At 43.6% G+C, this 144179-nt stretch overlaps 1 long non-coding RNA gene across 1 annotated transcript; it reads left to right on the forward strand.

Moving 5' to 3' along the window:
- The first annotated feature begins 881 nt into the window (after positions 1 to 881).
- Positions 882 to 107808, forward strand: LOC144821772 (uncharacterized). Its single transcript, XR_013608425.1, has 4 exons — positions 882 to 1092; positions 19813 to 19922; positions 104322 to 104590; positions 105482 to 107808. It is a non-coding gene; the product is annotated as an uncharacterized LOC144821772 (long non-coding RNA).
- The last annotated feature ends 36371 nt before the right edge of the window (positions 107809 to 144179 follow it).

Genomic DNA, 144179 nt, shown 5'->3' on the forward strand with positions numbered 1-144179 from the left:
TAACTTCACTGAATTTGAGTTTGAGTTCCATTATATATGCATCTCGCTTACCATACTCTTCCAAGTCATTGTCAAAAACACTTTTAAATTCCCAGTTGTATTGCTTGTCTTTGACCTGTTCTGTGCCACTTTCTATATTTCCAGTAGCGCTACTTGTCTTTTATTTTGTCTGTGCCAACACCGGATTTTGTGCTCCTTGCTCTAAGATTTTACTTATAAGTGCTGATGAACATCACCATTAAACTATTTGCTGTAACATGACCCTTCTCACTTTTGTTCCCAAACCTTTATTTTAATCGGGAATTGCAAATAAAAACTAAATCTTGGTGTCAAATTTTTTCTTTAAAAAAAATGAGCCACAGAAATTATTTCAAAAATCCACAAGGTGGCGGTGTTGTTTAGGATGTTGCTAAGTAACTGTTGCCATTAGTGTACAAAAATCTCACGAAGGCTCAAATAAATTACTGTTCTACCTCTTTAAACACAAAACTAACGCACAGATGCATGCCAGTAGAGAGAAGTTGTGAACACTTTCACATAAACATGAAAACACAATCTTGTATGCCTCGTTTTTCCAGCACAGGTCGCAAGTACTTTACAATTGTGACGCATTCCAAACAGTGATATAACGGCTGGTAGAGGGTCCCATAAATTCTGTTTATGCTTCTCTTACCTCGAACTCCTGTCTAACACATTTGTCCAGTCCATCCTCTGCAGTGTATGAGGAGTAAAGCACCGCCCCCGGTAATGTGCCAGTTTTCACTTCCACATTTAATCTATGTTTGACAGTTAATGGAAGGGGCTAAAAGAAGCACAGTAAATTTGCAAGCTTCCGGACACCGGGATCACGAGATGACATGGCAGCACGTCCATGACGCAGTGCCGGGTGTCTCGGGGCAGGCTAGGGCGCTAAACCATGTCTCTCTGCCAGACACCCATTCCATGATGTCACAGAGGGCTGTCGTGCGCAATGAAAGACAGTTGAAGAAGAGTTAATTCGCGCGCTTCCAAGCATCCATTCTGAGGTGAGATGAGCGCACCTGTAAACTGCCACAGTTCGACGGTTAAACAGTAAAAGACTCCGTGACTGAGGTGATTTTCCATTATCGAAACAGTTGCTCGTCACCAGCACCAATTACTGTCTTCCACTTAATCTCTTTAGCACACGCACAGCCGAACTCTTTGAAATACATATGAAGTTTGACAAAGATGTTAATTACTGCCTCGCGCTAGTTTGAATATAGCAGGACAGAGTTGTTCAACATGAAACCAATTTAACACGAGTCCGGCAAAGTTGTAAGTGTAACAGTATGCCCAATAACAAACAGCGTAGCGTCTCTGTGCCAAAATGTCAACTTTCTCTGTAATAAAATGTTCCACATTCTTTTCCGGTAAAGGAAGAATGCAACACAGACAATACTAGTCTAAGCAATATTCAGTATTCCCTTCAAAATGCACAGTTTGTTTGCTTTCACTAGCGCAATGACTATTTATGTTAAATAAATGTTGGTTGCATAGATAGCTATTTATTCATAGTATTCAAAGGAAAATATACAAGCCTGTTTCTACCTCCAATGGGAATGTCATCTTGACAAGGAAGTCTTTCAATCTGTTTTTTTTCTTTTTTTTTTATGAAAGCAGTGCTTCTTACTGCGTGGATTCTAGGTTGTAGCTAGATCGTGTAAATTAGATCCTCACGAACCACTCTTTGAACACCATAAAAACAGTAGAGGGAATTCCTTTATAGTAAAATACACATGAAAAGGGTTTAATATGTCAGTTACCTCCAACGTTGTCCCTCGCTGATTTAAAGCAGAAAAGCCTATTGGCGATATCAGGAACACTGTAGATGAAGGCACGAGGAATGTGGCAAAGGTTGTAGCCTTTACGCAGTAGTTGATGCCACCACAGAAATACGTCGTGAAACATCACAGCAGCCACACTTGTGCAACCCCATTCAAAGGTCATCAAAAGGTGCACAAGATCACACATTGCAGGGAGCAAGTGCTGAGGAGCACACAGCTTTATGTAGTAAAAAGGCATATCGTTCAGCAGCCACATCTTACCAGTTCTTTTAAAATCAAGATGAAACAACCAGGTGTCTGTAAGTTGTAGAAAGCACGTGGCAGTGTAGCAGACTGAGATGGTAAAGCCAAAGTCAAAAGTATGTAATGTAGATATGCACAGCACGCCTTGGCTAGGGCTGGCCACTGGTGGGGCTTAAAGGCGAAGTGCTTTGTGCTTACTTGTTTCTTGTTGTCTTCTTTTTCTTTTCTTTGTACTTCTTGTTTCTTCCATGTAGTTGTCTTCATTGTACTGTGTAAAAAACGCTTTTTTCTTCTTTCCAATTATAACCTTGTTGTGGATACCTCCCCTTCTGTAAATTGTGGTTGTTTCCACTGTAGTTTCTTTATTTGCGCCATCTCCAGGTCCACCTGTGTTCGCCAGGTACCTTAGATCCACTTGTAGCTGTAGGTTCGTCACCTCGTCGCCATAATATGTAGTGAAGAAGGTCCACTCAGGAAGGTAGTATTTGTAGATGATTTATTTCATGAACATAACAGGTTGCAAGGTACAGGACATCATGGAGGTATGTGGTAGATTAGAGCCCCACCAGTAGCTGCCTGTCAGCTGCTCAGCCCATGACCAACTGTCACTCTGCCTCCCTCAGTCCCAACATTCCGAGGCATCATCAGACTCCAACATTCTAATAAGTCAGAGCACAGGCGCTGGCAGAGCAGGGCTGGTAAAACACCTTACAGTATAATATGCAGGATACTACACACTGCTATCGAGTTTCTGTTCTTTTGTGCCCCTTTTATGATGTTTTGCAGAAGGGTCAGATTTTCGAGACCTTCATGAAGCCTTTTTGTCTCATATTCAATTCAATGGAAGAAGTGAGTCTTTTAGTTAGTATTTTCGTGAACAACTTCATGAACGCCGTACCGAATCAGTACATTCTTAGGTATTTATATTGACCGGTTATTTTAAATACTTTCTGGCACTCTTCTCATCGATAACTAAGACAATAAGATTCTGGGCAGCAGTCTTGGTTGCCTGTTATGCACGATATACAGGTAATTCAGGCCAATCTTGTCAGGCCCCACTGCTTTCTTGATATCCGATTCATCAAAAGCTTTAGGTATTTTAAGCAGTGTAATTTCTTTACACAGTCTTCCAATTTCCCATTCATCCAGTATCCAATCAGTTGAGATGAATTTGGGATTTTTCTTGTTTTCTTTTTCAATTATGTCATTATAATATTGGAAGATCTTATACTCACTGATTTGGCAGGTGGCATCTTCTGCCCCATCAGTGATTATCCTGGCAATTTTCGTTTCGTCTTTTTTAAACATTGCCTGGTATTATTTGCAGCTTCCCTTTGCTTTTGCATAATTTTTCTTGTGTGTCCGATTGAGCCTTCCATTTTTCTTATCTTTCTTTGCTATCATGTTCGGTTCTGAGGCAATCTGTTGCTCCTCTTGAGCAGAGTTCATAGGCTCATTATTGGGTTTGCTCGTTGTTTCGTTACGATTTGCTGGTACAGGACTTGAATCATTGGTGTTTTCTGAGATATAAGTCACTATCTCGTCCATCAGATCCATAGCAGCATCTTAATGCTGAATGTTTTTGGTGTATTTCTCGACTTCTGTTCCTCAAAGTTTTTTATTTTTGGCGCTCGTTTCCGATTGATAAAGTCTCTGCGCCTTTTCGATGTTCCTTCCACTGAAATCTCTGGTTCATCGCAGGAGTCATTCTCAGAGATATTGGATGCTTGCAGTACATCCTTTGCTGATTTTTTGCTCTTATCTTTTCTATCTCTTCTTTTTACTGCAATTTTTTTTCTGTTTTTACTGTCAAAATGCGGAACCATCAGTGCATTAATGTTTCTCTTGTTCTCATACACTTTTTCCAATTCTGCTAATAGCAGTATTTCTTCTTGTGACCATAGTTTTTATGGTTTGCTGCTTGCTAGAGCTGCTAGTCTAGCCTCATTTTGCACTCTTGGATGCGCATGCCAAGCATGTTGTGAAACTCCAATCTTTGTTACGAATCTGAAGTCACAGAAGCTGCACAGGAATTGCAGCTTTCCTTTTCTTCGATTGCATTTGGCATAATGGCATGCAATGTTATGGTATTCAGCTTCTTTGTCACATTTTGAGCAATATGTTTTGAGATAGAAGCCTTTATGCTTGTTAGAGACATGTTTTCTTAGTTCTTTAAATGTTCCCAAAATGTCTCCACACAAGTCACAATTATTCTTTTCGTTTGGGTATTTCCAATATGTGACTTTCTTTGTGTAATTATTCAATTCTTTGCTGACCTTATACACTTCAGGTAGATTTTCACAGTTGGTTGTAACAATTTCATTCTTGGCTGAGGAGGCCACAAATTCAATGGTTTTGCTGAGGTCTACTGTTGTGTCTTCGTCTGCTACTGAGGGAGAACTAGGTACTATATCATGACCTGAATCGTTGTTGCTTGTAGCATTGTTTGAAGTAGGTGCTGGGTTGTCAAAGTCGGTAAAGAGGTTAATGATTTCTAGAAAAGACAGCACCTGCTTTAGCCATCATGACTGGGTTTTAATCAACAGGAAATACTTAATCTGGAATTGTGTTTGTTTGCTTCGCCATTCCTCACTATCAGGCTCGCCGCCATGATAGAAACTGGTTTGGCCTGTCTCTATAGACTTTCCTATGAATAGTCAAGCACTATAGTGGCAGTTACCCGTGGGACCATTGGGAGGTAAAGGCCACTACAACTGAGAGTAGGTTAAGAGAGTCATAGATACTCCGATTCGCTGCTACAAGTATCTTCAACCTTGCTCCAACTAAGGGCCAGATGTAGGTAAATTCAATTTAGCGAGTCCTTGATAGCGATTTATACTGAACCGCTTTTAAGGACTCGCTAAATTGAATGTAGGTAGGAATCGCAAAAATATTTGCAATTCCTTAATATTACTTAATTTCGAATCGCAAATTGAGTTTCGCAATCAATGAATACCATCCCATTCATTCCTATGGCCAAGAGGCCCATAGGAATGAATAGGATTTGCTCCCGCAATTTGCGAGTAGCCAAGAGGCACTTGCAAATTCCGGGCTCAATTACAAGGGTTCCAAAAGGAAACCCTGTTGTACCCCTGAAATGTGCATGTGTGCACATGTGACGCACATACATGCCCTAAGGGCATGAATGTGACCCACATGGCACTTTTAAAAAAGCCCAAAAGTGTTTTTTAAAGGAAATAGCTAAGTACCACCAACTTAAAGTTGGTGGTAATTAGCGATTCCTTAAGGCTAAAGAGCACTTTCTTTTGTGCTACTTACATTGCATTTAAGGAATCGCAATTTGCGATTCCCTAATGCAATTGCAAAATAAGGAATCGCAATTTTTTGCGATTCCTTATTTTGCGAGTAGGTTTAACCTTACCTACATTGCTCAGAGCCAAATTTGCGATCACAAATGCTGAAATTCTGCAAATTTCTGCGTTTGTGGTCGCTATTTGGCTTCCTACATCTGGCCCCTAGTACGGATTTTAGGGTAATATTCAATAAGGAAAAAAAGCAAAATTAGTATATTCGCTCAGCTTGACTACTAGGATTACCTAGTGCTGTGACGGAGTTGGACCTGGTCAAAAATCTTTCTAATGGCAAGACAAATTACAGTTTTTAATTTACTCAAACATAATTTCCATATCTTTGAATATTTAATACTATGTACACAATCTATGCTGTGGACTTTTCAGATGAAAGCATCAGTGAATAATAATAGCCAACAATAGAATACAACGTTCTGTTGACACAAAGGTATAACACATATCCAAAATTGAGAAATTATATGTTTAACTCCCACCTGATGACTCCCTTAGATCCAGAGCAATCTTGAATCTAAAATCCTCAATAAAATTTGAATTTTTGGAAATGTCTGTAACTGGTTATTGACTTAGGTAGGAATCTGCAAACTGAAGACACAGTTGAGATGTTTACTTTCCTCAATTAATAGTAGAGTATAATATGTATGTTATCAGAATGACCAAATTTAAGTATAATGGGCCTAAAAACAATTGGTCTCATTATGATGTCAGTCGGAAAGCCATCTGACAGCCTGTTAACGACTTTCCGCTGCACATCAGAGCGCTCCGTCCAACTGCATTATTACAATACCAGCGGTCAGAAGGAAACCTGCAGGGCGATACCGCTCTGTGTCGGAAAGTCTAGTGCCTCATCGGGGCGACGTTTGGAAATGTAATGCCTAAAATGCAGCAGAGCCAGCCTAGCCTCACCTCTGATTACAATTTTGCTTTTCGCCTGCCCTTTCACAACAGTCAGCCTGCCTTGAAATGGCAGGTGGTAAGTGACTTTGGGGGCCCTAGCAGTGACCACTTCACTATGGGGCCTGGGGGGCACATGTGGAGCCCCCCTAAAATCCCTGCACAGTTTGGCAGGCACCGTGCCTGCCACACGGTGTAGTGATGTTAAAACTCTGCATTTTGTACAATGCAGCTTGTGCTGCAAGCATCACCACAAGCTGCAATGGAAAAAACAGCAGGATCTGACCGCCAGCACAGCGATCAGTTCATAATCAGTGAAGTGGGAACTCAGACTCCTTGTCGGCTGTTTCGCTCACGCTATGGTTGCCAGTTATACACGCATCTAACCGGCATTGTAATTAGCCCCAATGTGTCTTTAAATGTTTTGACATTACACAAGAGGCTATGTCATTAGTGAATTCCCCTTCCCCCGTAATTGTTTATAGTCAAAGGCCTCTGTACTGTTTACTACTATTCCTGAGAACAAGATCAAATATATAACTTCAACAATTTCTCCTTCTATATTATTGTCCACTATTCACTTTGATAAAAACAAATTAAGGTGCTGAATATCTTGAAGTATCATTACCAGCATGCAAAAAACACAATTGTAGCTGTATAGTTGCTTTGGGTTAGACTGTACCACCAATTCCCATAGCAGGTAGTCTTGACGTTTCACTGCCTGTAGGAAAGCCCCTTTGAGACATATGAATGGATATGTAAAATATTAAAGGTTGTCCATCAGAAGTAATGAATAAGAAAGAATAATACACCATTGTCACAAATAATGATCAAATTTAAAAACTAAATTAAAATTAATTTTGTGATTTCTTTTTCAATATTAGAACTTCAGCATAGATAATGTAAACTTGTTTGGGGAAAGGATACCTCCAATTTCTCAAGAAGACTTTGTAGATATGAAGATTTGTTGTCAGTGCATCATAAACTATAATTTTCTTTTTAATGGGTTTAAATATCTGTTGAAATTATATCACAACAGTTGGAAAAACACCATCAGCAAGACAAAGGCAATAAATGAATGTTAGTTGTACTTTAAGAACCACTTTTCTATCATTATAGTTCTTGAAAAATATAGTGTGTTCAATTAACCTAACTAATAAGATAGACACAAAAATGAATTCTCCATAACACGCAAGTACCCTGGCACAGCTTTAGAAGAGTCTTTTTGCCTCATCCTGCAACTATAACCTAATGTTACCCTACACAGAATTTTAATATAGAGTTTTACAATCTCTTTCTAGAGGTGTAGGCCAGTGCTGTATCCCAAAACACAATAGAGAATAAAATTACCGAAATTTTAAATGGTTTCCCGCAAGGCCTGTGGAAAGTATTCCAAGATGAACTGCGTCCTTCCAAAAGACACTTCATCCAGTTGCCGTAGTTCACTGAAGGAAGTCTCAACTTCTGGCGTAAATCAGCAGAAATACTAATTGCTGGCAAAAAGAGATCGCAATGTTCCATGTCAATTGCAATAAGTTGTTGAATCTTCATTGAGCGAGCAGCGCGGTTGGCAATAAACAAACGGGAACCACTATAGAGAAAGAAAGGAGCAGCCGCCAACCACAAAATGGCGACACTCCCAACACAGGTTGTGTGCGCAAATTTAACAGGAAAACTCAGGAGGATCTGCCAAACTTCTTGTGCTTCTGGAAAACTCTTGTTACTGGAAAGACTGTTCGAAGGCACAAGTCATGCAAGGCAGTAGGATGACAACATGCTGCAGAGTGGTAGAATATCAAACACCCGGGCTGCAGGCTGTCCTGCTGATGAAGGACACTGGTGGGGCTGGCCAGGTCTTTTCCGTTGCGGTCCCTTTCCCTTCAGGATTCAGTACTCCAGTTCCAATCTCTTTAGTAGGCTACTTAGTTCCAGTATCTCAAGTAGGGTTTACACACTCTTCCTTGCTCAACGCGCAGGTTCTTTTCAAATCGTCGCCAAAAATGTTGTAAACAGAAGGTCCTTGAGCCAGGTATACAAAACAGGATACGTTTATTTGAGCTTAGTTCTAGGTTAAGTTTCAGGTAATCAAGTAGAATATAGCAGAGCCCCACCAGGAGCAGCCTCCCTGCTGCACAGCCTGCCTGCCATCAACTGCCGCTCCACACACAAGCCAGGCACTCAAAAATTCCATGATGTCACCAGGCATTCTACCACTCACACTAGCTGAGCAACAGGGAAGTCACAGCCAGGGAAATGAAAGACACAAGTCGATTATAGCAGTTACCCTACTCAGAATTTTAATTTCAAGTTTTACAATCTCTTGCTCGAGGTGTAAGCCAGTGATGCATCCCAAAACTCAATAGAGAATAAAATTAACACCATTTTAAATGCAATATTGAATTTAGACCTCTCTTACTATTTCCCGCTCTCACATATCAATAATGTTCTATCCCCCGTCTGCTCATGAAAAGAAAAAAAAAGGTTGCACGTACTAAAAGAATCCAATGAACACCAGTATTTGTGGGACAAACAACAGTTTCCATATTTTCATGAGGTACCTGCACAGAATAGAATGTGGTCATGAATAATTATGCCTGCCATCCAAACTCCATACATAAACACTTACACGAATACAAAGGTATGAATGGCTTTTCAATCATAATTCAAAATTTACAGTATTTTCTTTAAACACAAGCACACACCTTTTGGCATTGGGGCTTATGCTGCGACCCATAAAATTGCCAAAATGCATGTTTCCGACCACCTCTATGGCTGTCGAATCCTAATTAGGCGGTCGAGACTGCTGACTACCTGTCGGTCAGTCCCTTTACCACAACGATGCTGGTCAGACGCTTGTCCGTCCGGCATCATAATTATGGCCATAATATCAATACACATCCAACTTATTCCCATTTCCATACATCAACATAATGTTCGATGGTTTGCTGCTTCCACTCGACTTATAAGGCCTCAACATGTCAATATTGTGCGTTGTACATAAAGCTTGCATTAAGCATTTAACACACTTTCCTTGAAATTCGGCGATAGTGTACGGTTTTGTAAATTTATGTTAAAAAATCCCTCCTTTTCTTGTACTTCTGCAATTTTTCAGGATCACCTGCTGCTGTCCTTCTGTAAAGGTGAAAGGCTTGGATTTCTTTGTAACTCTTTTTTGATTTTTCTTTTTTGCTTTTCCGATGTGAGCTCAATCTTCTGTTTTGTCTGCTTCTGCAACTCAGCTCTTTTTTGTTCTTTTCGTCAATAATGGCCGCATAATCTGTTTCAGTTGTAAAATAAACTCAAGCTATTAAAGGAAAAATAAAAGTCAATCACTTTTTCATTATAATCACTATATTTAAATGATTGTGAAGAATTTAAAAATAAAATTTTGTGAAACGGGACTATACATTTAAAAAAAAAAAAATCGGGATTTATCATAAATAAATCATATACAAAAGCAAAGTAACAGAGTGAAATAGGATTTAATAGTTGTCAAAACTTCAACAGTACCTGCAAATTAATCTATATTTAATTACACAAGATGTATGCAGATTTAAACATCGATAGGGGTAATTACTCCGAAACGAATAGAACATTATAACAAATCTTCAAATTTAAAATACAATCATAAGATCATACCAAATCCTCCTCTACAACGTCACTTGGAAATCTTGGTTCACGGCAGAACACTTTTGTTGTGGTATGTGGCTTCGAACTTAAAGCAAACAATGCATGATCCAAAAACAAATCCCAGTCGTTTTGATGCTCATTTACATACTTAGACAGTGTGTTGTAAAAATAACAAAAAAATAAATGAGTACGTAACATGATTGTTACTGACAATGTATAAACCAAGTTCCTTTCGCTTTTAAACAAATATTTTCAATTACATTTATTTCATGTAATCTTCAAAGTTTCAAGTTACTTTTAACATATTATTAAAAACCAAGGGCATCAGTGAAAAGTGAAAGCGGGAACGTCTGACAAGGAGTCGGTTGCCCCGCTGCGCTCATTCGAATGCAACTGCCTGCACAGCATTCGCTAAGTTTATACTTTCCATTGCGGCTTGTGCTGTGCACTGCACTATGCGCCGCAATAGAAAGTGTACACTTTAAAAACATCCCTGCACCGTGTGAGCCACACGGTGCAGGGATGGTTTTTTTTTTCCGTTTTTTTTTAATGTAAATTCAATCGTTAAATGATATTTTAATATCGGTAACAACAAAGTATATGCATTTTAACGAGTCCTCCAACTGTTCATGTCCTTTTCAATGACTATTCGAGTTTTTGGAATGCTCACTGACATTCTGAAGGACGGAGACACTTTCAGGCTCACCGCTCCGACCAATGCTCTCATTGGAGCATCAGAAGGATGTGCCATCACCTCTCTCCATTCTGGTGTCTCTCGGAGGTGGGAAATTACTCTGTCAAAGGGCAAGTCTAGACCTTTCAACCCCCAAATCTTTATGTAGTTGCGATGTCCTGGGTAGCGATACCTTTTTGAGAAGTTGCAACTTATGGCCTCAATAAGCCAATGATCAACACTCTGTCTCGGAGGGGAAAGTTGACGTTGCGGGGAGCTAGGTGGAGCAGAGGAACCGGCATCAGATTGTTGAGGCTCTTGTAGATATCTTGTATGTTTGAGAATAAAGCCTTCAAGAGACTGCCAAAGTTCGAGTGCTTCTGGAGAATCTCCTATGGTTAAATTGTAAATTCCCTTGGCTTTATTAAGGGTATCCTTGAGAGATCCATCACTCCCTCGGGATATGATCATGTCGATTAGTTCTTCACTTGATGGGATGCCCCATTCTTCCGCTGTGAGGGGGCGATATCGGACGCTTGGCCGTTCTCCTGTAGCAGGACATGCAGATCCATAAATGACGGGTGAATCGTCGGAGTCCCAGAGATCTCTAATAGCAGCTTCAGGAGATTTGTCTTGGGTTCCTTGGTTTTGACCCATGGGCACCTCTTTTTCCTCCTCAACAAAAGGAATTGTAGCAACTTCTACGGGTTCTTCTATGAAGGTTCTTGCAGTAGCCGCTCTAACTTCGTCTACTAGGTTCATGACCCGATTCCTTCATCTAGGTTGAATAGGCAGCCTCGGACTTGACTGGGGTTTATGACGTCTTTCTGTATTCTAAACAGTGTTCACGGTGCAGGGATGTTTAACCCAGGCCACCTAGCAGACAGCCAGGTGGGAAGTAGGCCATCCTAAGGGCACCAAAAAACACTTTACTCCTGCCTTTTCATGGCGCGTGAACCCCCATGAAAGGGCAGGCAGAAAGGATCATTGCAATCGATACGGCGGTGCCTGAGCCGGCACCGCCCCTAATGTAGGGATTACCGATCCTCCGATCACCCGTCTAGCTCCGGGACAGTCGCTCTGCCTGCTGCTGCCGACTGCACGCATTATAATGCGTCGGTCGGACCACCATCAAAATAAACCCCAAGTAACTTGCAAACTTAAAAACATTTATTATTTCGTAAATAGATTACTGTTAACATGTGTAAGAAAAAACAGATTCAGAATTAGCTTTACCTTTTAGTGTTAGCATTAGTATGCTCATCTAAACTGTTTGTCTGTAATCGGGCGGTCAGAGCACCAGTTTGACAGGGGCTAGATCCAGTCAAAGCCACCCCACCATGAGCCTGGCTGTCCTCAGACCGCCAGACTCTTAATAGGCCCCTAAGACAGTTACCAAATTTAAGAATAGTTAATGGAAGGAAACACTGTACATCTAGTGAGGAGTTTTACTCTTTTGTTTGGAAAAAGTTGTGTGTAAAATGTCATCTTGCCAAATACTCTTCTACTGCGCTTCCAGGTATCTTTATCCTGACATTTACAATCTTTTTTAATAAAAGAAATGTCTGTATTTACCATTAAGTTTCCATCATTTTGCCTGAACTTGTCAACAGAATCAAAATGTAAAATTGAGGTAAAATAGCATATCTTAACACAAAACTCAAACAAAGTTAAACTTATGTGGGGCATCAGGTACATGTTTCTAACTCCTCCCTCCCCCCAAAAGCAATTTCAGTCACATATATGCTTAAAAATAAGGGGATCACTAATAGGACGATATCAAAAATTTGCATCCATAACATATTCGCAATTAACTGTTGGTGTTGATATGCATACAAATTAAAACATGTGAAGAGATAAGCATGCTTGCTGTTACAATAAAGTATTCACTGCTGCAAGTATCTTCAACTTTCCTCCAACTAAGTACGGATCTTATTGGTGATATTCACTAAGGAAAAAAAAGTTAATTAGTATATTCGCTTAGCCTGACTGCTAACATTACATAGTGCTGTGACGGAGAAAGAACTGGTCAAAAATCTTTCCAATAGCAAGTCAAATTACAGTTTTTACCTTACTCAAAAATCATTCCCATATCTTTGAATATTAAATACTATACAATGTTTTTGTTGTTGTTTCAATATTAGAACAACAAAGTAGATAATGGAAACTTTTTTAAAGTCAATCCACTCCGGGTCCCCCACATCTTCAACTGAGCCGCCGACACCATCGTACCCATGCCCTGCAACACCATCAACCACTCCCTGACGAACCCCTAATTCCCCAATGACTGGAAACACGCCGACCCTGTCCTGAAGAAGCCCTCAGCGGACCCCACCGACCTTAAGAACTGCAGACCCATCTCCCTGCTGCCATTCCCAGGGAAAGTCATTGAGAAAACCATCAACAGCCAACTCTCCACCTTTATCGAAGAGGACAACACCCTCAATGCCTCCCAATCCGGCTTCATAAAAACCACAGCACAGAAACCGCCCGCCTCGCCGCAACAGACGACATCCGCTTCCTTCTGGACAGAGGAGAAACAGTAGCCCTCATGCTCCTCGACCTCTCAGCAGGGTTCAATACAGAATTTCACTGCACCCTAATACGCAGACTCCATGATGCAGGGATCTGTGACAAGGCCCTCGACTGGATCCATTCCTTCCTGTCCGGCAGAGCGCAGAGGGTCAGACTCTCCCCGTTCCTCTCAGACCCTTCACCAACCACCTGCGGAGTCCACTCGGGGTCCTCCCTCAGCCCCACGCTCTTCAATGTTTACATGGCTCCGCTCACCACCATCGTCAGAACCTAAGGACTCAACATTGTGTCATACGCAGACGACACCCAACTCACCCTCTCCTTATCCAACGAACCCAACACCGCCAGACACAACTTTCAAGAAGGCATGGAAGCAGTCGCCAAATGGATGAAAACCAGATGCCTACAACTCAACACCGACAAAACAGAAGTACTCATCATGGGCCCAAACCCCAACGCCTGGATCTACACCCGGTGGACTCCGCCCTCAGAAGCCCACCAACCCCCAAGGACCATGCACACAACCTTGGAATCATCCTGGTCTCTGAGCTCAAAATGGACCACCAGATCAACTCAGCCTCCTCCTGCTTTCACACCATCCACCCCCTATGTAGGACCTTCAAAAGGATCCCCCACTACCACAGAAAGACAATCGCTCACGCCCTCGTCTCCAACAGACTTGACTACGGCAACGCACTCTACGCCGGAACAAACAAAAACCTCAAATGCAAGCTACAAAACATCCAGAACGCTGCCGCAAGACTGGTCCTCAACCTGCCAAGACACTGCCACATCTCCCAGCACCTGCGCACACTCTACTGGCTCCTCATCGAGGCTAGAATCACCTTCAAGATATTCTCCCACGCAGACAAGGCCCTCCGCGACACCAGACCAGCATACCTGAACAGCTGACTCAAATTCCACACACCCCACAGGACCCTACGATCAGCCCAGCTCTCCTACGCCGTGGTCCCCCACACCAGAAAGACCAAATCGGGAGGATGCTACTTTTCCTTCCTGGCGGCCAGAGCCTGGAACGCCCTTCCGCTCCACCTCAGACAGACAACATCGCTCCCCATCTTCGCGAGAAACCTCAAAACTTGGCTTTTCGACATCCCCCCTCCTTGATGGACTGGAACGTGCACCCCCCCTCCCTCCCGCAGCGCCCTGAGACCCTTACGGATTAGTTGTCGCGCTTAACAAACACGGGATTTGATTGATTTGGGGCACGGATACCTTCAATTTCTCAAGAAGTCTTTGTAGATCAGTGAATCATAAAATAATTTTCTTTTGAATGGGTTTTAATATCTGTTGAAATTATATATAAAACTGTTGGAAAAACACCATCAGCAAGACAAAGGCAATACATGAATGTTGATTGTACTTTAAAACCACTTTTTCTATCATAGTTCTTGAAAAGTAAGATGCCTTGAATGATAGCTAACTATTGAAATACACACAAAAATGGATTGTTCATAACACACAAGTACCCTGGCACAGCTTTAGAATAGTTCTTCTGCCTCATCCTGCAACTATTACCTATTGTTACCTTACTCAGAATTTTATTATTGAGTTGTACAATCTCTTTCTATGGGTGTAAGCCACATCCCAAAACAAGAATAAAATTACCCAATTGTTATATGCAGTATTCAATTTAGGCCTCTCTTACTATTACGAGCCTTTGCATATCAATAACGTTCAATCCTCCGTCTGTTCATTAAAAGATTTTTTTTAAAAAGGTTGCACTTACTAAAAGAATCCAATGAACACCAGTATTTGTGGGACAAACAACCGTTTCCATATTTTCATAAGGTACCTGCGCAGAATAGAATGTGGTCATGAATAACTTTGCCTGACATTTAAACTCCATACATAAACACCTACACGAATACAAAGGTATGAATGGCTCATAATTCAACATTTACAGTATTTTCCTTAAACTCAAGCACACACATTTTTGGCCTTTTGGCATTGGGGCTTGTGCTGCGGCCCAGAAAATGGACTAAAGGCATGTTTCTGACCACCTCTATTGCGGTTGAATCCTAATTCGGCGGTCGGGACTGCTGACTACGTGTCGGTGTGTCCCTTTACCACAACAATCCGGTCAGACGCTTGTCCGTCCGGCATCATAATTATGGCCATAATGCCATTACACATCCAACTTTTTCCCATTGCATAGAACAACATACTCTTCGATGGTTTGCTGCTGTCGCTTGATTTGTAAGTCCTCAACATGTCAAGATTGTGTGTTGTACATAAAGGGAAGTTGCTTGCATTAAGCAATTTAACACGCTTTCCTTGAATTTCGGCAATAGTGTACGGTTCTGTAAATGTATGTTCCACAATTCCTCCTTTTCTTGTACTTCTGCAATTTTTCAGGAGCACCAACTGTCCTTCTGTAAAGGTACAAGACTTATATTTCTTTGTAACTCTTTTTTCAATTTTCTTTTTGCTTTTCCTCTGCAAGCTCAAAATTCTGTTTTGTCTACTTCTGCAACTCTGCAGTTTTTTTTTCTTTTCATCAATTATGCCCGCATAAACTGTTTCAGATGGTAGAATAAACTCAAGCTATTGTTGTGTAGTTCCTAAATACTTTATACAGGATCTGCTCATTTGGATAACATAAACTCTGGGGTTTGTGGCAAACTGATTCTCTGAACCCCCACCGGATACGTTAGCCTGTCTGGATCAGCGAGCTCACAGTGCCACTAGAATCTCCTCTTATCGGGGAGAGAATAGTTCTTGGCAATCTCAGAACATGACAACCCTGATGCCCTAGGATCAGTGAAACAATATACTACCTTTCCCTCAGCCACTCATGCTTACTTATTTTGTCTCAGAGATGCACAGAATAAACATATCGGGCGTTTGTCAATAAAGATTTACTGAACAGTTTTTATTCTTGTGTAGAATCGATGAGCTGTACAACCATTAGACAGTAGCAGAGATATATGATTAGAAGCACTAAGAAAGTAAATGGATGGTATAGGTCTACAATTTTGTAACAATGATGAATACATACAAGTATATAAAATACATGATAAAAAGTGTGTACTCCTACGATGCCTCCCTAACTAGATGTACCTAAATGTACCTGACATCTGTGTAGGTGTTATGCCAAGAATCCCTCTTGGATCTAGTCAACCCCCTTACCTGAGAATAAACGAATATGGGACCCCATCCTAGTCTCGATGTGGACACCACCGAGGGATGATAGACTACTGGGAGCGTCTGCATGCAGGAACCTCAGCGTCTCTGACAGTGCGTCAGCCAGGAAGTCTTGGCCTCCTCTGTCTTTCTAAGCAAGACATGATGTATATATACCCATAGGTCTCCCCAAGGGTCCTACCTTGCTGTTACTGTGTCGGCCTGAAGAATGACATTAGGCCTGAACTTTATACAGAGATATTAGTCCTGCTGTGCCTCCAAGAAGCCTCATGCATAATGTATGAGATTCGAACTAGGGAAAAACCTGCATTCTGAAGGTCAGTCCCTATGAACCGTTATGTATGTAATGTAGGGAAGGATATAGGTGAAAGGTTGCAACGTTACATGTGCGAATGGAATATAACACTATTAAAGGAAAAATAAAAGCCAATCACTTTTTTTCATTACTATCACGTCAATTAAAAGCATTTGAAGAATTTAAAAATAAAATATTGTGAAACAGGACTGCATAATGAAAAATATGCATTTATAAATAGAACCTAACCCTCTATATATATATATATACATTTAAAATATATATATTTATCAAGATTTATAGTAAATAAATCTTATGCAAAAGAAAAGTAACAGGGGGCGTGGCTTGGTGCCCGAGCTGGATGGACGCGCTCGGGTGAAGCTCCGCGGCTTACCCGGGAGACTCTGCACTCAGCAGCGGAGTGCAGCTCTGTTGGAGGCGGGCATGGACACCGGAGGATTCAGAGTACACCCGGAGGCCCTCGAAGTTTCCTTTTGTGGCAGCAAATATCCTTTTTTTTCTCCACAGTAAGTTATTTTGCGGTTCATTTCTATTGCGGCCGCCATTTTTTAAATTTATCGCGCGTATGCGCTATCCTCCACAGTGATGCTGACAGGATACCCATATATAATGCTACCCAAATGTGACACAAATGCGCTAAACAAAGTCAATTTAAGTGACAACTTGATTATTTTCAATGAGGGGACTGTGGAATTCAATGAGGAATATTCTGCACTGAACTCTATTTAAATCTCCTCAGAGCAATCTTCACAGCGGCCATTTTACGCTCTCATTTTGCCCTCATAACATTCCCTTGAGCTATCAAACCCCCCTTTTCTGGCACAATACCCTTTTGCTTTCAGCATACTCCATTTTAATGCAAGCTGACTTTCCATCATCTGGTAATATCTGCTGCAGCACAAATATATTTTTTGCTCCATAAATGAATTGTTTCTGGAACATGCACTTTTATTCCGCCCACATTAATGTACTGGATAGGACTCGCAGTCTGGTCGACAACTGTTATCTTCTTTAAAAACTTCTTCACCTGTTATCGGCAGTTTACTCACATGTCAAAGTATTGAGTTTTCTCTACATGAATCCACCTATTTTGGCGCGGTTTCTATCTCGTCGCACTTGATCCTCATTACGTCTGCTCCAGCACGGAGTATGCCAAATGTGATTTATGTTTTTAAACTATAGGGTTTACGTCCGTTTCGGGGGCCCGGTAGGACGTGCAATATTTTTTCAAAAAGGATTACCTGGCCACCAGTTTTGGAACTGCTAGTTACTCATGCAGATTTGTAAATACAACGCATCACGTCATTGCATTATACTTTCACAATTGTATTGATTCAACTTAATTTCAAACATTCTTTCATTTTTTTAAAACATGAAAAGAATACACATTTCATTGATTTTTACATTCCTCATGAATAAATGTTAATGAACACATAAAAAACTGGACAATTCAAAAACTTAAACATGACGACAATCAATTCAAATCTAACGATTAATTCAAACACTTACACCAGTCGGTGATTCAAACAATGCCTGTAAGCGCTATGACATTAAGTGTTTGTTCAGTTCGTTGAGCGCTTCAAACAGGTATACTGCGGGGACAACTTTCTCTGGAGGTGATTTGCTCTCGGGGTATATTTCATGTAGTGGCACCCTCTCTAGAGCTTCAATTAATGTGGATCCCTCAAAGGCAAAATATTAGCGTGCCGACACGTTTCCAATCCCCCTCTGCTTCAGGGGATTATCATCAGGGCTTAGACCACGGTGTAATCTTATCTTCTTTGCTGAAATTCATTCTCCTAATGGTATTTTCTTAGACACTGGAGTCTTCGTGTTTACTTGCGATGACTCCCACCTTGTATCCTTCTTTGCGGTTTAAATTGAGCCAAAATACTTCATTGAGGGCTTTACATTCCACCTTGTGAATGTTGTAATCCTTTTTCAGGGTATTTCTGGCTCTTCTTAACGGGTTATGACTTCCTGATGGAAATTTAGGCGATATTCTTCAAGCTTCACTTGGCACTTGGCATCTCTCCACAAACATTCACAAAAAAAAAAAAGGGATTTATGGGCAGACTAAAATCATCAAACACTCCACTGTCTAAACCAAAGAACATTTTTGTAAAGAACTCTAAGATCTTTTCTGAATTCTCCAGATTAGAAAATTCTCTGGCATCCTCTTCTCAGAGTCTAGAACCAACAATGGAATCCTCTCCGACAGTTCTAGGGAAATCCAATAATAATCGACTTAAAAAAGGATCCACCATCACCGCCAAAATCAACATCGCCAGTGTCAATGGAATTATTATTGGAGGAAATTAGAGCTCTTAGACCCTTCTTGGAAGAGACTAATACCAAATTGCAAGTCTTGATGGACAATTGGTCTCAACTGGAAACAAGGGTCTTGTCAGTTGAAAAAAATGTTTCCTCCCTAACAGAGACATGTGCTAACGTTTCTCAACTCCATTTCCAAGTCTCTACGCTTCAGAAACAGTTTGAGGACTTGGAAAATTGCAACAGGCGCAACAATCTGTGTATTTATGGCCTGGAAGAGGGCCTTGAAGGAAATGACTCTCTTGCTTTTTTCAAATCATTTCTCCCTAAATTGCTCCACATGCCAGAGGGAACGGCACTTAACATTCAACGAGCGCATCGGCTAGGTCACGCTTCATCAAATGCTTCGTCTTCACAAAGGGCCAGAGGAGTCATTCTGTACTTCCTAGAATACACAGATTTATTGAAAGTTCTCTCAGCGGCTAAAGCCTCTCCAAAACTCACATGGTCTGGCTCATCTTTATTCTTTGTACAAGACTATGCCAAAGCTACTGCCAACCGACGCAAGGCTTTTCTAAATATGCGAGCTGATCTTCGCTCAATAGGAGCCAGATATGGTCTTTTTCATCCTTGCCTTTTCAAAGTTACCTACAACAATAGAACAACCACCTACGGAGATCCTCTGCATTTACAAAGCTTCATCAATTCCTGCAACTTGTCCTTCTTCTTCTTCCAATGTTTAAAAAAATGCTGTTTACTGATTGCACTGTTTGACTTTTGTTTTCCTCATTATAACTTTGGATAGTTCAAGAACTGTTTTTCCATTTCTTGTTATTCTCATCAGAGTTCACTTTTTGCAAGTTTGTTCATTGTCACTTTTGGTTATTACTGTTTGTACCCATTTCACCACATTAACTTAACATTTGTTATGTTTTGTCCTCACAGATCTGTTACCCTTATCTCATGACGTCTTCCTGGTTTTCCGTTTAGCAGACCCTGGATGTGTCGCCCAATCCATGTGGCTCCACCCCCGTATCTACCTGGTCTTTCCTTATGTAGGTATGTTGTCCTACATCTATGTCCTAATGATATTCCTTATCCCCTTCTTTATTTCCTTTCTGAATACATTCCTTAACCTTTTTTTGAGTGCTGTTAATTTCCTGACTTTTAGTGTACTTTACTTCAGTACCTTTTTTGTTTTATTCATTTTTATTTCAGAGATCGTTTTCTGCCAGATTTCAGTGTTATCCACCTTTCTCATTTTATTATAGCTTTTTTATCGTTTCCATTTGAATTACAGCTCTAGATATGTATCTTCATGTACTTCTGCTTTCTTTTATCAACGTTACTTTCTTCTTTTACCATTCTTTCCCTATCTTCTTGCACTTCGAATGTTGCCTATTCGCTATACTTCTCTCCTTTTTCTCTTCTCTTCTTCGTCGCAGTTGATTCATTTTACATACAGTTGGTTTAGTATTCGACATTGTTTGACTTGTTTAAGGTTTTGTTTTAGTCGTAATGTACTATATACTTACAGTTTTAGTCTGCCTTTAACTCTTGTTTCATGGAATGTCAGAGGTTTACATTCACCTATAAAACGACAGAGGGTTTTAACTCATTTAACTAAGTTGGGAACAGATATTGCATGCTTACGAGAATCTAATTTGACGGCAGAGGAATCTGCAAAACTAAAATGTTTGGGCGGAGGAGGTCCTCTTCTCCCCGGGTGATGGTAAACGTAATGGGGTTCTTATTCTTTTTCTTAAATTCCTTCCTGTTAAAGTATTATCGCAATGTGCAGATAAAGATGGCAGATGGATAATTACTAAATTTATGGTGGATAATGCTTCTGTCTGTTTATTGAACGTTTATGCACCCACGGTTGGTGATCCTTCCTTCTGGACTTCTCTGGCCCAACAAATTACACAATGTTTCAATAATAATTTTATCCTCATTGGTGATTGCAATGAAGTTCTCGATCCTTTTTTAGATCGGAACTCGTCCACTCCCTTTGTTCCTCATAAATCTCATAAATTATTTACACAAACAATTAAACAACACATGCTTATAGATGCTTGGAGGCTTTGCAATCCCAGGTTAAGGGAATACTCGTATTACTCCCCAACACATCACACTCAATCATGGTTAGATTACTTTTTTATATCCTATACCATTTCTCAATCATTAGTATCAGCAGATATTGGATCTATTTTAATATTTGACCATGCTCCTGTCACTATTAACCTTGATGTTTTGCAGAAGCCTAGTTTGTCTCGAAAATGGCGTTTTAATAATGCCCTGCTTCGAATACTGTTTTCACGTCATCTTTTGTTTCCTTTTTTAATGAATACTTCCTTCTCAACTAATCTGAAACTATGCCTTTTCATGTGGTTTGGGATGCCTTTAAGGCATCAGATAGAGATTTTGTTATTAAATTTATCTCTAAAAAACGTAGAAGGGCACAGCAAATCACCTTTTAGCCAAAATAGAGATTGGAGCACTCTTACTATTCTTCCAAATCAAAAGCATGTTTGTCTGAATTTATAAAGGATACATTTCAGTTTAATCAAGATACAACTATTAATGCTTCTAACTATCTATTGAAATCTAGTGCAAAATTGTATGGCGGTCAGACTAAAGCTGGAAAGCTATTGGCTAATTATTTAAAGATCAAACATAACAAACTTAATATAGAATCTTTTTTTGATCGAAAGCATACATTGAAGTTCAAAGATGCAGATATCCTAAATGAATTTTTCCAGTTCTATAAGACACTGTACACATCTGAAACTCTTTCTTATGATCACTCCATCTCCCACTTTCTGTCCACTATCCAATTCACCCCTAACACATGCCCAGAGCTCTCACTTTTAGAATCTGACCTGACACAGGAAGAACTTCTTGATGCCTGGAAAACCCTCAAAAAAGATACGGTTCAAGGTCCGGATGGCTTCACTGTGGAGTTCTTCACTCACTTTGTACATTTACTTATTCCTAAATTACATACCCTCATTAATGCTTTCTTACTTTCTGGTGAGTCCTCTGGCTCTTTTTCAGACGCCCTTATATGCCTCATACCTAGGGATGGGAAGGACCCCCCACAACATTGCAAAAACTATAGACCCATTTCTCTAGTCAATATTGATTATACAATCTTTTCAAAGGCTCTAGCATCACGTTTGGAATCTCAGCTACCTAACCTCCAAGGGGAAGAACAATCTGAATTCGTGAAGGGGCGGCTCATTACAGATAACACTCGCCTATTTTTTGATATCCTTTCCAAAGCCGCACATATTCCTCACTCTTTAGCAGCAATAGCTCTAGATGAAGAAAAAACATTTGATAGAGTTGAATGGCCCTACCTCTTTCGTACGCTTAAGTGGTTTGGCTTTGGTCCAAAATGTATTGCTCTAATATCTATTTTGTATTCTAATCCGAGAGCGGCTGTATGTATGTATGTATTTTCAACTTGGCAGGGGTGTCCAACAGGGCTGCCCCCTTTCGCAGTTTCTTTTCAATCTTTTTTTAGAACCGTTTTTGTTAAGAGTTGGTCAAAATATTAATATTCATGGCTTTACTTTCAAGGAGCCTAATATCAAAATGGCAGCGTATGCCGATGATGTCCTTCTATTTCTCCCACAACCTCAATCCTCTCTCTCCCAGCCTTTTTAGAGGAAGTTGATTCCTTTGCAAAAGTCTCTGGTTATAAACTGAATAAAGATAAATGTAAAATTCTACCTCTAACAAAATATACTTTAAAAAATTACTTTGTCACTTCAGGTTTCGCATGGAGCCCTCAATACATTAAGGTTTGCATTTTACTCCATATCAGGAACAGTATCACGTTGTATGGACAACTGTATACAAAGATTATCCTCTTTAACAACGAAAGGGCATCCCCTGTGCATGTCCTGGTGGGGTTGCTTGGACACTCCTATAGTTTTATATACAATTTCTAACATTCTACTCCCCTAAAATATTTAAAAAAATGTAATTCTATCTTATCCTCCTTTTTATGGAAAAATAAGAAATCACGTATGTCTTTATCAAAATTGATTCGTTCAAAATCGGAGGGTGGGACTAATTTCCCAGATTTTCCCATTTACCATAAGTCCTTCCTATTATGTCAGGCTTCGAGGTGGCTTTCTGAATCTTCTGTAAACCGCCCTCTTTTGGTCACGCTTGAACAGTACTTCATCTGCCCTTTTTTATTCCAAGAATATATGTCTTTTACACGTAAACCGCAGTCAATTTCCACTCCAATAATTAAACATAAGATTATACCAACTGCCTCCTGTTTGAATTCCAATGATCTGGTCTCAGTCTTAAACTCCACTATATGGCATAATGTTCATATTTTAATAAATAATAAACCTATATTTTGGAAATCTTGGAGACAATGAGGCCTGATTTGGGTGCATTAATTATATGACCAGGATGAGATTATGTCTTTTGCGCATGCTAGAGCTCTTTTGATCTACCTCCAACTTTCTACCCTAAATACTCCCTCTTAGCACAAGCTATTCAAACCGCCCGCACACAATGCACAACTCCTCAATACCCTACTCCTCCTGAACTTGTCCATGCAGATAAATTACGGGTTCTTATACTTAAAAATCCTAGGGCTATCGCCATATATAAAATTTTACATAGCTCATTTACACCAAGAGAAAAAAACTAAGATGGAGATATCTTGGGAAGGAGATTTAGGAACCTCTTGGTCTGTGGAACTATGGGATAAAATCTGGCTTAAACTTAGGAAATCTTCTAGAGATGCAAACACCACTCAGACACTCTTTTTTGTATACAATAGGCTTCTACTTTCTCCACTCATCCTCAATGCAAGACATATTGCACTTCCAGATACATGCTGGACATGTTCTTCACCGCAGGCTGATTTATTTCACCTACTCTTTTCATGCAATTCTGTTCATAGGTTTTGGGAAAAGGTTTGGCATCAAATTAATTTGATTTTTGATTCCGCTCACCCTTTCTTGGTTACACATATTTTGTTAGGTAGTTTATCCCCTATTTGGGAACATTGTGATTCTAATGTAAAGATAATAGACTTGTTGCTAGCAGTTGCCTTTCAACAAATAACCAAGAATTGGAAAGACTTTACTAAGTTGTCATATCAGGCATGGTGGTATGCTGTCTGCTACAATCATAGACTCAACACAACATTTGTATACCCAATGCATTTGACACCAAAACGTTTAGATTTATGGGCGCCTGTTACGCTGTTTATAGATACAAGAGCTTAACGCTCTCTGTCTCTTCCTCCTTCCCAACAAGAAGTGACTAAACCTCCATGACTTCCTCCTTGTTTATATTAAATAGTTTAATTATAATCCACCTTGTAATATGTATCTTCGAGCAGAATGTAAGTTCCTTTTCTTTACTGATTTTTTCATACAACTCAGTTATTCCTTTATACATGATATATTTGATTGATTTTTATCTATATTTTTTGTACTTATCAAAACTGACTGACTTTTCTGTATGTAATTCTTTCAATTTTCTTGTTATTGTATCTTCTACATCAATGTTTTCCTTTACCTTAATAACATTTCTTTGAACTGAAAAAAGAAAAATAACAGAGTGAAATAAGATTTAATAGTTGTCAAAACTTCAACAGTACCTGCAAGTGAATCTATGTATAATTACACAAGATATATGCAGGTTTAAACATCGATAGTGGTAATGACTCAAAAACAAATAGAACATTATAGCAATTCTTCTAATTCAAAACACAATCATAATTTCATACCAGATCCTCCTCTACAAACTCACTTGGAAAACTTGCTTCATGTCCATACATAAGTTTAAAAGGGGACACTTTTGTTGTGGTATGTGGCTTTGATCTTAAAGCGAACAACGCATGATCCAAAATCAAATCCCAGTCGTTTTGATGCTCATTTACATACTTAGACAGTGTGCTGTAAAATAACAAAAAAATTAGTAAGGAACATGATTGTTACTGACAATAAATAAACCAAGTTTGTTTCACTTTTCAACAAATATTTTTCAATTACATTTGTTTCATGTGATCTTCAAAGTTTCAAGTTACTATTAACATATTATTGAAAACCAAGGGTATCATTATGATGCAATGCGGAACGGGATCGTCTGACAAGAAGTCAGCGGTCCCGCTGCCCTCATTCGAATCTGACCGTCTTCATGGTGGTCACTAATGGTATGCTTTTCATTGTGGCTTGTGCTGCGGGCTTCACCATGCGCTGCAATAGAAAATGTACACTTTAAAAACATCCCTGCCACATAGTGCAGTGATGTTTAGGCCAGGCACCTTAGCGGACAGCCAGGTGGGAAGGGGGCCCTCCTAGGGGCACCCTAAGTCACTTTACACCTACCTTTTCATGGCATGTGAACCTCCATGAAAGTACAGGCAGAAAGGATCATTGTAATCCCTACTGTAGGGATTACTGATCCTCCGATCGCCCGACTGGCTGAGGGACTCTCCATCCACCTCCTGCCTCCGATCGCACGTAACAAAGGGAGTGAAATCTAATTATATAGTACACCGATGTCTAACACACCTTTAAAAGCACAATCCGACTAACAGGAGAAGAAGAATAATACCTTTCATGTAAGGAAAAATTTTCAAAAGCAAAAAGACACCTACACTATAACATGCCCGTGCCTTTTTGCTTTTAATGAATTTGGTGTGTAATCTGTTTGTTCAATTTATAAGCAACCAAATTAGGGGTTAAATGTAAAAGTTTTAAAAAGATGGGTAAGGAAAAAGCTACATGACTTGAATGAAATGTAATTAATTATGCATAACAGTGATAAGTGGGTAGCAATTAGTGGGGACCTGCTCTCTAACAGAGTAACAAAGGATTTTTACCCAGAGGGTGAAGTCATCCACTGAAACGAAGGGTGCAAAACAATTTTAGAATAGCACTTTAATTAAATATGACAGATTGGTAACTCCTCTAGTTTATTAATTAATCATGCCATTTCTAAATGCATATCTATTACTTTTCCAAATTCCATTTTCCTTGGTCTCAGATTATGAACCTCAAGATTTACATATAATTGTTTTGATAAAAAGATCACAGTTACTTTAATATAGTAAGTGAATAAATAGTAGAAAAACATTACATTTGTAACAATTTTATAATTTAGTTTTAACTTTACCGTGCTTTTTTGCCTTCATAAACCATACAAAAGAACAATTTTTCTCCAAAATGTTAACAATAAATTATAATCTAAAAAAGTAAATATACATTTCCAATTTTGAGAATTAACAATAAGTATGTACTATATTTAATTAACACACAAAATAGTTATTATTATAATTGCATAGTCAATATTGAAGGTCTATATTATACATTCACTTCATTCACAAACTCACGCCGTTGAACCTTTTTCGGACTTCCATGACTTAAGTACATTTGCATAAATCTGGTAGCAACCTCGGCTGCACTCTTTGATTTTAGTGGAAGTGCCTCAACCCATTTTGAAAAATAGTCAGTTGCAGTAACGAATATATTTGTGTCCTGTAGGAGTGGTTGGTAAAGGTCCCATCAAATTCACTCCTAAAAGTCCCCAAACTTCTTCTACCGGTTAATATAAACGTAATAAATAAGGCTCCCGGTTTTTCGTTTAAACAGATTTTTACATATAAATACAGACAGAAAGCTCTTTGTTTTTTGTCTGTATTTATATATAAAAACTGAAAAATACTAACAAAACCAATGCTCCTCCTACCTCTGTGCGCTGTAAAATAAGAGTCAGAGGTGCACAGGGGCAGCCAAAAGAAATGGGAAACTGCTCCAGAGACGGGGGAACTGCAGAGACACTCCAGCACCCCTCAAAGCGGTAGTTCACACAATCCAATTATTGTAGTAGTGCAAGCAGCCGATGTCCATTAGGAGGTGGGAAAACACCACAGGACATCGGCTGCAGCTGCAGCAACCTTTGCCGGGGAACCACAACGCCTTCACGGAAGAAGTGCTGATTACAATGGAAGCTCGAGGGAGAGGGAAGCTACGAGTATCTGCAGCCATTGCGCTGCGGCAAGGGGTATCAGACCCCAAAGCGGATGTCAAAAAAAGTGATCCACTGGTTCCCATAAGTGACAAACAGTCCAAACTGCACTTGAAAAAAATGAGCCCTCGGCGAGCCCAACTAATCTAAGAACTAAAACGCTTTTTGAGTCAGAAAAAACGCAACCTGCTATTACAAGTTTATTTTCACCCTACAAAGAAAGATGGTCCAATGGAAAATAAATGACAATGGGAGCTTTGAGGGTGAAATAGATAACACAATAAATAACAATTCATCGCTAGGAGCAGCACAGACGATGGCAGTAATTACCAATACGTTAGAGGGCTCAAAAGAAGGGAATCTGATTACTGACCCAAATGCACTTGTGAAGGTTACAACAGATGAAGAGGTGCCTACCATATGTTGTAATCAGGATGACAAGGATGGCTGGGAACTTATTACCCCCTCAGAGTACAGTGGTTAAGGGGATTTTTGAACAATGCGAGCAACTCCTTGATGTCACAGGGGAAAGGTTCTTCTCCCTCACTGAAGAATCAGAGGTGTCGGATATTAATTTATCTAGTAGTGGTGAGGATGAGGTGAGCTCATCCTCAGATGACAACACTCCTACGGAAAAGCTCACTACAGCTAAAAAAATCCAAACGGATATCAGGGGGAAAGTCCTGGCGAAAGACCCCACAAGAACAAGAACTAGTAGAAAAGATGGGCTGGGATTACTCCGCATCATTAATGCTGTCCCAGAGATGAAGAAAAGAAGCATTCAACCGCTCACGAGGAAGAAACAGATCAAAAAAAGAGGGGGAGCCAACCCGAACCATCCTTAGCTCTGATTTTACAATCCCTGAGAGCTTTCCAAGATGATATTAAAGCAGATAATCCACAAGAAATGCTTTCTACTAAAAATGTGCAACGACCTGTGCGTAAAGTGGGGAAGATCTGCTCAGACATTGCATAACAGATGAGTATTGGAGAGTCACACACAAAGGTATTAGAAAACACAGTGGAAACCCTCCAGGCAGAATCTAATTTTCAGAATAAAACTCTCAAAGACGTCATGTGGAAACTGGAGGACTATGAGAACCAGCAATGTAGGAATAATCTACGGCTGCTGGGGGTGCCCAAAAACATTGAGGGCAATGATATGAGGACATTTGTTGTCAATATGCTGAAAGAGTCCCTACCAGATCTAGCCTCTTGGGATTGAGATAAAGAAGTTCAAAGGGCTCATCGATATCCAATAACTCCAGCCAAACGCGTTCCTGAAGCAAAAGTACTACCCTGTGCCATATTGATATACTTAGGCAACTTTTTACTTTGACAGGCTGTTTACGATCTAGCCAGAACCAATGCCAAGTGGCAGTTTTCAGTATTTCCTTTTTTTGCCAAGCCGGATTTTGCCCATGCGTTGAAGGAACATAGATGGAGGCTTAGGCAATCAAAGACCCCATTTCAAGAGGGTGGAGCGTTGTTTTTTTTTTTGTAGCAAAATCCGGGCAGGCTCAAGGTGGTCAATAAGACAGTACCTAATTTTTTATTTCAGAAGTACAAGCCCAGAAGATGTAGGATGACATTGTACTAGAGGCTAGGGCTCCAAAACATGAAATTTGAGAGTAAATGCAACAGTAGAATAGTTTACATAAATTTACAGGTCATATTTAGTACAACACGAGACTGAGGTATATTGTGATGAAGACATATTAGTAGGAGGGAGGGAAGAGAGGTGGAAGGATTCAGACGTCCTCACACAGGCTCATGGTTGAGCCTGGTTGCCTAGATATTGGTTGGGGGAGGATGGGTGGGAGGGGGAGGGTCGAAGACAGGTGACAAATAGGGTTATGATAACTTTAGGTAAATTGTTAGGACTAGAAACAGTAGAATAGTCATGCATGCAAAAAGAATAGTGATGTCTTACTGTCAACAAAATATTTGTACTGATTGCTGGAGGGGTATGTGTGTCAGGAATATGGCACTTAATCATATGGGGATTGTGAAATATCAACAAATGTGGCCTGGATTATGCCAAAACAGCCAAAATGTGATGGTAGGGTTTCAATCGATGGACGCTAATATTATATGCCTCCAAGAGACACATATAGATGGTGCACAAATACATGTTTTGAAAACACTGGGGTTTAGGGTGATAAGTGCGACCACATAGTGGTTCAATCAATCAATCAATCAGTGGATTATAAAGCGCAATACTCACATGTTAGGGTCTCAAGGTGCTAGGGGGGTGCAGCTTTGGATCCGTCGAAAATCAAGGTCTTGGGGTCCTTCCTGAAAATGTGCAGGGTCGGGGTGCGTCTGATGTTCACTGGGAGCTTGTTCAAGGCCTTGGCTGAGATGTAGGAGAAGGCTCTCTTGCCTGCTCTGTTTATTCGGATGCTGGGGATCTCTGCCAGGGCGAGGTCGGCATAGCGGAGGTTCCTCCTGGGTACGTGCAAGGAGACTCGCTCATTGAAGTATTTGGGTCCAATGTTGTGGAGGGATTTGTAGGCTTGGGTGAGGAGTTTGAAAGTAACCTTCTTCTCGACAAGGAGCCAGTGGAGGTCTTGTAGGTGGTGGGTCGAGAGTTCGTGACGCAGAGTCCTGTGGACAAGTCTGGCTGCTGAGTTCTGGATGGTTTGAAGTTTGTGTAGGAGAGTTCTGTTGATTTCGGCTTAGAGGGCGTTGCCATAGTCCTGTCTGCTGGTTATGAGTGCGTGGGTGACGGTCATTCTGCCTTCGGGGGATCCATTCGAAGGTCTTGCGCAGGATGCGCAGGCAGTTAAAACTGGTGGAAGCGACAACGTTGATGTGGCGGGTCATGGAGAGGGAGGAGTCGAGGATGATACCGAGGTTTCATGTGAGGTCTGTAGGGGTTGCTTGACTCCCAAGGGCAGGGGGCCGCCAGGTATTGTACCAGGTGGAGGGTCCGAGGACGAGGACCTCGGTTTTCTCGGAGTTGAGCTCCAGGTAGCTGTCCTTCATCCAGGCTGCGACATCCTTAATTCCTCCTAGAAGCAGAGCCTGGTGTTTTCGGGATTCTTTCTGAGCGAGAGGATGAGCTGGGTGTCGTCGGCGTAGGATACTATGCTGAGCCCATGCTGTCTGACGATGGCGGCAAGGGGGGCCATGTAGATGTTGAAGAGCGTGGGACTGAGCGATGATCCTTGGGGTACTCCGCAGTTGATCTCTCTGGGTTTGGAGAGGAAAGGTGGGGAGGAGTCTGACCCTTTGGGTTCTGCCAGAGAGAAATGATAGGATCCAGTAGAGGGCGGCTCCTTGAATTCCTGCGTCGTGAAGTCTGGCTGCGAGCGTCTGGTGTGAGACGGTGTGGAAGGCTGCGGAGAGGTCTAGAAAGATGAGGGCCGCGGTGTGTCTATGGTCAAGTAGCCTGCAGATCTCCTCAGTGGCCGCGAGCAGGGCGGTCTTGGTGCTGTGGTTGCTGTGAAATCCAGAATGGAAGGCATCTAGGATGGAGTTCTCTTCGATGAAGGCAGTCAGCTGGGAGTTTACAAGTCTCTCAGTGACTTTGACTGCGAAGGGGAGGAGAGAGATGGGCGGTAGTTTTTCAGAACCGTTGGGTCGGCCGAGGGTTTCTTGAGGAAGGGTTTAACCTCCACCCGCTTCCAGTCATCTGGGAAGGTGCCGGATCTGAAGGAGGTGTTGATGGTCAATCCTAGTTCAAGTGCGATGGCAGCGGCTGCCCTGTGGAAGACATCTTCCACAAAGCATTGTTAGAGGTTTTGCGATTTTGGCTAAAGGCAGTGGGCTGTTGTTTAACCGAGCAAAATCAGACAAATATGGCTGTTGGGCAGTTACTGAATGCCAAAATGGGGCTGGGCAGAAATTAACACTCTGCACAATAAATGGAAGTAACTGTGATTTTGTTTTAAAACTAATTTTTTTTAAGTTTTCAATAGAAGAATACTTCAGCACAGTTTGCAGCACTAGTCTGAACAACATACAAGTATGTGTTTCCCAGATTGGGATGGATTTACATTCACTAACTTTACATGTTTGCCTTGTCTCCTCTGCAAGCTAGCAAATAAACCCCCCATTTTTGTAAAGGTCCGTTCTCTAATCGGATCTGTGAAACCGTATCTAGAACTAGTGCCCCTCAGTCTGTTATCATAACAACATCCCTCCCGTCTCCCACCCCCCTCCTTCTAGTCCTGTAATAACACATACTTAAAGCATCATATTCACAGTTCACATCAGCATCACAGTACATTAAAGCAGCGGCTAAGGATTACATCTTTACATGTGCAATCTGTCTCTTCACACATGCATAATTCGTTCGGGGTAATATTGGACCTTATTGCGACTGTGGTGTAACTGGGATATCATTAGAATCCACATCAATATTTTTAAGGGCTTCCAACATCATGTCCCATTCCATAGCAATGGGCATTTTACGCATTACATTTGCTTCCTCTCTGCATATTGCAGAGCTGTCAGCGCTGCCCCATCGGATCAGCTCCCCATGCAAGTGTATGTCATGGGGGGTTTCTTTGATTTCTAACGCATAGTGATGGCTCTCTTTGCTAAGATGAGGGCCAGACATGTAAATCTGTATTGCACCTTGTATTTAGACGGTTGTGTGTATAAACCCATAATACACTCGTCTACATCATTTCCAATCTCCCTCTGTGTAATAACCAGTATATGCCATTTTTATTTTTTTATTTTTTTTAAGACCTTTATTGTTCCATTCTGCAGAAACACAGCTTTTGGCCTACAACCCTAATAGGGCCGGCCGCAAAGATCATATATGCATAGAATTCAGTCCGAATGACACAGCCCTTCAGCCGACAACCAAGGGTCCGCGGCATAGTAGTGCAAAACTGGCACAATCAGATCCTGCAGTTCTGATTCAAAATGTACCATCAGCCTTTCATTTACATATGGAATAAACAAAACGTAGAAACAACCCCCCCCCCCCCCCCCCACCGCCCCCAAAACCCCCCCGGATCCTAGCAGGGCAGCAACCAATATTCAAATAGATCACAGTACAGAGGAAGTGTGAAACACATTGTCCTCATTCCCATGCGGTACCTGGACGTTGCGCATATCCTGTATTCATATGAAATGCTTACTGAAAGGAGTGTAATAGACCACAAGTGCAGGAAGGTGGCAGTGCCAGACATCAGAATTCGAAGAACCGCATGTCATGAAGTGCAGGTTATCGGTACCAAACCACACACCAATAGGTACCTGTGCAGGACCACATCAACAACAAGGCAGATGACAGCGCATAAGACCACATTTGCCAGAAAGCAACAGCTGACGGTAGTGATAAACAGTGTAGCGTATCAGTCGTCAGGAAGCTTGGACAACATATAGGCCGTGTAAGGGCCCCAAATATCTCTTGGGCGGGAGGCAGTTGGTAGTTCCTCATAATAGCATGTCAGCTGGTCACGGCAATACGCCTACTCTTGCAACCAAGTCTTCACATCAGGCGCTCGCCTCCCTCCCCAGCAAACTGCCACTCTGCGCTTGGCTATCTGTAATGCCAAGACCACCAAACGTCTCACACTGGCTGGCACGCTAGAGACAATGCCGAGCAAACAGACGCGCGGGTCATTAGCAATCGTCACCGCCGTCATTTCAGACAACGCCGTCGTCACATCCATCCAAAACGCAAATACCCAGGAGCACACCCAAGCTAAGTGCATAAAGTCAGCCCCATCCATCCCACAACGCACGCAAACAGCCGAATCACGCAGCCCGTATTTAGCTAGCTGCGCTGGCGTGTAGTACCACTGCTGTAAACATTTGTAGTGTGTGAGTCTAAAATTACCGTTAGCCGCGAAATAGCCAGTCATGGTACAGCATTCAGACCAATCATCATCCGTCAGTGGCTCCATCAAACAGGCATCCCATCTAGCTCTGGCGGCCACATTCACACCTCCCTCGTCCTCCTGCGACGCTCGGTACAACCGCGAAACCAACTTCACACGAGTATTCGCAGTATACAGCAACTGTAATGCGCCCAGCACCGGCCGCTCCGCGGGTAAAGATGGATATAGATCACGCACCGCAGCACGCAGCCTGACATAAGTAAAGGTAGCCATGGTACCGTTAGTCTCATGTTCCAGGAAGCTTTGTAGTGGGAGAAATTGACCCGCCGGAAAAGCATCACCCATGGTTTGGACCCCAGCACCTCGTAACAACTGAAGGGCCCCCACCTCACACGACACTGAGATGTCAGCATGATGCAATAAAGGCATGGCCGGTGCATATAGCGGCAGTCTATTTGAACGCTTCCCTAGTTCCCTCCAAGCTCTAGCAGTACCTTGCACCGTGTCCACCTCGCCCTTAAGGGCAATGGATATACTGAACCCGCCTCAATTGCCACATAAGGAGTATATGGCGGTGCTGAAATCCAGTAAGAGGCGAAATGTGCCCGAGCACAGAGATAGTACAAGCGCATATCCGGCACAGCAAACCCCCCAACTCATAAGGCTTGGTCAGAGTGTCCCATTTCACCCGGGGCTTCCTACCACCCCAGGCCAAAGTGACTAACAAAGACTGAAGCGTAGCAAAAAAAAGAGACGTCAGAGCCAGGGTAATATTAACAAAGAAATATAGAAACCTAGGTAATACCACCATTTTAATCAGGGCAACCCAATCAGCAAACGATAGGGGTAGTCGCGTCCAGCGAGCCACCTGATCCTCCAGCTTCGAAATCGCTACACCATAATTAGCTCTGATTATTTCTTGGGAATCTCTATGTACCCAGACCCCCAAGTACCGAACAGGTTCCGTGGCCCATGCCAATGGGAATTCCAGCTGAAAGGGTCGTGTAATGTGAGTCAAAGGCAATAATATGGATTTATCCCAATTTATCGATAGCCCAGAAAAGCGTTCGAACCGGATATACTCCCGAATCACCCCCTCCAAGTACCTATCTGGCTCCCGGACATACAGGACCATGTCATCATCGTACATGGATACCGCTAGCGACCTGAGATGAAAACGCAACGCAGAGGCCGCGTGTCGCTGCCGCAAAATACAGGCCAGGGGTTCTAAAACTATGGCAAATAACAGGGGCGAGAGTGGGCATCCCTGCCTCGTACCTCGCTGTATAGAAAAGGGCGCTGACACTCGTCCATTAACCCGCACCCGGGCAATCGGATTGGTGTAAAGTAAGGTGACCCAGGACGTAAATACAAAAGGCACCGCCATGCGATGTAATACCGCTATCATATATCGCCATGCGACAGAATCAAACGCTTTGGCAGCTGTGGTAAATAAATAAATAATACCTCTCTTTTTGAATGCATAAATGAATAACAGATAGCTCAATAAATAAGAGTCAAGATTCGAGGTAGTAGGAGTTTTGCAGGTTTAATACAGCATAAAGACAGGAACAGGACAACCTGCACAGGAATAGGATGGCAAGCCCTGGCAGCGCTGCCGGGGTCAGGATCTGGACAAGAAGGCTAGCGTGGTCTTTAATAACAGTACATGAGCATATATACATAACGCAAACACATAGCATTACATTGCAATAGGCGTAGCAGTAGGTGGAGCAATAGGCATGACGCGTAGCAGTCGCGAAAGATAAGGGTGAAAAGAGGTGTAACAGGGCGTATACATAGACATGTGATGCAAACGTAACAGAATATGTCATGAATGGGGTGGAATGGGGTGGAAACCATGGAGGGGGCTACCTAAGGAGCCGGGACCTCTAACCTGATGGTGCGCGCAAACTGGCAATGACGTGTTACTAGGAGAAGCTGGGGGCTACGAACTCTGTGCTAGGAGCAGAGACTGAAGTCTGGAGAGTCAGGACGACATGTACCTAAGCAGTATCTAGTATCTGATGTTTAGAGAACATGTTGATAGAATCCAAAAGTTATCGGGGTAAAGGCTAACAGACTCTAGGACTGGAGCATGCATTATTCTACATGTAGTGCGTGATGAAGAATATTAGATGACCATTAAATGCAGTATTTCTCTTACATGGAGACGTAGAGGCTAGACAATGACGGAAACTATTGATGCGATTCAGTAGCTTTAGGAATGCAGAGAAGGAGGGCTGTACTGATAACTCGAATCATAACATACTCTTGGCAGACTCAGAGGCAGAGCCAGGCCGAACCGGGCACTGTGAGGCTGGAAGTAAGTGAAGGGTCGAGGATACAGGTGGGGGCTGTATCGCTCCTCAGCGAGGCTTCAGGAGTCAGAAGCTGAATCTGGTGTCCAGGCCCTTTTGAGGCCTAGAAACGGGGACTTTACAATGGAATAACGTGCACACTGGGAAACGTGGCAACGTAACTTTACATAGGCCTGATATTCGTAGTATTCACGAGAACTGGAAACTGGCATACTAGAGGTGGACACAACTATAATTGCGTCTTTAATCGAACATGGGGAATGACATATGCATATTAATCATGCCCACATAACATATGATGGAGGACGCGTAGGGACACAGAACATGGCATAATTTACTTTTCCACATTCCCTCCTTGTCACTACGTTTCCATGAGGAAACATCAATATTCATGATACCATCTATCATTTCATACAGTATCATTTGCTCGTCTCGAATTTTCTTGGAACGGGATTTAGAACGGGACTTGGGACTAGGAATTACACTAGGAATACAGGATGTAGCGCAAATGCCGCAAATCGCAGGGCCACATTGTATACAGAGGCAGCAGCTGAATATGATCGCTACTGCAATACCTAGAAAGGACAAGACTTTCCATCCCCATGCGGAAATTATACTCCAGAACCAACCGGACCATGTCCAGGTGCCTGGATTTTGGTGTAACAGATGGGCAATTTTATGAAGTCTGGTTATAGCTGAATAAACAGACGGCGCGTTATTTGGAATGAAAATGCAGCAACTAGATCCGATGACTCTACAGGCCCCGCCCCTATCGGCCAGTATGACGTCAAGGACGAGACGATTTTGCAAAACTACAAATCTCATGGCAGATTGCTCTTCGGTTAAGTTACCTAGGGCAGAGGCAGTCTCATTTACTACAGCTTCAAGGGTTCTGGTTAACCTACGGATTAGCTTACTATTCTGGATAGGTCCTATAAAGAAGAAGAAACCTCTATTGAAATCTGTATACTGTTCTAGAGCAGTTTCAGTATAATCGACAATTGGGGACTCGATCTCCCTTCTATGTCTAATGTGTACTAGATGTGTGTTTTGCAGGTAAGTCTGGAGTAGTATCAGACTGAACATTCAGGACCATGAAATTCGAAGAATAATTACCTAAATTATACACTTCATTTTCTAGATCTAACCCTGTTCTGTGGGGAAGACCTTGCTTGTCTGGGAAACATGTACTGTTAAGAAAAGACATATCTGTTGAGGATGACGTTAACGTGGACCATGCTCCACACGAACCATTATGTGAAAAAGGATAAGGAAAGAGTGGCAGAACTCCCTTCGGTGTCTGAAAAGGGGGGAGTCGACCACACACCCAACAATTAGTGGCATTGCTGGTCTGGTGCGAATAATGTAACATGCGGATAAAAGAATTATTTCGCATAGCGAGGCGGTAAGAGAGTTCATGAGGAGGCAGATCACTAAACGTGTGCTCTACCGTAACATTAGTAGACTTATTTACATGAGAAACTGGAAAATACAGGTAAAATGCATAACTGGTGCAGGAAATCATAATGCTGAGAAATAATATGAAACTTAGAAAAACGATACATCGGATTGAGTTTTGACTAACTCTCTCACTATGGGGGTCTATTTTATACATGTCAGAAACAGTCTAACCGTTTCACCTAGGGGAGGACTTAGACAATCAAACTGGCTGACTTATTTTACTAGACCGGAGTTTCAACTTATACTCCTGCTGCGGAGTTTTCTCTAACAGGGAGGGTGCAGTATCATTGTTCTTTGCGGGACAGTCCTTGAGAATAGTACTTTGGCAGTCTTTCAAATCCTGAGAAATGTTCTTTGAAACGGGCTTCAATCCATAAAATTTCTTTATGTGCGAAAGGTGCACCCAGCCTTTGCGTCCCTCCAACTTCACGGCTGTGCGGGTGGCGAGGAGGACCTGTCGGGGCTCCTTCCAGCGAGGCTCTAGCGGACTTGAGCGGTCAAAATTTCTCACTAAAACCATGGATCCGGGAACGATTTCATGCGGTGCCACCTCGGTATTGTCTGGAAATGCGGCGGCAACCTGTGAACGACAAGAGTTGAGGGCAGACATCAAGGAAGCTAGGTAATCTGTCAGCATATTACTTGAAACATCGGTAATACTTCGGGGTCTGGGTGTACCCCACATGTTAGGGGGGCGGCCGAAAACGACCTCATACGGGGACAGACCTGATCTGGAATGTGCGACCATGCGCATATAGAACAAAGCGACTGGCAGAGCTACTAGCCAGTCCACACCTTTCTCTTTACATACTTTGGCGATGCGGATTTTCAGGGTCTGGTTATGTCTTTCTACGAGACCTGCTGCTTCAGGGTGGCGTACACAATGGAACTTCCACTGGTACCCTAACAAAAGGGAAACATGCTTCATTAACTCTGAGGAGAATGGCTGGCCGTTATCAGAATATACGACCCTAGGGAGTCCATAACGGGGGAAGAACTCACGAACCAACTGCTTGGCAGTGGTCGCGGCTGTGTAATCTGGAACTGGATATGCTTCTGTCCACCTGGACAAAGCGCATACAACTACGAGGACATACTTGAAACCTCGACATCGCTCCATCTGAATATAATCCATCTGGAGGACTTCAAAAGGGTGGTCAGGAGGTTGGAATCCACCTTGTTCCACCGGGACACTTTTACCTGGATTGAACTGACAACATATCATACAGGTACGGACTTTCTGCTTGGCTGCAGCTCGTAAATGCTTGTTGAACCAAATGTTCTGGATACTGTCTAACATAGCTTTTTCTCCTAAATGTGCTGGACTATGTGCGGTATTGATAATGACTTGAACCATAGAGTCGGGGAGAAACCATGTAGCTTTACCCTTCGTTACCCATCCCTGATCTGTCTGGACCCCTCCTTGTTCGGACCATTTCTTGATTTCTTCGGGAGTAGCATGTAACTGGATATCTATGACATCTTGAGTAGGGTCCTTAACTGTCATACATGTAGTCGGATCTAGAGTGTGTGTCATGTTAGCTGGAATGTCTGGAGTCTGAGCTGTAAGCTTGGCTGTGCGATCTGCTAGATCATTACCCTGGGAAATAATGTCAGTAACTTTCGTATGTGCTTTGCATTTCATGATAGCAATGGATGTCGGTAAATGTATTGCATCTAACAGAGCTTGAATAAGGAGACCATGCTGAATCTTGGTTCCGTGAGAAGTCATGAAACCTCTCTCTTGCCAGAGCACTCCAAAGTCGTGTACGACTCCAAATGCGTAGCGTGAATCTGTGTAAACATTAACTTTCAGGTTCTTGGCGTGTATGCAGGCTTGTGTCAGAGCAACTAGCTCTGCTGCTTGAGCGGACAGGGTGTCAATACGGTGTGTCTCAATAACTTCAGTGTCAGTGGTCACTGCATACGCGGCGACTAGTTCTCCTGTACTTGTTCTCATGCATGAACCATCCACATAAAGTGTCAGGTCAGGGTCTGGTAACGGAATATCGGTCAAGTCTTGTCTTGGCTTTGTCGTAATGTTGACTACTTCCACACAGTCATGTGTGGCAGGATTTGGATTAGCTGATGGTAACAGTGTAGCAGGATTGAGAACGTTGCAGCGTCTGATTTCTATGTGTGGCTGAAACAGTGTCAATTCATAACCTGTTAAACGTGCAATTGTCAAGTGCTGGGTCTGTGTTCGATTTAAAAGAACTTCCACGGAGTGTGGAACTTGTACTGTCAGGGAGTGTCCTAAGACTATGGAATCACTTTGTCTGATAGCTAGTGCTGTGGCTGCAACTGACTTGAGGCACGCAGGCAGAGCCTGGGCTACAGGATCTAATGTGCTCGAAAAATAGGCACATAGCTTGTATTGTCCTGCTTGATCTTGTGTGAGGACAGATAATGCTGTACCTTCACGTTCTGTGACGAAAAGTGTAAAAGGCTTACTGTAGTTTGGTGTAGCTAGAACTGGAGCTTGGCATAAAGCTTTCTTTAACTCATTGAAGCTAAGTGTATGTTCAGATGTCCAAGGGAGGACAGTCGGTACGGCTGCCTCCTGTGTCGTTAACTGTATCAGTGGCTTGGCTAGAAATGCATACTGAGGAATCCATTGTCGGCAATAAGAAGTAAGGCCGATAAAAGCACGTACCTCCTTCTGGGTCTTGGGCTGAGGAAGACTCGCTATTAACTGAATACGGTCTGGTGTCAACTGCCTACCCCTCTTGGACAGTAAGTGTCCTAAGTAGACCACTTGCTGGACACAGAATTGAAGCTTAGAAGGGGACACCTTGTGCCCCATCTCGGCAAGGAAATACAATACTGTAAGTGAGGCTCGCTCGCAAGCACGTTCAGAACGGGCTGTGATCAATAGATCATCGACATACTGGAGCAGGGCAGTGTCAGTTGGCATGTGAATATTGTCTAGTTGTCTCTTAAGTGCTTGACTATAAATACTAGGGCTTTCTGTGAAACCTTGAGGAGCTCGTGTGAACATATAGCTCCTTTCATTTAAACAGAATCCGAAAAGAAACTGGCTGTCTGGATGAATGGGAACACTAAAAAATGCGTTCTTGAGGTCGATTACAGTAAAGAACATGGCTTCGGAATCAATGGCTGTTAATAGGGAAGAGATATCTGGGACAACTGGGTACTGAGGAATAATACATTTATTAAGTTCTCGGAGATCAATCACTAAACGATATACTGGGGGTGCATTTGGATCAGTACGTTTCATGACTGGAATGATCGGAGAATTGCATATATTGGAGTCAGTTTCTACAACTACTCCCTGAGCCATGAGCTCGTCAATAATTTTGGATAAGGCTGCTACAGCCTCAGGTGGCAATCTGTACTGTCTGATTCGTGGCAGGACTACACCTGGCTTGAGAGTCACACGATGGGGTGTGATTTGCATATAACCAACATCAGTTGGACCTTGTGCCCATAAATGCTGCGGAACATTAGACAATCTGGGATCAAAATCTCGTAATACATAGTGACCCTTAAAGTCACGCAGGAACAGACGTATTCCCTCTGGGGAACAGCATATAACTGCACCTAATTCTTTCAGTGTTTTAATGCCTAATAGATTTTCTGGACATGACTTAGTAAGTAACAGATCAGTAGTACGGGACAATGGACCTACTTCTAGAGTAACTGGCTTTGATATTTCATTTACAATGGGTTTTCCTGAAAATCCAAGGGAAACATTTCTTGAGCCTGAGAGCGGAGCCCCTGGAACTTCGGCGTGGCTAATTGTGGTCCTACTTGCCCCTGTATCAATCAAAAACTTTCTGTCTTTCCCTAATACTTGACTGTGAACATAGGGACCTTCTTGATCTACAGGTATCTCGATGAGAGGCAAGCCTACCTCCCTCTCTAGGCTGTTTCATGAATACGGCTGATACTCTGGATACTCGGACTGTGCATACTGGTACATCTGCTGGGTAACATGCTGTGTTGCAGCGATGGGCTGCGGTGCTGTAACTGTCTGTGGTGCATTCTGTGGCTGAGGAGTCTGTGAAACTTGTTCTTGTCTAGGTGGACGTGGTCTTTTTTTAGTCTTACCAGTAGCTATGTTGTGTTTCAGAACTGCACACTCGTTTATAAAATGACCTGGCTGTTTACAATAATTGCAGTTTCCTTTAACGGGAGCTGCAGGATGACTGGCTTGATTCGGACCCCTCTTCTGACTGTCTTGAGGAACAGATTGTGCAACTAGTACTTTCATTTTCGTGTCTTTCATACGTTTTGTCTCATGTTCTTGTTCTTCCCTGATTCTATTCTGGTGGTATTGGAGCATCTGTAACATCTGGGACGGGGTATTAGCTTGCCAGGTACTTTCGACTTTCAAAACTCGATTCTTAATTGGTGGACTTGAATTTTCGACTAATTTAGTAACAAAAAGGTGAGGGTATGACTCACTACTTGTCTTGAGGCCACTGTTGATGCTAAAACATTTCTCAAATCTAGAATAAAAATCACTAATGTCTTCGTCTTGTTTCTGTTTACAGGCTGAGATTGCATCCCAGTCTTCCTTTTTCGTTGTTAACAATCTGGGTAAAACTTGAATCAATAATTCAGGTAATTCTTTACATTTCGCTCCAAGACCGGTACCTGGTACTCGTGCCTTGTCTTCAGCTTCTAGAACTGCCCAATCTATCTTTTTCTCTCCCACCTCCCATTCTTTTTCCTTGAGCTTTTCATACACCCCTGCGGGCAGCAGAACCTTTAACATTTTAATTATATCTGGATACGTGTATTCTCCCATACGGAGCATGTCTTTTAATTCTCGATGGAACCCTGCTGGATCTTTATCATGACAGGGAATTAATTTTTTCATCTCTAAGAGTTCCATCTTTGTGATCGGGGTGTAAACAAACACTCGTTCTAGTTCGCCACCCGTTCCTCTAACTGGGTGGACTTCTCGTAACGGATTCTGTCTCTCCATGTAAAATGGTTTACTTTCTGGGGGTGAGACATGAACAAAATGCGGGTTCAAAAACGTTCTATATTTGTGACGCTGTTCTAGAATGACACTAATTAAATCGGTACCTAGACCTTTCCATCTATACTGGAGTAACTCGTTCAGGATATCATGTAACGGGCCTGGATCAGAGTGCTGACCCTCATACAATGTAATGAGGTGCTGGATCATATACATACCCACCAGTCGCTGCTCGGCTGGGGGCAGTTTCAGAAACATTTGTGCCACTATTTCGTCTGGAAAAGTGGTAGAATCAGTAATCCATCGGACTGCTGATCGGGCTAGTTCTTGTTCATGCATAGTACTTAACTCACTGTAACCGATTCTTGATTTCAGAATGTGATCGGTAGCTTGAAACACTTGTTCTAGAGAACCTGGTTCTGGTGCTGGATGATGGAAAGTTGACTTGTGTTCTAGGCGTAAATGGCGATCTGGAAATCTAGATTTTCCTACATACGCTATTCTGGCGGGATTCTCGTCGTCTACCTCTTCAGGATCAGAGTTACTTTCTTTCTCGCTTACTTGTGCTGCTTTACGCTGTTCGTGTAACTTTATTATTTCTTTACGGATTTTCTTGTACATACTTTCCATAGCACCGATAGTCTTGTGCTTACCCTCGGCTATATTATCACTCCACTTTGTCAGGGTTCTCATTTCGACTTGATCTTTGGACGGGTAATCTTGTTCTCTTATTAAACAATTAATCAAAAACTTTAGTATCATGAGCTGGATCTCAGCTTTCCTTTGAGACATGACTTCGCCAATGCTTTCTGGATCATCCCCTGTACGGATGAAACGATATATTCTGTCTAGATCTTCTTTCATATTTGGTAGGGTGACTAGATACTCGGCCACCTTTCTTACGCGTAATGAATATAAAACCATATTATCCTCGCCTGGGACTGGATCATAGCCGCATTCATTAAGGGCTTTCCTTATTTCTGCAACAGACTGATATCTGGGCGTGCGCTGTGACGCTTGAGCATGTAATTCGACTAACGTTAAACGCTTGTGTGGCGGCGGGGTCTGAGGAGGACCTCCTCCTGCGGCCCCTAAACTAGAATCGTCAACTGATACTCTTCGTACTAGGGTGGCGGGAAATTGAAATGCGGGCTGAACTTGTGTGGCGGGCTGGACCTGGGGGACCGTAGCAGGTACTGCAAGGGGTACCCCGGTGTCTGGAGGAACGGGAAGTGCCTGATTTACAGGGACTGGCGGAGCGCGAACAGGATTTGCATATTCTGGGACTGTGTCGTCCAAATAGGACGAAATGAAAATATCAGCTGCGGTCGGTTTGTGACGTAGCTTGGTCGGAACTAATGGTGGCGGGAAATTACTGGATGCCTCCGGGGTCGCTTTTGACAAACCCTCGGCAAGAAGAGGATACATACCCTTAATGAGGGCATTCCTCTGTCTGTCTGACTGTTCGGCTTTAACTTGTTCACCTATCTCGATTAGTTCTTTTTCTTGGGCTCGTTCTAAGGATTCTCTACTTAATTCTGACTTTCTGATTTCTTTTTCGGTTCTTTTATGAGCTTCTTTGCGCCATAATTCGATGGCATCTTTCTGTGACTGTCTGGCTTTCTTTTTCCATAATGCTTCTTCTACTCTCATGATGCACTCGGCATCCCATGTGCCTGAGACAGGCCATCTATACTTTTCCTCTAACTGTTTGGTATACTCGACCCATAAATCTAGATATAATATGGCACTTATGCCATGCTTCTGATACATAAAATGACCTGGACTGTCCCTATTCGGGCGCCATTATGTGGTAAATAAATAAATAATACCTCTCTTTTTTAATGCATAAATGAATAACAGATAGCTCAATAAATAAGAGTCAAGATTCGAGGTAGTAGGAGTTTTGCAGGTTTAATACAGCATAAAGACAGGAACAGGACAACCTGCACAGGAATAGGATGGCAAGCCCTGGCAGCGCTGCCGGGGTCAGGATCTGGACAAGAAGGCTAGCGTGGTCTTTAATAACAGTACATGAGCATATATACATAACGCAAACACATAGCATTACATTGCAATAGGCGTAGCAGTAGGTGGAGCAATAGGCATGACGCGTAGCAGTCGCGAAAGATAAGGGTGAAAAGAGGTGTAACAGGGCGTATACATAGACATGTGATGCAAACGTAACAGAATATGTCATGAATGGGGTGGAATGGGGTGGAGACCATGGAGGGGGCTACCTAAGGAGCCGGGACCTCTAACCTGATGGTGCGCGCAAACTGGCAATGACGTGTTACTAGGAGAAGCTGGGGGCTACGAACTCTGTGCTAGGAGCAGAGACTGAAGTCTGGAGAGTCAGGACGACATGTACCTAAGCAGTATCTAGTATCTGATGTTTAGAGAACATGTTGATAGAATCCAAAAGTTATCGGGGTAAAAGCTAACAGACTCTAGGACTGGAGCATGCATTATTCTACATGTAGTGCGTGATGAAGAATATTAGATGACCATTAAATGCAGTATTTCTCTTACATGGAGACGTAGAGGCTAGACAATGACGGAAACTATTGATGCGATTCAGTAGCTTTAGGAATGCAGAGAAGGAGGGCTGTACTGATAACTCGAATCATAACATACTCTTGGCAGACTCAGAGGCAGAGCCAGGCCGAACCGGGCACTGTGAGGCTGGAAGTAAGTGAAGGGTCGAGGATACAGGTGGGGGCTGTATCGCTCCTCAGCGAGGCTTCAGGAGTCAGAAGCTGAATCTGGTGTCCAGGCCCTTTTGAGGCCTAGAAACGGGGACTTTACAATGGAATAACGTGCACACTGGGAAACGTGGCAACGTAACTTTACATAGGCCTGATATTCGTAGTATTCACGAGAACTGGAAACTGGCATACTAGAGGTGGACACAACTATAATTGCGTCTTTAATCGAACATGGGGAATGACATATGCATATTAATCATGCCCACATAACATATGATGGAGGACGCGTAGGGACACAGAACATGGCATAATTTACTTTTCCACACAGCGTCCAGCAGGACCGCCACCGCCGCAAGGTCCGGCTTAAGTAGATGGAGGACCGCAAATAAAGCTCTCAAGTTATGAGACGTAGAGCGCAGGGGGACAAAGCCAGATTGGTCCGGCAGTATCATAACAGGCAATAACAAGCGTAGGCAAGTCGCCAACACTTTGGCAAGTATCTTCACATCGGTATTCATCAGGGAAAGCGGACGATAGGACTCACATTGGTCCTGTGGCTTACCCGGCTTTGGAAGGGCCACAAGCAGGGCCTCTCGCATCGTCGCTGGAAGCTGCCCCTGATCTAAAGCCTCCTCCAAGACTTCCGCCAGGTGAGGCAAAAGTAAGTCCACATATTCCTTATAAAATTCAGACGGTAGACCGTCAGTGCCAGCAGCCTTGCCATTAGGCAAGTCCGCAATCGCATCCCTGAGTTCCCCCTCCGTGATGTGATGCATTAAAAATTCCTGTTGTCCCTTCGACAGCCAGACCAACGCCATATCTTCCAAATATTGCGTCGTCCTCACCAGCCGTTTCCCTATGCTCGTACATTTGTGTGTAATATTGCACAAAACAATTCAGTATACCATCCGCATCTGTCACAGTTCTGTCCCCATCTTTAATTTCTTGTACTCCGCAGTGCTTAGCCCACGGTTCTTTGATTCTATCGGCCAGCCCACGCCCGGACGACCACCTTCCCCATAATACCGTGCCCTGGTGCGTTTAGATAAATATTTGACCTCTTGTTCCGCCAGTTCATTATACTCGGTAACTTTCAAACGTATGTCAGCCAAAAGAGATGCCGTCGGTAGTAGCTCATATTGCCGTTCTAGTCCCATCAGCTCACGCTCACGCTCTAGTTTGTCCATGGAGCCCCTCAGTGACCTGAGCACACCAGCCTGCAAACCAATACACGCTCCCCGCACCGTCACCTTAAAGGCCTCCCAAACAATACACATGTCATCCACAGAGCCAACATTCCTGACAAAAAAATCCTCAATTACTTCTCTCAAGCTCTCACGCAACACCAGATCCGACAAAGCACCAGGCGGCAATCGCCACGAAAATGGCGCCGGCGCATGTGACGGCAACCACACCTCCATAAGGACGGGCGCGTGATCCGACAGCGTGCGAGGCAAATGTTTCGCCTTCATCACCCAACCACTAACATCCTTCGTCACGAGCCAATAATCCAAACGTGACCATGTATCATGCGCAGACGTGTAGCAGGTACCTTCTTTCGCTCCCGGATGGCCAAGGCGCCACACATCCACCAAGCCAAGCTCTTTCATTCCGTCCCACACCGCTCCAGCCGCTCTTTTAGTCGAGCATTGCCGGTCATCCTTTCTATCTAAGTTACAATCCAACGTCACATTCAAATCTCCACCACAGACAATTGCAGAGGGAGGTAGGGCATACACCTTATTCCATAAAGTGACATAAAACTCAGGATCGTCAATATTCGGTCCATAAACATTGACCATTGTTATTAGTGTCCCACACAGTTTGCCATGCAAAATAATGTACCGACCTTCTTTATCAACATCCTCATGAAAACTCTCAAATGGTATGTTCTTCTTAATCAATATCATGACTCCCCGAGCATACGAGGAATATGCTGTTGCCAGTCTAGTTCCCGCCCACTGCTTAGCCACCGTCTCCGCCGCCCGCCCCCTGAGGTGCGTCTCCTGCAAAAAGACTACCTGCACACCATGTCTATTTTAATATGCTAGTACCTGTCTGGTCTTTTGTGGCTTGTTTAGTCCCCGCACATTCCAGGAGATCCAAGAAACCTTGCCTCCCTTATCCATACGACCCACCAGTATGTAGAACCTGAAATCTAGCCAACAGACCTCCTCTCGTCCGATGACAAATAAGCAAATCATTCGCCCTCCAACACCAACAGTTATGCTCACAAGTGTATATCCAGTAGTTACGTCCAAGGAACCCCTCGTAAACCAAAAAACATGTCAACCAGTAGGCCCCGATCCCGCAGCCCACCCACCCCGACCCCCCCACCCACTTCAGCTCCCCCAACCTGCCAAAGCCACATCTCACCCCCCCAAAGTCCCCCCCCCCATTCTCAACTGCAAGTAAATTGTAGGGTACTCGCATATGTGGGGGCATAGAGGCGCAGAATTCCCGTGTGTGGAAAACGGGAAGTGACCAAGCCACAATAATGAACATCCTACGTTTACCACCAGGAGTCTGCATCCCGCTACTTCTGTAATTCCCAAACATCATACTTGAAGGGGCCAGATGCCACGTACATACTGATACAGCACCTTCAGAATATCACAGTCTTGAACTTTGTGTCCCACAGGGCATATATCCCAACAGTGCATTTGTTGTGCAATGGCCTAGAGAGAGCAAGTTCAACAGCACTATTTAGTAGAGCGACCCCAGCTTGACAATGTTCCTGTGAACATCTTTCCAAGCAACAATCAACACATTGTACTTAGGGTTACGTTCAGCTGTCAGCTTTCATGTAGTGGTCTTCATCCTGTGCCACTGCGGAGTCACGCTTACGCTTCTTCTGTTTCTTGGCATACTCCATGGCAGCTTTCGGAGAGGTAAAGATTTTATTATCCGAAGGCGCACTAATCCGCAGCCGAGCAGGGTACAACATGGCATACAGTATTTCCTCTGTCCGGAGAAGCTGTTTCACGCCATTGAATTCTTTCCGCGCCGCCTGTACAGCCACAGTAAAATCAGGAAAAAACTCCAACTTGCTACCTTGATACTCAATAGTGCCTTTTTCCCGTGCCAACCGTAGCAGTACATCCCTGTCCCTATACTTTAAAATGCGAGCAATGATGGGGCGCAGTGGTGCACCTGGCACTGGTCTTTTCGCTAGCAAGCGGTGCGCACGTTCCACAATAAACATTCGGGAAAGCTGGTGATGGAGCGAGGTTCAGAATAATATTTTGTTCTGACTCGCAAAGTTAAACTTCCATAATAAATAATCGTATTAATGAGTTTGTGAGTGAAAAATACTAATCAACCTAGTTTAAAATGCATTACACGACACATGGGACTAATAAATGTGCTCTTTGTTGCATTTGCAAGTATGTTAAAAAATAATAAAACTAACCTTGTCTATTGTCTTTGTCAGTATTAAATGCGGCTGTTTAACTAATGGCATGTGCTTATTTTGTGTGCTTATGTCTTTTCGTCTTTATGTGGCATAAGTTCGTGGAGAAACTTGCGACCTAAATGAAGAAGGTTAATATGAAAAGCAGCTTTGTGTGCTTTCAGCTAGATAATATAAATTAATGGGATAGTAATTAGCAAAGGGGTTGGGTAACAGAAGGGTTTTCAATACTCTAATTAATTAATATTTTGTGTTTGTTTGAATACTAGTTCTCCATGAGAGAGGCCTGAGGCCTGTGACAGTGGTATTTGGAATCCTGTCGTGAAGAGCCGAGCACAGAGAAATACATCAGACAAATAAATGAAATTGGTTGTGCAAGATGAGCTCTGAAAGTGACAAAATCAAGGACAGGATGCGGCAGACCTGCCAAGCCAAGGAAGCAACGGACTGTTACAAATAATGTTGCATTTCCGAGGAAGCTAATGGTCGCGTGAGGAAGAGGCCAATGGCGTTTTAGAAAAGCTCAACTTTGGATTGAAAAAGGTGGTGATCTCATATGGACTGACATTTGTCAGCCAATCCGAACTTTGGATGGTCGAGAAAAGAATACTTTTTAGTGAGATTAGCTAGTTAGAAAGGTATAAAAACCTATCCTTAAAATGGGAGGGCGCTGCTCGCTTTCCGAATCCTGAAGGGCGTGACGTGCTGACGGACATTTGGTGCACATAAGGATAGTAGGTCTTTGTTAGATTCCACCGGCCCAAACACTGCAGGAACGAAGAATAACCCAATCCACTACCCTGGCTCAAATGTCGCTCATATGATAGAGAACCATGAGACAACACCTGGACCCAGGACAGGGGGAGGGAAAACAAAACAAGGGAAAGAGACTTTGGAGACACTTCAACTCAGACCTGGACAGCAGACCAAATACGTGTGCCACCACCTCCACGCTTCTGTACCTGGAAAGCAATACACACAATTACTTTCAACCCTCAATACTGACTACTCGACCTCCCTCCTTATTCCATGACCACACTCTACCATGGATTACCACAACCTCCTTACTTGTTGTTAATACAGGGTTGGCCTCGGGAGATTCAGGCAGCAGGACAATCCAGACGTAATGAGGCTGCTTCTTGGTCCAAGCGTCAGTCAAATGAAGCACTCCGTTTAAAGAAATGGGAAGAACAAGGGGAACGACCTTAAAGGGGGAAAAAGCCAAACTGAAGGCGTAAAAAAAACCCCTTCTGGGAAGCCAAGGTCGCAATTAGTGGGGGGGCAGGGACAAAGAAAGAACTAGCGGCACCAAACACCGCTTCTGACACCAACCGCGCTGTTCTGCGCTTCCAGCGCGGCGATTCCGACCAAGCAGCCCACAACGATGTGAACCGGCTACACAACACGCGGAAGCCGAGCGTGCTACTCGGCGTTTCTGCAGAGTCTTTCCAAATGGGTCCCGCAGAAACACTGAAGGATCCGTTGGACGCCTCGTCTGACGTCAGGTTAGTGTCCAAGGGGGCTGGAGCCCCAGCAACCCTCCGAACGCCAAAACACAAGACGAAGTGTTCCAGGAGGTAACACAATCAGGAGCCAAGAAACAAAAAACGGGGAAGGGGGAGGGGGCAAGGGTCTCAAATAGAAAGGCAAACGTAATACAACTGGAAATGAAGAAAGGGGAGCAGGAATCAAATGAAGGGAACACGAGCCCGTGAACCCTTAGAAGCAGGAATTGACAACACCAGAACCTGGAACCCAACGCAAATAAAGATACCAAGCACTGGGTTGGAGACATGACCAACCTTAAATAACCAACAGAGCAGGTCATGTGATGGCAGAGCATGGACATGGAAAACAGACCGGGCCAGCATCCTAACAGTCTTAATGACTTTAACTTTTAGATGAAGTGAGTTTTAGACAGGGAAAATAGAACTTAGGGGTTGAAAACTGTTTATTTTACTTTAATTCATCCTGAATGATGACTCTTTAAAATGTCAGTCTAATATGCCTTTCCTCAATAAAATGCTGCTAATTTACTAATACAATAAAGATTCTTATTTTAATATGCTCTTTCTTTGAATAATAAAGTTAATAAATTAGATTTTGAAACGACAAGCTGGTCTTGTTTATTCAGGGTCTAGTTACCATCAGTTGATCCATTTACCTTAGTGACTTAATTAAAATGTTTTATGCTTAAAATCCATGGTAAGAAATGATAAACTGCAGTTGTATATAAATGTGTAAATAGTTTATGAATAGTTCTGATTAATTAGGTCACATGATTCAGCTGCCCAAAATTTGTCTCAGTAGTTTATGGGCCTTGTGAGAGTTATATGATTAATGGTGAGTATCATGGTGTTGGGTAGTGTTGTTGAGACAGATTTTCTATAGGGGCGCTGCATCACTGGTCAGACCCGAATAGATCCACAAACAAACGTTCCATAAAATCCTCCATCTTGCCCACATTCGTGGATTCCGGCAGCCCCGTGACCGCCCTTCCAACTCCTCGTTCTTAGCTTGGATCACTGCCAGCACCCGCTCCATGCTGAAGACTTTATCTGTGACTGTTGTAAGGCCATCCTCCGCCGCTGATACTCTCTGCTCCACTTCACCCATTCTCTCATTCTGCCGTTCAAATTGCGTGGACATGTGGTCAAGCCTGTGGTTCACCGCCTCCATAGTTCCCCCTATTGACTGTAATGTCTTTTGCATTGCGATGAGCGTGGCCTCCAAATTTGGCGCTCCTCCCGACGCTCCCGCATTCTCAGCGTCAGATGTGGCCTGAGACGAGGACATCGCGGATTTGCGCGTGTCAAAGTTAAGCTTTGGTTGATTTCGCTCAGGCCTGCCCATGTTGCTACTAGGCAAAGCAAACATAAACCAGTCGCAATAAGGCTCCTGCAATGGAGACCGAGCAGGCCGCCGAGTGTCCACGCCAAGCAGTCAGTTCCACAGCAGCACGTGCAGGAGCGTAACACTGCAGGAATACACAATAGCGTTCCACCAGAGCTAGTCGCCGCAATCCAGATTTAGCAGCGTTCCAGAACATTCACTGGTGACCAAGCCCACTCACCAATCGATTACTCCCACAGACTATCCAATACTGGTAGAGATCAGGCCTCCAATTCGTTATTGTTCCCAGTAGCCAGGCAGATTACAGCAGCCAATATCTCATCCCGGGGGCAATGAAGCCCCCCAGCGCAGCGGCCCGCGAGGACCCGAAGCTTTCCGGGAGCCCCCAGTCTCTTAGCTGCCACAATCCGACCACTCTGGTCCCCGCTCCGCCCTCGCCAAACGCAGTTTGCTCGGGCAGGCCCAGGTCGGCCGCGCGCCGCCTCTGCAGCCCCGGCCTCCCTTAGATCCCAGCCCCACTCACCTCTATCAGCTCAGGCAGCAGCGTAGGCCCAGCGCGGCCAGCCGGGACAGTCCCGGAGCCAAGATCAGCCGCCCGTGTTCAAAACTTCCTCCGTCTTCGCTTCGGCGGGTACAGCAGACCCCCGCACCTCCGGGGCACAGCACCACTGGTCGACAAGCCGCAATCACCGCGCCAGGCGTTGAGAAGGCCCCGGCAAACGTAGGTCATCTCCGGCCGCCATGCGGCAAAGGTCATAGCGGTAGAAATGGCGCACCAATACACGCTGCAAGAGGGCTCCGCCGCCCGGGAACAGCTAAAATCAACTCCGCAGGTCGTCGGGCATAAATTACCATCGAAATATCAGGCAGTAGACGCTGGATGTGGCGGATATTGGACGGATTTAGGCTCAATCTAGCAGAGCCTCACATGAGTGCGCCCATCTTGCTGTGCGCCCTCTAGCGCCCCCCCACCAGTATATGCCATCTGATGGAGTCCCAGAACCCTCGCAAGTGGGGCATGTCCATATCATGTGTAGTAAATCAGCTCTGTCCAATTTACATCTGAAGCAATAATGTGTCTGTGGAAACATGTGGTCTAGTCGTTTGGGGTGTGATAGGCTCTGTGGAGCGGAGCAACATGGTCTGTATACATTTAAATTTCCCATTTCTGGATACCTTCTTAGGGTGTTCCAAAATGTTCTCCCATTCCTTCTCCTCCAGATCCCGCCCTATGTCCCCCACCCATGTATTACGTAGCGTAGTAAGTTAAATCGCTGAATGAGCCTGTATTCCAACATACAGCCTTTTGATAAGGTGGCTGCCTCTGCCCATATAGTACAAGGTGTTAACTAATTCATGTGTGGGGGGTTCCTGTCCTTGTGGGGCCTACCGCTTCTTGACGTATTGCAGCAATGCAGCATGTAATAGGTATAAGTGATCCGGCACCCCTGTTTCCCTCACGAAATTGTCGTGATCCATGAGCATTCATTATTAAATAAGTCGGACATTGTGCTAATCCTCACTTCAAGCCAAGGTGCAATACTGCGCTTTGTGATGATTCCACTTGGCAGTGGTATCCCCAATAATGCAATGTTCCCAGCATATGGAGAATGCCTGGCCATGTAGTGCAATGTCGATTTTCAACACTGCAGTGCCGTGCGCAATAAGGGTGGGAGTCATTGGGGGATTTTGCAGCCCGGGAGTAGTAGAGTGTGCAGTGCGCCCCTATCTATGTCCTGCATGGTATATCCTATTTCATGCAAGTTTCGTCCAGCAGTCCAATACGAAAGCCATTGTAGTTGGCATGCATTGTAATATGCCTTAAGGTAAGGGACTCCCAGCCTCCCCTGTCTGTTCCGAGTTGTAAGGAAGCCAGTGACCTCTGTTGTTGCCGTACTGCGTACAGCGTGATCCCAACGTGTTGCGCGCTGGAAAGCGCGAGCGAGAGAGCCGGAGCTGAGCCGAGACGTGACGTGAGGAATCGGGATTCGGGATTCGAGGAATCGGGACGTGAATCCGCACATGAGGCAAGCCCGTTCTAATTACAGGGTAGCCCATTAAAAATCCGATATACTGCCAGTCCAGCCAGTCGCAGCCAATAAAGTACAAACCCCCCGCCCCCTGTCTGAACCCTACCTGAGCTCTGCCTGAGGGTGTAAGCAGGGTGGAGTGTGGCGAGAGGAAACAGGAAGAGGCAAAGAGGAGAGGAGAGAGAGCCGGCATTGCTGTTTTAAAAGGAGTGGTTATTCTTTTCCTCCGCTAAGCCTCATAGAAGTCTATAGCAAGGTTGTGAAAGAAGAAAAACCCTTTCTTCATGTTACTGTAATCTAGGATAACCTTACAAGGAGAAGCGGAGAAGGGCACGGGGCACGAGCGCAATTACAAGAAGAAGGCACAACAGAGGTAAGTGCGAAAAAATCTCTGGCACCATCTGTATATCCTCCGTACCCCTTTCCCTAGCATTGTGTGTCGGGGTAATATTGGGTGGATACTTAATTACAATAGACTATAACCTGAATCACTTGGGTGAAGTGCTCAAGTACTTAAATGGCCCCTCGGAAAAACAAAAGTACATTAGGAATAACAAAGAAAGCAAAGGACAATGGTGAAAATCAACAATCTGCTCAAGAGAGCCTGACGTCCCTAGGGGCCATGTAAAAATCTAAACGTACCCAAAAGAAAAAAGAGAAAACTTCCAAAGAATTACAACAAGGAGGAAGTAAGGGAAGTATTTCATCAAACACACTTAAGGATTTCGTGGGAAAGCACTTTTACGAGGGTCTTTTCCCCCACTAAAGCCTTGGCTACTGAAGAAGAGGAGGAATCATGGAAAGGGGGCTCCTCTTTAATTTTTGACGAATGTTTGGCAGACTCTGTAAACCTGGCCAATCGATTAGTACAGTCTTTGACAGGCCATAAGGGGATAATAATGTCACCGCGACTTTCTTCTTCTCCGCGATTGTTTCGAGAGACGTCGGAAGAAGTAGATAGCCTGGGCTCAAGGCAAATTGAAGAGGTAGCCCATAATCCAGAGGGAAGTTTAAATGGCTCACTCTACTTGGAGCACAGGGGGAAAATAAGGAGGAGGCTGCCCCCCACTCAAAGACCTATATAAACAACAAGAGACTCCTCCTTCAGGACACACCTTTCATTATAAACGTGACATCTTGGGATAATCAATTTTCTTTCATTCCCTATTTATATGAATTTCATTTATTCATATATGTCAAAGTGTCAAATTCACGAATAAAAGACCACACGTCAACTGCCACCTACAAACCCCACTTTCCATACAATGAAAAAACGTGAGGAGAGAGAGAGAGAGCACCTCACGGAAGAACCGCCACAAGGGGTTACTGGCTAGTGATTACCAGTTTACCCACTTATCATCATTGGTGACTCTCACTCGTGAAAGGAAGAGAAAAGAAAAGAAAGTGAAATCAACAGATAATTTCACTATTCAGGAGACACAAATATTAACTCCCATTCGTACACAAATCAACACAAACACCTCTGGTGAAAAATCAAAAGTGTAGTTTACACCACTAAAATTGAGAAGTTTGCTGGCCACTTTGACTTTTATTCTGGGCTGCAAACCTTTCAAACTAAAATTGGTTACTGTTGTACCAAACCTAATATTGAATTGCCAACATGTTTCGTTGCTGTCTTGTGTCGCAACTTCATCAGGGCTTACAGGGGTTCATCCTTTCACTCATTCCATGGTGTTTTTCAGTTCAACACCTTGAGGTGGCGAAGTTACAACATACCCGCACACCTCCTGTCAGGGTCTTCGTGTCGGCTGATCACGTTTCCCTGCGAAACCCACCGTACTGCTGGCATTCGCTGCCGCGTCACACTGGCGTAACAGAAAGGCTGGTTTTACTGGGAGTCAATGGACCTGTGTATATGGATAAAAACGATGGCATTAACGGCGAACATCAGTCGCAAGAGATACATTTTGAATCTTCAGAAGCCCCAGCATCTTCAATTTTGGAACTGATGCTAATGGTGCAAAAAATCTCTTCAAGGACTGTTAGAAGTAACAATGTTAAACCATGATATCTTGAAAAGTCAGAAAATGCACCTTTCTAAAATTGAGGGAGAACTACATGGTATTAGGGGGCAAATGCCATCAATGTTAAGACCTGTTTCAGATCCTGTGCTTACGGCCCCGGTGAGGGAGGGGGAAGAGGAAGCCAGAATCGTTGATCCCCCATTAGTCAGCCATGTTGTTGAAGCTCATTCTGATGTTCAAGAAGTTTATGTGTCAAGATGGCCAATGCTTGTAAAAAGAAGAGGCGAATACATGAGCTACAGTTTATCAAAACAAATGAGATTGGGGCGACGCGGCACAACATTAGACGGGCGCAGACGGCAGTGGACGCGATGGGGGCCACAGGGGTGCGGGCAGCCCTACTGTTGGCAGACATTGATAGGGCGTTTCACTCCGTGAGCTGGACCTACCTGTTTGCGCTCCTGCCCCATCTTAACCTGGGCCCTGTTTTTATTTCATATCTCAAGCTGCTGTACACTGACATCACGGCGTCCGTGCGAGTCTCCGGGGCAGTTGCCGAGAGGTTTCCAATTGGTCGGGGAACCCACCAGGGTTGCCCGCTGTCTCCATACTTATTTGCGCTGGCCATGGAGCCCCTGGCCTCTTGGGTGCGAATTGATGCGCAGCTACGGGGCTTCAGGTGGGACGGGGGACTCACTGACAGGATCGCACTTTATGCGGATGACGTCCTCTTCTTCCTCACGGACTTGGATAGATCGGGCCCACGGGTGTTGGAAATAATGCGCATCTTTGGCGAGGTATCGGGTCTTTATCTTAACCCGCGTAAATCCACCCTGTGGGTGCTGGGTGATGGGGCGTATGCGGGCTCCTGGGCGTCAGCCTTGCAGGTGGCGGTTGGAGGCCTGCTGTATCTTGGCGTGTTCCTGTCCGAGTCCGTGGCGATCTCTTGGGAACGCAACGTGATGCCGGTTTGGGAAAAGGTCCAGGTGGACATTAAAACGTGGTCCCGGATGCCTCTTACTATATATGGTAGGTCTGCGATCTTTAAAATGGTTGCGCTCCCACGCCTCTTGTATCAGCTGCAGAATCATCCGCACTTGGTCGCACCTCAATGGTTCCGGCAGGTTAATTCCGTACTGGAACGCTTCCTGTGGGCTGGAGGTGCCGCCAGAGTGGCGCTGCGTACCTGTTTCCTGTCCACCTATTGTGGTGGTCTTGCAACGTCTGACGTGCTGTCGTATTACCAGGCCTCCCACTTGTTAGTGTTGAATGAATGGTGGTACGGAGATAGAGGGGACCCGGCTTATGCTTTAGAGCGCTCGTTGATGGGTGTTAACACGCTGCACACGATCTTGTACTCGGCCAGACTGCGGAGGCGGCTGCCCCGTGCCACGCAGGTGGTTTTTGTAATATGGCGACAGGCGCTGCGTCGCATGGGCTGGTGGGGAAGATTATCGGCGGAGACTCCTCTGTGGAGAAATGGGCGACTCCCCGCGTTGGCCTCGTTGGCAGGGTTTGGCGGATGGGATTCTATAGGGGTCTCTTCGCTGGGGGATGTTGTGTCCGGAGTAGCCCTCAAATCGTTCCAGGAGCTTAGAGACGAGTTCCATATGCCTAATACCCAATTTTTTAAATACCTGCAGTTCCGCCACGCGCTTGGGCCCAGTTTGGTGGGTCTGGAGTCGCTGCCGGAGTTCAGCCCCCTGGAAGCGTAAGTTTTCATGGGAGACCTTGGAGACAAGAAGGTGTCACGTATTTATCAAACCCTAGTCACCCATTGTTCCTCTACCCTACTTGCATTAAAGTAAGCCTGGGAAAGAGACGTTGGACTCCTAGATGAAGACGATTGGAGGGAGGCCTTGGAGTCCCCGCGAGGGACTGCTATTGCGGTGCATCTCAGGCTAGTCCAATTTAAATATCTGCATAGGGCTGTGGAAAGCAGGTTTTATTGGGTCCCCGGAGTGTTTGCGATGCGGAGCTGAGATGGGTACCCTGCTGCATACTGTATGGTCTTGTGCTGGCCTGATCAGGTTCTGGAGGGGTGTATGGGGCTGTCTGTCGGAGGTGTTGGGGTGGGATCTTCCCCGTACTCATCGACTGGGCCTTCTACATGTGCTGGAGGGCGTGGGGGGGAATACCTACAAGCGCCACCTCTTATTGCTGGGTCTTGTCGTGGCCAAACGGGACTTGGCACGAGCATGGAAGAGTGATCGTGCCCCACCATTGAACGTATGGAAGGCAGGGATGGATTATTTCATGGGGCTAGAGCGCCCGGTGTTTGAGGCCAGAGGATGCCCCCGAAAACATTACAAAATTTGGAAGAGGTGGGAGGAATATAGGGGTTTAACTCTGGTACCACCAGTGGAACTTGACGATGGTCTAGATTTGGAAGATGAAGTCCAGGTCTGAGGAGGCGCATGTTTCCTGGCTTGATACAAACAGTTACTAGAGGCTCACTGGGATCACGTGCACTGGGTTAGGGAGGGATAAGGGGTGGGTAGGTGGGTCACTGGGCGGACGTGGGAGGTGGGGGGGGGGGAAAGTGGGGCGGTTTTTGATTGGGTCTGTGAGATGATCATACATGTTTTGATATTTGGCAGGATTCTCCTGACTGTGGAGAACTGCATATATGCTTTACCTGATCAATAAAATAAAAATGTTGTTGTGAAAAAAAACCAAATGAGATTGGCAGGAAAGGGATGTGCAAAGAAAGGGTAACACAAGAGTGTCGAAAGGAGAAGAGAGAAGAAGGAGTTAATAGAAGTAGCTAAACAAGATCCTAAGCCTGAACCCCATAAAACAGTGAGGGAACCTAGACTAACTAGAATAAGACCTGAGAATTCGGGTTGGACTCTAGTAAAAAAGGAGAGCGGCAGTAGGAAGAAAAAACATCAGGAAAAGGTGTCAAAAAATATAAGTCACTTGGCCAATAAGCAAGCGAGCATACCTGCCTGTAAGGCTCCCCTTAAAGATAAGGTATACCAGGAAAGCAGCATGGAGGATGGCCCTAGAATTAAAATACAATTACATCGGGGGGGACCTAGGTCGGAAGAAGAGGTGGATAAAGGGAATAAGTGGCTTTATTTCGAACAAGTGAAAATGGGAAGGGGTGGGAAAAAATCGAAGAAGAGTTCTTACCTAAATAGATCCCACCTGCTTAATGCATTTGCCCACTGCCCAAATCTAAAAGGAATAGGTACAGAAGATCTGCGTCAGGTGGGATTTCAAGCAGCTGGAGATGGCATGGCATCACAATGTGGAAACGCTACATTGACGACATTTTTTTACTATGGACTGAATCACGTCTTTCCAACACTGGCTTAACAACAATAGTGTAGGCCTCAAATATACCTTATCGACTAGTAAGGATTCTATCCCATTTTTAGACACTGAAGGTCCGCTGACCACCACCCTACACCGAAAACCCACTGAACGCAACACTCTCTTAGAGTACACTAGCCATCACCCGAGAGCCTTGCGTGATTCCCTGCCTTTCTCCCAGTTTCTACGTATTAGGCGCAACTGCTATTTCAAAGAGGATTATTTCACTGAAGGAAAAACCCTCACCTGCAAACTCAGAAATAGAGGCTACCCTCGCAAGTTAGTGCGCCGCTCTCTGAAAAGGGCCTGGTACTGCCCAAGGGAAGCCCTTTTGGAACCAAACGAGAAAAAGGATCAAAATAAACTCATATGTGTCACCACATTTTCCCCAGCTTCCAACGCAATCAGAAAGAGTGTGCTCAAACATTGGCCAGTTCTTAACGCAGGGCAATTGACAATAGAACGTCCAATTTTTGCTTTTAAACGGGCCAAGAACATTAAAGACCACTTAGTTAGAGCATCTCTGCCTATACAACCCCTAAAAACTACTTTAAATGATGCAAGGGGTCTCCCACCGTTAACAGGCCATTCGAAATGTGGAAATTGCATTTACTGTGACTCTACCATTGAAGGAAAGTCTTTTGAATATGGCACTATTAAATTTGACCGCAGATACTTTTCCAACTGTAACTCTGCAAATTTGGTATATGCAGTTCTCTGTCCCTGCATGCTTATCTATATAGGGCAGACGAGTCAAAAAGTAAAACTAAGAATCGGCCAACATCGAAGCAGGATCCGGTGTAACACAGCCAATGCACCACTTGTGGAACATTTCTATGAAAAAGGCCACAGCGAGTCAGAATTACTTTGGACAGTTGTTTCTATCATCAAACCACCTCCCAGAGGAGCGGACCTTTCCCAATTGCTCAATAAAGAGGAACTGCATTGGATTTTAAAAACTGACAGTATCAGAAAAGGCCTCAACCGCCTTGAAGACTGGACCTCCTTACTGTAATCTCTGTTATATGTCATTATGTTAATGAAAAACGTTTTTAGAAAGTCACCTGTTGCCCTTAGTGCATGCTGCACTATTAGCCTCAAACAATCACAATGATCTTTTCACCACTCCAAAACGGCCGCCTCACTACTGCACATTCTCCACCAGATGCTAAGTCACAGTTAGTCCCTCATCGATTTCCACAGACCATGAGGCTTGAATAGCCTGGTTGTCTGGCCGACCGGAAGATCGATCCCATCGGACTGCCGTATTCGCCATAGCGCTCCGGCCATCACAAGTAAGTGACTCTCGCCCTTCGGTAATTAAGCTAGGAGCAATCTGATACACTGCATCGCAGGTATCTAACTCTCCTACCCCGCTCCGTTTTTTTAGATTGAGCCATCACGCTCCTTCCTTGGCAACTCCATACAATCCTGATGGAAGCCCTGGACTCGATGTGAAAGGTAAATACGTCCTATCCCCTTACTCCGGCACTCCGCCTATGACAGACGACCGGAATCACTAACCTTACGGCTTTTTCTTTCCTCAGAAAGCACATCTATCCACGTTTACTCATCAGTATTCCTGAACCTGCGAGGAAACCAACATGTAGGTTACTCGTTTCCTTCTGCCACCGCCCGCGATTATTGTCACATCCAGAGACCTAGTCACATTGTTTCTTCACGTCATTCACGACCCGACCATGCAATTGCCTTAGACACTCGGCTAGATTTATTTCCATTCGATCACCAGAACGACCGTTTAGCCTTAAAGCCATTACTGATTAAATTATTTCTACCTCACATCCCATTGATCTCACTAGAGACCGTGAACCCTTGTTTATATCACTATCCCCTTCACTCGCCGATTACCCGCTCCGTCCAACCACACGGATGCCTGAACGCCTCCTAGGTCACAATCTTCACCTCTTCACTCGCCGCAATTCACAAGTCACTCGTTTTTAAAAAAAACTGTCTCCAACATGCCTATACTTATATATATTTCCTGTTTTTCCTTCCCCCTTGCCTCCCATTTCATTCATGTAAAGTAATGCGATAATAGGCATTGTGTTAATAACTGTTGTCAAAACAATAATGATGATATTTCTTGTCCTGATGATGATGTCACAAATGTAAAAAGGCATCGAAATGTCGTCGACTAAAAAACCCCATATGCAATATGATAATGCTATATTATTTGATGCAATGGTATGGTTATATTTAAGAGATTGAGTCTGTAACACTGACCACAAGTATACAGACAGATTTTCGCTTTGCCCTTTTGGCCATTTCTTTGTTCTTTTGTCTTGTTGTAGTGGGTCACGGCTGTGCCCACTTGTTGTCTTTTTTGGTTCTTAAAATTCACTTCATCAACCAGAACATTTAAAATAAATTTCTTGTCCGGCTGGACAAAAGACATACTACTTATCAGGTGTATGATTATTGTTTTTTGTATGTTATCTTGTCCACATGTAGGGACCACTGTTTTTTGTAAATTGATACTGCCCAAGGTCCCTATGGCATACCTTTTGGGTTCCCTTGTCTTTGTGAAAACACGGAGATGGTAAGGAGGTCACCAAGGTACAGCTTTACTCTGACCTGGTCATAATGGCAATAATAAATGCAGAGGAGGAGATACGCAATGAAGGGATTAGACTAGTGCCTAAAGAAGAGCTAGCGCTAGTACAAAAGGTTCCTCAGCAGAAATTCTTCTTACGGTATCATGCGGGACTAGGAAAGAGAGAAGTGAAACTACCTGGAAGGTAAGTGGACCAAGGGCGGGAAAACTTCAATATAGTAATAAATAACTCAGACTTGATGGAGGACTGGAAGAATTGGAGTAATAACTTAAGCCCTGTAGGCCCCTCACTTAGCTATTTGGAGGATTCCAAATTCAATGGGCCTCTAAGCGAAGTAGAATAGGCAATGGGGCAGCCACGGAGCACAAAAATGGTCTCTTGGAATATAAATGGGCTAGGAACTCACTTAAACCAAGAAGTCCTGAAAGAACTAGTAAATAATAATGAAATCATTTGTATACAAGAGACCTGGCTCTGTGGAGTGCCCCCGGTAGTGGAAGGGTTCCGACAAATCCACTGACCGGCAGTAAAATCTAGCTCTGGCCGCCCTGCAGGTGGCTTGCTGACCATGATATCAACAAACTTAGTGATTAAGGTTTCCCAGTTATCTGTGACGTGTAAGTGGCTCTTGGGTTGTAGAATTTTAACAACGTTTGCTGATAAAAAATATGAAAATATGTTGATCCTAAATGTCTATATGCAATGGAGTTCACAGAAGGAATATGGGGTCGAAATGATACATTTTAACAATGATATAGATTCACTTTGTGATATGTATGGGAATGATGTGATTTTGTTATTGGGAGATTTTAACCACAAATTAAATCCAAAATTGTCAGATCAGTGGTATACAGAAATTTTAGAGTCATATGAAGTAAAAAAAAGCTGAGTTTTTGGAAAGTAAAATACCGACTGATGCGGTTAAGTTGAGTAATTACCTAGCTCCAAAAAGTTTCTTCTGCCTAAATGGTAGGGTAGCTCAAGACCGCCCGGCAAAGAAAACTTTTAATTATGGGACTCAAAACTGCCCTATAGACTATGTTTTTATGTTAGCATGGAATTTTGAGCTAGTAAAAGATTTTAGGATTAGCCCCATGGAATGTAGTGACCATAAATTAATAAAATTGGAATTGTTAATAGCCCAACAGTCAGCTTGCAATAAAGTTATTTTTCAAGAGATGGATTATCCAAAGCGGATAACCACTCGGTTATCCGACGCATTTATCGAAAGGTTAACTAGTCTGCAACAAAAGGTTCAGTTAGGTTGCCTGAGTGGCCAAAACCTATCATGGTTTGTTGAGAAAATAAGACAAGTAGTGAAAAGCATAAGTGTAGATTTACGGTCTGATGTAAGCGCCCCTAAGAACAAAGGAAGGTTACAGGTGAAGCAAGGAACTTGGTTTAACCAGGATTACTTTATTAAGAAAAGAGAAGTAAGAAGAGAAGAGCTTAGCCTACGCAAAAAGTTTGTCCAAGCTAGGGCTGACAATCTCGTAAAACTAAAGAGAGAATGCACCACTCTAATCCGCAATGCCAAAAGGACCCACAAAGAAACTTGTTGGGGTAATTTATTGGTAGCAATCAAATCTAAGAATATATGTCAGTTCTGGAAGCTAATCCAGTCAGCTACAGAATCTTCGGTTGCTCCAATGATTTGCGTAGTGGAAGAGGGGGCCTGGGTAGACTATATACAGAAATTATGCGCCCGAGGAGTGGTATTGGAAATGAGGTATCAAGGGACTGGAGAGGCCTAGTAGAGGATTTAAAACAAGATTCCTCAGCAGCTAATGTCCTTAGGACAATAAGGACATTGAACTTAACAAGAGTTGCAGGCCCAGATAATCTACCAGCCCTGATTTTTAACGCAAACCAGACCTGGTGGGCGGAATTCTTCTCTAAAATGTTTGCAATAATATTAGAACAAGGGAAGATCCCCACAAACTGGAAGGGTGCAATAATAAGGCCGTTACACAAGAAAGGGGATGTTCACGCCCCTAAGAATTACAGGCTAATTAACCTATTAGATATAGGAGAAAAGATATTTGCGAAAATAATACTAAGCAAGATAAAAGACTGGGTGGAACAGTTTTCTATTGTGCCAGTGGAACAGGGTGGGTTTAAAGAAGGCCACTCCACAATGGATCACTGTTTTGCCTTGTGGGCACTGGCCAGGAAATCGATAGAGCAAAACGGTAAACTATTTTGTTGCTTTGTCGATTTCCGGGCGGCTTTTGAATAAGTGAACCGCAATAGCCTTTGGGAAGTGCTGGAAAATTATGGAATGCCGGATGGCATACTGAATTTTATAAACGAGTTACATAGCGGCAATTGGGCCCAGGTTATTAGAGATACAAAGGGAACACTAACCCATAAAATATTAGTAAAGAATGGCCTTAGACAGGGGTGCGTTTTGGCACCCTTGCTTTTTTCAATTTTCTTAGCAGATCTCCCTGCAGCATTGGAAATTGAAAGAAGCGCGAGTCCGCGCATGAATAGAAATAAAGTGCCATGCCTTTTATATACAGATGATCTCGTGATCCTTGACCAGCATGAAATGGGCCTACAAAGGAAATTAAATGTGTTTAAAAATTACTGTGACAAAAAGCTTCTCACTGTGAACATGGAAAAAACAAAGGTCCTATGTTTTGGGAAGAGGATAAAAAATGTTAATTGGTTTTTAGGACAGGATAAATTAGATATAGTAAGCGAATATAAATACTTAGGCCTTTGGTTTGACAGCGCATTAAAGTGGAGTACTCATTTGGAGGCTCAAACTGCAAAGGCTTTTTCATCGGTCTGTGGATTGAAAAAATGTAATAAAGATTATGGTGATATGTCACAGAGACCGATTTTAAAGGCATTTGAAGCTATGATCTCCCCGCAAGTCCTTTACGGTGCAGAAGTGCTCTATCTGAGCGGCAAAAGGGGGTGGGATCGTGAAGAAGGAAAGATTCTTAAAATGCTGCTGTCTCTACCAAATTGTACCATGGTCCAAGCAATTAGAATGGAGGTAGGGCTAATAGCATGGAACGTAAAGACTCAAATGTCCTTATTAAGATTCTGGAAACGCCAGGAGCTTGGTGGCGAACAGAAGGTTTCAATATGGTGTAGAGAGGAAATTCAAACAAGCAGCTTACGCTGGGCGCGGGATGTAAGGAAAACACTCCAGACGGTAGCTGCGCACTTAAAATTGAACTTCTTATCGCCATCCCTGGATGTAGTCTTTACAAAGAAAATGCTTAGGGTCCAAGGGCTCCAATACTCTAGATCACAAGACCATGATTATCTGAGGGTAAAAAAATCGGTCAATTGGGTAAGGAGTGAATGGGAAAAGGAGGTCCGGTTCCCATATCTGGATCTGCTGCCCAACAAATGGTTAAGACACGAAATCTTAAAGGTTCGTGTGGGCATAAATCCTTGGAAGATTGAAGGGAAAATAAAAGCAGCCTTGATCCAACCAGATGGTATTTGTAAATGTGGCTTAGGAGTAAGAAGTGATATTTTACATATATTGCTTGACTGTACATTGATTTTAGCAGTATGAAAAGTGTTTTTACGTCCAACATTTTTAAAATATAAGGTGAATTCACGTGCTGACACGGTTGGTCTTCTTACAGAAATGTCATTCTTAGATCTTACAGTTGCGTTGGGGAAGTTTTTGAAAGCAACAAGAGAATTTGTAATGGAGGCAACAAAGGAGGTTGGTAGTTTTTAGAATTTTTAGAGACATCCCAATATTGTGATTTAAAGGGTTTATATCTTTGTAAATTGTGTTAAAATGAATTGTGGTTTATTTTGTTATCACTATGTGGATCTAAAGTTTTAAGCATGGTTTATAGACTATGGTCTAAATAAACATTGTTTTATCATCATCAAAAGAGTTGTAACTTTTTAAGACTTATTTTGCGCCTGCTAGACTCCCATATAAGATCTATAAGCATTGTATTCAATAATTTGAAGGTGTTCAGCTGTATTAAAATCAGTAAATTGTTAAAGTAGTAGATCAGTCGTTGAGGAATCACCATTTTGGATATGGCTACCCTGCCAGTAACCGAAAGTGGTAATGTAGTCCAAGAGGCAATGCTCGAGCGAATAGATCTGATAGCTCTATTAAGTTTGCCCACTAGCTTGTCTGTGTGCGTCCGATATACTTGTGCCCCCAAGTACTTGAATCTGTGTTGTGCTAATGGAAACACTTGTGCTCTAAATGTAACGTCTACAGGGTGTCGAGCCTCACGAAAGAAAAAGGCATGTGACTTTGTTGCAATAACTGCCAGTCCAGAGATTTGTTCAAAAGTCCGAAAAATATCAGGGATAGGGTCCAGGGCAGCCCAAAGATCTTGTATGTAAAGAATAATATCATCTGCATACATGGAGAATAGATGCGTTCTGGTTCCAATCTTTATGCCCAAATTATGTGCTTCAGTACGTAATTTAAGTGCTAATGGCTCTACCGCTAATATGAATAACAGTGGTGACAGCGGACATCCATGTCTTGTACCCCTGTGTGGAAGTAACTGTGATGATCCGGTCATGCTGGATGACATCTCAAGTGAACTTACCCACTGGCCTCTGCCACTTTTGGTCTATGGTGATTTTATTAGTAACCTACAGAGCGATTGGTCTATGGAGGAGGGGTATGTGGGAAGGAACCCTAGTGGTATTTAGGGCACTTAAAAATTGACGGATACATGGGCTAGTGGAAGGCTGGCAGGTTGGAAAATCAACTGATCCTGGGTACACATATTTTTCTAATCCTACCTCACCCTTGCCAGATTAGACTGTGTGTTCATCTCTAATTTTTTAAAAAAAATGTTTAATATAGAAATTGCAACGTGTTTTGTCAGACCATAATCCATTAATATGTAGCCTAGAAGTAGAGACGGTCAATCCTAACACAAGGTCTTGGACATTTGAGAAATCCTTGCGTTTAGGGTACTGAACATATATGAGAAAATGGATTCCAAATTTTTGGAAGATAACCTAGAGAGTACCACAATTAAAATAGTGTGGGATGCCTTAAAGGCTAGAATTAGGGGTGAAACATTACGGTATTCCCTAAATACTAATAAACAAGCTAGGCAACCTATATTACAGGACAACTTGAGGGCGACAGAAGAGAAATTGATGAGGGCAGTTATAACAAGCAACGATTTAGAGAGATTACAGCGACAGGTTGCAATTGCCAAAGCAGCAATTATCAATAGATTTACTGATAAGGCTGTGAAAAAGCTGTAACACAAAAAGCGGTGTTCTGTGAGCTGAACAAGCAAATTGGTCACCAACTGGCGGTACGTACGAGACAACAGACCTCTCTAAATTTGATCCGAGAGATTAATGATTCTGTGCTGGGCCAAATAACTAACCCTAAACTCTTAAGACACGCATTTGGGAGATTTTATCAGGATTTATAAACCTCAAATGCAGGTTGTAGGTAGCAAGATATTGAAGAATATCTGTATCATATACCATGTAATAAATTTGAGGTAGAGGATCAGAAAAGTCTAAATTGCCACCTGATTTGGAGGAAATATTATTGACTATTAAAGGTTTAGCAAACAGGAAAGCAACAAAAACAGATTATATTCCGACTGAATTTGATGTCGTTTTTATGGATCATTTAAAAAAAATTCTTACGGACCTAATGGTACATATATTTAATGGCGGGCAACCCCAAGCTCCTGGTCGAGGGCGAAAATTGTAATTATTCTGAAAAAAATAAACAATCACAAGAACAATTGAGATCATACCGCTATAACACTCTTTAAAGGTGATTCAAAAATATGCTCGAAAGTGTTAGCCAATAGAATAGCACCTAGCATACAGAAAGTGATTTCCGAACCTCAGCATGGATTTGTTCCGGAGAGGTCTAAAATAAGCCATATTCAAAGAGTCATCACGCTGTTTGATACTACCAATGTTGCAGGGAACCCTATGGCTCTGGTCTTACTGGATGCTGAAAAAGCATCTCCTGGCAATATTTATGGGTTATCATCTTTAGGGTAGGAATCAGGGAGGGCTTTATCCATGCAGTTCAAAGAGTATATGTCGAACCAACAGTGGCAGTGATGGTTAACGGCATGTAAACTAAAGCATTTTCAATATCCTGAGGTACGAGGCTGGGCTGCCCTTGCTCTCCGCTCCTATTTGCGATCTATAGTGATCCATTTATCTGCAGAGTAGAAGAAAATGCCGAAATAACAGCTATATGATCATAGAATTATCCCACTAAGAACTTAGCGTATGCAGATGATATTGCTTTGGTAACAGCTGACCCAAATACCGCCATAATAACTATTGAAGATGAGGCAAGGCGTTTTGGACAAATCTCTTTCTGGGTATGCACTTAATCAAGGTAAGACTCAGATTGTTCTTAACGACAAAGCAAAAATAAATTATATACGTGCAGTAGAAAAAGCCACATATCTAGGTATTTGTATTTCATCTAAGTTAGATAATGTCGTTAAGCTTAACATAAAACCCCTTATGGATGCTGTTAGACCTGGCATCATTGGTGTGAGTCGCCCTCCCATTTTGTCGGATTGCCTCCTCTGTTTTTGATAGGTTTTTGCTGGTTATACATTTTGGGCACTGTGATACTGCTATTCAGTGCCACAGTGCAAGTGCTCCCCGCTGTTAAATTGATGTACTAATTAGTGATTCTATGATTGGGTTATTTGATTTACTTGTCAGACCCAAGTACAGTGCACCATGTGTGCCCAGGACTTGTAAATCAAATGCTGCTGGTGGGCTTGCAGCACTGGTTGTGCCACCCACAGAAGCAGCTTGTAAAGTGTGTCTCAGGCCTGCCATTGCAAGGCCTGTGTGCAGTCTGTAACTGCCATGTCGACTTGGCCAGTGCACCGACTTGCCAGTCTCTAAACCTTCCCTTTTCTTCATGGCATACACCCCTAAGGGAGGCCCATGGGCAGGGTGCATTGTAAGTATAATGTAGGACATGCCCTGGTGTGTGTAGCATGTACTAATACTGAATTACAACGATTTTTGTTTTTCACTATTGCAAGGCTAACTGTTCTCCAAAGGCCAGAATGGGCAGTTAGATTATTACATTTTATAATCCTAACTGACTCAGGGAACATGATAGAAATTCAAATTTAGTATGCCTGAACTTAGAATGATAAAATACATCTTTTAGTAAAGTTGGTTTTAACATTCTGTGCTTGAAAATACCACTTTTAGGAAGTAGGTATTTTCTTGCCTAACTATCCAAAGCCTGCCTCTGCTAGGTTGTGTATTCCTTGTCTGGAGTTTGTGTGACATGACTGGGGGATTCCAAGAGACAGAATGAGTCAGCTCAGTGGTGAATAGGGAGATCTGCATCTAGATGGGAGGGAGGAGTTGCACCTGAAATGAAATGAAATGAAAAATTATATTTGTATCGCGCATAGACTACCCGGAGGCCTCGCAGCGCTTGGGACCTGAATAGGGCTGGGCCTTCCCTCCACAATGCTGGCTCCACCTCCTGGGGTGGAGCTGATGTCTCTGCCCTGCACTGTGAAAGAAGAGAAGGAATCATGTCAACAAAGTGCTCCAGGGCTGTGCCTTCCCTCCCCTGTGCTGGCTCTACCTCCTGTGGGGCGTCTGATGTCTCTGCCCTGCACTGTGAAAGGAATGAAGGAGTCCAGTAAACAAAGTGCTCAGGAACTGGTTTGGACTAGGCAGAGGCCTCTCTGCCTTCAGAGAACAAAGGATTTTGGGGTATAAATATTGGGACCCAGTCCCATAAACCTTATGCCAAGGAGAAAAACCAAGGAAGCTGCAGGAGTTTGGACTGCCAGTGTGCTGTCTGCTGGGTTGGCCAGCAGTGGTTTCTTTATTGCCAAGGGAAAGGAGAAGGAACTTTTTAAGGACTTTCATCATCTACAGAATATTCTCCAAGGGCTTGAATTTGTGCTTGCGTCCTGCTGAAGTCTCAGGGACAGAATACGTTATCTCCAGCTCCCCCCTGAATTCTCTTGCTGGGAATTCTAACCGCAGAAGCCTGCGTGTATCGCTGGGAGCTGGAAGTAAGTTGCAACAAGAAGAAGCGTGACACCGCCGCAGCTGAGATCGTCGCATCGCTGGGGAAGCATGCCGCATCTCCAAGAAAGTGTGTCTTTGTCGCAAGCTGCCTGCTGTCGCATCACCGGAGAAGCGTGACGCCATTGAGAGAGTCGCCATCGCATCACCGGAGAAGCATGTTGCAGAGCCTGTCGCTGCTCCAAAGAACAGAGTAGTCGCAAGGCTGCCAGGGTTCTATGCATCATTGTCGCATCGCACCAGGATTATCGCATTGAGGCGCCATCTTGCGCATCGCACCCCGCCCGGAGAATCTACGCATCATCCCCGCACCGGTAAGGATCACAACGCATCCCCTACTCTGCGCAAGAATTGAGGCGCGACACATCATCTCTCCCGGATTACAGAACCGACGCAACTCCCCTTTTGCAAGCCTTTTGTTCATTTGGCGTTACACATCCAGATACTTTGTTGAGAACTTTGTCGCATTTATCACCAACTTGAACTAAGAAACTTTTACCATCTTTAAGTCAATCTTAAGTACAATATTGTGGATTTTTGTCATTTGTGGTCTTTTGTTAAGTCTATATAAAGAATACTTATTTTTATAAAACCTGTGTTGTGTCTATATGTAGTGTTTTCACTGTATTAATGTGTATATTCACACATTCTTAACACACTGCCTCTGAGATAAGCTTGTCTGCTGGTGCCAAGCTACCAAGGGGGTTATTTAGGGATGTAATCCCCTTATCCTGACTTAGAAGTAAAGGTCCCCATTTGGACAAAGGTGAATACCATTGCCAACTAGAGACCCCAGATCTAACAAATGCTATACAAAAAGATCTCCAACGTCTGAATAATTTGCATTTATCTATTATAGGTAGATCTAGTGGAATTAAGATGGTGTTTTCCCCAAAGATTTTATATCTGTTCCGGGCAATATGTATTGAATTCACGACACAGTGGTTTAAAACAATTGAGCGGATATTCTCTAGAATAATCTCTGACGTGCTTAAAATCGCGTACTCTATCTAGGGACAGGGGGGGCTGGCACTCCCAAATCTAAAATTATATTATTGGGCCTCTATATTACTCTATAGTAGGGAGCTATTACAGAATAACAGGGATGATATATAGGCAGATGCAATTCCAACTATCTTTGAACTTGTGTTGGGAAGTGAGAGTAGTGTCTGTCTATGGCACCAACTACATGATCGCTACCATAAAAAAAGTCTGGTTTAAAACTCTTAGGGGCAGATGTATCAAGCCTTTTGCGAATCGCAAACGGTGTTTTTGCATGTTTTGGCATGCATAAAAAATTTGCAAAATAAGGAATCGCAAAAATTTGCGATTCCTTATTTTGCCATAGCATTTAAGGAATCGCAAATTTTGCGATTCCTTAAATGCTATGTATGTAGCATTTTTAAATTGCGAATTTTGTTTAAGAAATCGCAAATTAACACCAACTTGTAGTTGATGTTAATTTGCGAATTCTTTTAAAAATGCACAATTTGGCATTTTTGAAGGTGGCATGTGACGCACACACATGCCCATAGTGCATGTATGTGCGCCATATGCACACACATGTACATTTCAGGGGTGCAGCAGGGTGTCTTTGAGACACCCCTGCACCCTTGAAATAATTCTCAAATTGCGATTAGCAAATTGCGAATTCGCACTTTGAGAATTATTTCACAAATATTCCTATGGGCCTCCTGGCCCGTAGGAATGCATGGGAAATTATTCCTTATTTGCGAATTCGCAAAATGCGAATTCGCAAATAAAGAAGATTAAGGAATCGCAAAAAAATTGCGATTTTTTACATACATTCCATTTTGCGAATTCTAAATAGCGATTCGCAAAAAATCGCTATTTAGGATTCGCAAAATGGAATCTTGATACATCTGCCCCTTAGTGTTTTTAAAGCATGGAGTGCAATAAGGAGAGTGTTTGGGATTGGCAGAATATCTTTTTGTACTCCTTTAGCTGACAATCAAAATCTCCCGGAGATTTTTAGAGAATCTTGTACGCGAAAATGGAAGAGTGCAGTAATTGTCCAGATTGGCTGCTTTTTCTCCTCCAAAGGGATACAGTCCTTTGAAGATCTGAAGAAGGATTTTAATCTATTCTTAAATACCTTTAAATAGAGATTTTCTGCTACGGAAGGAAGGGGAAAAGTGCAATTTGAGAAAGGTGGAATTGTTGAAAAAATACTTCACGATAAAGCAAGCTCTGTTGGGGAGATACACACACTTATTAATGCTGCACTACCAGATGATTTGGATAAATATTCACAGAAGTGGGTGGCGAAAGTAGGGATATCAAGTGAGAAATTTAACTATGCATATGAGATGTCACAAACCATTTTAATGTCCACAAAACTACAGGCACGATTTTTTTAATTGTTTCTTTTTGTACTGCACCCCAGATAATATTGCTAAGTGGGGGAGAGGTAAGGGAACATTCTGCCCGAGATGTACAATGTTTAATGCAGACAGTGTTCATAATTTTGCATCGTGTAATGAGTTCACAAGATTGAAGAAAGATATTGGAAATGTTTTGACTGAGGTGTTACAAACTGAAATAATATTGACCAATGATATTATTAGTTTTGGGGTTGTGGGGCCCAATGGTGTAAGAACAGGACATGAATTGTTTATATTGTTATGGCAGTCTTAAGAATGTGCATTGCATCAGCATGGTTGGACCCTAATGCACCATCCTTTCTGCAATGGCTCGCCAGGATGCTTTCAATATCTAACCTATAAATGGCTATACAGAAACAAAAAGGTAGAAAACTACATAAGAGGAGTGAAAATTTGGACTCCCTTACTTGGGTGGTGTCAACCCCAAAGAAACGAATAGGTAGGGGAGAATTATCCTCCACCACAGAGAGTGGGGATGATGGATTGTATAGAACTATATTTTAAGAGGAAGATATTGCAATTGTTACTTTGATTCGCAGTTGACTAAATCAATATATGATACTCTATGTAAATATTTATTGAATTTGGGTGATTATACCTGTCTGACGGTGGGAGGGTGGAGATGGGGTAAGTGGGGATTATTATGGAAAAAGAAATATTGTTTTAAAAAAGACAATTACTTACACCTGCATATTAAAGAAACAATATGCATTTTAATTTCTCAATGTGTATAACAGTAATGGATGGGCCAAAAGCACCATTTGCGAGAGCAGTGATTGTAAACTTTAAATTTTTAATAGAACAATATGTTAATAAAAATGTCTTTTAAGACATCATTTTAACTAAGATTTTTATTTCACAGCAATTAGTTTTGAAAGACTAGAAAATTCCTAACTCACCCATTGTTCAATATTAGCTGTCATATTTAGCCAATAAAATAGGGTGATAATACTTTGTTTGTTTTGTTTATTCCTGAATGACCACCAGTAAGAGGTGAATTACATTCAAAAAACTATTTTTGCAGCTTCTGACTCAATGACAACTTTTGTCTTCTTTCTTTACCAGTGTAAAACAAGTTCCATTCTATTCTCAAAACCAAAAGGACAAAGCATAAGAGTGTTTCAGTTAGTATGAATGACAAATCGAATTCCATTTACATGTATAATATATATATCTACATAAACTATATATTTAAGTGCCGAGCCCCCCTGTGCCTCAAACACATGTGCAGGCACACAGGGGGACATAACATGTGCCAACCTTGTAATGCGATCCCATTGCGATGGCTTTTTTAATGGAACCACCGCCTTTAAAAGAGGCGCCACCATGGGCCCGCCACAACGCCTGCCAGACTACTTCAATTTGCAATTTGGCGGGCAGACATTGTGACCTTTGGCAGAGTGGTGGCAAGGCAGTTTACACCGCCAGCCCACCGCTCCGCCAACAACTCGTAATTGGCCCCTTATTGTGTTAATACAGCCGCAGGTGTGGCGGTGCAGACACGGCTGCATCAGCGAAGCGACCACCGTATTACGAATATGGCAATAGGACCGGCAAAAGACAGCTGCAACCCCTAGGTATTCGTGAACTCTCGAAGGTGCTGAAATGGTCTGGACAGCAATATGCTATGCTGGTGGTGCACATAGAGCACAGACAAGCACATTATGAGTTTCCTCACTGACCTCCTTTTCATTGTGCTGAGTCCACCATAAAAAGTGTGCCGGTTTGGAAAGGAAGAGTGGCCTACAGGGCCCTGTGTTTTGCACATCTACATTGGGGGGCATGCAGAGCGGCACTCTGCACACCCAGTTCCAGCACAGAAAGAAATGCAGGACATGGTTCCTTTCTTTCTGGTCCGGAACATGCTTTGGTGGTCCCAAACTGCTACCTTTGTAAGGCTCTCATAAGAGCCTTAGAAGCGCCGGCTGTGTGACCACTGAAGCAATGCGGGTGAGACCAGGTTGTAAGTATTAATATGGTGCGCAGTCGACTGTGCTGGCATTGCTGCCCACTACAAGAGTGCCAAAACTGTATTCAAGAAGTAAGTGAAGAGAGAAGAAGGGTCTGGCCTGCATATCAAAAGGATTTTCTTTAAATCTGATGGAATAACTGGTCAAAGGAGGCCTTAGCACATCTGAGGAAGATGATGGGACAGCTAAAGTAATAATAAACAGTAGGCCTAATGTCACAGGTAACCTTATGAAACACATATCACTGATGAGAACATCAAGTTTGCCAGGTTTAGGGGCTATCAAATGAGAAAGCATGCCTTCATTGATAAATTAAGTTTTACATTAAAAGATTCATACTATGTTGACATTTCCAATTAGGCGCACCCATGTCACAAACATGAAATGCATAAACACTTAATCAAATAGTGTTTATAAAAAGATTTATTGGAAAAGGGTGTTGAAGAATAAGACTTTATCAAAACTGTACCTGATTATCAAAGTAGAAGAAATCAACACTATTTCGGCTCATTTCTATGTGGAATATGAACAAAAGGTTTCCCAGTCTCCCATTCTTGTTAAGGAAACATCACTGTAAAAGTTCCCAAAAACTCTCACCTAGAACACATCCTTCTGGCTACCTCAACTCCAGTGGACTCTTTCCCATTGGTATCTCAGCTTGGCAGGCCACCACCGCAGCAGTGAATCCTGCCAACGCGGTCCTCGGGGTGCGGGCCGTCCCAACCCATGCCTGCTCGATTTCGCCAGGCTGCAGGATTTCCTCCCGGCCTGCCTGGCCAAGCACCCGCAGCGTGGCTTGGACGGCCTCCACGTCGGGTGCACTCATCCTGGCCTGTCCGGTAAGCTGGCTCTAATTGGCAAAACCACACCTAACTGCTGCCCTAGCCTGCCCATACCAATCGTCCGATTGGCTACTGTCCTATCCTATCTAAACCTGCAACTTCTACACTCCAAACTTTTACTCAACCTCTCAAAACTCTCATTGCCCTGTTTAACTTCCTGCTGGCTTTTTCAACTGCTGCCGGCTTCACTGCCCCTTTCCACACTTTACACGGTACAAACTCAGTGCACACAATGAATGTTCATGCCAGGTTTTGTTTCATAACCTCCAAATCCCTCTGCATCTGCTTTAGTATCGCCAGACCTGACAGATGTATCAAGTAATTTTCGCGCAAGTGCAGGACCAACAAATCAGGGCTGCCTCTTTGCGATAGCATTCTTGTCAGCCAGGGCAATAATGCCCCCCAACACATCCGTTCTTTATCCCACCAATGGTCCTCATGGTGGCTGCTCTTCAGACCCAGGTTACGGCCGTAGACCTGTCGATCTGCATATCTGGCTGCCAAATGTATAAAAGAGTGTCCAACAATCCAGGTAACCGTCTTAGTAGTTGGGCCACCCACATAACCTATGACAAGACAAATATGTTAGTGCGCAAATTGAGGCTGCCCTCTTCAGGCGCTGCCGAACTCCCCCGACACCAAAAACCATCTCATCCTTATTTGCGCACATATCTCTCACAGCACCTAGACTTCCACCTCACAATCTGACGTATCCTGTCCCATAACCTGCTCAGCCGTGCCACCGCTATGGCTGCCCCAATGAGGAATAAGTGTGTGCGGTACCTAGCAGGGTCCTTACCCAATCTCCTTAAAGCCATTCGCAGTATCGCCAACAACTGAAAAGCCATCAACTTCTCCCCGGACGCATGACTAAAGATTTCACCCGACAGCCCTCTTCACCCACCCAAGTTCGCCAGTGTTGCACTGGGCATGCTGCCGATGAGAAGAACCTAAAAGCAGAGGGAACAGAGTCTCTAGGCCAGTGACCAGGAAGGCGATGAGCGGATGCCCACCGATGTCGGGTGCTTGCAGTTGAAGAAGGTGAAGCTTCACTCTTCAGCCACGAGAACCAGGAGGCGTTGTCTATGAACAGGTGCTGGATTTGAGCAGTCCCACAAAGGATGTCGAGTGCTGCAGTGTCGGTGCCTGGATCGGACTCAACAAGCCTTGGCAACAGCAGAGATTGCTTCGGTGCAGACCAGCAAAGTCTGAGGGACTCACCCTTTAGTGGGGAGTCAGGGCACGTCTGGAGCAACCAGGGAAGCCCACGGAAAAGTCAAGTTGCCTTCAAGGGGCACCACCGGTGAAGAGACCAGCTGAAATGCAAGGAGCAGGCCCATGGAACACTCGTGGAGTGTAGGCCCACAATCTTTGGTGCAGATGGTGCTTGGGGCTTGGGATACAAGTAACCCAATGCACAACTTCGGGAAAGCTTGGTAAGTCGATGAACTAGCAAATGTGCCTGGTGTTCAGGAGTTCCAGTCCCACATCACTCGTGAGGGCTGTGGGTCTCAGCTTTGCTGGGACCTCATGTCGGCCTCTGAGAATTCTGGAAGTCTGTGTCCTGTGTCACAAATACTTCAGAGTCTGGCGGGAGCTTTGAAAATGCAAACCAGCAAGATGCTTTATTAGTGCCTGTTTGAACTGGGTAGCCACTCCTAGACCCCAAGGGAGATTCTTCCGTCCTCTAGTCTTGAGTAGAGCGTCGAAGTTCCAGGATTCAGTATCAGAGTTTCGTCCAGGTGTAATCTAAAGTCCCTTGCCAGGGTTCCCTTACTTATACTGAGGAAAGGGGTTGGACATACTCTGGGGACCCACCTATGGGAGGGTTTGGAAAGAGGGGTGACTAAACACATTTCCTTTGTTCAGTTTCACACCAGAACAGGAGATGGTAGCCCCTGCAACCAGTTTGAACTGGGCTATGCACAGGGACACCAAATAAGCTCCTGTGCAGACATAAAAGCACTCTGAAAGTGCACCCACCCAGCCCCAATACACTAAAGCCTGTCTCGGAGGTGGTTACACCTCCCTGTGACAGAAAACCTATTGTCCAGGCTTCCCCTGCCGGAGTTTATGGATAAGGTGGCAAATCCATGCCACTATCACAGACAAGGGCAGCATGAGCTGTAGTTCTGATTAGGCCAGAACCCATCTCAGAGGCCAAGGTTAACCCTACTAATCCTGTGTTCCCTGTGCCACCACTTGTGATTGTGCTAGGGGGCGCAGTTGCCTTAGGGGCAGTGGGGGTAGGAGGATTTTCCTTGGCTTTTGGACAATCAGGATCTCTTGTCCAATGTTTATTGTTTACAGAGATTACACCAATGTTTCCTTTTGCCTTTTCCTTTGTTGGATTGTGACTCTGATTCAAAACTGAATAATTGTCAGTATCCTCTTCTCTAGCAGCAAATAACGTATTTCTTCCTTTGTTAGCATAGGAGAGCCACAAGATAGCTGCACTCTGCTCTTGAGGGACCCTCTGAACTTTACAGGCCCTCTCTAAAGCAGTTATCTATTTATGGATGTCATCCCCTACATGGTAGGGAGGGACAATCTTGATCAGGTTCCTAATATCAAATGACTGTTCCCTTACTCTAGGAACACTGTTGCTGCCACCAGGGGACCCTAGTCTCAACTTTTTTCTAGCTCTCTGGATTTCTAGTGACTCTTTAGCAGGGGCCCACTGATCTTGCCTAAGCCTAGCTTTCTCAAGTTCAAGAAATTGGTATTCCATTTCATAAGAGTGGCCCCTCTTGCTAGATACAGAGGCCCCTACAGACTGTCCTGAGTGAGTTGACTCTGCAGAGGGATATCTAGATCTCGCTGGTAAACTCTGCACTCTTCCAGGAGGAGTAAAGAGGTAAGCCTCATGGCCTCCTCCATTCTCCTCTTAAAGATCTGAGTTGTCCAGGTGAGAACCATCAGCTTCTCCCTGGCCAGGGTTTAAGTCTAGGTCATAAAAGGTGTCACCTCCTGACCTGTCTTCATTCCATGTCCCACCCACTCTCTTCTGTTCATCTGACCCAGGGATTTCCTTAAGTCATCTTGAAGTAACACCTCCACCTGGTGTTGAGTGTTGGCACTTCTCCCTGTCTTCAACTTTCTAGCTGCACACAGGGCTTTCAGTTTTTGGAAAAAAAGCTAATTGTATCTAGAAGGCTGAGAGCCACTGGCATCTCCTTTTGCAGACATACTATGGGGCAGATGTATCAAGCCTTTTGCGAATCGCAAAGGCCGAAATGCGCAGACTTTTGGCCTTTGCGGTGTTTTGCATGTTTTGGCATGCATCAAAAATTCGCAAAATAAGGAATCGCAAACATTTGCGATTCCTTATTTTGCCATAGCATTTAAGGAATCGCAAATTTTGCGATTCCTTAAATGCTATGTATGTAGCATTTTTAAATTGCAAATTTTGTTTAAGAAATCGCAAATTAACACCAACTTGTAGTTGATGTTAATTTGCGAATTCTTTTAAAAATGCACAATTTAGCATTTTTTAAGGTGGCATGTGACGCACACACATGCCCATTGGGCATGTATGTGCGCCATATGCACACACATGTACATTTCAGGGGGGCAGCAGGGTGTCTTTGAGACACCCCTGCACCCTTGAAATAATTCTCAAATTGCGATTAGCAAATTGCGAATTCGCAATTATGTATTTATTAATATAGCACTTGCTAGTGCAACACAGTATCTTCTACATAGAGATACTAACAAAGCACTTAATACGTAAGCATAGAAATGACAGTAAATAGCACTAATACAGAGTGGGCCCCAGGGGGGCCAAACCATACACTAAACGTGACCCAAGTCAAAACAGTGTCAAGAGGATGTAGAATCGCTGGGAGCACAAGGAACCACCCAAGGTGAGTAAATAGGGACCCCACAGAGGACAGTTGCAGTGTGAGAACATGAACTTGTGATCCGTACAATTCTATGGGAAAGTTGTGGGTGAAGTTTTATTGTTTAAGGACCCTTCGCAGTGAACTTCGAAGAAACCCCGTGGAAGATAGGAGGTTGGAGAGCCACCCCACCTATGGATACCGAGGTACCCAAATTACCTTACCCTGGGAAGCTGATTGCATAGGTCTGAAGTGGTGTCAGAAACCTCAGTCGAATCCAATAGAGGACTTCGCAGAAGAGCCGCTGCTGGAAGGAAGAAAAGTGTCCATTGGAATCCAAAGGTGGATTCTTGTCGAAGAGTATCTGAAAGCAGAGGGGACAGAGTCTGGGTCACTCAGGAGTGACCAGGGGCTCGGTAGACAAATGCCCATCGATGTCGGGTGCTTCAGGTGCCCTAATGGAGTTCTTGACTCTGCAGTTACGGGGACCAGGAGACGTCAAGGATGACCAGGACCCGGATACGAGCTGTCCCTTGAAGGATGTCGAGTGCTGATGGGGCATGTCCGGCGGGAGCACAAACAAGCCTTGGCAACAGCAACCCATGCAGAAGGACAAGGATGTGTACGGTTCAGACCAGCAAGGTCCAGGAGACTCACCACAGCAAGGCAAGTCAGGACAGGCGGGGAGCAACCAGTGGAGCCCAAGAAAAGCAAAGTTGACCCTCGAGTGCACCTACTAGCCGAGGGCACGGAAGTCGCAAGAGGACCTTGAGCGATTTCACCAAACAACAGCCCACGGAGCACTCGGTGCGAGTAGGCCAAAGTTCTTGGTAGGAAATGGTGCCAGAGGTTGGGACTACTCTGAGCCCAGTGCACTATTTCGGGAAACTCCAACAAGCATATGCACTTGCAAATGTATGTGGGGCACAGGGGTTCGAGTATTGCAGACCCCCCACAAGGGATTCTGACCTCAAACTTGGTGAGGGCAGCTCGGACCTCGAGGGATGTAGAAATCCACTTCCTGTGTTGCTGAAGCCTTCCAAGTCTGTAGGAGCTCAGGGTTAGTAGACCACACAGCAGTGTTGTGGTGCCTGCGAATGCAGGGGATTGACTCCTTCACTCCAAGGGAGATATCTTCGGTTGTCCTTGAAGCTCCACAGGTCCTGCACGGATCCTGTATGGTGCTTGGGCACAGACAATGCTTCAGACTGAGGGGGAGATGAAGTTGGGCATAAACAAAGTCCAGAGTGACCAGAAAGTCGAAGTTCAGTGGTTTCTGGTTCAGAATCTTTTCGATGTCGAATCTAAGGTCCTACAGCCAGGTAAGCCCTTATGTACCCAAGAAAGAGGGTTGGCAAGATTCAGGGGACCCTCCCTGGGGAGGGTCTGGACAGTGGGGACGTTACTCCCATGTCCTTTGTCCAGTTTCGCGCCAGAGCGGGAGCCAACTGGTTTGAACTGGACACCAAATTTGCCCCTCATGCAGACTTTTAGTCGCTTGCAAGCGCACCCACCCAGCCCTAATACACTCAGTCCTGTCTGGGAGGTGGTGACATGCCTATAGTTCAGCCTTCCTCTGCTTGAGCTTGGCTCAGCAGCAGGAGGGCAGAAATGTGTCTCTGGTCGGCAGCAACCATTTTGTGCTGTCTAAGACTAGAAAGCTGGTACCGGGAACCCCAGTGACCCCACAAAGCTCGCTTCTAAAGGAGGGAATCATACCTCCCACACAGGTTACCAGTGAGGGGGTATGATTCCAACATGTTTGAAACAAAGTTTCTGCCATTTTAGAGTTGGTTGTCACGCGGTCGCATAATGCCTCTCTATATGTCATAAATGGCTGCTTCACTGACAACCCGGGAGAATGGCCTCCGTAGGAGGGGTGTTCTGTTCATGCAGTGGCACCCTCTCACTAAGAATCAAGCACCCTGCCCTGAGGATTGTAAAGACATGCTAGAGGGCTGACATAGGTTTTAAGTGCAGTGGCTCTTAGATATATGAAACCTATATCTTAAGTAAGTGGTGCATGCACCAACTTACACAGGCTGCAATGGCATGCCTGTAGGTTCCATTTTGCATGGCCTCTCATGGGTGGCATAATAAATGCTTCAGCCCAAGGGAGGTCTCTAGCGTACTTATGCCCAGGGTACATGGGTACCATATACAAGGGACTGACAAGTGTACCCCAGCATACACAGTTTAAGGAGAAAACAGATAGACTGGGGTCCTGATTAGCCGGATCCCAGTCAGACTAGTCAAAAACAGTATCACATTTAGCAAAACGTGGGGGTAACTATAAGAAGCAGATCCTTCTTTCCTACATCATGCCCATTCAATATGTTATCCCTTCTGTTTTATGGTTTTGATCGTTATATTTACTTACCTACATTCCTACATGTGAGTAAAGACACAGGGTTTGATTTAGAGCTGTTTTCCTAATTGGAATGATGGAGGCATTTCTACAATATGATGTTAAAATGGTGGAGAATTTGCCAGTTTGGGATCTACAACTTCCTCTACTAATAGAAGGGTGCTAAACAAACTGATTTCCTTTCATGCTTGTTGTAATCAGAACCCAACATAAAATAGGCCCAATCGTCCCTAATCTTACCTGCACCTAGTGAAACGGTTTTACGTTCTGCCTTGTACTAAACTTGCGTGCTCCGGAATAGCAAAAAGTAGCCAAAAACCCTTAGGAAAATAGATAAAAGCATTTTCTGAGGGTTTGAGGCACCTTTGGTACTGATGTTGGACGAAATGTGCATATGATTCGGCTTTGCTTACTCTATCTGCAATTGATAAGGATATTTATGTATGCTTTGAAGGTTGAATGTGACTAGTCTATGAAATTGTTTCATGGAAATATTCCTTTCAGAATCTAGAAGAAGACTGTTATAGGCAAAATTCCATCAAATTTTCTTACTCCTCAACTCCTCTGCAAAAAACAAGCCGAAAAACAATTGCCACATGCAGGCAGGTATGTATGGTGCTGCTGACAAATCTTGTTGCTTATTTTGTCACTCCTATTACAGACACTGGACCTTATTGTCATGATTTGTGGCGCACACTTACCTCCTTGCACTGCCTTGCACAGAGCAGTAAAACTCCAAACTGCCTAACTCTGGGTGTCTTCAGAAGCAAGGAAGGTGGTGGAATGGGCAGAGTGTGGCAGATGCTTGGAATTTGGGTTTGCATCTCTGATGGCTGTGCTTTGTGAGGCACACGAATTCAGTCCAGGAAAGTAAGTCCCATGAATCCACAAGATGCTCATGTTACTTGCAAACTGTGTTTGCCATGTTGAACTCATGGAGTACATGTTTCATGTTGTTCAGAGCAACTTTGCTAGTGAGTCGAGATGAGGAACTGCTAGCAGCTACCTTCACTGCCAACCTTCGATTGAGGGCCTCCAGAGACATTCAGCATAGTGAAGCTCTGGCAAATTGCTGTTACAATGACGCCTGGAACAGGTAGGTGAAGATTAAGTCTCTTTATTCAGGCCTCCGCTGTAGCACCTCTAATGCGCAGCGCTCATAGCAAAGCGACCAACTACACTGCCTGTCAGGCTGCTCTTGTCAACATTCCAAGGCAGCCTCTGGTTCAACTGTAGGAGCATTCTAAAAGGTGGAAGGAGGGAGGGGGCAGGGAGATAGAGGGAGAGACCACAACAGGTATGTGAAAATACCAGAATACAAACTAAGTCAAGTAAGGGAATTCTAACACATCTTCCCCCCCCATAGACAACGGAGGAGAAAAATGAAACTATCACATAATAAAGTCTTTATGCCATCTGGGTGACATAATAGATCTTCTGATACTGTTCCTAGGAAGGGTGGCAGGGTCTTCAGATGTCATGGGGTTTCCATGAGTGGTGTCCTCTGGGTTAGGGCATTTAGCCAACCCGTCCATGCTCCAATTTTGCCCATTCTCAAGGACCAGTGTTGTTTTTGACCTCCACTATTCTCCTTGGTTCGTAAAACTTAGATTCATGATCCCCTGCGAGTGTGGGTTTTTTCACTGTGACCCAATCGCCCACAACCCATTCTAGGTGTTTTGTTCCATGATTTTGGTCATACCGTTCTTCGTAGTAGGCTTGATGGGAAGCTATTTTAGGTTTGGACTTGTCATAAGAGTGTGCTGTTACCTCTCCATCCCCGATCCAGTTGGGGACGAACTTTGTACTGGGTTTTCTTCTTCTGAGCGTTGAAAATGGGGATATGCCAGTGACCATGTTGGGGGTGGTGTGAAACGCCCAGAGCATATCTTGAATAGAGCGTTCAACAGGTAGGTTGTTGATGCAAGCCAGCTGCATGTTCTCTTTTACCATTCTGTTAACTCTTTCGACTAAATCGTTAGCTCGAGGACAGTACAGAGCTGTTTTTAGGTGGGTTATGGCTAAACTGGTTAGGAAGATGGACATGGCTGAGGAGGTAAATTGGACACCATTGTCCATAACCAGGGTAGCCGGAATGCCTTCGGTGACGAAGGTATCTCATAGGAAGTTGATAAGAAATTCAGTAGTTATTTGGTGCACCATTTTAATGACTACCCAGTGAGAGTGAAAATCCGTTAGGACAAATGCAAATCTTTTAGTGACACCTCTCTTATTGATCGGGCTGATGATGTCCAGAGCTAGTTTTTCCCATGGTTTGTCCAGAATGGAAACAGGGGAAAGAGGTGCCATGTGTGTGCATTTAGTTTTGTCACTATTGGCACATATGGTGCAGTTCTTTTTTTTATTTATTTATTTTTTTACAAAATAAAAAAAAGAAAACCCTGCACCCCTGCACTGGCTACAGCCTAACCCCACTAGCAGCGTGCCTGTCGCCCTAGAGCTAACCCTAAAAGAGGAAAAGAGTGGAGGAGGAGACATCAGACAGGCCCCCGGTCTCCCTTACCCCCGCCAGAAGCAAACCACCCCGGAATATAATTAAGACAATTGAAAGCTACAATTACAAGCCAACCGGGGGAGCTACAATTACAAGCCACCCGACTCCCACGTCATGATAGGCACAAGTCCCGCATCAAATGAAGCCATTATGACAAACCGAGACAGTCGAATTCAACCCTGGCCACTCCGATTGTTCGTGCGAGCCCTCTCAGCTCGAACCGCCATCTCAATGGAAGAATATAAACGTTCCAAAAAGTCAAAGTCATTACGGTGGGATCGAAACCAAGATAGTAGTATTCGAAGTCCACAAGTTAAGCGGAGATGACTGTCCGTCAAAGAGAAGATACAAGGACGTGGTTGAGCCAACTGGAAAGAAAAGGATGATGGTGCACTCCGACAGTCACTGAGGAACTTATTACGGCATACTAGATCGTCTATGTCCATCTTGGGCGGTATCGGCATTGCACATATTGAGCTTACGGTAGTCCTAGGCTCGCTAGCTGTTATTGGGACCCAACAGAAAACACCGCACGGGGCCCACAATCTCAGGCATAACTTGTGCCGCGGGAGTCACAGCTTGTTTCAAAACGATCTAGGGGTCGTAGTCCGGTCTCAGGCAGATATTGTCAACTGTTACGACCATTTTCTGGATGATGGCGGTGACCTGCGAGTGGAGCGCCCCAATGGCGGCCATTACGGTCTGCAGCAACGGCGTACATTCCACCCACTCCATCCCCTCTCGCGAAGCAACAGAGCAGGTCTTGAACCCCGGAGGTCGACTACCCCGGGGTATCATGCACAGATGGGGCCGATGGCGACATTGGGCGCTCACAATTTCACAATATGGACACCTTTGCTGCCGGCGAGGACCCAAGCCCGTCGACCCCGGGAGCCTAGCAGAGCCTCCGGGCAATGGACCCCCGACCACAGCAACCGATGTGTCACGCCACTGTCTCCTCGGAATCAACCGACCACAGTATCGCCATCCGAATTAGCCAGGATATTTTCCACTTCGGGAGTCCGGACGTCGCCCAAGTCCCGCGGCCGATGTTGTTCAACTCCAACCCGGATGGGTTAGAAATCGAGGCCCCGGCTCCCACGCTGGGTTAGGCCGAGAATGAAAACACGGTGTATCTTCGTTATTCAAGAAAATGGGAATCTCGGGATTGCACCTTTAAAGTCAGGAACACCTCAGTCACACGGGAGTCCGGTGCGAATTCAGGATTAATACCAGGATTTACGAGCTACTGGCGGAGGTCGGCGGAGCCGGGAGCTTACGCGGCCATCTTGGTTGCTAGCGTAGCTCCTCCCCTATGGTGCAGTTCTTGACTTTGCTCTCCATCATAGAGTCCATGTTGGGGAACCAGTAGTGCTCCCTGAGTCTATTTTTTGTAAGGCTTTTCCCTAGGCGGCCCACAGGAACCAAGTCTATTATTTTGTCTTTCAGACGTTCCGGGGGAGGATTTTGTTGTTCCTCTATATGTAATCATTGTTCAAGATGATCTCATGTCTCATTTCCCAGAATTTGTCTAAATCTTGGCTGACACTTTTACGCAAAGCTGGCGATTCTTGAAGAGTATATTCTTTAAGACAAGTAAGTGTGGCGTCTTGGGTCATGCTCTCAACCCATTCATCTTTCTTAATGGTCGAGGAGTGGACGTGTAAGATGGGGAATTCTGACGTTTCAAAGTTTTCCGTCAGGTCGAAAGGTGCCCTCGAAAGGATGTCAGCTGCGGTGTTGAGGTATTCGAGTTTGAAAACTAAGCTTTCCAGGCCTAATATCCATCGAGCTATTCTGGGTGTACTGTTAACTAAACCTTTAAAACAGAACATAAAGATGAGGGGCTTGTGGTCGGTGCGAACTGTGAACTTTATCCCCCACAGGTAGAATTTGAAATGTTTAATCGCCCAGAAGCAAGCCAGGACTTCCCTTTCTACTACAGAGTAGTTCCTCTCTGAGTTGTTCAGGGTGTGGGAAGCGAAAGCAACAATGCGTTCTCTCCCCCTGATAACTTGAGAGAGAGTTGCTCCTAGGCCTTTATTGCTGGCGTCGGTGGTCAGTATGGTCTTTCTGGACGGGTCAAAATTGCATAAGTGGGGGGCATTTAATATGCTTCTTTCAATGTTGTTAAAAGCTGCTTGGTGCACCTCTAGCCATTTGAAGGGAGTATAGTTTTTTGTGAGTTCCCTAAGATCATTAAAAATGTCTGAAAAGTTCTTAACATATTTGGCCATGTATTCTGCAAGACCCAGGAAGGATAGTAGTTCTTGCTTGGTGGTGGGTGCATTGGCTTTTTCGATAGCATCAAGGAGGCTTTATTTGAGTTTAAATCTGTTCCTTGATATGGTGTGCCCAAGGTAATCAATGGTTCCCACCCCGATTTGGCATTTTTCTTCTTTTAGGGTAAGCCCCACCTCCTTGAATCTCTCAAGGACTGTCCTGAGAGAGGAGTCATGGTCATCTGGTGTTGCCCCGTAGATCAAGACATCGTCTTGAAAGCACATGGTTTTGGGGACCCCCACAAGTATATTCTGCATTATGTTTTGAAACACAGCTGCAGTAGAAAAGAGTCCAAACGGCATTCTGAGGAACATGAATGACCCCAGCGGTGTATTAAAAGCGATTAATTTTCTGGAGTCGGGTGTAATTCTACCTGACGGTAGGCACTAGAAAGGTCCAGTACACTGAAGCAGGTGGCTTTCCCCATGGTACTTAAAACCTGGAGGATGCATGGAAGTGGGTGTCTTTCAATGATGATGTTATCATTAAGGTCTCTGAGGTCGATACACAATCTAATGTCATTCCCATGGACTTTCTTAGCTATGACCACAGGTGAGAACCATGCGGTGCAATCCACTGGTTGTATAACTCCTTGGGACTGTAGTCTCACCATTTCAGTCTTTAGGGGTTCCCACATAAGGTGAGGTATGGGCCTAGTTTTGTGTGCAATGGGTTTGGCATTAGGTTTCAATTGTATTTTATGTTGGCAATTCCTAAGGAGTCCTAGGTCAGAATTGAAAACATCAGGGAACTCTTTGACAAAGATTTTACCCTGGGTGGATAAATCAATGGTGAGGACTTGCTCCGGGTTGTTAGGGTCCAGTTGTATGCCTAATTATTTTTGGTGTTGCCAACCGAGAAGGTTGGACCCCTCCTCAACTACGTAAACTTTCCCAAGGGTAACACGGTCTTTGAATAAAATGAGGGTTTTAACCATGCCCTTCAAGGGGATAGATTCTCTGGTGTAGCTGCTGGGGGAAATGTAAGGTTTCATTAATTCACTTTCCATACAAAAGTTCATGTTATTAAAATCTGAAATGTTCACAAAAGTGAAGGGGGTTTAGGAGTCCTCAAACATGTTGATTTTTTTGCCACCCAACCCAACTTCGCATTGTGGGTAGTTTATTTGATTGACGGTGCTGGAGTCCCAGACTTGGAAGACAGTTTTCTTTACAGACTGAATTTTATGCTCAGGAGTAACTTCCGCACTGTTCTGTGTACTGTGACAAACTCTAGCCAAGTGGCCCTTATTGCACTTCTTGCACACAGCTCTACTGGCTTGGCAATTAGGGTTGTTGGCAAGGTGGTTGCAACTACCACAACGGTAATATTTGAGTTTGTTAGGGTTGTTGTCACGAGTTGCGTTGGGGGTTTGAAAATAGTATTTTCATTGATAGTATCAACAATTTCTGATTCAACAATTTCTAACACCTGGCTTTGGACTGAGTGGGAGTGCTCGGGTAGAACAGGATTAGGTCTAATCTTCTTCATGCAGAGGCCACTATGCTCAATAAATTTAGCCAATTCAATAGCCTCTGGTAGAAAGGTTTGTTTTTGCAGTAATTTTTCTTGGATTTTACCATTATTGGTGCACCTCACCATTTGGTCCCTAATAAGGGAGTCGTTGAGATCTCCGAATTGGCATAGCTCACTTAGACATCTCAGCACAGCTATGTAGTTCGCACTGCTTTCATGTTGCCCTTGGACCCTACGAAAGAACTTGTGGCGTTCCAGCACTATGTTGATTTTATCCCCAAAATGTATTTCCAATTTTATTAAAGATGTTTTATAAGAGTCTCCATCTTCTTCTTGGTCTGGTTCAGGTAGAGTATCAAAGACTTTCCTTCCATGGGTACCCAGATTGTGAAGCAGAATGTGTTGTTTTCTTAAGGCACTGAATTTCCCCCCCCCCAATGGCGATCAAGTACGACTCGAAGATCTTGACCCATTCGTAGATTGGGTTCCTCACATTCATATAGGAAAGAGGGGGGCTGGGTAATGCTTGCAGCAGCCATGTTGGGAAGGAAAACACTAAGAGGAAGCCCCAGGGGGAAGAATGACTTGCTAACAGTGGAATACTGGAGTGTACTGCCAGAGTAACTGAAAGAGATGGAGCAAGGTGCAATACAACCAAAACTGGAACACAGTGAAGGTGTGCGTGTAACTACAACTAGCTGTAGAAGAGATGGAGGGAAACTTTGGAAATGACACGCAAAATATTATGAAGTGTGCGTATCACTGTAGAAGGAGGAACCCCCAAGGGATGGTGTGCGTGTCACCATTGATGAAGTAGAGAAATGCAGTCAGCGTGTCACTGAGCAACTTCAGACACGCTAAGGGGTGTGCGCTTCACTGGGGAGGTAAATAAATTGGATGCGCAGCTGGTGAGAGTAAACGAAGCCAGTGACTAGAAATGAGCTGTGCCAGTCAGCGGTGAGCGCACTGGCAGGGAAATCCAGGAAACCTAGTACTGGAAGAACAAAACCAACAAATAATGTCTAGTGAAAGCTGTGCTTGTGCCTGTCAGCGTGAATGAAGCCGACAGGCAACCTTGAACAATCGAAGTGCAGCCTTTTAAGAAACTTCAAGGAGTACATTAGAGAAAATGAACATGAAGGAAATATGCTCCTCTGTGGGAGAGTAAGTTGAAGACAAGTAAACCAAAATGTTATGGCAGGAACCTCACTGCGCTTGAAAGAGGGTTGACAGATAGCGCAACAGCAAGTTCCACACAGAGTTAAGATAACTCATGACTGCGCATGGTTGAACACTTCCGTTAACACAGCCGGGGGGGCAGAGCAGCAACCAGCTGGAAGACTCGGTCGTAAAACAATTAATTCCTCACATGGCTGGGAGGGCTTTCCACTGCTCATGACAGCTTCAAACTGCGCTGAGGGGAGCTCTGAACACGGAAGGATTCAGAGCGGCGCCACACTTGAAAAATTCCTCAGGGCAGACAAATACGACTGTGTCGCATAACTGAAGCGCACTTTAGATTTGTGGAGAGTGTCAGAAGTAATCAAGCGCCCTTCAGGGGAAGGACGTATTCGAATGAGAATGCTGACTGCGAAGGAAAATACAGCCTCAGGCGGGGATGTTGCAGTCGAGCGCCCAGCAGGGGGAGGACAATTCAATGGTTCAGGATAAGGACACCAGCTGCAAAGGAAATCCAGCCACGGGTGGGGCAATTATCCTGAAAGGAAGGCAGGCTGTAAATGTTCAGGGGTGAGGAAGAAGACACGGCGACCCCCCGGTGAAAGCAAATCACAGGGGTAATTGCAGGAGCGAGGGTGTAAGAATGTCTCACTTGAGTGGCCACAAGCTGTGCCTATCAGCGCAGGAAGCAGCTACCAGGCGACACTGTAAATGTCCCTATGCCTCAGGAAACGATGAGAGACAGATTGCCAGGGTGATTTTCAATTGAGATAAGCTGTCGCTGGTTGAATAATCGCTGGCGTAAAGTTGATCGCAGATAACATTAAGAAAACAGTACCTTCACCTTGTGGTCCACAAGGTCGTGATTGCGCTAGAGCTAGAGGATTAAGACAGAAGGGAAGGAGCGCCAACCTGCTCCCTTAAGCAGACCAGTTGTCGCCAGTGTTACAAAGACGCCTAGAACAGGTAGTTGAAGATTAAGGGCCAGATGTAGGTAGCCAAATACCGGTCGGTAACGGCTGATTTCGGCCGTTACCGACCGGTATTTGGCTTTTGAGATGTAGGTGGGTCATTATTTACAGAATCGGTAAATTTACCACTTCGGTATTTTACCGAATCGGTAAACATACCGATTCTGTAAATCCATATGTAGATGACACTCCTAAGAGTGCCACAGGCCCTTAAGAGTCGGTATTTTACCACCCAATCCTATTGGGTGGTAAAATACCGAATTCAGGTGTGCATGGGCATGTATGTGTGCCACATGTCACACAAGCCTGTACTTGGGGTGCTAGAGGTTGTCAAAGTGAAACCCCCTGCACCCTGGCAGGATTCGGTATTTACAGATTCTGTAAATACCGAATCGGTATTTCACATTGATTCCTATGGGCTTCAAGGCCCGTAGGAATCAATGTGAAATACCGATTCGGTATTTACAGAATCGGTAAATACCGACTGTTACAGAATCGGTAAATTAGAAATGAGATTTACCTACATATGCCTCCTTCCTATTTACCTACTCTTAAATACCGAATCGGTATGATTCGGTATTTAAGAGTCGGTAAATAGGAATTAGCTACATCTGGCCCTAAATCTCTTTATTCAGGCCTCCACTGTAGTACCTCTAATGCACAGCGCTCATAGGGAAGCGACCAACGACACTGCCAGTCAGGCTGCTCTTGTCAACATTCCAAGGCAGCCTCTGGCTCAACTATAGGAACATTCCAAAAAGTGGAAGGAGGGAGGGGGGGGCTGGGAGAGAGAGAGAGAGAGGGAGAGACCACAACAGGGATGTGGAAATACCAGAATACAAACTAAGTCAAGTTAGGGAATTATAACAATTGCCTTAGCCTTTTCTACATGGTCTTCCTACTAGAACATTTACATCTACCAAAAGTAGTATCTAAATGAATTATACTGTCAGCGTTTTTGTGTTTTGACTGTTTATACCCAATCCCCTTTTTAGCTGTCATCCCTATTTGTGAAATGTAATCTCTGGGCACTCTTGTAGCTGCAAAGGTTACTTCCATAAATATATTCCTATATGTTTAATGTTTCAGAGGTCAGTTTCCATAGTGTTTTCTTCATTGTATTTATTTACCTTGCTTACATATTTTGTTCTAACTTTAAAGATGCATCTGATCTCTATGTTTGTGACTGAGTTTTTATTTGATACAACTTCTAGTCACTTGCTGTTCTCAACACTTTGCTATGGGGGATACACTTTGCTCTGGGGAGTACAAAGCACTACCATGTTCAAACGATAAAGAGTGTCTTTGAAAATTTAATTTCCACTGTTCTGAAACGTTAATAGTTATAGATGATTTTTCAGTCCTCACCCTTTCTCTCTGTAGTAAAATGACCAGACAATGCTTTTTAATTTATTCCTATCACACAATCTGAAACTCCCATGGACATAAAAGCACAGGTTAATGTACTGTTAAGGAAAAATGTACATGCTCATTAAACAGAAGAAAACTGCTGTTCAAGGACAGCAGATAATAAAAAAGGTTTGGTAGACATTGCAAAAAGCACTGTTCAAGAATGTTAATCAAGCCGCCTTGAAACTGAAACAGTGATATTGCTTGAGCAATACATCAAAACTGGAACAGTGATCTTGCCTGAGCTGTTTTTCAACTACCCTAATGACTCAGGTCACTGTCAGGCCTATAACTGTGCACTGATTACAGAAAATGAACAATTGCAACAGAGACCCTGGACCATATTACTAAAACATTTTGGACTGTTGCTGTTTCAGGTTTGGAACGTGGTAAAATGGCAAAAATATTTGCACATGTTTGTATGTGCCATTTTATTATGGTAGTGATATATTGTATTGTTTTCTTCGCTGATGTGTTTTTATGCTGCATTACTGCAATGTGATGTTATTATACTGCACTCCTATTGCAGTATGTAACTGGTTTGTTATGTTGTGCCCTGTTATCTTTTAATTGTGGTATTACTTTGCTTTGTGTTTATTATTGGTTTATGTTTAGTTGTTTAATTTTAATATGTCAGCAAATGCTGATAAATTTCTAGGCAAAAGCAGCACATACCTTTAAAAGCTCATATGACGATCACCATTTACCACGGTGTAAAGTGATAAAATACCACTGCTGAAGCTCTTTGACTGTTTAAGCCTCTCATCAGCCTAAGACAGGGCAGATACCTATCTTAAATTAGCACTTCCAGTCTTCACTTTGTGATTTGTCTCCTTGTATTTTTGAAGCTAGCAAAATTGTGCAAATGGATTATATATTCTTTAACCAGTCACCAATCACATCAATTCCTTTTCTATGGCTACAAGTCTTTATCCGTTTATCCTGGCTTGTTCTCTACCATTCTTTAATTAAATTCCATCGGGGTGATAGCCGGAGATGGCCGTCATGTGAGCGTGCTGCTCCGCTTCGGCCCAATAATAATCCGGTCTCAATTGTGCCCAAATCACTGTTTATTCGGGTGAATAAAAATGACTGCCTGGCGAGGCCGGCACCGTGACACCCCAAGGCGAGCAAAGGGACTCCTGCCAGCCCTAAATACCAATCGGCACCGTGCGGGAAACTGGCATCGGCCAAGATGGTGGGCTGAGTCAACAGATTAGTGATCCCCAGACCAACAAACATGCAAGGTGGCAAACATCGAAGTGGGTAGCTGCTGCTGCTGTCACGCCGGACAAAGCCTGAGTAAGCGGGAGTCACGCAGATCTATAGTGTCTGTAATGTTGCTGCGGCGAGGCAGGCAGGCCCTGTAAAGCTGGATCCCAGAAACATACACAGACAACTGGATAGACACTATGGGCCGGAAGTCCTGAGTGACTTCTGCCCGTTTATTTATACCCTCTGGTCACAGGTTGATACAATGTATGTCAGCTGTTCTGGGATAAGGGTCCCAAGGTAAAAACTTAGCGGCAACTAGACCGCTACATCTCATTACAAATCAGTATTCAAATGAAATAACAATAGGTTAACACATAAAGTCTGTAAGTCTTGACTTGGCCTCGGATTGGGCCTCAGTTGGTACCGCTGGTGGTAACCTCTACGACTTGCTTGCTGGCTGTCGGATGATCTGGTGATACTGTTGGTCGCGTTGTCTCAGCCTCGACGACCATCGGTGAAGGCGGATTCGCCGTGTCTTGATCGACCTGGGGGCCTGAAGATTGGCTCCTCCATCTTCTACGGGGCCAGGAGGCACCTACCGAGTGTTGGTTTCATGCACTCGCTTGAACCACAAAATGTTCCTGGTGATGACTTTGTTACCCTTTTGCGCTGTGATGGCAGTCCAATTGGTTTTCAGCAGGGTTCATGCCCAGGGCTTGTATGCGGTTTGGAAATTGCCTCCGCTGCGGCAAGTTCTTACGAAGACGGTGCATCCTGGCATGATGGTGCTTGTCTTGGCCCTTCTATTCTTGCTGGCTTGCTTGTTGGTCGCCATCCTTTTCCTTTGGGAGGTGGCAGGGTCATACAGTCCTGGGACCCAAACATCAGCGGCTGGGATGGTGTCACGCGGGTTCCTGCTAGCATCAATGACTAGCAGGAACTAGCACTGCACCACACTGGCCGGTGGAGCAGTGTGGAGTACTGCGGTATTCCCGTAGGAACCGGTGCATTGCCACTTCTGGGTCAGCTTGTTCGGAGACAGCGATTGACAGCGATCGGGCGGATCTTGGTTAGGGTCCTCATGAAACGCTCTGTTCTCCATTGACCCGTGGCCACTGCAGGGTGATCCAGTGGTGGTGGATCCCCAGTAATGCTAACATATCCATGCAATTGGTTCCTTGAAACGGGGTCCGTTGTCAGAATTGAGTTACTGCGGGAATCCGAACAGTGAGAATGTCCTTTCCAGTACAGGTTTGCAGGTGGGCAAATGACGTTGATGCAATGATTTCCACTATCAGATATTTTGTGTAGCTGTCAATGATCACTGCAGTTACCCGGCCATCAGAAAACGTACGAAGTCTATACTTATTCTGTCCCACAGGGCTGTTACTGGGTCTTCAGTTACTAGCGGGGCAGGGTGATCCTGGCTACTTATGAGCTGGCACGGTCAGCAGTTTCTTAAGAGCATATCTACTGCAGCTTCGAGTCCGGGGAACCACACTTTCTCACGCATGCAGAACCTCTTAGCACTATTCCATCCGCTGCGGTGCTTAGTTCATCACACAGCCTCCAGAGCTTGCTCAGCCTGTCTTTTTCTGGCACAATCCACCCATTCGCTCTGTGTAGATAAACTTTCCAGGATCATTGCAGAAGAGAATGCAGAACCCTCATTAGCACAGCGTCAGCCTTTGTCTTGGCTTCAATCTCATCTAAGGTGATGGCTCGCGGGCAGGCCCATTGAGATATCAGATCCACTTACTCCACTGTTCTTACTTTCAGGTTGCCACCGTCTTCAGCTGTCTCTTGTGGTTGTCATGACAGAAAATCTGCTGGGTTTTTCGCTCCAGGTCGATATACCACCTCCATTTGATAGTGCTGGAGTTGTATGGCCCCTCGTTCGATTCTCAGTGGAGGGTATGGCGCCTTGCCTTTGAATAGTGGGAGGAGTGGCTGGTGGTCAGTAACCACCCGAAACGGAAGTCCACTGACGTATAGGTGGGAATGGTTGCAGGCCCACATGATGGCCAGTTCCTCCCTCTCGATCTGAGACTATTGGGACTCTGTTGACGTGAGTGCCTTACTCGCGAAGGCGAGTGGTGTCCACTTCCAGGTTCTGTCTCTTGAGTCAGGAGGGTTCCTAGCCCGAAAGGGCTAGTGTCCACAATCAGTTCCATCATCCGGATAGGGTCAACGTATGCCATGGTGGTCCCTCCTAACAGGGCATCTTTAACCTTCTGGAATGGGTGGTCTTCTTTTTGGCTTCACTTCCAAATTATGTCTTTCTTTGTCAGGGCTCATAGTGGTTTAGCCAGCGTTTCCAGATTCGGTATGAACCTCTTGCAGTAGGTGGCCATCCCAAAGAAGCTTCTGACCTCTGATGCTGTTGTTGGAGCTGGGGCTTGTTGTATGGCTTGTGACTTACTTCAATCAATCAATCAATCAATTAATCAGAGTACTTGTAGAGTGCGCTACTTACCCGTGAGGGGTCTGAAGGCGCTGAGAGGGGGGGGGGGGGGGTTGCTGCTACTGCTCAAAGAGCCAGGTCTTGAGGAGTCTTCGGAAGGCGAGTAGGTCTTGAGTCTGCTGTATGTGGGTGGGGAGGGTGTTCCAGGTCTTTGCGGCAAGGTAGGAGAAGGATCTGCCGCCGGAGGTCGTTCATTGGATGCGGGGGACAGCAGCGAGGGTGAGGCTAGCAGAGCGGAGCTGGCGGGTGGGGGTGTAGAAGCTGAGTCTGCTGTTAAGGTAGGCTGGTCCAGCATTGTGGAGTAATTTGAGTGCGTGGGTGAGGAGCTTGAAGGTGATCCTCTTGTCGACGGGGAGCCAGTGTAGGTCTCTCAGGTGGGGTGTGATGTGGCTGTGGCAGGGGGATCCCTGATGAAATATTGACAACTAAAACACCGACCTACAAAAATATCTTTGCTAAAACATCGACTACATAAATATCGTCCACATATACCTAAACAAGGATTTACACAAATATCGTTTTTTTAATATCGACACTATTATTATCGTTTACATTAATATCGACTACATAAATATCGACTACTAAAATATCGACTATTCTTTAAATAACGTTACAACAAACACAAATATCGATAACACTATTATCGACTTACTGACTACCTATTTTTTATATACAAAATATATCGACTATTTTCTTTTACATTAAACACACTATCCACTCAACATAAACCTTATTTTACAATCTTTACTTTATATACAGCTTAATTCACAAACATACATTGAGAATATACTTAAAAATATATAAATATTTTCTCTATACACTAATAAATATAAACATATTTATTAATTCAATTTCACACTATTATTTTCTTTTTAATAAACACTTTACAAATATATATATTTTTTATTAATTAAACACAAATAATATACAACACATACAAAACATCTAAATATATATACTACTACTAAATATCTAAATAAACTTACTAATTGAAAAATAATGGTTCTCAGATTCAAACTACACTTGTCAACCAATGATTTCAAAATAAATCTTGTTAAACCAATCAGAATGCTCAAACAATTAACTAACTACTATAAAAACAATTACATACTTTACTAAAACTACCTCTTTTGGACCAAACTGGGAGAAACAAGGTTACTTTGCTGAAGAGAAGCCAATACTCACCTACAACAACTACTACAAAAGATTATACTACAACACAAGTAAGTAAACTCCCTTTTTATATACTATGGAAGCCTTAAACAACTACTTAGCTTAACTTCCTAAACTAAATAAATTCTATCTATTTTTAATTTAAACTATACATGCCTACCAACAACAGCCACAATTAAATAATGTTTTAAAAATAAATGTGGCTTTGCAACATCTACATACAATTTAACTCGCTAATTAAAATATAGATACCTAAACTTTTAAATCACTTAATATTGTTTGAACAAAACATATATACAAATAGAATCTACAACTAATACAAACACTTATTTTTCCAGATTCAACAAACATCATCTACCAAACTACATATACGCAAACTACAGCATCTACCAAATTACGTAAGTATACCCACTGTTTTAGTAAATTAACTGAAAAAACTAAAAAGTATCAAACTATATTATTATTTACTACTGTTCTCTACCACTACTACAGGAATTAGATTTTTCAAACTCCTAAATCTAACAAGTAGAAACATCAAAATAACTGGAAAAACTACATTGTAAGTACATTTTACAAATTTATATTTTGTCCTATAAGTTGAAATACATGTTTTACATATGTACTCAAAAAACATATATATACATTTTCACAGATCTACACTAAAAATGGCAGAAGGAGCGACTTTTATAACATCTCAAAAAGGAAAAGTAATGCTGAGCTATATGGGTTATACCTTCACCCAAGAAAAAGTAAAAGATAATTGAATAAATTGGAAATGCAGCAAATATTATTCTACTGCATGCTATGGTAGAGCTACTACTGTGGATAATAATGTTGTAAATGTACGTGAGCATAACCACCCACCCAATGTCACTGAAGTTGAAGTACGAGAAGCATTAGAAACTCTGAGAGAAGCAAGTACAGGCTCCCAAGAAACAAGCACCACAATTCTTAAAAATGTTTTGACCAAAGTCCCAGAGCACGTAACAGGACAGTTACCCTCAATTCCCAACGTGAAAAGATTAATTGCTAAAACCAAAAGTGCATCTGACCCAACTCCACCTACACCCCAAACTTTTGAACAAATTAACATATATCCTGAATATACAATTACCCATAAAGAAGATACATTTTTGCAGTACGATAATAAAAGCCATGACAAAAGAATTCTACTTTTTGCAACAAATAACAACTTGCAAAAACTAAAATCATGTGATACTTGGATGATGGACGGAACTTTTAAAGTATGTCCCAAACCTTTCTATCAACTTTACACAATCCATGGTGAATACCAGGAAACTAATATCCCCTTAATCTATACATTGCTGCCAAATAAAACAAATGCTACCTACATAGAAATCTTACCAGCAATCAAAGATATGACTGATAATTACTACCCACAACGAATTATTATTGACTTTGAAATAGCTATGATACAAGCTATTCTAAAAATATATCCACACACCGCAATTCAAGGGTGTTATTATCACTGCAATCAGAGCATCTGGAGACATTTACAAAAATCTACCCTAAGTATCAAATACTCAACAAACAGCAACTTTGCCTACCAGATAAAAAAATTGATAGCTTTAGCATACGTCCCAACAACTGAAGTAGCTAATTACTACAATGTATTATTTGATAGTCCTTTCTACCGCAGCAATGAAAACAAACTAACTCCCTTCCTAGACTATTTTGAAGATACCTGGGTAGGAAGATTACATCGTTCTGGCCACCGCAGACAACCTAAATTCCAAATTCCATGGTGGAATGTGTACGCTAGCACTGTAGCCCAAAAAGCCAAAACTAACAACGCAGTAGAAGGATGGCATAATGCCTTCCAATCCACAGTAGGCCGAACACAACCAACACTTCATAAACTAATCCAATGCATCAAAAAAGAACAAAGCTACCAAGAGTTAAGAATGGAACAATCTCTATCTAAAATAGGACCAAAACTAAGCAAACAAACATTAAATATGTACGAGTACCTCCAACAAAAAACAAGAATGTACCCAAGTATCCAAGGTCTAGAATACATAAACCTAATTACTAAATCAATCCTTTAATAAAATAAAATTGCATACCATTAAAAAATATACAGCAAATACCATTTATAAATTTTGTAGTTAAATTATGTGATGTAATACAAAATAGCAACTTGTATCACAACACATAATATAACTAAATACAATATAATATCACCATAAACATTAGTCACCACAAATAATAAATACATATTTACTTACAGTTCTGTTCTGTTACAGTTCTGTTGCTGTAGAATGTTTCCGAAAAAGATGCTTCCAAAACGAATCCAACCAAAAACAATCCACATGGTCAAATGAAACCCCAATAAAAGCGAAAAATACAACTTTATACAAAGATTCCAACGTAGCAATCCTCTGGATAACGAAACCATAAAAACCCGAAAATAAATAACGATCAAAAAGCGCTACAAAATCCCGAAAAATAAGGAAATGTATAAAAACAATTTCCTGTTTTTAAAAAGAAACATGAGTAAATCCATCTGTTCACCTAAATGGGCACCTGTAAAGAAAGTAAATACAAAAACCACGGTAAACAACTAATAAACTCACAAACTCAAGACATATATAACACCTACTTAAAGACTTAAATTCATAGTTAAACACAAAACATAAACTATCATTCACGTTAGATATTAACTAAGTACGCTATCACTAACGTACTTAAATAACACATACATTTCACATTAACTGTCAAATAATACACATAGCAACACATATACACTAGTACTAACTAAAGAATACATTAAAATTAACTTAAAAGTAATTAAAATTAAACTTACATTCACAACCCCGAAGTAGCTCCCAACCGCGAGGTTCCGTCTTCACAAATGACCCAAACAACGATGTAGATAGTCTACAAAGTGAAAATCATAAAACAAAATGGCAGCATAATTAAAACTAAAATAGGACTTAATCCCCATAAAAATGACAGTAAAAAATTGTTAAAAATATGCTAATTGTTGTTTACAAATTGTTATGATTGTCTAAATGTTTAAAATAAACATATGAATATTGTAAAATATACAATAATTTTTTTATATATAAAAATATACAAAATTATTATTGCATATTATAAATATGTTTATCACATGAAATGTTTTTTTATGTATAACATACAAATGTTTACAATTTTATGTATATACTTTTATATAGACCAAATATTTGTAAATTAATTAACATATTAAAATTATTTTTCTGAAAATAAATTTTAATATGCTAATTAATAAAAAATTACTATGTATATATTATAAATACTTCAATGTTATACATCACTAAAAACAATTGTATTTTTTGGAAAAGTTTAAATGTTTTCATGTACAAAGAAAATTAACACAATAAAGACAATTTAAATTACAAACATTTATTGCTATTATACATTGTAAATGTACAATAATATGATATAAAAAAATTAAGATTTAAAAAATGTGTACTTGTTATTTATTCAAATATTATTAAATATATTTGAAAACATTTAAAAAAAAATAAGAAAATATATACAAAATGTAATAAAAAAAATATGTTTATTTCATAATTTATAAAAATTAAATACCAAACATATTTCTGTATAATAATTCCAAATACAAATAAAACATTATATAGTTATTTAAATAAACTAACCTAATTCCAAACTCTATATAAAAAAACTATACAATAAACCATAATAATTTACTATTCTAACTCCAAATCCAAGATAACTCAGGGAAAGTGCTGGACAGTAAACCATAATAATTTACTATTCTAACTCCAAATCCTACTTTACTCAGGGAAAATGCTGGACAGTAAACCATAATATTTACTATTCTAACTCCAAATCCAAGATAACTCAGGGAAAGTGCTGGACAGTAAACCATAATAATTTACTATCCTAACTCCAAATCCAACATAACTCAGGGAAAGTGCTGGACAGTAAACCATAATAATTTACTATTCTAACTCCAAATCCAACATAACCCAGGGAAAGTGCTGGACAGTAAACTATAATAATTTACTATTCTAACTCCAAAACCAACATAACTCTGGGAAAGTGCTGGACATTAAACCATAATAATTTACTATTCTAACTCCAAATCCAAGATAACTCAAGGAAAGTGCTGGACAGTAAACCATAATAATTTACTATTCTAATTCCAAATTCAACATAACTCTGGGAAAGTGATGGACAGTAAACTATAATAATTTACTATTCTAAATCCAAAACCAACATAACTCAGGGAAAGTGCTGGACATTAAACCATAATAAGTTACTATTCTAACTCCAAATCCAAGATAACTCAGGGAAAGTGCTGGACAGTAAACCATAATAATTTACTATTCTAACTCCTAATCCAACTTTACTCAGGGAAAGTGCTGGACAGTAAACCATAATAATGTACTATTCTAACTCCAAATCCAACATAACTCAGGGAAAGTGCTGGACAGTAAACAATTATAATTTACTATTCTAACTCCAAATCCAACATAAATAATATAAATTGCAGGACATTTAAACTAAATATTTAATAATTTGAACTCACTCTTATCCCCTATAAATTAAACAACATACTCACAAAAATGAATTTATTTATTTTTAAATACATTTATAATATATATAACATCTTTAGGAAATTATAAAATGAAATGTTAATATAATCTATTATTTTCTATTAACTTACTATAAATTACTATAATTCTTAAAACATTATCTACTATTAGTAACAACACTTATCCCCTATATAACAAACAAGCTACTAAAAAAATCACAGACTTACATTTTTTAAAAGTTATCTAAATTTTACAATAACATGCAAAAATCACAAATGTATTTTGTAATATTTTAATTTTATGATTTGATTTCTAAATTTACAAAAAATAATTTACTAACATTTTCAAATACTAACAACACGTATCCCCTATATATACAACAGCCCATTAAATAAAAATGTCTAACTATTCTATTAATAATAAATATTAAAAAATTCTAAATTAATTTCGATTTTCGAATGTAAATTTTCTTTTTTTAATTTTGTTTTATAAATATTAATATAACTTACATTTTTAAACACCTTTTTTAAATTACTACCCACCCTTATCCCATATATAACCCACAATTCAAACTATTCTATTAATAATAATTATTAAAAATGTGTACATTAATTTCGAATTTCGAATTTCAAATTAAATTTTAAAATTTTGTTTTATAAATATTAATATAACTTAAATTTTTAAACACCATTTTTAAATTACTACCCACCCTTATCCCCTATATAACCCACATCCCGCTACTAAAAGATTAACATACTTATTTTAAGATAAATTATAATATACACATATTTATTTCGAATTTGCATATAATTTTTGCAAAATGTATATAAATAAAAAATAAATATCCAAATTTATTTTTAAAAATTTGGCGAAATTTATTTAAAATATTTGTAAAATGCGAAATTTTATTTTATTATTAACACTATTAATTTAATTTACTACCCACCCCTATCCCCTATAAAACCAATAACCCGCTCCTAAAATATTTACTAATAATTCATCACAAATATAAAAAAAATTAAGATAATATTGAAATAAATTATTATTTTTTAAATAAATAATTATCATTACTACTTTATTTTATACAATTTATTACAATAAAAAAATATTTATCGATATTATTTACTTCGATATTTTTCTCAACTATATTTTCTACAACGATATTTAACTATTTCGATATTGATGCTATTCTACACCAACGATATTTAATACATCGATATTTTATTAAACGATATTTATGTGATTCGATATTCTTACCGCGATATTTCTGTCTCTCGATATTTCTACATCGATATTCCTGCTTCTTACCGTGGCAGGGGACGTTGACAATCAGTCGGGCGGAGGCGTTTTGGATGTGTTGTAGTTGTCGTAGGTGTTTGGCTGGGATTCCTGTGTAGAGTGCGTTGCCGTAGTCCAGTCTGCTGCTGACAATGGCCTGTGTCACCGTTCTTGTTTCGGTCGGGATCCACTTGTAGATCCTGCGGAGCATGCGGAGGGTGTTGTAGCAGGAGGAGGAGATGGCGTTGACCTGCTTAGCCATGGAGAGGGAGGAGTCGAGGATGAATCCTAGGTTGCGTGCATGGTCAGTGGGTGTTGGTGCTGTTCCCAGTGTGGTCGGCCACCAGGATTCGTCCCAGGCTGAGGGGGTGGGTCCGAGGATGAGTACTTCCGTCTTGTCCGAGTTCAGCTTCAGACGGTTACTCCTCATCCAGTCGGCGACGGCCTTCATTCCCTCGTGGAGGTTGGTTTTGCGGTGTGTGGGTCCTTGGTGAGGGAGAGGATGAGCTGGGTGTCGTCGGCGTAGGAGATGATGTTGAGGTCGTGATGGCAGGCCACTTGTGCGAGGGGGGCCATGTAGATGTTGAACAGCGTCGGGCTGAGGGATGAGCCCTGAGGTACGCCGTATATGATGTCGGTGGCTTCGGATCGGAAAAGTGGGAGGCGGACGCTCTGGGTTATGCCTCAGAGGAAGGACGTGGTCCAGTCAAGCACTTCTCTTGGATTCCGGCTTCTAGGAGGCGTGTCTTTATAGTGCGATGGCAAACCGTGTCGAAGGTATCCGACAGGTCCAGGAGGATGAGAGCTGATGTTTCGCCTTTGTCCAGTTGGCGCCTAATGTCGTCTGTGGCGTCGATGAAGGCTGTCTATGTGCTGTGGTTTCATCTGAATCCGGACTGGGACAGGTCCAAGATGGTGTTGTCTTCCAGGTTGCGGGCCAATTGCCTGTTGATGATTTTCTCTATGACCTTTGCCGGGAACGGGAGCAGGGAGATGGGCCGGAAGTTCTTGAGGTCCTAGGAGTCCGCCATGGGCTTCTTGAGGAGGGCGTTGATTTCGGCGTATTTCCAGCTATCCGGGAATGTTGCTGTTTCCCAGGAGATGTTGATGACCTTCCGTAGTTGGGGTGCGATGGCTGCGTCTGATTTGTTGAATACGTGGTGTGGGCACGGGTCTGACGGAGATCCTGAGTGGGTGGAGTTCATGACCTTGCATGTCTCGTCGTCACTGACGTTGGACCAGGAGGTCAGTCGGATGGTGCTGGTGGTGTTCACAGGGGAGGTGGAGTCTGGCGTGGTCAGGGCGGCTGTGGTGTTAAAGCTGTTGTGGATGTCAGCGATCTTGCGGTGGAAGAAGGTGGCTAGTGAGTTGCACAGTTCTTGTGAGGGGGGATGTCTTTGGCGTTGGCGCTGGGGTTGGGATTGGAGAGTTCCTTTACGATGATGAAGAGCTCTTTGCTGTCGTGTGCGTTGTTGTCGTGTGCGTTGTTGTCCAAGCGGTCTTTGAAGGAGGATCTCTTGGCTAATCGGATGGGGTGGTGATGTGTGCGGGTGGTTGTCCTTGTGGGCTGTGCGTTTGTCCGGTGTGCGTTCGTGGAGCCATATTTTCTCCAGTTTCCGCGTTTGGAGGTTTGGAGCTCGTCATGGCTGTTGGAGGGTTTCTTCAGCAGGGCGAGGTTGTTGGCGAAGTCATTCATCCACTGAGGTTGCGGGCTGCGGCGTCTTGGTTGGTGCGGTCGGTGGGTAGGTTCTGGGCGAGGGTGGTGATCAGGCGGTCTTCGGTGACTTTGCTCCAGCAGCGGCGAGGCAGCTGTTGGTTGCGATGGTGCGTGGTTGGTTTCTTGAAGGTGAAATGAATGCAGCGGTGGTCGGTCCAGTGGAGTTCGGTGGTGTGGTTGAAGGCGACGTGGGTGCCTGTGGAGAAGAAGGGGTCCAGCGTGTGGCCGGCGGCATGGGTGGATACTGTGATGAGTTGTTTGAGGCCGAGGTTGGCGAGATTGTCAATCAGGGTAGCGGAGTTGGCGTCATTGTTGTTCTCGAGGTGGAAGTTCAGGTCCCCGAGGAGGATGTAGTCCGTGGAGGTGAGTGCCTGGGTTCTGGTGAGGTAGGCGATGGAGTCGCTGAACTGAGCCCGTGGTCCGGGGGGTCTGTAGATGAGTGTTCTTGGGTCTACCCTTATGCCATCCTGGCTGAAGACATACCTGAAGAACTCAATCAATTTCTGGAAGAGCGAACACTTGTCACGATGAAGGGTGATTCCATGCTCAGCGAGATGTTGGAGTGTAGCTCAGAGATGGCGATGGTGCTCTTCCATGGTGGCAGAGTGTATCAAGATGTCATCACTGACATTGAGTACTCCATGAAGTCCTGACCGCACCTCCCGGACAGCATTCTGGAAGATTTCTGCTGCAGACGAGATGCCAGAATTTAGTCTTTTGTAGCGGCGAAGACTGATGTGAGTCAAAAAGGTAGTGATATATCGGCTCTCTTCAGCCTGGATGTCATCAACTGTGGGCGTCAGATGTCTTTCATGCTTAATTGCCTGGTTGGGCAGGCACATGTCGATGAACAGCTGGATTTTTCCTGGCTGCTTTGCTTCTCCACAATTACCATAGGGAAATCTCAGGGTGCCGGTCCTGTGACCTTCTCAATGACGCCTTGTCATTCCAACTCTTGGAGTTCTTGTTCCATGAGTGGTCTCAGGTGGAAAGGAATGCGCCTGTGTCTTGGGCTACTGGCTTCACAGCTTCATCGATGTGTAGTTTGATCGGGTTGTCTTCATACATCAGAGGCCAAAGAACAGTTGCGGAAATAGGTTTAGGACGTCTTCGGTTTGCAGTGTTTTGATGGTGCTTGTAAACGTGACCAATTCAAGGTCTTCGGCTGTGTGGCTCCCTACCAGAATGTCTGCCTTGCTGTCAACCATGTGAAAGGTGGTTGTGCCTTCGTGTTCCTCTGCCTTGACCTGGACGGTCATCTTGCTTTTCAGTGGCAGAGGGGTTTGGCTGCCATACGTGAGGATCCTTACATGTGACGGGACAATGCGGGATGTGGATTGAGCTGCTTGTATTGTTGGCACCCCACCATGTTCACGGACGCTCCGTGTCAATCAGCACAGTGCAATTTCGATGGCACAGGTGGGGTGTGGGCACCTCTTCTGTTTGCGGTCACATGCAAACGAAATTAGGGAGCACTCACTTTCCTCCTCGTTGATGAGTCCTCGAGGTAATGCCTCTCTCTGAAGGGCGTCCTAATTGATCTGCTGTTATCAGGATCTTCGAGTGATAGTTCTTTGACTGCCTTTGACGGCGGCCGTCGTGCTCGGGCTCCCCAGGTCCTCTGGCCTCCTCTACACACTACTGCGAAGTGGTTGCGTGTGCCACTCTTGGAGCACGTTCGCCCTTAAGCTGGGCAGTCCTCCTGCGGGTGTTCTTCATTTCCACAGTACCCACAGTTGCTGATTTAAGGCTGGCAGGCCCCCAGGGAGCTCACTTGCCTGCACTACATGTTATAGGACAACTTTCCCAAATCCACTGCTGCTGCTGTCTATGCTTCCTCTGGATCCTGCAATGGCACGTACTCTGGAGAGGGCCCCAGCATTCACTGAGGATGAGAACCAAGCTCTGCTGGATGGGATACTCACAGAGTACAGCAAGGTGTATGGGAAACCAGAGGAGCAGGTGAGCGTGCAGTCCACTGCCTATCATTTTCTGCAAGGTTTCTGACTAAAAGTAATAGCAGTGTGCGCAGCAGTGTGAGGTATATGCACTGAGTACTTTCAGCTACCTATTTATTTGGGTACATGTGATGAACAGGTGTCCTGCTGCAGTAGTGCTAGCCTTAAATTCCTAGCCAGTGTTGCCATCTCAGACCTACAGCACAAATGCACATTCATATGGGTGCACTACCTGTGTACCTCTTTTCGCTTTGTGGTGACTACATGTATTCCCAACTGTATGCAGCACAATTATGTGGCATGTGTGGTAATGTCCTCTTCACTTTATCATACTCACAGGTTGATGCCCACCAGAAGCATAATCTGGCTGACCATCACCCGGGCAGTGAGATCAGTGGGGGTCTACAAGTGCCGGATCCGCAACTGCCAGAAGAGGTGGCATGACCTATGTGGCTGGACCCGGAGGATTGCGAGGGTCCAGCTGAAGATGTCGCCTCCTCGCCGTAGGGGCGGACACCGGACCCTGACCCCCCACATGGTCAGGATTCTGGAGGTGATCTTCCCGGACATCAATGGGCAATTGAAGGCCAGACAGCAGCAAGTAGGGGGTAAGTCCATGCCTGATCTGTGAACATGTCTGACATGCCATTTGCTGTCTCTTGGCCTGATCATACTCCCACATTACATTGGTCTTGGAGTCCAGGACTCATGTCCCTCAATTGTGTCGGTCACACTCCTCATCTGATCCACAGTTGTGGCCCCTACAGTCTGTGACTTTTTTAACTTATCACTGTGTCCCTTCATTCAGCTATGTCAGATTTGAGTGATGTAGGTTCATCATAGTCTAAGAACAGTGTATGGCAGGGGACAGACTGGTGCACTTGTCAGCTGCAGGGTTTGGTATGGGCACGACCTATGAATGTGACGCAGTGCAGACTAATGTTGTCCGGATGTATTGCCCCATGACATGTGAAAGTGAAGACTGACTTACCATGCATGTCTCTGCAGGGCACTGACTTGAGAAGAGGAATCCTGCATTGGAGTCAGAGGTGCTCCATGCACCCCATTGTGTCATTAACTTTCCGGATGCAAGGACATCATTGTGTGTTGTGTTGCTAGGCATCACAAGATTGTGAAATGAGAGTCTGGGCATACCTTCATCCAGACCCCTGTACTGAGTGATTGGCATGCAATGTGATGTATGTCAATAGTACTGTACTTCTACATGGTCATTTGCATACTCAACAACTGAGTATGTGGTGCATGTGTGCACTTTGGGGTATTATCAGCCAGCATGCAACAGACATATGGGTACATGTCCAGGAGGGATATGTGTGCCATGGTTGATGTTCAGACTGGCTATTGCCCTATGTGTGTGAATTTTTAGCAAATATCAGCTAAGGATGCCAGTGCAGGGCCTGTGATGTGGTGTATTTACAGTGTTGTGTGCAGTCAGTGCAGCCAACTAATGTGGTCCTTCTTTTCCTACGTATATGCAGATACATCCACAGGTACAGGAGACAGCACCACGTAACAGGAGGAGCCGCAGAGCCAGCCTAGGCAAGCAACTAAGGATTTGGAGGGACCTAGTGGCACGGAGGGTGAGGGGAGCCACACCGAGGAGTCCTCAGCACCATCCACCTCAGCTGAAGATCACAGCAGCTCGGAGGATGACTCCCTTGTGGGGGCGGGTGTCAGCAGCCAGGATACAACGGGTAGTGAGGCTGTCCCCACTACCACCACCACCACCACCGCCACCCTCCCCTCGACTCCCATCCCAGAGGTCCGTGGCAGCTCCCCTGTTCAGGAACATGTCTCCTTCCTGCCAAGTACCGCACCCCCTGCTCCTGTGCCCCCTGCTGCCCTGAGTGTGGAGTCTGTGGACCTATTAAACAGATCCATGTAGAGCAGACATTAATGCTGAGTGTCCTCCATGCACAAACCGATCTGTTGACGCAACTGGAGTCGTTCATGGAGGGTATCTCATCTGGCATGTCTGCCCTACAGAGGACCAATCAGTCCATGGCCTCCTCCCTGACGGCAGCTGTATCCCTCCTCCAGCAGTCTCTGACCCCTTCAGCTTCTGCCCAAACAACTACTCCTAGCACCCTACCTGTCCCCAGCACACACACACACCTTCACGGACACCCAAACTCACAGACACAGACAGCACACAATCACCCAAACATATGTCAAAACGTGCATTTTCATTGGTTTAATTGGTGTCGGGGGATCACGTCTGTTGACCTTTGACCTCTAATTACACGTTTCTAAGTCTTTCAATGTCATTAATGCATTACGGCTGGATCCTTCCTGCCCCTATGACCCCCTACACCTCTACTTACAACTGCTATCATTGGTCTCTTGCCTGCAACCTCCCGTGCCAAGCCTGCAGACTTTTTGTCAAAAGAAGAAACTCCGTTGAGCAGCATTTTAGCGCCTGGCACTTAATTGGCACCCTGCACTTAGCCACCCCTGTGCCCCTGGTGGTGCATGTTTGGTTCTGCTTTGAAGCCCCCCTGTGCTTTTGCTAACCCCCAAAGCTTGGCACCTGCAACCAATCTACTTATCTGCAAGCAGTGTGGCTCTAGGCATTCCCAGTCTCCATTGGAAAGCATTGGGCCAACCTCTGACTTTGACTTCTGCACCAATCCACCACTGTGCCACTGGTGGTGCAGTTTTGGTACTCTCCTTACCCTTTGCCCTAGCTGACCTTTCCAAGTATACTATGAATCCTTATATGGACGATCAGACTTTTTAGACCAGCATGGCCTGGAAGCATTTTTTGAGAGCCGGTGTGGGACGGTGGTCAACACAGGTTGCCAATGGAGACTCTTCGATGCTCTCCGATTGACGGAGGCTTGGGGGCCCCTGACTTCAAATGTTATTATTTGTTCAACAAACTACAGTGGTTGGCACAGTGGCAAGATGGTTCCTGCCGGGAGGAAACAGTCCAAAATGGTAGATTTACTCCTGAAGAAGCATTACTAGAGAAGCTTCTGGCTTGAAAGGCTGACCACCTACGGCAGGAGATTCTGTTGCCTGTGGTCCTGGAGTGTTGTAAGTGATTTCTATGACAAACAGCTGGGAACCCACTATACGGCCCAGAATTAACACTGTTAGGATTGTTTGTTGTATAAGTTTATCCTTTGTTTTGTTGAATGGCCACTGCAATAGTTCCTATCTTAGACACATGTGGAGCACTACAAAATGGCAAAACACCTTATACAGTTTCCTGGTATCCTGGAAACTCCCTTAGAGGTATTTTATGCACAGGGAGAATAAATGACTTACATTAAGGTATCTGGATGAATACTTCAGGCAGGCAGAATCAGTATCCCATGGACACATGTTGAAACCCTGTGGTACCACCAGCCGGGGTTGCATGTGCGGTCATATCTCATACTGTGGATAACTGTAATGTGATTTATTAAATCCTTGTAAAGTGCTATGAATGTATGATTGGAATGTATGTTGTAAAATGGCAATAAAGATATGTTAAAAAAATAACATTCTTGGCAGAGCTAGGGGAGACAAAACAAAAGCGAGGTTTCCTTGAACCAACTATAAAAAGTGGTGCTGTGGCTCTGCTGGCCGTAAACGCAACTCAGTGAGGGCATTAGCTCAAGGAAAGCTGCAAAGTATGTACCTACAAGCTGTCCCTAGGCTAAACCTGTGTAGTTGATAGTTGTTTAAGTTCTGGTCCACCTAAAAGGGGAAAAAGAGAGAGAGAGTGTGCCTACAACCTGTCCCTGTTCTAAACATGCAAAGCAGAGTGAGGAGACACAAAACGAGAGGCAGGTTGCCTTGAACCAACTGTACAAAGGGGTGCTGTGGCTCTGCTGGTGGCAGTAAACGCAACTCAGTGAGGGCATTAGCTCAAGGCAAACTGCAAAGCATGTACCTACAAGCTGTCTCTATGCTAAACATGTGTTGTGGATAGTTGTCAAAATTCTGGTCCACCTAGAAGGGGAAAAAGAGAGAGAGTGTGCCTACCACCTGGCCCTCGCACTAAACATTCATGGCAGAGCAAGTACATGCAAAAAGAGAGGCAGGTTGCCTTGAACCAACTGTACAAACTGGTGCTGTGGCTCTGCCTGCAGCAAAAACACCTCAGTGAGGGCATTAGCTCAAGGCAAGCTGCCATAAACCTACAAGCTGTCCCTAAGCTAAACGTGTAGTTGACTATTGTTGAAGTCAACTTAGGAGGGAAAAAAGAGAATGGCTATACCCGGACCCTATGCTCCTCTTATTGAAAGAGTTAGAACTAGATCATGATTCCTAGAGCGCATACCAAGATGCTTCCCAGGAGGTCCACAGATTTGGTATACCTTCTAGTCACCGACTCACCTGAATGATGTTTCTTTGGCAACATCCAACAGTCTTTCCAGCGTGACGTGATTGTTCATCTTCTTCACAGACACCATCACAGTGTTCTCATGAGTATGGTTTCCACCATGTGATTAAATACTACTAGTCGCACATCCCCAAAACGCACCCATCCATTTATTTGATACTCGCCCTCTTACTATGCAGAGTTGGATTGTAAGTAGCATTTTCAGAGGCTCAAGGCAAGCTGCCATAAACCTACAAGCTGTCCCTAAGCTAAACGTGTAGTTGACTATTGTTGAAGTTTCTGGTCCACCTAGGAGGGAAAAAAGAGAATGGCTATACCCTGACCCTATGCTCCTCTTATTGAAAGAGTTAGAACTAGATCATGATTCCTAGAGCGCATACCAAGATGCTTCCCAGGAGGTCCACAGATTTGGTATACCTTCTAGTCACCGACTCACCTAAATGATGTTTCTTTGGCAACATCCAACAGTCTTTCCAGCGTGATGTGATTGTTCATCTTCTTTACCTTCATCACAGACACCATCACAGTGTTCTCATGAGTATGGTTTCCACCATGTGATTAAATACTACTAGTCACACATCCCCAAAATACACCCATCCATTTATTTGATACTCGCCCTCTTACTATGCAGAGTTGGATTGTAAGTAGCATTTTCAGAGGCAGAGCATCCTATCAGAAACTCTCATGCAGAACACAGTTGGTATTAGTAAAACCATGTAGTGCTAAACAAAGGGCAATCAAATCACTTCCAAAAAGACATTGGTCACCCTAGCTCACCCCCACATCAAACATGACTGACTTTCCACTGGTTTATATCCACACACTTGTCAGTCAACACAGTATGCTTCTCTGTATCCTTTTCTGATAAGTTAGACTGCTATTTATTATACAGGGTATAGCAGTTCTATTTACTCTGCACTGTCTGCAAGGTCATGCAAGGCTAAGCTCATTGTTTATCCAAGATGAGATCAAAAGACAGTGACAGAACAGGACGCTGCCTTCTAGACTAACAACCTATCTGACCATCCCCCTGACAACATGATACCAAGAGACCAATGCTTGCTGCAGGTTCACCAAACAAACTATGTAGCTAGAAGCCTATGCATGATATCAGATATCCAAGTTATGTCTTGTTATCCTAGAAGGGTATTCTGGTGCTGAACCAGGAAATATTTAGGCCAGAGTAGATGCTAGATCAAGAGTCAGCTCTTCACTTTCTAGTGGAATTCAGGAACTGAGGCGGTGGCTCTGATGCACAGGGGCAGATCATTCCTAGCTTTAGGAGAGAGCATGACTGCCAGATCTGCTTCTGTATATGCAGGGGTGTGTGCGAGTCAAATATCAAGGTTTACAAACACATAATAAGGAGTCTGGCCAAAAACCGGATTTTCTAATGAGAGACTAAGGGCCAGATGTAGGTGTCCAAATACTGGTCGGAAACGGCTGAAGATTCCGATTTTCGGCCGTTACCGACCGGTATTTGGACATTGGTATGTAGGGGTAGCAAAAACATACAGCTTCGGTAAATTTACCGAATCGGTAATTTTACAGAATCGGTAAAATTACCGATCGGTAAAATTACCGAATCTGTAATTTGTTATGTAGGTAGCACTTTAAACAGTGCTACAGGGCCTTTAGAATTCGTTATTTACCACCCAAAACTATTGGGTGGTAAATTACGAATTTCTGTGTACATGCACATCTGTGAATGTACATCTGTGCCATGTGACACACATACATGCCCTAATGGCATGTATGTGTGTCACATTGCACACAAGCCCGAAACAGGGGTGCAACAGGGTGTCAAAGTGACACCCTGTCTCCCTTGCAAATTCGGTAATTTTACCGAATCGATATTTACCCATTCGATAATTGACATTGATTCCTATGGGCCTCAAGGCCCATAGGAATCAATGGCAATTACAGAATCGGTAAATACCGATTCATTAATTACCGAATCATACCGATTCGGTAATTAATTCGGTAAAATTACCTACATCCCGATTGCCAGTTCTTAAATACCGAATCGGTATGATTAGGTATTTAAGAATCGGTAATCTGGGATTACCTACATCGGGCCCTAAGAGTGGAAAACTGAAAAAGATAATAGTGAGTAAAAGACACAGAGAGAGCAGTAAGGCTGTTTAGGCCACTATAGGTAGATGAGAGTTGGAAAAATTAGCTGGTTTATTAGTGTGGTGCATGACTTGCCTTGAGACTGTCTTTACCTGCGAATATGCCATCAGATACCCTAACAACGCCATCGCCTTTCACAGGTGGCCCAAGAACAACACTGTACCAGCACTCTAAGAACTCTAAAATGCCTCTACGCTCCCTCCACACAATTCCAACGTATACTCGTCGAAAAAAATGCTTTAAAACTCCATCAGGGGTAGCAAGCACTATATAAATGCAAACCTTTTCCCCTCTTCTATCTCTCCGCTATTCTTCTCAATCAAATAACTGACTAATATCCACCACTTTAACGACTTTCATACTTTACTATACTAATTATTCACTAATCTTTTATGGTTTCTGGAGTAGCGTGCTACTCGCCACAAGAGCACTTCAACACCCCATATGGGGTAACAAGTGTTATATAAATGTAAACCTTTTTCCCTCTTCACTTTCACATTTCATTATACTAATTCACCACTAATCCTTTTTGGGTTCCGGAGTAGTGTACTACTCACTGAAAAAGCGATTTGATGCCTGGTCAGGGATAGTAAGCGCTAAATAAGTGCAATTATAATTACACTTACAATTGAAATGTTAAGAAGAGACCTGTCGTTAGCCTCCATCACTACTATGTATGGGTTGCACCAGTCCAGCCACAGAAATGCAGGCTCTTTAAAAACTCCTCTCACTGTGCAGTCAGAGAAACAAAAGTAAAGCTGGATACAATGGAGAGATTTAAAGTGATTAACTATCAGGAAATGGACATTAGACCATCATTACAGTAGAGGTTAACATTACAATCAAATTTAGTCACCAGTATTAAAAGTATTATCAGCTATTCAAAATTAACAGTGAAAATATATGTAAATACCTATTTCGCTATAAGCAGAATTAGCAGAAGAAAAATAAGTCATGTTGGTAATATCAGATTTGATTTAGGCTATCTTTTTCAGTTTGTGAAAAATATATATGGCTGCTATTCTTTTGTAAATTACCTCAAACAGTTAATACAAAATGGCCGACTCTTTCCACTGAAAGGTGCACTGTGTCTGCTTGTCCTTCTTCTCTGTCAGCATACTCCTGCCATGAGCAGCCAAAAAGATACATTAGCCCCCTCGCTGACAGAAATTTCTCTGACAGGGATTTGGGTGTGCTGGAGAGTGGTTGGGTTTTTAGGAGCTCGTGAGAGAATTACTAATCTATAATTGTTTTGTTTTTTAAATGCTACAGATTATTTTTTGTGAATATATAGGGTGTGTTAGGATTCATTTTTCAATTATTATTAGTAAAACGTGGGCAGTGTGAAGGAGGGTTTGAATTGTTTATCTGTGTGGTTTTTTTTTTTTACATTAACCATATTCCTCATTAATTTTCTGGTAGTAGGACGTGTTGGTTAATGATTTTTACCTCCCAGAAGTTACACAACTAAGGCTTGTGAGGGTGCTAATTTTTAGATTTTAGATTAACACAGAGGAATCTTTGCTCAAATTTTTGGATGGAGCTCCAGATGTTTATTCAGAGGGTGACAGTGACATTGAGGTGGATTCTGGGGATGGTCAGGAGTCCAGCAGTGGGGAAGAGAGTGTAGGTGATGAGGAGGTTGGTGAGAGTGGAGGAGAAGAAGAAGATGAAGAATTATCTCAAGAAGATGTGCATGAGACTGTCCGGGATGAAATTTCACCAGGCAATGATAATAACAATGATGGTATTGAGTTTATTGTGAGGAATCCAGGAGTCCGGAAAGTTCCAGCACAAAATTCCCCCCTAGTTGCATATTTGCAATTGCTTTTAACTATTGAACTGCTTGTACACATAGTTCGCGAAACAAACAAGTATGCACAAGATTTGCTGGACAAAATGGCAAACTGGATCAGTGAGTATCCCAATTCACTGCTACATCGATGGATGAATGGGGGCTTGACTGTAGGCCTCTTAAAAAAATGGATTGGTTTATCTATTAACATGGGCCTCATAAGGAAACGTAATGTGAAACATTACTGGGATTTGCCATACCCTTCTCAGGCCACACCTTTCTTTGGGCAAGTCATGCCATTGTGGCAATACCTTATTGTCACAAGAATGCTTCACATAAATGACAATGCCACTGCAAAGGTGAGGGGAGTTTAAGGTTATGACCTGTAGCATAAGATTAGGCCAGTACTTGATTCACTAAACCATGCTTTCAAGAGGTATTATGTGCCATCAGGTGATTTGTATTGACGAATCAATGATTGGCAGGAAAAATAGGGTGGCTTACATTCAATACATGCCTAATATAAGGCATGCTAGGTTTGGCATTAAGAAATTTGAGGTATGTGACAGCAGTAACAGTTATGTCCTTCATGTAGATTTATATTCTGGGAAGGATAAAATAATAGGAAGAGAAAAAGGGTTTATGTTCAACAAGGTGATGAGTCTTCTCCGCTCGTGTGATTTACTAGGTAAAGGGTATCATCTAATGAATGACAACTATTACACAAGTGTCAGTCTAGCGGAGGAGCTACTTGAGAACAAAACTCTATTAACAGGCACAGTGCGGGCAAACTCTAAAGGGCTGCCTCCAGAGATTGCAAGGGCCAAATTGCAGGCAGAAATGTCTAAGTATATGAGAAAGAAAGGGGTATTGGCATGCGCCTTTAGAGAAAAGAAAAGCCAACGCAAGCCTGTTCTACTGCTGTCCACCTCTAGCCTAGCAGATGATGTGACTGTACAGACAAGGTCTGGGAAGTCAATCGTCAAACCTCAAGTCATTCTAGACTACAATAAAGGAATGGGTGGGGTTGATGTAAGCGACCGCAAAATATACGAATTTGCAGCAGAGAGATCAACACACAGATACTGGTCCAAGGTTTGGCGTAATCTGATTGATGTGTCGATCATAAATGCATACAAATTGTATAAGTTGAATACTGATCCATGCAATATTCAGAGTCACCACAGTTTTATAGTGAGTCTTGTAGAGGCACTTTGTCTACGGCAGGATGGTGTCTCTCAAGAACAAATATCTATAACACCACTACTTTCTCTTTGTAGTGAGGCGCACGGCTTTGAGCTGTTGCCTGGGCGAAAAGAGAGAGACTGTGCTGTGTGCTCTGACAGGAGTCAGCCTGGGGGAAGAAAAAGGTCCCGCCACTGGTGTCCTGCCTGTAAACTTGGTGTTCATGAGCAATGTTATACCCAGTTAAGTCACTGTCATCCCTCTCCTAGTGTTCAGGAGGAACTAAACTAGCTTTTTGTTGCCTTACCATTTTTCTTAATAACTATCATAATATTTTACATTATCATTACTGTATTACTCATTTAAATATTTCAGTGCTTGCAGTTTATTAGTAGTTGTAGGTTGAGTATGTAACAGTTATAAAGAAATATAAAAAATAAAAAGTAAAAAAAACTTTATTCTTTTTTTGTTTATTCTTTATAGTTCAAACCTGTAGGATAGTATGTGTAAATAGTTTTTGAGTACCTTTTCCTTGAATGGGTCCCAAGTTACAAATGCAGTCAAACTCCGCCAAATGAGATATATTTTCAGCAGAAAGAAACAAAGCACATGTGTAAATAATCTGTTTTGGGCATGGTCTCTGTGATTAAGATACTGATTTTAGCTCTTCTACAAAAAACACATTTAATGAAAGGAAAAATAAATGTATATTTGCTTGCACGTGTGTACAACACTGGAGACTTAACCCTGCTCCAGTCTCACCTGTCCTTTTGCCTAGTAAAATTGTTAAATGGCAGGCCTGTAAGAGTTTAATTTACATAGAGTCAGAGGCATCTCCGGATGAAGTCTGGAGTAGCATCATGGCATAGCCTGAACGCAACCACAGAAGGCCTGCACCTTTGAACCCCTTTATAATACTAAAAAGGTAAACACAAAAGAAGTCAGAACTTGGTTCTTAGTAAGCAATGCACTTTCAGCTGCATAAAGTAGGGCACAAGAATGAGTCCTCTTTTTCACAGCATGACCAGAGAAACAGGGTTTCACACAGGAGAAAATTTGTAGATGGGTCCACCAATTTGAGTGCGTAGGGAGCCGACACTGAAGTTTGACATCCTAAACAGTACCAATTGTACCTTTGCCTAGCAAAATTTAAAATTTGGAGGCTGCAGCTCCATAGGGAGCCTGGGAAACCCATGCTGCAGCATGGATGTCCTGGAGATAAATGGTGCAGATAGAGCTTGATTTAGCTCAACCTACCTTTTGACCATATGGCCTCCAGACTTTATAAAACAGAGTCCATCTCCTCTTTGTGATGCATGATGAAATTGAGGAAGTGAGTTCTCCTACTAAATTATCATAGCCATTGGTATACGCTAAAATAGATTGTGGAGCTCAAAGACAGACATCACAGAGACAACCTATGCTTTCCTGAGTGCCCGTGAACCAGGAAGGTATTGATATGCTAGCCTTACTTACCCATTTCATACAAAATATCACAAACATCACGTTTGAGCCTCCCCTAGATAGTCGCTTGTTTCCTCCGACACCAACATGTGCATATGATCCTCACAGAATTGAGGAAATGGAGGCACTTCATCCACACAGAACCAATAATATTCACCTTCAGAGAATTCTTGCAGGAAACTGTGCATAGACACAAAAGAATCCTGAAGCATCAGCCCTGATGATGGACATCCAATATGGCTCGCAAGACCCTAAATCAATGTTAATCAGCCATGTCAACCAGACAATATATTATGATGACCTAGGCCTGCTGGAAAGTTTTTTGTCCTCAGTGTTTGATACAGACATGGACACTTCTAATAGAAAATCTCGAGCAGCCCTCACCCTAGCACGACAGATTACGCTCTGATCAATCAGTAGATGAGCTGAAGTAGCTGGAGGGGCAGGCCTAGACCAGGAGGCTGAGGGAGGGGCATGTGGCAGCACTGATGGATGGATGGTACGCACCTGGGACCAGTTGCTTGTGAGAGGTGACCCTCTATGCGATACTGCGTTTGTGGTAGTGAAAACCAGATAACGGAGGACATCATCGAGGACCTACAGGGACAGGGTTGCGAGTTTGAATGTAACTGAGGACTTCTGCTGGAGGTGGCTATTCTCTTACTGCTGTGTTCAACCAGACTACCCACTATTGTGCAGTGAGAAGCCTAGACTACAGAAGGTGCCCGAGATGCCCAAGATCGATAGAGGGATGCCTTGATCTGCCTGCTAAACAGAAACAGAGCTTTGCAGTCACGGGTGCCCACAGAGATTGGAATTTCTTGCAATGGACTAATGGCTTTAACTGCTCCCTGGTGTAAATATGAGTGAGAGGGACTCTACTATACTGTGCTGCATAGGCAAGGGTCTGATTATTTTGGTCCAGGGCTCTCCCGCTTACTCCCCATTATTTTACAAAGCTGTACCACAGAGTTGGCGGAAGTCTGCTCCCTTGCTGGCCCGACTCCGTTCCCCTTCACTAGAAGGAAATAAAACTCTCCTTGACTATTGGAGAAAACTACTGCCGACCCTGAGCCTACTTCTATAACTACAAAAACTTGTGACAGAGCTATTATGGGTATGATTAGGTCCAAACAGCTAACAATGCAGCCCAGTTCTGAGGAATCCCCCCCGCAGTGCTGGTTACGGACATCCATGATACACCAGAGCCTTCTATGCAACTTCAATTTGACAAGGTGCTGGCTGAAATCATGGATACCAAGCTAACACTCCAGCAGGAGATCAATGCTGTGTCAATTTGGTTTGCTATTGATCCAGGCAGAACACAGCAAACTAGCAGATCGAATGGATACGGCTGAGTGAGTTACAGCTAGAACAGAAGGCACTGAACCCTAGTGTAGAGGACCTCTCAGAGAGAATGTGCGCCCTGGAACGGCGCGCAGATGATGCGAAGGGGCCTAACTGGCGCAATAATAACAAGTGGACCTACAGTGCTTTGACACCAGTTTGCATAAACTGGACAATGTTATGTGGCCAGATAATCATGTACAAACCTGATTCAGTGAGGCCAGGGAACTCTAAGAAAACAATGGGGTAGTTACTGTGCCACACCTACAAAGAATACATAGCGTGGGTGCATAATGAGGGTGGTAGACCTGGTAGCTGTTGGCATGGCTCATTAGATTTGTGTCCCGATGGATGCTCATCACCCAAATCAGTTTGGATGACAATACACCTGTCTGTGCCCCTGGTGAGATTAATATGGCATTCCAAATATACTATGAATCCTTATATGGACGACCAGACTCGTTAGACCAGCATGGCCTGGCAGCATTTCTTGAGAGCCAGTGTGGGATGGTGTTCCACATAGGGTGCCAATGGAGACTCTTCAATGCTCTCCCATTGACGGGGGCTTGGGATCCCTGTACTTCGAATGTATTATTTGTCCGCCCATTTACATTGGGTAGCACAGTGGCTGGCTGGTTCCTGCTGGGAGGAAACGGGCCTGACGGGTAGATTTACTCCTCAAGAAGCTAGTCAGTCAAAAGCTTTATTACGACAGTTAAGTCTTAAAGCACATACATATAACAGCTTAAAATAACAGATACATTAAAAACCATGAGTTACACAACATTAAAATATGCAAAATGGATATAAAAAAGAGAAAAGAGTCATAAAAAAATATTTAATTAAAAGGTATTAAAAAGGAATCTAATCATATTACAAAGCAATTGATTGGGACTGTTATTGTGGGCAAGAGAATTTAAATATTACTCAGCTTTGGGTTCCACCAAGGTGACGCATACGTATGCTCCATGACCAGCCATTGCTATGGCAATAGGTAGTGCAGAGTCAGAGCAGAGTACTTTCATTGCCTCGGCACAGTTTCTAAGGCCCAATGATTTACTTATCAGTCTAAGCCATGCACGCAGTCACACTCATCTTTACCCCTTTTTGCGATAAATGATCTAATTGGCAAAGTACCTACCCTTAACAGGAAATATAATTTCCGGTCAAAGGGTTTTGTTATATTGTCCAAATATTGCTCCAGACAGGGGGAGGATTTAAATTTCATAAATGTGCCCGTTAATGATGAGGAACATTGGCCGCAGTATGTATTACAGAACACCATTTCCCAGTATCTTGCCTTTAGTGCTTCTTTGGAGGGAAAGGACGCATTAGAAGGATCTGCCCATAGTACACTCATGCCCATCAATTCGAGAAGGGACTTGATTTCCCAAAGCCATTTGATTCTGTGTTGGCTATCTGTCAGAATTACGTCCATAATGCCTGATGCGTAATGCTATAGTTCCTTTGTGGACCAAAGCCTCCGCCAATATAAAAGTGGGCGAAGTCTAGCCAAGTCCACTACGGATTTCCTGCAAAGGTCATACAACAAAGGGGCCGAGGGGGTGCTTCGTGGAACGCCTATAATTTTCCTTAGAAACTTAGTTTCTGCAACAGGAATCAACCTGAGGTTTTCAAAGCCCCACAACTCAGCCCTATACAATGTGGAAGTCAACATTTCCGATTTGTAAATTTGTATGACCAGACTTATAGGTTTTGTATATGACAACCTATGTTGGGTATAACCCGCCCCTGCATTTTGGCGGAATTTCAAAACAGATATATCCAATTGGCCCTTCCATCCCATATATTTTTGTAAAGTTATGCCCAAATATACAAAAGACTTGACCTGTTCCAGGGGGAGGTTATTCATTGTTATGCCGCTCCTAAATGATCTATGCTGATTAAAGGACATGCATTTTGTTTTATTATTATTAACTTCCAGACCCCGCGAAGTGCAGAAGTCGTTGAAGCACTTCAGAGCGCGTCGGAGGCCACTGGGGGTTTTGGATAAGATGAGCGTATTGTCCTCAAACAATAAAATCGGTGTGCGGATACCGGCCACCACCGGGGCATCAGTGGTACATGCATGAAGGAGTCCACTATACCATTAATATAAAAGGAAAATGATGTTGGCGCTAGCACGCATCCTTGGCGGAATCCTCTGCCCACAGGGAATGAATCTATAAGACTGCCCTGATCACCCCATCTTATGTGAGCAAAGTTGTCCTCATGTAAGCGAATAATTAGTGTCAGTAGATCTGGTGCCTTCCCCAACTCAGATAACACATACCATAATTTACTGCGAGGAACTAAGTCGAAAGCTGACCGAAAGTCAACAAAAGCCACATAAAGTGACCCTTTCCCCAGAACCACAGTACGCCAATATAGCATTATAAAACGAAAAATCTGATCCACTGTGCTGGTTTTTGACCAAAAGCCCGACTGGAAGTGTGACAAAATAATGTGCTCATCAATCCACACCTGGACAATATTCAGAACCATCCGGCCCACAACTTTTTGTAAGCAATCTATCAAGCTTATGGGCCTGTAATTTTCTGGTCTCGACTTGTCCCCCTTTTTAAAAATGGGTACAATTTCAGCCCCTTTCCAAGATATTGGGACTAGGGGTGGGCGGAATTTGCGTAATCGTGTTACGCAAATCTCCACTAAATGGTAAAAAATCTCCACGAACAAGCAGAAATTCCGCGAACACGCGGAATTGCTTGATCGCAATGCTTTTTTCCTGTTCGCAATCACTGTTTGCGTGCTCGGGGGTAAATATCTTGCGAACACGCATTTTGAGAATGCGAACAAGCAAAACATTTCCGAAGTTGCGGGACACAGAATTTGGGGCAATTTCGCGTTCTCCGGGGAACGCGAAATTACCCAAATTCTGCAACTTCTGCGAGCGGAACATAATTTACCACCCAGGCCTAATTGGGACTGGAGCACCTTGAGCAATGGCATTAGCCAGAATGGTAATCTACTGGACCCAATTAGATTTGTCATTTAAAAATAAGTCTGCGGGAATTCCGTCAATGCCTGGAGCTCTACCCTCCATTACAGCTCCCAGTGCTCTCTCTCTGTCCTCAAGCAGCATTAGTAGAGAAGCTTATGGCTTGAAAGGCTGACCTCCTGTGGGTGGTGATTTTGTTGTCTTTGACCCTTGAGTGTAGGAAGGTCACCTCCTAGAATCTGCCAAGCAAGCAATGCAGCAAACCGAAGGATCTAGATATGGTCATCTCCTCAAGGAAGCAGAGATGGTGATGTCTAAGCTAAGTTTGCTGGAGATAGTCCTCTGCTCCGCCCAACTGAATGTCACAGATGTAGGGAACAGCGTTCCAGTTAATGGTAGGTAGTGCACTACCATCATGGGACAGCAGGATGGAGAGTCAGGTGGACAGAGCCCCTTTCGGTGTGATGCCCTTCCTTTGACAGCCCCTATTCAGTTATGATGTCGGAGGAAGAATTCTGTTGATGGATCCAATGGGGACTCAGTGGCCGGAATACTTAAGGTCTACTCATCAAATATAGTAGGTATGTAGTAGTGTAGTAGTCTACCCCAAACCTGGGAGGGACCCCACTGATTGTAAATCTTATCGCCCATTGTCAATGATAAATGTGGATGCAAAATACTGGGGAAAATATTGGCCCAGTGCCCAGCAAAGGCAGCAGGGGGGTAAAACGTGCAGATCAGGCGGTATTTGATGGTGGACGCACCACCACATCCGAAAGGCATTCCTAATCATGGAATAGGCAGCGCAGGGTGAAGAAACAAGCAGTTGCTAACATAGATGCCCACAAGGCTTTTGACACTGATGACTGTATTTTTATGGACTGCACACAGCGCGCTTCACCTTGGGGGCAGATACTTGTGATGGGTGAAGCTACTTTATACTGCGAGCAAGGCAAGAGTGAAAGTAAGTAATAGAGTGTCAATAGAGAGAGGAACTCAGCAGGGGTGCCCGCTCTCTCCACTGATATTTGCACTAATTATTGAGCCACTGCTGCAAATTATACGTCTCTGACACGCTGACAATGGTGGGAGTTATATGCTCATAATAAACTGTTTGCATTGAGAAAACCCGATGACCACAATTCCGGCTATATACAGTACTTCAGCAAACGTGGGCGCACACTCAGGGTTCTGGCTGAACACAGACAAGCCGATGTTGTATCCCATACAAGCGACTGTAGCTAATGAGGCATGCCGACCTAACATAAAGGTCCAGACAACCCCAGTGAAGTACCCAGGAGTGTATCTGAGCTCACATTACACTGAAACATATGATCCTAATGTGGGCAAGTTACTGCCATCCCTTGCAGTAAGTGTGCTCAAGTGGCTGAAGTTTCCAATGTCCTTGATGAGGTGTCTTGCAATTAGTGATCATGCTACCTCGAATACTACATGTATTGCAACACATGCCGATGCGTATACCAGAGTCTGGCTTCTGCAGATTGGATGAACTGCTCAGATTGCTCTACTAGGGGTCTGCCAGGGCATGAACACGTTTGGAGGTACTGAAGCTTCCGTGAGATAGTGGAGGGTTACAGGCATCACATTTCAAGACCTATGACCGGGCAGCTCATATTCACATGACAGTGTCGTGGTTTCAGGAGTTTGGCGGTGATCCAGTGGCAGGGATGTTAGTGTGCTTGGTTCGACCACGGGCATTACTGGCATTACCGCTAGTTCCTTGCAAGAAGCGGCCAGCTTTACAGTTACAGGTTAGACCTTGTTAGATATATGGGGTCAGGCAACTAAAAAAAGGGGACAAGTACAGATTTGCCCGCTAGAACTATTCACCTGTAATAAACACACTAAATATGCAGAGAAGGTATTGCAACTTGGCCTCGCAGTGGCAAAGAAGTGTGTAGTCTTTAGATGGATGACCAAACAACTGCCCACACAAAAGCAATAGTTATGGGAATTTGCGTTGTGGGTACGGGCTGAATGTGGGGTACGCCAAAGGTTGGTTTACAACAGAATGGAACAGGGAGGAAGGGTAGAATGGGACCTAGTAGAAGTCTGGTTACAAAGGGAAAGGGGAAGCCCGGAACCGAGACAAGATGTAGAAGGGAGAGATGATTAATACTTTCCAGATGTGTCTGTGATGCTGATTTGCTGTAATATGATGCGACAAGACCAGTTGTTCTGCCTTGCAGTCCAAAGGTTATATATGAACTTATAGTCATTTCTATATCGGTGACTCACATCTTTCTCCTTCTTTAGGGGGAAGCGGGGTTAAAGGGGCGGGAGAAGTAACTCAGCTGTACAGCTATCTTGTTCCTTAATCAATCAATAAATAAAATATATAAAAAAGGTCCAATCAGCTCTAAATGAGGTGGTCTGAGAAGAGTTTTGCTGGCAGGGTCCTCGTCTTGTTAGGGAAGGAGCACCCTGTCCATGAAACTGTAAATCAGACCCGCAGTTTATAAATGGCAAACAGACAAACGGGGGACAGTACGTTCCCAATGAACGAATGCCAAACAGTCACATGATACAGCAAAGCATCGGGACCAAGAGGCAACCAGGACCTTCTGGGCACAGGGAACTCAATGCTGATTGAATATATGCTGAAATCCGACCCACTCACCAATCCTTTTCTGAAAGCAGAATAATAACCGGCATAAAACAAACAAGGGGCTACAAGATGGTACATTTTAAATCCAACCAGGAGACGATTACTAATGCAAAATGTTCTAGGACTCCAAATACCACAAATAGAACAGTCACAGAAAAACAGACTACTGCTAAAGCATCACACAAAAACTAAAGACCAAACACAGCACACAACATCATATGTTTCTGTATTTTTGTCCAGGAATCTCACTAATGCGGTCAGAAATCATTGAAAAGTGTCCTGCATGCAAGAAACAACCATGACCAACAAGCCCTTCCTTTTCACCACTGCAGTACCCTGCAAAAGAAAACCCAGGACCTCCAGATGTAAAACAGGGCTGATGAGCAACGGGCCATGCAAGGACAAGAGGAATCCATGTTCCAAGGAGAAAGAAAACCCAGGACCTCCACACGTAAACCAGGGCTGAAGAGCAACCAGCCATGCAAGGACAAGAGGAACCCATGTTCGATGGGGAAAGAAAACCCAGGACATCCACACGTAAACCAGGGCTGACAAGCAACCGGCCATGAAAGGACAAGAGGAGCCCATGTTCGATGTGGATAGAAAACCCAGGACCTCCACACGTAAACCAGGGCAGACGAGCAACCGGCCATGTAAGGACAAGAGGAGCCCATGTTCGATGTGGAAAGAAAACCCAGGACCTCCACAGGTAAACCAGGTCTGACGAGCAACCGGCCATGCAAGGACAAGAGGAACCCATGTTCAATGTGGAAAGAAAACCCAGGACCTCCACAGGTAAACCAGGGCTGACGAGCAACCGGCCATGCAAGGACAAGAGGAACCCATGTTTGACGTGGAAAGAAAACCCAGGACCGCCAAATGTAAACCAGGGCTGACGAGCAACCGGCCATGCAAGGACAAGAGGAGACCATGTTCGATGTGGACAGAAAACCACGCTCTGGCCATGGACCAAGGCTGGTCTGCCACAAAAACACAGTGATGTAGACTTCATGAGCTTCTTGTCCAAACATGATGTCATAGACATCATGAGACATGGACTTCTACCACATGGACATTCCCGGTTGCATCAACCACACAAAATGAACCACACAACTGACAGGCACACAATAACCGCAGAATGAAACTTTGTGCCAAAATCAATGCAGTAGACAAAATCGATGAAAATCTTCTGATGTGCAACTTCACCCTACTAGATACATTCATGTTGAGAACAATAAGGTAGTAAGGTTCAAGGCTCTGCACCGGTGCCTCCAGACGAAATTCGAGAAGATATACCCCTGGACGATACTTGTGTTCAAGCACAGCAAATTTAGTCTGTGTTAGCAAGGTCGGGAAGATAAAACAAGCATTTACAATGCAACGGTTTCGCCTTTGGAAAAGTTTGAGCTATTGGCATTGTAAATGACAACATTTGTATTTATGTGTTGGTTTTGAAAACAGATAAATAAATGGCATTGTCCTTTACATTGCCAATAGCTCTAACTTTTCCAAAGGCGAAACCGTTGCATTGTAAATGCTTGTTTTTATTACCGTCGGTGCCGAGCACAGGCGGAACCCGGCCCACTTAAACCCATCTGGCCCCCACTCTTTTTCCTCCAGCTTCACCACTGACTTCCCTTTCGAAACCTCATTTTACCCGCTCCCTCATACCTCTTAATTTGCTCTTCACCCCACCCCCTTTTATCACTCTGTGTCCTCTCTGCCACCACTCGTGTCATCTCCCTGTTCGCGTGCTCCTCTTCCTATCCACTGCACTTTTCCCCTCTGAGTCTCTTCTCTTCTCTTCAGTCTCAGACCATTTTGCAACCTGTCCCATATATCCTTCTTCCAACAATGTCTCTCCCCCGGTTCCACGTCTTCTGCTCACCTCTCTTCCCCTTCCCCCACCTGGTGGGCCACTTCACACGTACGTAGCCTGCCTCTTCTCTTCCCTCTTTTCTTAATGCTGTTGCTCCCACCCCATCCCGAATTCTCTCCACCCCGCTGTTCGCCATGAAGCCCCTCCCCCCGCCCTGTTATTATCCCGCCTCCCTCGGTGTACCGAGCCGTGCTGTCCCTGACGCTGCAGACACCGCTCTTGAATGACTTGCTTCGTGTCATCCGCTTGTTTCTGCTGTATGACAAGCACGCGCCGCTCCCGCCCCTCCCGCGCAGGGATGCCGGCTGCACTGAGCGGTAATTCCCTCCCAGCAGAGGGCCCTTCCATTCAGGGAGCACATCACCACGGTGACTGCCCTCTGCAGGAAATAAACACCCAGGCGATGGGATCCCTTTAATTACCACGGGCCTCTTTTATAAAAGAGGAACTTTTTTGACACCCACCAGAATTTGTCCGAATATAGATTCACAGTTAAGCTAATGTGCAATTGTATAGTTCGCATCACCATATTGGCACTACCAAGGTTACTGAGATCGGAGGGAGTTGACAAACTGATCAGCCTAAGATTACACATTGTGTGGATGCAGATAGGTTGAAAATACAATTCAGCTCGTGCTTTCCACTCGTCACCACCACGTGATATCAGATGCTAATATCAACTGGACAGCACTTCTCCTATCGATATTGTGAGGACGAAGGTGAAGTCACCCAAGGTGGTGTCAGAGCAGTGTCAAGCTTTAAGGACCCTGCGCGTATTTTCTCAGCAAGCTTTTCAACCTACTGCACTATCTGAACACCTCTCTTTTGTGAGAGGTGCCTCACAAATATAAAGTGTTGTTTTTCATTAATTTAATTTTAATGATTTACATTTCAAAATAATCAGATTAGATGTAAGAATACTGATACCACGGAGAGAGGAGGCAGCGAACTGAATGCTGGGAAAATTGCATGATTTGCACAGAAGTGAGAGAGCCTGGTAGAGAGGGCTTGAATGTTAGGGATGGGTACATGAATTTAAGAAAGTGCCTGAGGTGATAAATATGTTAGATGCAGGCGACATGGGGTCCGAGGGCTTCCGAGCCTTTCAGCATTTCTTGTCACAGACAGAGCAAGGGCCGCGTGGGGGTCCCATCAGGATTCCGTCTGTCCTCATTACCAATCATCATTCTTTCTGAACGCTGCAGGGCGACCAGGAAGCATCGCGCACTTTTTTGCCCTTTTCACCATTTTGAAACACGGAATGAGAATAGTAGATGCTTCTGGCGCCCGACGCTCTATAAGAAAATAAAAGCGCGTACTGCTGAATGTCTTTTGTCGTTTCGTAGCACTGTGAATACATGCTTGAGCACACGTCGTTTTACTGACCTTGATATTAAATGCAGCTCCCTACAGCGGAGTAGTGGAAGCTGGTAAACCGATCTACTCCTTGCTACGCTTATCACACCGAGCTCTCAAGGTGTCGTGTTAGGGGTGAGTGGCTCTCCCAGTGCCTGTTTGCGTTTGTAGTTTGACATTTGTGTAGGACGCAGAACTGCAAGTCCCACAATGCACGAAGAAACATATGACTGAAGAAGAGTTAGCTGCCCCAGGCGTTGCTGACATATGCGGTAGGTAGGTATTCACGTTAACTGGTAAGGCAGAGCAGAGGGTTAATGCACCTGCCACAAAGAGCAAAAGACAACAGGCTCAGGTGTCACCTAACACTTCTCGTTCTGAGGCTCGTACATGAAGAATTAAGTCAGTGCGTTAAATGAGCCGGTACCGTTCCGTACGGAGTACCGGCACTTTTTTATTTTGAGGAGGAGTGTACCGGCACTCCTCAAGAGACATGCAATACCTTTAATTGGAGAGTACCGGCACTTCTCAGAAACAATCAGGTACTCTGCTACAGAGTACCTGCACTTTTATTTTTCAATTTCAAGCACCGTATTAAGTATAACCTGGCAGCACGCCTCCTTCCAGACTCTGCTGATGCAACACTACAATGTTCATCCCTGAGAATCACACAGGTGTAACAGCGGCAGTGGAAGGGGCATAGCTTCCATTGGTACAGCAGGTGCAGTGACACCGCGCCCAGAGGCCCTGAATTCTAATTATTGCTTTTTATTTTTATAATGCAGACAACATCCAGATGGCCCACGTCCTTTCTTGCACAAGTGCCCGTGTCACACTGGCTGCGCAACTGAGTATTGGGCACTGAGGTGTTTTGTGAGGGTTACTATTTCAGCCTCTGCTATAGTGTGTTCGAAATTCTTCTAAATGTGATACCTCGAAAATAAATAAACTGATCCCAGAGGCCTGGCATCGATTTATGAAGGGAAGTCGAAAAAGGCGCGAGAAAGCAAACATCGGTATTTGGTATGAACTTCATTCAGTTTAGGGATTCCGCAGAATATTTGAATTTTGTCCGAACTGTATGTTTACCTATTTGAAGCCTCACTTGGGTGAGTGACTCCATAACCCCAGGGCTTGTTTCTCCTAGACTGAAAGTAGCTGCCCCGTTCACGGACCCTCGGGGCACTCCGGTCGCCAGGCCCTAGATAAAGCCCCCGGACACCCCCAGCGCATCTGCAGCCCCAGGCACTGTTCGCTTCACCTATGCAGAGCTGGACTGTGTCCCTCCGGCTCCTGGCAACCGGCTCCTGAGCCGACACGTCATTTCCTGAAGAGGAGCCGCTGACTGGGCTGAACCTGGCAGCCAGGAGCATCGGAGCCACCGGCGCTAGGGAGGGCGCCCGAGGAGACGAGGAGGGCAGCCGGCACTTTCTGTAGAGCGCTGCAGCCTCAAGACGCACCCCACGCGTGACCCTGGGGGGCACCTGCTGCCCTGTCCGGGGACCTGCTGCGCGGGGAGAAGTGACTTCTGCAGAGGCAGCAGGTGTGGGGACTTGGAGCAGCTTCTCGGAGCGCATCACTAGAACTGCCGGAGATGAGGGGTCCCCTTCCCAGGAAGCTCCGCAGCGCGCAGCACACGCGGGATACTGAGCCCAGGACAACAAACTAACTAAAACAAGTCAGGTCCCGGGCCGCGCTGTGATTGGCTGACGTCACGGGGGTGTCCCGGGCCGGCAGCCAATCACAGCGCGGCCCAGGAATGACGTCACGGGGGTGTCCCGGGCCGGCAGCCAATCGCAGCGCGGCCCGGGACAAAGGGGCGGGGCTTAAAAAAAGCACCAGAAACGCACCCGAATCGCGTTTTCGAGAGAAAGCGCGATTGACAGCCTCTGTCTCCCAATGGCTAGTCTCCATTTATGGAGCTAGCCAATTGGAAACAAAGGCTGTCCTAACCTCACTATTGAAAACAATAGATTTCGATCTGGGAGGGGCTTCGCCCCTCGCCAGGTTTCGAAACCTAAAAAGGTGGTCGGGCAATTTCAGTTAAAGCTGCACAAATCTGGACTAATCTCTCACCATCATTGGAATCCATTCAGGAATGGATGCATTTCCACCTTTAAAACCTGCTGTTCCCCTAATAAGGTCTTCCAAGTTTTGAGGGTGGATAATATGTCTGGCGGCTCTGCACCTCTGTTCCCTCATTACAGCCAGAATACCAGTTTTGGGGACAGTTGTGCTCTATACATGATATACATAAATAAATAATAAAAGTGCATGTCCAGCAGAAGTGGCTAGAGGGCTTCCTTAGTCTCCTCACTGGGGTCAGAAAGCCACAGAAATGTAAATGAATATGACTTGAAAATAAATACACAGAAAACAAAAAAACAATGCATTTTAGAGAAAACAAAGCAACAACAAAGTTGTCCTGGTCTGCTGCATCATGCTGGAAGAAGTAAATTACTTGACATACTTGGGCGAGACTAACGTAAATAACCTGAAGTGGGATAGGCACATTAAAACAGCAACACAAAAGGAGGAAGCCTCACTGAATGCCACCTGTAGATTGGCACACTCCCAGGGCAATCACTTCTCAACTTATATCTATCCAGTTGCATAGGCAAATGCTGGAAGCTGAATTTCATATGGTGCAGTACTTTGGGGATGGGCTAAAGACATTCAAAATAGGATATAATGAATGACATTTCTGGCAGTTACTTTTGATACCACCCGTAGGATTCCTGACTATACTCTTGCAATCAGACACCCTGAATAGATGCCAAGTGGCATCAACAAAATACAGCTTGAAAAGGCGGAGATTGGCAGAAACAAACCTGGTATACAAGTCTGGAGAGAACAGATCAAGCTGCAACTCAACGTTTGCTGTCAAACAGGAGGGTGAAGCAAAATATATTGCCATAATCTTGACTCCCCAAAATTTGAGAAAGTGATCCATACCCATAAAAAGAGTAAACATGACCATTTAGTAAATAGTTTGTAAACCTTCAGATGAACAAAAGCTTAAAGCCTTACAGAACTTTACCCCATTATGATAAGCAGGCCTATATGATAACTTTCAGCAAGTATAACCTTACCTATTAATACAAACCAACCACAGTCACATTCCCTCTCCTCACCTTACCTATTAATACAAAACCAACCACAGTCACATTCCCTCCCCCTCGAAACACTGCTCAAGAAACAAAATCAAGCGTCATCGCCAGGGAGCGTGTCTAGGACAGGGAGCGTGTCTAGGACAGGGAGCGTGGCAAGGACGGTAGCCACGATGGCCGCGTGTCGTGCAGGTACACAGCTGTGCTCGACATTGACCTCTCAACGTGATGTCTGGGCAGATGGCAAAAATGCAGTGTTTAATTTGTAAAAAAATAAGTGCCTCGGCCCTCATCAGGAGGTCACTGCAGCAGGTATCACACATTGACGCTGCCAATGATAGTACCAGCACAACTACTAACCATCGCACTCCTACAAGTGTGACAATACAGATTATTCCAGGCTCCAAAAGCTATGAGGAGTGCTTGTGTGGCAGGCATCAGTCATTTTGAATGAATATGAAATTATTAAGCTACTGTTGTTGTGTTCATTGCTAAATTAGGCAAAGAGCACCACCATGTGGCAGACTGACATAACTGCCGGTGCTGAGGGATACCGGCTCAAGTTAAGCACTACAAAAATAAGGCGTTTCAGTAAGCGGAGACAAGCACAGTACGGGGAGGCCTGGTCATGTCAGGGGCCAAATATGAGGATGAGGCTGCCCTCATGACACGCCCACCCTCCCCCAGAGTCCAGCAGGAGTGCACACTCTCAGTCCATGAACCTCAAATGGCAGTTGCTTCGCCTAAACTACATGACTGGGACCTGGATGTGTTCCGCATCACTGAGGCATATGGCAGAACCCTGGGCCTGGTGGAGAGGTGACATGGGGATGTAGGGCCTCTCTAATTATACTTGCGGAGAGGTAAGGTGCACCAACCTCCCCACCTGCTACTGCCTCCAATAGACTCCCATGCCCCCCTGTGCTACCCGTCTTGCAGCCCTCAGTGTCTGAGCACTGGGATTAGACATGGGGGACACATTGCTAGGAGCGTAGGAGCAGTGCTTTAAATAGCTAAATAGCGCCCCAATCGCCCTGAAGACACTAAAATCTCAGAAACCTCCTCACACTTGATATACAGTGTACTACTTCCTCTTCAGAATCAAAACTGACACACAGTCACAGTTAGCTATACAAACATCCAGAGGCACCCTCATAAATCCAAAAGCACAAAGACCATTACCTCAGACATGACCACCATCACAGACACCTAATATACATATGCATACCCACAGAGAGCAACACAGTCTAACAATCAGTACATATGAAGAAACACATCTGAATACACAAATGCTCGCACAATGGTTCATTTATGAACAGTGGTACATCGCTGGTTAAAAACAGTGATGCGTCACTTTTAATTGTCAAATCTTTGTGACACTATGGATGTAATGTATTTACACTACAGAGCTCCATTTATCAAGGATTCAACAGATACATCAGGAATCCTGTCGTACTATTTGGCACAATAATGACGCATTGCTGGAGTGGCTAACGCACCTCCAGTAATGTCTCATTACAAAAGTCCCATGTGAAACGCCCTGCATCACTCCATAAGTCTGCTTGACGCAGGTGTAAGGATTGTTACGCAGTCATGTCATAGGAGTGGTAGAGTGAAATCTTATAGATTTCACTACGCCACTTCTACAAGGTTTTTACATGGGAACGCCCACCCTCCAAACATTATACCTGCATCTGCCTCGAAACGTCACTTTGCAAATAGGGTGCAGTGTGGCGCATTGTTTACAGTGATGCACGCCCTCATAAATAAGGGCCACAATGTATATACTAAGCTATTCGTAATAAGAATCACCTCCGTCTCTCTGCTTTTCTCAGCATAAGAGGAGAAAGAGGTTGATGGGAAGAAGTACAGGATCACAAAAACTCCATGAGTGATAAAACCAGCTGACTTTTCATCAGACTATCTCCGCACACCACAGCCTTATGATTAGACAGTTCCCTCCAACAAGGAGGTCTGCACATTTTAGCCTGTGAACTGGTAGCTAAGGATGTTTTTCATTTTTGCAAAATGCTCAGCTTCAACAATGATTCATTTTCAGAGCAAGAGGAAGGGTCAGGTCCAGCCTGATGCTTTCTCTTCAAGTAAAAGCATAATAATGCAAAATCCAAATATGCATCACGAAATTCAGGCTGTCCTTTTGTGTTTTTTACTAATTTTCAAAGTGTATTTGTGCACTAAAATTTGGCATTTATGCATTTTTTTTTAAATGGTGGAAAATCAAGCTTCTCGCGAGTAAACAAAGGCTGATTGATTTTGCGGTCTGCAGTTAGGCCTCTGTTTATAAATACTAGTGTGTCTTTGCGTGATAGTCAGCAAAAAATGTCCTTTTGAATTATTGGGATAGCAAGCCATAACATCTAACAGACATCTAACAGACACACAAACAATACTCACATACGCTTACCTATGCCCCTATTCATCTGCTAAATGGTAGGTAATAGGAGCAAGGTGTCTGCAGCGACACTGGTCTCGTAATGATGTTTTATACAAGCAGATTCCTTGGATCTACTAAATGGTAAGAGCTTGTACTGACAGGGAGATAGACATGTGAAGCGCTAACTCAGAAATTGGCTGAGTAATGAGTGTTAGGTACATTGAACTGCTGCCTGAGACTGGATGCAAGACTCTTTACAAGTCCGGAGCATATTGCATTGCTGCTGGTGAATGTCAGTCCATCTCTAAACTTGTCAGTGTGCCTGTCCCCCTTCCATCCAACCTCAACTAAACTCTCCAAAAAAGTACATGTCTTTCTTTTTAACAAATGTTAAGCCTGAAGCCTATCAACAAAGATGACCACAGCATTGAAAACACTACATTAGTCAATCCATCCACCCTAAAGGAAATAATCAAGATTAAATTGCCTTCCCACGTAGTGTTTATGTTGCTTACAGTGGAAGCTGTAGAACGATGTACGTAATACAACTTAGAAAAGTGAGCTGTTTCTCAAAACACAGACGAAACACACAAACACAGCTTTCAAACAATAGCCTTTCCTTGCCAAAGCTGTTTGATAGTAAAGACAGTTACGAAGCAGTAACTTGTGTTTTCATTTCAAGGCAATACATTTCCCAGTGCATGAGAGACCTTTATCGCATAAATCGTTCTTATTGCAGCTTGTGAGGGCACTGTGAGAACTGAGAGGGAAGACAGGCCGAAATTATTAAAAAAGTATTAACATTACATTATAGTCAAGTTTATTTTCAGTCAGAAGAGTTCTGATTTCAAAGGCACCGTCTACTAAAATTCACCCATTGTGCGTGATAAAATCACATAAACCACTGGCCTCGTTATGGCCACCGTTGCTTGCTCTCTTCATTTATTGTTATGTATTCCCTGCACGCTTGAATGCTCGAATTTTCTCACTATATATTTTATAATATTGGCCTGTACATGCGTGATACTTCCTTCCCCCCAACCCTGTAAACTGCCTACTCACGTTATTTTCATCGTGGCATGCACCGAAGGCCTGCTTTCAAGGCCTGCTGCCACTACTGTGAGAGGAGAGAACGAACTTTAGCAACCGATCCCTGTCTAATACAAATGTAAATAAGGGTGGGAGTATTTAGAGGGATTGGTTAAAAAGAGGAATGCAATACAAAAAAGTAGAATGAACAAAATGATTAGTTAACTTTGGAAACGAGACGGAGAGTCACCCGAGATTTTAACAGTGACGTGCAATTTCTCATCAAATGAATCCTTTTGATTTGAGATAAATTCACCACAGTAACTAATTAATTGGTACTGTTTAATGAGCCGTACCTGTGCTGGTTTGTCGATGTTTTCAGCCCGATGGCCGGAGCCCTCTACTGGTGAACAAGGGCTTGCGCAGCTTCAAGCAAACGCTCATTTCCATTTCCTGAACCCGATCACTGCCTTACTTTTAGGTGAAGAAATATCTGCAAATGAGACCGAATATGGGCAAATACAGCTTTCAAAAGAAAGAGGCATGTGTTCCGTATTGTTATTGGGAGAAATTATCGATTTTCAAGCAACATAACTTGAAAGAAACCCCTGCCAAATGAGTGTCAGCTCTTGGGCCGATCAGATCGGCCAGAGCACTTTCACTCTTAACACAGGGCCGATTAGATCGGCCCATGGCACTACTTAGGTTAAGGGGCAATACCGTACCCAGGCGTATGTCACCAGTGCCTACATTGGGTGGTAGATCAAGGTTGACTGTACGGGTGTTGTGCTGACATGCCCAGGAATCATACATACTGTTTGGCATATGCTGCTATTTCCATGATGACACCTACCTTGTGGTCACTGTGATGATGGGGGATTTTCACCCTTTGCCACAATGTTCAACTTTAGCTGCAGTTTGTGTCCACACATTTTGCATTGATGTACACACTGCTGGGGGGTTATCACACATTGGCCCAGTGCTATTTCAAAGCTTGACTTGTGTAGCCCACACTCTGGTGTTGTTCACACATGTGATGGTAGTTACTTTGTGTGTCATGAATCAAAATCACTGTTGGGGCTATTTGTCAGACACTACACACTGTTGGCATGATGTTGTTGTGAAATGTATTTGGCTGACATGCCTGTGGTTGATGTTTGATGGATGCGTGTCACATCATCCTCCCTATGGGTGTGGGTGTCAATATTGTCTGCCACACTGACCCCTATGGGTGGGCTTGGCAGTATTGATAGGTAACATGTGTGGGGTGGCAGTGAGGGTGGGCAACATGACATATATGGGTGGGGTGGCATCAGTGATAGGCAACATGACACATATGGGTGGGGTGGCATCAGTGATAGGTAACAAGCCCCAATGGGTGGGGTGGCATCAGTGATAGGCAACAAGCCCCTATGGGTGGGGTGGCATCAGTGATAGGCAACATGACACATATGGGTGGGGTGGCATCAGTGATAGGTAACAAGCCCTTATGGGTGGGGTGGCATCAGTGATAGGTAACAAGCTCCTATGGGTGGAGTGGCATCAGTGATAGGCAACATGACACATATGGGTGGGGTGGCATCAGTGATAGGCAACATGACACATATGGGTGGGGTGGCATCAGTGATAGGCAACATGACACATATGGGTGGGTAGGCAACATGACACATATGGGTGGGGTGGCATCAGTGATAGGCAACATGACACATATGGGTGGGGTGGCATCAGTGATAGGTAACAAGCCCCTATGGGTGGGGTGGCATCAGTGATAGGCAACATGACACATATGGGTGGGGTGGCATCAGTGATAGGCAACATGACACATATGGGTGGGGTGGCATCAGTGATAGGCAACATGACACATATGGGTGGGGTGGCATCAGTGATAGGCAACAAGCCCCTATGGGTGGGGTGGCATCAGTGATAGGCAACATGACACATAAGGGTGGGGTAGCATCAGTGATAGGTAACAGGTCCCTATGGGTGGGGTGGCATCAGTGATAGGCAACATGACACATATGGATGGGATGGCATCAGTGATAGGCAACATGACACATATGGGTGGGGTGGCAGTAGTGGTGGCCATGGGTTTACTGAGGAGGCGTGGTACTGGTGGACAGGGTGTGGACCCCCTGGGTTTGTTTGTAGGGTGGGTGTCGGTCTTACTATCTGCGCCATCCGCATCTGTTTCTGATCCGGTCATATATGTACAGGATTGGAATGACCTGCGCGATTGGATTCATGCTTCGTCTCGATCTGTTGCTAGGTGCTCTGTTTCGAATCTATGGAAGGGGTTAATGGCGCAAATTGGAGTTTATATGCAGCTCTTCCGGGTGCTGAGACGTGCTGTACGTGGCGACCCGTCCAGAATGTAGAAACTGCTTATCGTACTTGAGTGGCCAGAAGTAGCAGTGGTAATGGTGCCGTGCGGCACGAATTGAGTGATTCCGGGTCAGGCTTGGATGGATAATGTGGACGGAATCGGAGCGTGCGTGTCGGTCGGGAATTTGGCACTTGTCCGCATCATACTTCCTCGCCTGGACGGTCCCGCTCCTGGTACGGTTCAGTTGTAAGTTAAGGTTACTGACACGTTTCGGAGGGCTGACCAACCGAGATCGGAATCGGCCCCTATACGTCTGTGAACTGGCTCTGCGACAGCTCTCTCTGCGGGCAAACCATTGTTTATCTGCAGCTTGTAAAGTTTTTCCACTTTATCCGTCACATCCATGTCGAGGGGAAGATGGCGGCCGGGTAGGCCGCTCGGTCGGAGAGCTCCGTGACCCTGACTGAAGCCCGTGGAAGTATGCGCCAGACTACACCGAAAACACCGAAAAATTAACAAGACTAACAAAAGACTAACAAAAGAAGGTCTAACACTACTGAAAGTGGTAAGAAAATGAGATAGCAGAAATTAATATCGGCACACTCCGGGGGAAAACGGCATACAACGGCATAAAACGGCACAAAAAAGACGGTTCTGCTGTTTAGAGGCTTAGCGTTTTTAAAAGCAAAAAACGTAAGAAATGCTTTTCTACCTTGTCCCCGATGATCTCCCACCACGGAGGGAGTACAAAGATCCTTGCACGCAGGACTCGAGTTGCGGCACGGCTGACTATGTGGGTGTCTGGGAGGCAGCAGGGAGAGCCAGAACAACATTCAGGAAGGCTTCCGGGAGACTTGGTTTCCAGTTCCGGGGGATAAGTGACAGAGGCAACTCCGGGCAGGTTTTTTATTCTTGGGAGAAGCGCAAGGAAATTAATGAAATTTGGAAAGCCACAACTTCAAAGCTAACCGGCACTGTCAATATTGGTAGCACAAGGAAGAATACTGTTAACTCCTTAACCGCCTATCTTGCAGGCAGAGAAAAAAATTATACCCTACCACAACACATGAGCGAGGCACTGGGAAAGAGAGAGGAGGGAGGAGGAAGGGGACGAGGAAGGTGTGGAAGAGTGGGCTGGTAAGAGAAAAGAAACAGATCAAGACAAAGAGCAAGACAAAGATTCTGCTACTGAATACAAGAGCGTGGGTACACCAGTTACAGAAAATAAAAAGGGAGCAGAAGGAAAAAAGGGGCCCCTAAACATAGTATCTTGCTACAGCCTCAGAAATAGAAGCTTTCTAAAACAGGAGCAATATCCAAAGAACATTACTCCAAGGCAAGTTGATAAAAGGAAACCAAGGAATACCAAAAGGAAGTCCCAAGAAACCACTAAAAATAACACTGACAGTGGGAAACAAAACGCTGAAGATAAAACCGATACAGCTCTGAAAAATAAACCTAAGATCACCCCTTCACTGAGAACGTTTTTTAAAGTTCAAAAACAGCAACAAGTGCACACGGTAAGGAACAGGGCAAACCAACTTGATCTCTTATCAGAAAGTCCTGAGCAGGCACTAACACAGTTACAGAATAATCAGATCCCCATAACAGTAACTGCGCTTACACTTCAAACTGAGAGCTCTAGAGAGCCCTACAAGATGCCAAACATCGACAGTGCTGTGCAAAAAAGTACTGAAGATAAAGACCATACGTATACACAGCTCACAGAGAAGTCAGTAATTTTCCCTGTGTTGCAAGAAATGGCAGGGGCAGCCACAGCAATAAGCACTCAAGATAAGGATAACAACGAAGGAAAAGAGGCGAACGAAGAAACCGTACAGAAGTCACATGAGGCTGAAAAAGAAAGTCCTAAAAATCAGACGAACGAGTTTCTGGAAAGAATATGGACGGAGACGAGAGACAAATTTACCATATCAGAGGCTAAACAAGACAAAATTCAAGAAGCATGCGAAAAGTTAGACGGTAAACTAAATGCACTAGGAGCGAGAGTGACAGCTGTGGAAGGAGAAGTAAGTGTCTTGAACAGAAGAGTGGAAAGTAACTGGAAAGAGCTAAAATCATTAAAACAGGAGGGGAAATATCTGAGCGAAAAGGTGGAATCACTAGAAAATCAAGCAAGGAAAAATAACATACGAATCCTAAATGTGCCAGAGAATGAAGAAGGGACTGATATCAAGAAGTTTGTGGTAGAACTCTTGGTGGAACAGTTTCCCTGGATTGATACAGAGCAATTAAAAGAAGACATGCAAAGAATTCATAGAGACCCGTTCGGAAAAAATAAAGAAAAGAAAACACCTAGAAAAATACTCATTAACTTCAAAACCTACACATTAAAAGAAAAAATTCTCGGAGAGGCACTGAAAAAAGGCAACTTCAGTAAAGGTACATGGTCCTTCAGGATCAAGTCCGATATGTCAAAAGCATCACAAGACAGGCAATGGGAGCTGGGGAAATTCATGCCAGAACTACAATCGTTAGGCGCCACAGTGCAAATGAAGTTTCCACCCTCGTTAAGAATTATGTGGCGAAACAAAATGAGGAACATTAGAGATCCTGAAGAAGTAAAGAGTCTCATCGAGCAAATGAGAGACAATATCCAAATGGAAAACCCCAAAAGTTAAAAAGGATATTAAGATGAAGTTATAAAAACAAATAAAAATACGCATATTAGTAAACGTAAAATAGGTCGGTGTAGGGCGCAACAAGTAAAAAAAAACACACACAATCAAGTCTAGAGTCAAGGAGCTACAAAGGGGTCAAGATGAAGATCCCAAGAAATGAAAAAGGAGGCTTCCCCAGGGAGGGTAAGCACAAAGTACAAAAACAAAAAATACAAAAAAAAACTCAGGAAACAAAAAATGGGTGGGGAGCAAAATAGGGGGGGGGGGGAAAAATTATCCTCAAATATCGGAAAAATAGAAGGAATGGAAAGCCGAAGCCTCTATCAGAACATTCAATCTTCATAACCTAGATGTACCAATAATAAACATGAAAGATGGGAGAAACTTGTAAAAATATCAAAATACTCTGCTGGAATGTAAATGGTATGAGGACAAAAAGTAGGAGGAATAAAATCCTTGAATACCTCAAGACAGCAGAAAGTGAAATCATTATCTTACAAGAGACACATCTTCTAAAAGAGGAATGGGATCAGGTGATGAAAAACCTAAGCTGGGTGGATACGCATGTCTGCACAAATCAAGGGTGCAACATTAAAGGAGTAGTCATTATCATCAAGAAATCTTTGAAAGCAATTATGGAAAATTCGGAAGTCGATAGTAAGGGTAGGTGGGCATTAGCAAATATAAAAATGGGAAACACTTCATTTACAATAGCAGGTTACTATGGCCCTAATCTTGATGACCCCGAACCACTCCAAAAACTATACACACACCTGCTAACCGCCACTACCCCGGTAATCCTGGGAGGCGATTTCAATCTCATATTAGACCCTAAAGTAGATAAGTCTCCCCCAGGAAGACAACCTAATTTACCAAAGATGAGGGAGTGGATTGGGATATATAGAAAAGACTTAGACCTGATAGACGTATGGAAGGAGAAAGGAGACAAAAGTCAGCCGTACACATTACAAAACTGGGGCATAGGTCAAGAATTGACTACTTCTTGATAGATAGAAGCCTAATGGAAAATGTAAAAAACGTAACCCACATGCCAGCCCACCTATCTGACCATTCCGCTGTGCAGCTAACCCTTCAAATTAACACAGCTCAAACACAAAAGAGATTTACAGTTGAAAGGGCTATTTTATTAGATCATCAAATCATACGCGAACTTAAAACAGAAACAGAAAACTTTTTTGAAGACAATAAACTAGGTACAACTAAACAAGTCACTTGGGATGCATACAAGGCCGTAATAAGGGGCAAGTTAATTAGCTTAGGAGCACATAAATCTAAAAAAATGAAACAAGAGATAACAAACCTGGAAAAGAGCATAAACACCTTAGATGTCCAAATATTAGCAGAAAGAGACCTAGATAAGAAAGACTACCTACTAAAAGAAAGACAAAAACAGAAAGACTCCTTAAATGATATTCTTGAGGATAGAGTACGTACAAAGTGGGAAGCAAGCAAGCTGGCAAACCACGAATACGGAGAAGGCTGCGGAAAATGGCTTGCATGGAAGCTAAAAACCGACATTGCAAGAAACAAAGTGAAGGGTTTAAAACAACATGACCAACCAAGTCTGATCACTGACGAAGAGGCAATTAGAAGAGAATTTGCAACCTTCTTCTCAGAATTATATACTGAAGATATTAACCCATCCAATGAACAGATAGAAGAATATCTAGGAGAAATATCATTTTTAGCCTTAACCGAAGAAGAGAAAGACGAGTTAAACAAGGAAATCTCAATCACCGAGGTAAAGAATGCAATAAGATCTCTAAAGAAAGGTAAAGCCGCAGGCCCAGACGCATTGCCAAATGAGCTCTACATGACTCTAATGGAAACTCTATCCCCATATATAATGGAGTTGATAAATCAGTCTTTCAAACAACATCACAAACTGCCAGATTCCTGGGACGATGCAGTAATAACAATAATCCTAAAACCAGGGAAAGATCCTACTAAATGTGAATCCTACCGCCCGATATCTCTGCTTAACGCAGACTATAAAATATTCACAAAGATAATGGCAGCTAGACTGGGAAGAGTCAGGCCCCAGCTCATACACCCAAACCAGAAAGGTTTTATAAAAGGAAGGCAACTACACGAACTCACACATGAACTCTTGAGCGCCATAGATATTGCCACACTAAAGAAGATCCCTCTAACGATACTGACTGTCGATGCTGCTAAGGCATTTGACAGAGTAAACTGGGCTTTTCTGAAAACAATAATGACCAAAAATAACCTAGGTAATTCCTTTCTACATGCGGTAGAAGAAATTTATAAAGCTCCGAGATCAAAAATATTGGTAAATGGCAACCTCACAAATGACATTAGAATACAAAGAGGTACTAGACAGGGATGCCCCCTTTCTCCCTTGCTTTTTAATTTATATATTGAGCCTTTAGCAAATAAGCTCAGAAACAACAAGGAAATAACCCCCTTCAAATATCAAGGCTGGGAAAAAAAGATTGCACTTTATGCAGATGATCTAATGCTATTCACAGAAAACTACGCCAGCTCAAAGATAACCATAGAAAAAATCTTAAACAGCTTTGGGAAAGTCTCAGGATATCTAGTTAACCATACCAAAACTGAAATTATGACATGGAATACGCATTTCAGTAGCCCAAACGTTAAACAAGCGATAAAATACCTGGGTATATTAGTGAGTCAAAACCTAGATAAAACTCCAAAGAACAACTTAAACAGAGTGGCACATGAGGTAAGAAAATTACTTAAAGTATGGTCTAGCCTCCCCTTAAGTTTTATAGGGAGATCTAACAGCATAAAAAATGACTGTACTACCTAAACATACATACCTCTTTAATAACATCCCGCTAGAATTTAAAAAAGATTCATTAAGAAAATTGCAGGGAGAAATCACTAGCTTTATATGGGCCTCTAAAGGAATAAGAATATCAAGGAAAAAACTCAGGAGGAAAAAAGAATATGGGGGGATAGCAAGCCCAGACCTGATAGAATACCACAGGGCATTTCACTTCAAAAATATGAGAACACTCTTAAAAATTCACCAATATTACCCAGAGCACCTACAGGCAATGACAGAAGCTGAAGATCATTTTCTTTTCAAGTTTGGACATCAAAAGTATTTAAAAAAAATCAAACTAAAGATACTAAAGGCGGCAGCTAAATTATGGTTCCAAATCAGAACAATTCTAAATCTCTCTTATTACAGCTCATTGGCACCGGTATGGGACTCACCAGGAACTCCGGATTGTTTAAAAGATGCTATGGCTAATCCTCTGAAACAAGCCGACATCAAATACTGGGGCCAACTTTTAAACGGATCAACACTAATCTCCTGGGAGGAACTACATAAGATCTCCAACGGAACGGTCTCTAAATTCAAGTTTTATCAACTAAGGAGCTGGGCAAAAACAATACCGGCACATGATAAAGACAGAACAAATCTTGAAAAAGAAATGATAAAAAGTTTACCCATAAAATAAGGAAATTGCAAAGTGGTACTGGACCTTTATAATAGCAGGAGACGAAAACATTCAGATTGAAGACCAAATTTGTGGGAGAGACCTGCCTACGACAGAGCTAGGCAGAATATGGAAAAAGTCTCTAAAGTTGTGTTGGTCAACACTAAAATCAGCTGCATTGAAAAGAAATCATCTTTACACACTTCACAGGGCATACTGGACGCCAAAAAGACTAGCAAAATTTAAAAATGCAGAAGTGAAAAAGTGCCCTAAATGTGGAGAAGAGAGAGCAGACGACATCCACATGTTCTGGAACTGTCCACTCTTGGATACATTTTGGGAAGAAGTTGGTAAGACTCTAAGCTTGATCCTCCAAAGACAACTAAATGTAAGTACAAGCCTTATTCTTTTTGGGATTGGTAACTTAAGAGAAGGGCATGAACTAACAGTAAGCGAAACAAATTTACTTTTCGTATTAATGGTGATAGCTAGGAGGGAGATTTGTATTAAATGGATTGGGTCATTGCCTCCAACACATGAAGAGTGGCTGAATTCAGTCATTAAGATAAATAGACTAGATAGAAGAGGGAAAGCTAGCAAAAGATACAAATACTGGGAAATCATGGAAAATTACCTGGCCTCTAATAAAAGAATAGAACATGCGGTCCCATGATTAATGCGAAAACATCTTCTGGTTGATGAGTATAATACTCATAGAGTAGCCAAGATGGCTAGCTCCCGTCTCTCTAACAACAGAAATGTCAATATGTAAATGGCTTAAAAGACTCCTCTGTTACAACCAACTAAGGGAAACTCCCCAATCAAGAAAGACCGAGGGGCAGTGAAGGTACAAAAGCACAGAGGTAGAGACCTGAAACTCCATACACATAGAATTTTCGCAATATGAGGATTGAAAAATAAAAAAAATAAAAAAAAAGTTTTGCCACTTTACAATAATGTTGCCTTATGCAAGAATTCTTCCATAAAACATGTGAATTGTTACTTTCGTACTGAAAATGAGTTAAAGTATGGAGTTTTTCTAATTTTTTAAAAAATCCTATAACATTTGCGAAGATTTGGAAAATCCTTTAAACATTCCCAATGTTGCACTCTCTTAATTAGAATGTGTGTTTGCCTAATGATAACTACTTCCTGAACAAAGACAATGTTTATTAATAACCTTGTTTACTGTACCTTTCAACTTTACAATCTGCCCTTTTAAAATGCAGTTCTAAAATTCACAAGAGGATATTTAAACTATTGGTCAGGGTTTGTTTTTAAATAAAATGTGATATGACTGCCGTGCTTATCACATTGTCAAATATATTCACGTTGTGCAGTTGATTGAAATGTTAGCTAGTGTTTCAGGTCCTCTAGTCATATTGTCAGTTAGCTGTTTCTAGTTTGTTTATTATAGGACATCGTACTTACCATTCTGGGAATCCTCTGTATGTGATGTAAGTTATAATACTGTAGATATACTTCTATGGGGACAGTTGAAAAAGTGGGCAGCAGTATGCTGCACAGGGTTTTTTTCCTTCACAATAAATCACAATTTGAAACTGCCGTAGAATTATATTTCAGCAGTAATTCAACTCGATCGCTTTCTGGAGGCCAGCAAAATCTGTGTATGACATTCCCCCTGTGGTTGTATTTGTGGTCACAGAACATTCATTTCTCTCTGTATAAATCAGTAAAAACTGAAAACTGGAAGCCCTAATTATGATGTACAATATGTGCCTAGTGTAAAGACAATATCAGCTGATTTTCTTAGTTGTTTACCTTTGCCTTTAAATATGTACCTGTGGATGAATGTGAGAAGCTGTGTATGGCAGAAGAGTGTAGGGAGACATTGCAGCATTTCTGATGAGGAATGTTCAATGTACAGAGGTGGTGTTGCAAATTGGCTGCAGGATGATAATGGAAGGGCGACCTAAGAAAAGAATGATAGATTCAAACGAATTGAATAGATGTTTTTAAATACGATGTGGCTAAAATCTGTAGAATTTATTTTAAAAATATAATTTACCGCTTGTTTGCTCTTTTAATAATCTGTGTTCTCCTGCTTGGTCCCGCCCCGGTCCGCCGCGTCCATTGTGGGCGTTTGCGCGGAGGGTGAGGAGTCCACCACTTCCTGCCTCCTCAGCGCTCGGGTTAGCGTTCTAGCCTTCCCCAGGCCGATTTTATTTAGGAAGGAAGGGGAGAGCCCTCGTCGTGGATGCTAAACTGTCAGTGGCAGTGACAGTTACCTTCACTCGATTCCTGAAGATTGCTACGGTGTGGGGATATGAAGGGGAGGTGCACGCTGTAATTTGGGCCCCAATTCAAACGAATTGAATAGATGTTTTTAAATACGCTGTGGCTAAAATCTGTAGAATTTGTTTTAAAAATATAATTTACAGCTTGTTTGCTCTTTTAATAATCTGTGTTCTACTGCTTGGTCCCGCCCCGGTCCGCCGCGTCCATTGTGGGCGTTTGCGCGGAGGGTCCTGCCGCCTCAGCGCTCGGGTTAGCGCTCTAGCCTTCCCTCCCCATTTCCCATTTAATGACGACAGGTCAGCGAACGCGCAGCGGGCGTGCCGAAGGCGCGCACAAGGCAAGCCCGTCTGCGCCCGTCCGCGGCCAGGGGCCAGAACCCCTGCCCTCCCTCCTAGTGAGACGGTAGGAAGGAGAAGCTATACAAGAGACCAACTGATCTACCTTCGCCCTATACCTAACACCGCATGTACATATAGTCTGCTACCTGATGATATGGCGCAGAAATGTAGGATATGTCATTTCGATCCGTCATTAGCTTTGGTGAACACTAAGAGGGGGGACCAACTCACTATGTTCCTAGTAAATTGTCGCTCATTTAAAAAACATAGTTTAAACATTTATGATGTCCTTATTGACCTTCAGCCTGATCTGTTGTTTTTAACGGAGAAATGGTTGGATGAAGCATCGGCACCGGAGATACTGGAGGCCCTTCCACCAGCCTACAGCTTGCTGAGAATTGACAGGGGGGTCCAAAGAGGGGGGGCATTGCAATGGTGTACAATACTAAGCTTGTGTGCTCATTAGAGCACGTAAAAATTAGTAATTGTGAAGCCGGCCTCTTCTCCATCAAGGTATCCCCTGAATGTACTATTATGGGTTATCTCTTATACCGCCCCCCCCGGGGAGCGCTAAACAGTTTGCTGAGAGCCTACTGGAATTGGTTGTTCAACCGGCCCTACGCTACAAGAAATTCCTCATATTAGGTGATCTTAACCTACATTTTGAGGATGTTAATTGTGCTGAGGCACAATCTATGATTGTCTCTCTAAAATCGCTGATGCTTACACTCTTAGGTGAGATGCCAACCCATCAGGCGGGTCATCTTTTAGATCCCATATTTGCGAACTGGAATGGGGTGAGGGTGCTTACTCCTATTAGGATTCTGTGGTCTGATCATTATCTTATCCCACTCATAATAACAGACACGTTCGTAAGAGAAATAAGTAAGAGTCCCACCCTTCCTAAACGCAGGAACTGGAAAAAATTCACCCAGAAGGCATTCGAATTTATGTTAATGCAGGATAAGCCTCCGCTTAGTAACATTTTCAAGGATGCGCGGAAGGAGTATGAAGAATGGATATCTAAGGCTTTAGACAAGGTGGCCCCATGGACCCTAAAAGCCCCAGTACGTAAGACTAGGTCTGCCCCTTGCTATAAGCCAGATGTAAAAGACTGGAATGCCTGTGGCGCAAAGACTATGACACTGCTCAGAAAGAGTCATACAGGAACAGTCGGAAGGAGTACCATGGGTGGATTAATAAGGCTAAAAGAAAATGTATCCAAGAGAGGATCGAATCTTCCGAAAACTCCTCCAAAGAGCTCTTTTTAATTTATAAGGAACTCACGGTGCTTACAAGGATAGAGACTAAAGATCTCTATTCCACTGAGATATGCAAATCGATCGCAGATAATTTTGTAAGCAAAGTGGAACATATATATATGTCCTTTCAGCAGGGTCCAGCCGAAGTAAGTTCTATGCGGGATACCGGCCAAAAGCCCACTAAGAAAGCCTATCTAAAGGAATTCATGGTGCCTCCGGGGGAGGAACTGATAAGGCTAATTATGAGTATTCAGTCAGGATCCCCTATGGA

Source organism: Lissotriton helveticus, chromosome 2_2, assembly GCF_964261635.1.
Source record: "Lissotriton helveticus chromosome 2_2, aLisHel1.1, whole genome shotgun sequence".
NCBI lineage: Eukaryota > Metazoa > Chordata > Amphibia > Caudata > Salamandridae > Lissotriton > Lissotriton helveticus.